Genomic DNA, 144,179 nt, shown 5'->3' with positions numbered 1-144,179 from the left:
GCAAATTATTGAAATAAAATTGAACCATACGTTAGTCCCGAAATGACCTAGTTTGTGTCGAGTGGTCGATCAACCCCATTTCGCTCTCTCAATTTTAGCACTCCTAACTCTAAAACTAAATGCAAGGAACGGGCCTATTTACAGAGGTCACAATTTTAACCCTGTAATACCCAGCATATCAGATATGCACACCTACATGATATACATATTATTGTCCCCCGCCTTTCGAAGAAAGCAGGGGACTATTAAAATGGGTTCGTCTGTCTGTCTGTCTGTCTGTCTGTCTGTCTGTCTGTCTGTCTGTCTGTCTGTCTGTCTGTCTGTCTGTCTGTCTGTCTGTCTGTCTGTCTGTCTGTCCGTCCGTCCGTCCGTCCGTCCGTCCGTCCGTCCGTCCGTCCGTCCGTCCGTCCGTCCGTCCGTCCGTCCGTCCGTCCGTCCGTCCGTCCGTCCGTCCGTCCGTCCGTCCGTCCGTCCGTCCGTCCGTCACACTTTTTGGGACACAATAACTCTCTTCCTAATTGAGCTAGAATGTTCAAACTTGGTGTATGTGTTTATTAGGTCAATGCCTTGATGGAGTTCGAAGATGAGCATTTTCCGCTTAGGGTAAGCAGAGATAAGCAATTTGATTGGTTGATGCTTTGGGACACGATAACTCTCTTCCTAATTGGGCTAGAATGTTCAAACTTGGTGTATGTGTTGATTAGGTCAATGCCTTGATGGAGTTCGATGATGAGCATTTTCCGCTTAGGGTAAGCAGAGATAAGCAATTTGATTGGTTGATGCTTTGGGACACGATAACTTTTAATTGAGCTAGAATGTTCAAACTTGGTGTATGTGTTTATTAGGTCAATGCCTTGATGGAGTTCGAAGATGAGCATTTTCCGCTTAGGGTAAGCAGAGATAAGCAATTTGATTGGTTGATACTTTGGGGCACGATAACTCTCTTCCTAATTGAGCTAGAATGTTCAAACTTGGTGTATGTGTTGATTAGGTCAATGCCTTGATGGAGTTCGAAGATGAGCATTTTCCGCTTAGGGTAAGCAGAGATAAGCAATTTGATTGGTTGATGCTTTGGGACACGATAACTTTAGTTCTAATTAAGTGAGATTGATGAAACTTGGTGTATAGTTTCATTACAGTAATACCTTGACTAAGTTTGATAATTGAGCATTTTCTGCTCAGGGTAAGCAGAGCGATACGCAATTTGATTGGTCGAGACTTTGGAAAACAATAACTCTCCTACTTTGATTGTCCCCCGCCTTTCGAAGAAAGCAGGGAACTATTAAAATGGGTTTGTCCGTCTGTCTGTTTGTCTGTCTGTCCGTTCCGCTTATGGTAAGCAGAGATAAACAATTTGATTGGTTGATCTTCGAATTGAGTAAATGTTCATGCTTATTGTCCCCCGCCTTTCGAAGAAAGCAGGGAACTATTAAAATGGGTTCGTCCGTCTGTCTATTTGTCTGTCCGTTCCGCTTAGGGTAAGCAGAGATAAACAATTTGATTGGTTGATGCTTTGGGACACTATAACTTTAGTTCTAATTAAGTAGATAAACAATTTGATTGGTTGATGCTTTGGGACACTATAACTTTAGTTCTAATTAAGTGAGAGTGATGAAACTTGGTGTATAGTTTCATTACAGTAATACCTTGACTAAGATCGATAATGAGCATTTTCTGCTCAGATTAAGCAGAGCGATAAGCAATTTGATTTGCTGAGACTTTGGAACACAATAACTCTCCTTCGAATTGAGTATGTTTTCCCCTTAATATGCTATAATTATTCCATCAAAAACATTGTATGCTTAGACTATAAGTAAAGATATACTGTTTGATTGTTCAATACTTTGTAAAAGATAATTTGTGATAAATTTATATGTGTCCTCTAATTATTTTCCTATTTCGGCGGGGGACATCAGCCTCACTGTTGGCTTGTTATAATCCCTATGAAATATTTTAATTATTTACTGCTATAATATGAATTATCACTTATTCCCCGTTAAATAAATATCGGTCACCGGGTGCAGCTGTACAACTTCAAGGACCCTGGCCTCAAGAGCCTGGGACCAACTCTACATTTTCTGAAATGTCAATAAAAGCTCTGGAATGATTTCATTTAAAAAAAAATAAACAGAAAGTAAATCTATTTTTATTTATATGCTATTTGTTGCCAGAAAATATATTTTGTTACTAGTCTAATTCAAATTTAAAGATAAACAATATTTTTTTTTGAAAATCAATGTCGAAATTTAGTGTATCATATATACAATGGGTCTGAGGCATATTTTATTGATATATAGAAATTAATGCAGTACTCTCATTATGTGTTAAAAGAGTGCCAGAAATGCCTCGAAATTCAGCCATTTGTGTATTTAGTATATCAATTATATGCATGTATTACAAAGCTCTGATTTGTGTGATTTGTGTACACCCCGCTCCCCCCCCTCCTCCTCGTGGCACTACCATGTACATATTAATTCTGCTGCCAACCCACCCACGCGAACATGACTAAATTATGAAACATTGTCTAGTCGTTTGTATGTTACGACAAAACGAGGCCAGCGTGGCTCATTTGTGCAGAACGGAAGGCCTTGCAAGGATTAGTGTCTAGTCGTTCGGATGGTACGAAAACCCGAGGTCAAAGTTGTTCCCCGTTGGCAGTGATGAAGTATGGAAGGCCTAGCAAGGATCTGTGTCTAGTCGTTTCGATGGGACGAAAAACATCCAGGCATCGAATTTAGCGCACAATGTGTTGAAAAGAGATAACAAAAAACAACTTGGCCTGTGTGCAGTAATGAATTATGAGTTACACGCATGGCTCTTGACCTTACTACAGGACACAAACACAGAGAGCCTTGTCATGAAGACAAAGGGCCCCATTTCTTACTGGACACAGAGGGTGTCTTTTCTTGGGGCACTCCAAATGGATTTGGTGTTTCCTTTCAGTTTAATTTTTGGAGATTTTCACAAAATTTGTCTATATCCCCTCCAATATATTTATATGGCAAATCTCTCCAGGGAGGTTCTCACAAGTTACTTGAATCGAGATTTTGGGGCATAACATTCACTCGACACAAACTAAGTCATTTCAGGACTATAATATTCATATGACTCTATTTCATTTCAAGTGGGGGGAGGGGGGGTTGCGAATGATTAGCATGTATGCGCTTTATCATCTGTCATTGACTCAACTGGCGTGGTTTCAATTCCTCAGTTGTACATGACGAGGAGTAGGGTCGCCTGTCCACCCTCGTGGGTTTTCTCCAGGTCCTCCAGTTTCCTCCCACTGCTAAAGACCCTAGTTTGTGTCGCATGGACATTAAACGCCATTTCTCTCTCTCTCTCTATTTCATTTCAATAGTCAGTTTGTTAGTAGAGGTCTTTAGTAGTGGGAGGAAACTGGAGTACCCGGAAAAAACCCACGAGGTTGGACAAACAACCCTACTCCTTGTCATGTTCGAGTGGAAAATCGAAATCACATCATTTGAATTATGATACAACGACACACGTTAACTATTCGGCCACCCAACCCCCCCCCCCCCCTTTTTCAATTCTAAAAATAATTCAAGTGGAGTGGTTTCGATTTCTTGCTCGAACGTGACAAGGAGTAGGGTTGTTTGTCCAAAAACGTCCACTCAACACAAAGTAGGTAATTTCGGGACTAACACATGGTTCAATTTTATTTCAATAATTCGCTTGCGCAAAGGGGTCTTTAGCAGTGGGAGGAAACTGGAGGACTAGGAGAAAACCCACGAGGTTGAACAGGCGACCCTACTCCTCGTCACGTACAACCCGGAAATCGAAACCACGCCAGTCGACTCAATGACAGACTTTATGATACATCGCGGACATGCTAACCATTTGGCCCCCACCCCCTTGTGAAAAAAATAAGAGTCATATGATAGTCCTGAAAAGGGACCCAAAGTCCCAAAAAAAGCACCCTCTGTGTCCAGTATGAAAAGGAGCCCTTTGTCTTCATGACAAGACTCTCTGTGTTTATGTCCTGTAGTAGTAAGGTCAAAAGCCGTGCGTGTGACCCATCATTCATTAGTGCACATACAGTGTAAGCCAAGTTGTTTTTTGTTATCTCTTTTTAATACACTGTGCGCTGAATTCGATGTCTGGATGTTCGTAAGCATTGCCTATGATAGGTGCTTGCTAATATCAATACCGAGATCCTTAATACACATTGGCGTATTGAAATTTCATATTGCCGCTTTCAGAGCAAAGTTTCCTTCTGGCATATTGCATTCATTAGTACAATTGGAGCAGAACAGTAGGACTTTAAACCCTCATTTTTATACGGCCACATTTTCATGTGGACTCATTATGCCGTCGCCCCTGTCCGTCCGGGCGTCCGTCCACAATTTGTTTGTGGACACTCTAGAGGTCACAATTCTTATCCGATTTTGACGAAACTTGAAATATAGGTTTATCTCCAAAAGATCTCGGCTGCTTTTGATATTGGCATGTATCGGATCGAAACTTCATGGATTATGGCCCCTGTTTGTTCGAAAAATCACGTTTTTAGCTTGTGGACCCTATAGAGGTCACAATTTTTATCCGATTTTGTTGAAACTTGAAATGTAAGTTTATAACCCAAAGATCTCGGTTCCTTTCGATATTCGCGCATATAGGACCATAACTTCCTGAATTATGGCCCCTGATTGTACGTAAAAATCGCGTTTTAAGCTTGTGGACCCTATAGAAGTCATAATTTTTATACGCCCACATTTTCATGTGTACGTATTATGCCATCGCCCCCTGTCCGTCCGTCCGTCCGTCCATCCATCCATCCATCCACAATTGTTTGTGGACTCTCTACAGGTCACAATTCATATCCGATTTTGACGAAACTTGAAATATAGGTTTATCCCCAAAAGATCTCGGCTGCTTTCGATATTGGCATGTATCGGATCGAAAATTCATGGATTATGGCCCCTGATTGTACGAAAAATCATGTTTTTAGCTTGTGGACCCTATAGTGGTCACAATTTTTATCCGATCTTGTTAAAACTTAAAATGTAAAGGCACATACTAGTCGCCTCCTACTTCCCCAAGACATTATAGTCCAAACCTTGACTCTCATACATATAAACCATTTGGTACTACATGTACATGTATTTCGTACCTATATCATATTAAACCCCTCGGCCGACATGTTGAATCACACAGTATTTAACGTTCTACATGTATATCCTGACATCTTTATGAAATCAACGACAAATCTAAACTTGGGCACTCCAACCATTTTTATTTTTATATCATTCAGTTTTTTTAAATAAGTAATTCTATCACAAATTATAGTGAAGACTGGACCGGATAATGTGTATAGTACTAATAGCAATCCTATACGGAAGAGGCGATAAGGTCCCTTTGCATTTGGAATTTCAAAATTAATTAAAACCAAATTTAAATTCCGAAAATCGGTTGTTGTTTTTTTGCTGAAACTCCTTTTTTTTAATCTGATCAAAATGGGAGTAAGTCACAGAGTCTGGGGTGGTAATGGGCGTATTGTGTCCAAATTTCATGGTTTCCAGACAATCGGTGCCGGTGTCGTGGCGAAATTTCACTTATTTCGCCCTTACAGAAGCCGTAAATGGCGGAAAAAAACGAACGGCAGGAACCGTGTCAAGAACAAACGACCTGAACGAATGCAGGTATCGCCTTGAAGTTTTCAGTGCACCTAGGTACCAACCTGAAAAGTTTCTCGCCGGAATTTGGTAGTCATCGTATCTTTGGTTCCAGCGTGGCGCATGCGCGAAGTCAAAAGAAATTACGGTCGATTTTGGGATTTTGGGTATATTTCGCAGTGGTTTGGTATGTGACGGTGGATCGGGGACCGGGATTGATCTATTATAATAAGCGTTGAAGAATGAGCAAATTTTCGCGACCGGGGTTGATTTGCACTGCCCAGGCAACATTCCGGTGATCCGATTGCCTTTAAATTTGCACAGACTGTACCTTGGGATTCTAGCTATCACATATTAAAAACAGAAGAGTGTGGGATTCCGAGAACGTTGAAAATAAATTCGAAAAACACCCCCAACCATCACAGTTTTTTTTTTGCTTAAAAAATTGCGGTATTTTATCGAATTTTTATTGTCCTTGATATCTGAGCATTTTCTCCTTTTAATATGTGATCAATATCATCGCGGCATAGCTAACCGCTAGAAATTCCAGAGATTTGGACCACCGTAAGGATGCGGTCATTTTAAAAAATTGTCTTTTAAGGATAATGTGTATAGTACTAATACCTATCACATACAGAAGAGGCGATAAAATCTCTTTGCATTTGCAATTTCAAAATTAATTAAAACCAATATTAAATTCCGAAAATCGTTTTTTTGCTAAAACTCTTTTTTTTTTAATGTGATCAAAAAGGGGGTAAAGCGCAGAGACCGGGGTTGTAATGGGCGTATTGTGTCCAAATTTCATGATTTTCGGACAATCGGTGCCGGTGTCGCGGCAAAATTCCACTTTTTTCTGCTTGTAGAAGCCGTAAATTGACTTAGAAAAAAAAGACGAACGGCAGTTGACCTGGAGCCGTGCCAAGAACAAACGACTTGAACGAATGCAGGTATCACCTTAAAATTTTCAGGGTACCTAGGTACCAACGTCAAAAGTTCCTCGCCGGAATTTGGTATTCATGGTACTTTTGGTTCCAGCGTAGCGCATGCGCGAAATCAAAACCAGCTAAATTCGAAATAAACCTTGTAGGCACGGAAAACATCAAAGGCGGAATTCGAATTTTTGAAATATTCAAATATCAAACATTCGACCATGATCCAGGCTATCCTGAAATTTGGTACTCATGGTACCTTTGGTTCCAGCGTAGCGCATGCGCGAAGTCAAAACCAGCTAAACTCGAAAACAACCTTGTCGGCACGGAAAACATCAAAGACGAAATTTGAATTTTAAAATATTCAAATACCAAACATTCGACCATGATCCAGGCTATCCTGAAATTTGGTACTCATGGTACCTTTGGTTCCAGCGTAGCGCATGCGTGTAGTCAAAACCAGCTAAACTCGAAAACAACATTGTCGACACGGAAAACATCAAAGGCGAAATTCGAATTTTTGAAATATTCAAATACCAAACATTCGACCATGATCCAGGCTATCCTGAAATTTTGTAGGCTACTCATGGTACCTTTGGTTCCAGCGTAGCGCACGCGCGAAGTCAAAACCAGCTAAACTCGAAAACAACCTTGTCGGCACGGAAAACATCAAAGTCGAATTTTTGAAATATTCAAATACCAAACATTCGACCATGATCCAGGCTATCCTGAAATGTATTAATTTCGGTAATAGGGGACAGATTCTCTAAGCCACGACCAATTGTGCATGTTTTCAAGCCCATTAATGTGGATTTTTCACTGTTTTTCATTTTCAATTCAAAATGGCGTCCATCAGTTGACCTAAATCAAAATTCTACTTCCTACATTTTATGGGCTTTCCTTCAAGGATTTGGAAAATATAATTCCCTTGTCTGTAACTGTGTAAGTAAAATATCAAAAAAGCCTTAGCGATTTTTCACATTTCAAGATGGTGGCACTTCCGGTTTGGGCTACAAACTCCATTTTTTGTGTACGAATCAGTAGTGTCGTAGCTAGTAAAGAAAAACAATTTCAAGGCAATCGGACCTATATTTCGTCGATTTTTTTGAAAACTTTGATCCTTAATTTCATCAAGGGGAGATAATACAGAAAATTTCTAATGACATTTTTCAAGTTGTATCGGTAAGATCTACTTACATACTTAATTTCATGAAAATCGTGCAACTATTAAAGAAGTTGTCGAGTTGATTTTAACTTCCGGTTCGAAATCACAGCGACAAATTTTCGAAATTCGAAAATCCGAAATTGCAGATTTGAAGTAAAAGATTCAAGGTACTCAAAGACTTCTTTTTTAGTAAAATAGGTCAAATAGTCACAAAGTTACAGCAAAGTAAGTCAAATGGATTTGTTCGTAAAATTCGGTGATTTCGGATGTGTAAAACGTTTTGAAAATAGACCTATTCCAAAGCCACCACCCATTCTTGGGGGGGGGGGGGTAGGTCAAAGTTTCAGAAAGATCCCACGGTTAGATTCTGAGATATAAGATTTGCAGGAAAAACACACAAAAAAAACAATAATAATGATAATGATAATCTTAACAGAAACAATAAGCTTTCATATGTAATACATATGAAAGCTTAATAATCTTGAGAAAAACAATAAGCTTTCATATGTAATACATTTGAAAGCTTAACTAGATCTGCCACTGTCCCATGGATTAGAAAAATGGATCAAGCCGTTTCAAAACGGGGACGGATGAGAACATGAAACGAAAATGGCGGGAAAGAACTAAAAAGGGGCAGGAAAATATAAAAAAAATAAATGAAAAAACTTTGAACGAAACTAAAATTTTTTGAATCAGATTGACCATAGCTGTTCGAATATTTAGGTTAAATTTGTAAATTTTGAAAATTAAAGGCATAAATTGTCCTGCAAACAACTTTGTCGGCACGTAAAAGGTCAAAGGCGAAATACGAAATTTTGAAAATTTTCAAACACCCAAAAATCGATCTTCATCTCAAGCTATCCTGAAATGCATTAATTTCAGAAGTAAGAGACGCATTGAACATATTACGGCCTATTGTGTTTATTTTCACGTCTGTTCAAGTGGATTTTTCACTGTTTTTCATATTCAATTCGCAATGGAGACCATCAGTTCACCGAAAATCTTTTTTTTTTTTGCTAAAACTCTTTTTATACGCCCACATTGAAATGTGGTCGCATATTGTCGTCACCCCCGTCGGTCCGTCCGTCCGTCGTCCACAATTGCTTGTGGACGCTCTAGAGGCTAAAGTTGATATTCGATTGACTTTAAATTTATACACAGTGTTTAAGGTCATGAGACGAAGAAGCCTATTGATTTTCAGCGATTTCCGATAATTACTGCCAGAGTTATGGCCCTTGATCGCTTCAAAAAATCTTGTGGACGCTCTAGAGGTCAGAGTTAATATCCGATTGAGTTTAAATTTATACACAGTGTTTAAGGTCATGAGACGAAGAAGTTTATTTCATTTTCAGAGATTTTTGATAATTACTGCCAGAGTTATGGCCCTTGAACACTTCAAAAAATCTTGTAAATGCTCTAGAGGCTAAAGTTAATATCCGATTGACTTTAAATTGATACAGAGTGTTTAAGGTCATGAGACGAAGAATCATATTGATTTACAACGATTTCCGATAATTACTGCCAAAGTTATGGCCCTTGATCTCTTTTAAAAACCTTGTGACCCTCTAGAAGCTAAAGTTATCATCCGATTGACTTCAGATTCATACACAAAGTGTAAGGTCTTGAGACAAACAAGTATATTGATTTTCAATGAATTTTTATGACTTAAACACCTAAATCCATGAAGTAAAAAGTTTCCTATACTAAACGTTAGCATGGGGCAAAACTTTATAAAAACCAAACAAATTCTATTGGTTTTCTGATAATTACTTAATGAGTTGTTACTCTTAATTAGATTTTAATGTATTTAGTCCGGGAGCTAGGTGGGTTTTGTTCAACATGGAAGGTGCGGAAGATTTGGCATGCTAGTGGTGTATGGCAGGGTTAGGAGACCGCAGAAACCCAATTCTTAAGTTGCGCCAGTGGTGGGTGTGGTAGGAGGAGCCACCCATAGTACCCCCCAAAATGGGTTTATTCAACATGGAAGGTGCAAGTTCCACTTCAATGGCATTTGATAGAGGAATGTGTCCTGAATTAGGAAATATAACTTAAGAATGGGATTTTTGGTTGAAAGGCCACTTAAGAAGAGATCAAAGGTCACTAATTAGCAATTTTTCTATTTTACTGAAAACGATTTTTCCATTATCTCGTGATCTATTCCAAGTATATCGCACAAAACTACATGGACATTTTTATACGCCCACATTGAAATGTGGTCGTATATTGTCGTTGCCCCCGTCCGGCCGGCCGGCGGTCCGGCGGTCCGGCATCCACAAGGCTCTAGAGGCCAAAGTTAATATCTGATTGACTTTAAATTTATACACAGTGTTTAAGGTCTTGAGACGAAGAAGCCTATTGATTTTCAGCGATTTCCGATAATTACTGGCAGAGTTATGGCCCTTGATCACTTTGAAAAATCTTGTGGACGCTCTAGAGGCCAAAGTTAATATCCAATTGACCTTAAATTTATACACAGTGTTTGAGGTCATGAGACGAAGAAGCCTATTGATTTTCAACGATAATTACTGCCAGAGTTATGGCCCTTGATAAATTCAAAAAATCTTGTGGACGCTCTAAAGGCCAAAGTTAATAACCGATTGACTTTAAATTTATACACAATGTTTAAGGTCATGAGACGAAGAAGCCTATTGATTTTCAGCGATTTCCGATAATTACTGCCAGAGTTATGGCCCTTGATCACTTCAAAGAATCTTGTGGATGCTCTAGAGGCTAAAGTTAATATCCGATTGAGTTTAAATTTATACACAGTGTTTGAGGTCATGAGACGAAGATTCCTATTGATTTTCAACGATTTCCGATAATTACTGCCACTTTGATCACTTTGCAAAATCTTGTGATGCTCTAAAGGCTAAAGTTATAATCCGATTGACTTCAGATTGATACACAGAGTTTAACATCTTGAGACGAACAAGTATATTGATTTTCAATGAATTTTTATGACTTAAACAGTTAAATCCATGATATTAAAAGCTTTGCATACAAAACGTTAGCATGGGGCAGAACTTTATAAAAACCAAACAAATTCTAATAGTTTTCTGATAATTACTTCTTGAGTTGTTGCTCTTAATCAGATTTTAGTGTATTATAAATGTTTTATTACCGAAAATAGTAAAAATATGCGACAACCCTTGTTGACTGCCCGGACGATTTAGTTGCTGTGGGCGAATGTTTCGTTGCCTGGCAACCTATCTTTGATAGTGCTAGGAGCAAAATATTTCCTTTCTTATACTTCTTTTACTTAGAGTCCTAACGGTGGTCTATGGTGTGAATCCAAATTTAAAAGCCTCAATATAGTATAAATGGTCCAAAAGGGCCACAGTAAAAAAATCGGTGCTCTTGCAACAATCGGGATTTCACCGTCGGGTGTGACCGGATCAAAACATCTAAAGTATCGTTTGGTAACTCGATAAATGGGCTATTGTTTGACACACTTCCTGTCTGAATCCTGAAAGCCATTTCAGTGCTGCTTGCAGGTCTAGCTATTATTATTCCAAATTATTTTTGATTAGATCTCAGCAACTGCTTGTCGGATCGTTACGATTTCTTCGGTTTTACTGAAAAAGTGGGTGTGACTTAGAGGATAAAGCTATTTTGAACGTTCTGCGACAATGCGAAATGTCCGAAATCACCGAAGCTATCATTTTTAGAAATATTGCAGTAATTTTAACAATAATCATTGGATTTTAACTTTCGATACATTTTGGCATAGTCGGAGACAGGGCACATAACTACACTACTTTTGATTTTTGATTTTCGGCAAATCTTCGCAGATATTAGGCGCCAAATTTCGAAAATTTAAATTTTTACAAAAAACTTTTTTATTTATGAATATTTTTTAGTCGTGTTTTACACAAAATCAACGAGTCATCTGACTTGAGGAAAAATCTGATTTTTTGGGTCTCAGTAATTTTCCTTGGTCGCCATTGGCTAATTCAGTTTTTCAGTCCTAGATTAATTATTTATTGTTCGATTTGTATAAAACAAAGTTCATATGCTCCGTTGTCTCAATTGCCATTTTTTTGGTTACCGATAGAGTTATCTGTCGGCACCGGAAGTGGCGTAATTTTACCAAAAACTACAATTTTGACAGTTAGGTACCACTTTTCGAAAGCAAATATTATTTTTTTCAAATCTGGTATAACTGAAAGGGTGCGCCCTTTAAAGGCACACAAAATGTTGTGCCCAGTTTTTTTAATTTCGATTCTGTATTCGGGCTATTTCGATTAAAAGGTGAAAAAAGGTGTAAAATTAGGCTATTTACAACCCATCCAGCGTTTTCATATTTTAAAATATTACTTCGTAACTTTCATAAACTCGTAGCAATAATCTATACGAGAGAATGTATGTGAAAATTAATTTGTAATATGCGCAGTTGCCGAGAAATGGTCAATTTTGCATGAGTCACTCTTTACGCTATTGTGCCTGTAAAAGAGTCAATTATTATTGGATTTCCATAAAAGTGACAACATTTGATGCATAATGTCAATTGTGACTAGTTCAACTCAATTTAAAATTTTCAATGTCACCGGAAAAGACGAAATTTGGGCAAAAACTGAATTTATAGCCTTCGAAACAAATAATTTATTCAAATGAGTCGTATTTAGTGTTTGTTTAAGATTTTGATATTTAATTCTAATCAACTAAAAGAATGAACCCATACGATCATATAGATATCACAAAATGGTTTCTAACTTGTTCAGTTGCGGAGAAATAGGCAATTTTCAACAGGTCACTTTTCAAGGTTTTTTGTCCACAAAAGTGTCAATTATTATTCGATTTTCATGAAATTTTCACTGTGTGATACCTAATGCCATTTACGATTTCATACAAGTAATTTAAGATTTTCATTATCACCGGAAGTAACATCATTTTGGCAAAAACTGTATTTTTTGGCTTCAAAACAGATATTTTATTCAAATGAGTCTGATTTGTAATGTTTGTAAAATTATGATATTTGATTCCAATCAGCAAATAGATTGAACCCATGCGATCATACAGATACCAGAAAATGGTTTCTTACTTGTACGGTTGCAGAGAAATAGACGATTTTCTACAAGTCACTTTTCAAGTTTTTTGGTCTATAAAAGTGGCAATTATTATTCGATTTACATAAAATTTTCACCGTGTGATGCCTTATGTCATTTCTAATTTCATAAAACTAATTGAACATTTTCATTATCACCGGAAGTACTGTACACTTACATGTAACAAATGTATAAAATGAATTGATATTGTTGGATTTGGTTGATTCGGCGTCCATTTTATTTGATGTGTGCAATGCTTATGTGGAAACCTGTTTAATGGTTTCATTGGTACCGGAAGTGACATGTCTAGAGTAACGTGGCACCGGTGAAACCCGTCATTACTGCATCGCAGTTCTAGTTATTAGGCTTTCAGACTTTGTCTGAAAGACTATTGTTTTTACTAAAATTATTATTAGGCTTTCAGACTTTGTTATTACTAAAATTATTATTATTATTTTTTTCCGCGGGAGCCTATTTCTCCATGTTCGAAAACAGATATCGATTTGGAACCAAATTTTCTATCGGGAAACCATGTGGTGGCTACTTGATAAAACAATTTTGAAACTTCTGCGCATACCGGAAGTAACCGAATTTTGTACTTTTTTCCGGAATTGACAATCGGCCGTGGTTTCGTCAATTCTTTACCTATTTTCAAACAAATGACATTTTCGGAAACCCCGAATCTTTTCCGAGATAATGGCTATCTCACATTTTTCAATTTCGAACACTCATCTATGGCTTTTGTCGTTCGAATTTTGAAAATACATTGTTTACGAGACAATTTTTGTTATTCTGCAAAATTTTCAAATTTGACCTACATTTTTGGATACCTGATGTCTATCCGATTCCAAAAATATAAGTTTCATTCAGAGTTATTGCCCTGTATTTTTCGATTTTTTTCGAAATTTCTGCCCATTTTATAACCCTTATATTTTTTTGAAAGCCTCAATTGATGTTTCTGAAATTACTGGAACATAAAGCTATATAGTCAGACCGGTTGGTAAAGCAATTTCAACAATGATCCAGAAACCGGAAGTAGTCGAAATAATGATAGATATTTCGAAAAAAACGCAAAAAATGGGTGTTTTGGGGAAAACTCGATTTCTCCGTCCAATAGCAATGGATTAAATGAATTAAGCTTTCGTTGAGTGGCCCGAGGAATGGAGTGTCGTATGATGCCCAATTTATACGGATACTATGACCAAGCAGCAAAATATGACAAGCTGAAAATCAAGTATTTTCGGATTTGGAGCGTTTTTGGACGCCTTTATCTCAAAAACTTAACCTACAATTTTTTTTTAACTTTCTCTATCGAGAGTCCTTTTGGTAGTCTTGTGCATGAAAACATGCAATAAGTCTTTGAAATGTCTGGATTAGGATAAAAAAGGGACTGAAAATCGAAAAAAGTCGAAAAATCGTGAAATTTTGCAAAATGCTATATTATTTTATTATTTAATCAGATTTTTACGAAAAGGTTACACATTCAGATAGCTGACCTAATTACGATTCTAATGATGTATAATATGTATTGAGTTATTGAAATTTAATTTTCAATTTTTTGAAATTTTTGAATTTTTTGCACTTTTGAACATAGAATTTCTCAGGGCCATTTTATCTGATCAGATAATGTAATATATCATTACAGAGCCCTGCAGCTATCTAATTGCCCAAATTGGTTATTAAAACTATCCCGACAATAATCTCCATACCGGACGTATTCAAAAAATGAAGAAAAAGGTTAATAAAAAATTAGCGCTCGTGCGAAAAACTTGATTTCTCCACCATATCTTAGCAGACCAAAAGAACTAAAGTGTCGCTGGATAGCCCCATTAATGGACTATCATATGACATCTGAATGATACGATTTAGATGGCTAGAAAATAAATTATGTTACGCCGAAAATCAAGTATTTTCCGTTTTGGAGCATTTTGAGAGGTCTTTTTCTCAAACACAACAACTACGATTTTTCTTAAACTTTTTTTACTCAGAGTCCTATGGGTGGACTATGGCGTGAGTCCAATAAATAATGGCGTGAAATAACATAAGTTGTCCAAAAAGAGCCTCAATCTTGGAAAAAAGTTGAAAAATCCTCAAATTACTGAAAATGCTCTTTTATTATTCTTTGTTTTGAAAACAGCTCAATGGGTGTTTCTGAAACTTCTGGTACAGAAAATTAACTATCCAAACAACATGTTAAAACTATCCCGACAATGATCCAAAAACCAGAAGTAGTCGAAAAAATATCCAATATTTTGAAAAAAAACAAACTTAAAAAGTAAAAAATGGTGATCTTGCGAAAAAAAGTGATTACAACGCCATATCTCAACGAATAAAAACAACTAAAGTGTCATTGGATAGCCCGAACAATGGACGATCTTATGACATCTCAATGGTAAAAAAATCGCTGGTTAGGTAATATATCATGAGATGCTGAAAATCTAGTATTTTCCTCTTCAGACGCTTTTATCTCGAAAATTACTCTTGTTTCCTTTCTTAAACTTCTGTTACTTAGAGTCCTAACGCTGATCTGGGATGTGAATCCAAATTTAAAAGCCTCAATATAGTATAAATGGTCCAAAAGGGCCATAATCTTTGAAAAAAGTCGAAAAATCGTTATATCTGTAAATCTGCTTCTAGTGGTATAAGGGAGGTAAAACTGTCCAATGGATCTTTCTGAAACATCTGGTACAGGAAGTTAAGTTCCCATACCATTTGTTAAATCTATCCCGATAATGATCCGTAAACAGGAAGTAGTCAAAAAAATATTCGATATTTAAAAAAAAAAGACAGTAAAAAAATCGGTGCTCTTGGAACAATCGGGATTTCGCCATCGGGTGTGACCGGATCAAAACATCTAAAGTATCGTTTGGTAGCTCGATAAATGGGCTATTGTATGACACACTTCCTGTCTGATTCCTGAAAGCCGGTTCAGTGCTGCTTGCAGGTCTAGTTAGGCTTTCACCTTCGGTGAAAGACTATTGTTATTACTAAGATTAATTAAGCTTTCATATTACATATGAAAGCTTATTGTTTCTGTTAAGATTATTATTGTTATTTTTTTTTTGTGTTTTGTCCACAAATCGGATTTCTCAGAATCTAACCATAGGATCGTTCTGAAACTTTTACCTATCCCCCCAAAAATGGGTGGTGGCTGTTGATTAAATATATTTTCAAAACGTTTTACGAATCCGAAATCACCGAATTTTACGAAGGAATGCATTTGACCTACAATGCTGTAACTCTGTGACTATTTGACCTATTTTACTAATTCTTTTTTCTTTGAGTATCTTGAAACATTGACTTCAAATCTACAATTTCGGATTTGGGCATTTCGAAAATTCGTCGCTGTCATTTCGAACCGGAAGTTATTACCAAATTGACAACTTCTTTAATAGTTGTGCGATTTTCGTGAAATTTAGAATGTTAGTAGATCTTGCCAATGCGACTTCAATGATGTCCTTGGAAATTTTCTAAATTATCTCCCCTTGGTGAAATTAAGGATCAAAGTTTTCAAAAAAATCGACGAAATATAGGTCAGATTGCCTTGAAATTTTTTTTCTGTACTAGCTAAGACAGTACTGATGAGTACACAAAATATGGAGTTTGTCGAGCAAACCGGAAGTGCCACCATCTCAAAATGTGAAAAGTCCATACGGCTTTTGCAATATTTTACTTAAAGACATAAGAGTTACATTTTCTGAATGCTTGAAGGAAAGCCTAAAAATCTATCGGTTTAGAATTTTGATTTAGGTCAACTGATGGACGCCATTTTGAAATGAAAATGAAAATTAGTGAAAAATCCACATTTATGGGCTTGAAAACATACACAATTGGTCGTGGCTTAGAGAATCTGTCTCCTATTACCGAAATTAATACATTTGAGGATAGCCTGGATCATGGTCGAATGTTTGGTATTTGAATATTTCAAAAATTCGAATTTCTCCTTTGATGTTTTCCGTGCCGACAAGGTTGTTTTCGAGTTTAGCTGGTTTTGATTTCGTGCATGCGCTACACAGGAACCAACGGTACCATGAGTACTAAATTCCGGCGAGCAACTTTTCACGTTGGTACCTAGGCACCCTGAAAATTTCAAGGTGATACCTGCATTCGTTCAAGTCGTTTGTTCTTGTCACCTGCCTTTCGTCGTTTTTACGGCTTCCATGAGGGGAAAAAAGTGGAATTTCGCCGTGACACCGGCACCGATTGTCCGAAAACCATGAAATTTGGACACAATACGCCCATTACCACCCCGGACTCTGTGCTTTACCCCCATTTTGATCCCATTAAAAAAAAAGAGTTTTAGCAAAAAAACGATTTTCGGAATTTAATATTGGTTTTAAACCTGTAATACCCAGACATGATATATTATTATAATCCCTATGAAATATTTTAATTATTTACTGCTATAATATGAATTATCACTTATTCCCCGTTAAATAAATATCGGTCACCTGGTGCCGCTGTACAACTTAAAGGACACTGGCCTCAAGTCAATTTACGGAGAGAGAGAGAGAGAGAGAGAGAGAAATGGGGTTTACGTCCACTCGACACAAACTAGGTCATTTCGGGACCAACATATGGTTTAATTTTATTTCAATAATTCGCTTGCGCGTAGGGGTCTTTAGCAGTGGGAGGAAACCGGAGGACCCGGAGAAAATCCACAAGGTTGGACAGGCGACCCTACCCCTTGCGTCAATTTACGGCTTCCATGAGGGGAAAAAAGTGGAATTTCGCCGTGACACCGGCACCGATTGTCCGAAAACCATGAAATTAGGACACAATACGCCCATTACCACCCCTGACTCTGTGCTTTACCCCCATTTTGATCACATTAAAAAGAAAAGAGTTTTAGCAAAAAAACGATTTTCGGAATATAATATTGGTTTTAATTAATTTTGAAATTGGAAATGCAAAGAGATTTTATCGCCTCTTCCGTATGTGATAGGTATTGGTACTATACACATTATCCTTAAAAGACAATTTTTTAAACTGACCGTAACGATGAATCGACACTAGAAACCGAAATCGCCTATTTTGACCTATTTTGACTGCTGGGGTATCTTTCCGTACGTGACAAGGAGTAGGTCGCCCGTCCAGCCTGTGTATTTTTTCAGGATCACCCGGTTTCCCCCCACTGCTAGACCTCTACGCGCAAGCGAATTATTGAAATAAAATTGAACCATACGTTAGTCCCGAAATGACCTAGTTTGTGTCGAGTGGTCGATCAACCCCATTTCGCTCTCTCAATTTTAGCACTCCTAACTCTAAAACTAAATGCAAGGAACGGGCCTATTTACAGAGGTCACAATTTTAACCTACATGCACACCTACATGATATACATATTATTATAATCCCTATGGGATATTTTAATTATTTACTGTTATAATATGAATTATCACTTATTCCCCGTTAAATAAATATCGGTCACCGGGTGCAGCTGTACAACTTCAAGGACCTTGGCCTCAAGTGCATGGGACCAACTCTACATTTTCTGAAATGTCAATAAAAGCCCTGGAATGATTTCATTTAAAAAAAATAATCAGAAAGTAAATCTAGTTTTATTTATATGCTATTTGTTGCCAGAAAATATATTTTGTTACGAGTCTAATTCAAATTTAAAAATAAACAATGGGTCTGAGGCATATTTTATTGATATATAGAAATTAATGCAGTGTTCTCATTATGTGATAAAAGAGTGCCAGAAATGTCTCGAAATTCAGCCATTTGTGTATTTAGTATATCAAGTATATGCGTGTATTACAAAGCTCTGATTTGTGTGATTTGTGTACACCCCGCTCCCCCCCCCCCCCTCCTCGTGTCACTATCATGTACATATCAATTCTGCTGCCAACCCACCCACGCGAACATGACTAAATTATGAAACATTGTCTAGTCGTTTGTATGTTACGACAAAACGAGGCCAGCGTGGCTCATTTGCTGCAGAACGGAAGGCCTTGCAAGGATTAGTGTCTAGTCGTTTGGATGGTACGAAAACCCGAGGTCAAAGTGGTTCCCCGTTGGCAGTGGTGAAGTATGGAAGGCCTAGCAAGGATCTGTGTCTAGTCGTTTCGATGGGACGAAAAACGCCCGTCCCCTCGTCCATGGTACAAGGATTAGTGCCTAGTCGCTTGGATGGTATGCAAAACAGAGGTCCCCGTTCTCTCCCTTTGTCTGTGGTTCTTGACCGAAGGCCCGACAACTAACTTTGCGTGCAGTTTTTTAGGTAGGACGAAAAATCGAAATCCTGTGTGCATATTGGCGTGCACGAAAAATAACCCTTTGCATTTGGAATTTTATGCACCCACCCCACCCTCGAACAACGCTTAACATAACATTTTGTTTTCACTACCTACATTGTAAAATTTGTTTGATTTCAGATGACTTAGCCCCGGTTTTTCACAGTGAAAGATTTTGATGAAACTTGACATGCATGTTTATAACCCAAAGATATGGTTCCTTTCGATATTTGCGCATATCGAATCGTAACTTCATGAATTATGGTCCCTGATTGTAAGAAAAATCAGTTTATATTTCGCGTGTTCTCTATCTATCTCTCGGAAATGGAATATGGAAATACACAAGCTAGCTAGTGTATTACAGGTTGGTGGTGGTGGGGATGAGGTCTTCTATTTGCAATGATTTTTTGACTACAAAATATACGCTCTAACTCATTATTCAAACTACAGCAAAAAAAAAAGCGGGAACGGAAACCCGATTTTATATATTCTTACAATAGCAACGCACTTCGGGATTAACTTAGAAATGGTTCCACTACTGATGTCTTCCGCCTTACTCCTGCCACAGTAGTGGCTTGTCCTACGGAGTTCCTTTCCGCAAGTTTTTTTTAGTCAAATGACTACAAAAAGGTTACTGGCCTATGTATAGCTCCCTTAATTTACACATAAACTGACCTAAAACTGCACTGCGCATATAATAAACCAATTCCCATTGAAATAAAGGTGAAGCCATACCGCATAATTATATGATTTGATGAAACCCAACTGCTACCTGAAGTTTCTCGCCTATCGAAGTTATAATATCCGCCGGTGTCATGGCGGCTCGCACATTATAAGAATCATTGCTTTGAAAATGTAGAACGCATTAACACAAAGAAAAACTGATGGGTAACTAGTTTAGTGGTCCAGTCTTCACTATAATTTGTGATAGAATTACTTATTTAAAAAAAACTGAATGATGTAAAAATAAAAATGGTTGGAGTGCCCAAGTTTAGATTTGTCGTTGATTTCATAAAGATGTTAGGATATAGAACGTTAAATACTGTGTGATTCAACATGGCGGCCGAGGGGTTTAATATGATATAAGTACGAAATACATGTACATGTAGTACCAAATGGTTTATATGTATGAGAGTCAAGGTTTGGACTAAATGTCTTGGGGAAGTAGGGGGCGACTAGCATGTGCCCCTCTTTAGTGGACCGATGTGAGATTGCCCATTGTATTAACTGGACGGGTAGGCCTATTCACCTTCAGTTATGTGTCAATGTCAAATAAGCGGCTTCGTATCAACACGGTCGGCTCTGGGCCGGTTTAATTCTACGTATCTCTCGTAGCTGAGAGAAAAAAGATTTTTTAGCCCAGAGAATATCTTCCGTCAGAGTGGTTGTTGATTCATAGATTCTAATAACCCCTTTTGAAGTTTATATGAAAGCTTTGATATCTGCTATGCAGATCTAGTATTATTATTATTAAGCTTTCATATTACATATGAAAGCTTATTGTTTCTGTTAAGATTATTATTGTTATTTTTTTTTTGTGTTTTGTCCACAAATCGGATTTCTCAGAATCTAACCATAGGATCGTTCTGAAACTTTTACCTATCCCCCCAAAAATGGGTGGTGGCTGTTGATTAAATATATTTTCAAAACGTTTTACGAATCCGAAATCACCGAATTTTACGAAGGAATGCATTTGACCTACAATGCTGTAACTTTGTGACTATTTGACCTATTTTACTAATTCTTTTTTCTTTGAGTATCTTGAAACATTTACTTCAAATCTGCAATTTCGGATTTTGGCATTTCGAAAATTCGTCGCTGTCATTTCGAACCGGAAGTTATTACCAATTTGACAACTTCTTTAATAGTTGTGCGATTTTCGTGAAATTTAGAATGTTAGTAGATCTTGCCAATGCGACTTCAATGATGTCCTTGGAAATTTTCTAAATTATCTCCCCTTGGTGAAATTAAGGATCAAAGTTTTCAAAAAAATCGTCGAAATATAGGTCAGAATGACCTAAAAAAAAAATTTGATACTAGACAAGTAATTACTGATTCGTACACAAAATATGGAGTTTGTCGATCGAACCGGAAGTGCCACCATCTTTAAACGTGAAAAATCAAAAAGGCTTTTTTGCTATTTTACTTACAGACTCGGGCGTCATATTTTCGGAATCCTGGAAGGAATGCCTAAAAATCTATCGGATCAGAATTTTGATTTCGGTCACGTGATGGTCACCATTTTGAATTGAAAATGAAAAATAGAAGCAATTTGAAGGGCCGGGACTTTGGAACACAAGAACTCTCCTTCTAATTAAGCTAGAATGTTCAAACTTGGTGTAGGCGTTCACTAGGTCAATGTCATGATTGAGTTCAAAGTTGAGCATTTTTTGCCTAGGGTAAGCAGAGATAAGCAAGCTGATTTGTTGATTCTTTAGGGCACGATGACATTGGTTATAATGAATGGAGGGCGATGAAACTCTTGTCAATCGAGAGGCTAATAGCTGGCCTGTTGTGTGAAATCATTGTATCATTTTTTGAAAATGTCCGGGGTAGCCGAAAAAAGGAGATCGAAATCCAAAAAGTCGTATTTTTACGATTTGGGGCATTTTTAGAGGTCGTGTAAAGTAAAATAAAGCATGCATATACATATATTATTGATATTAAATATATCATATAAAAAACTAAACAATGAATCAGCTGTCATTGACAGATTTTATATTATAAGCATGGTCAGTGGAAGGTCAGCGTATTGTCTAACTTGAACTCACTGACTCCGTAACATTATTGTGGGTATGGTATAAGCTGAATTTGATGAGATGCACATATCTCGTATGACTATTTGGTACTTACAGTGTTAGACTTTGTCGTAACGTTACGGTCTCCATTCATCAAATCGTCGTTGGGGCTATAATACGATTTTGAATCAAGTTATTTATCACTGAGGGACTCAAAATTAGGTTTGATGTAGCTCTGCTCATTTACAGTGGCGAATTTAACGGGCTCATGGGTTCCAGCTCCCTCCTCTAGAAATTTCACAGCACCCGCATGGATTGTGGCTAATTTTGTGGCAGAATTTTATTTTTCTGGGGGAGGTATTTTTAAATGGCTCCGACACAAGTGCCTGAAATGCCATGAAATCACGTTTTCGGCCTCCAATTAAAATTTCTTAGCGGGAGAACCCCCTGACCCGACCCCCTTGCGGGGCTTCACGGTCGGTATCAGCCCCCCTCCCCACCACCATGGTTAATCCGGCGTTGATGTTCCCTCTTGTGCAGCTGCAAAAGAATGTACAAGTTCATTGCCTCATTGTCAAAGATCCCACTTTTCTACCCCAGTTCGGGTAATGAGGTCGAGCGTATATTGTATAGGGGATATTAAACAAGCAAACAGTATGGCTGATGTCTCCCGCCAAAACCCCAAAGTAAAAGATGACACATTAATTAATCGCACTTTCATATTTTTTTCAAAAGTATCGAGCAATCAAACTATACTGTAAATTTCATCACTCTCTGTCAGATAGAAATCAAGGTTATCTTGTCCCAAAGCATCGACCAATGAAATTGCCAAGCTGTAGCTCAAAATGTTCAGTCAAGACCTGATGAACATCTACACCAAGTTTAAACATTCTAGCTCAATTAAAAGCTGGGTTGTTATGTTCCAGTACTTCATTATAACCAAAGTTATCATACCCCAAAGCATCAACCAATTCAAAGTCCCGGCCAATCAAGTTGCTTTGCTTATCCTGACTAAGAGAATGCTCATTGTCGAACTTGGTCAAGGTAATATGGTCAAGGTACTAATGTAATGAAACTATACACAACGTTTCATCAAATTGCTTATCTCTGCTTACCCATTTTAATAGTCCCCTGCCAATCGAAAAGCCCCCCGACCCACCCACTCCACTCCCGTGTAATACATTAGGTTATAATTGTGTTACAAACGTATCACAAGGAGCATTTGAATATTCTCTCTGAGGCATCTGATACCACTTGTCATTGAGGTGTTCACACAGCCAACTCATTTTTGTTTGTTTGTGTTATCTTTATTCAGTATAAATCAACTAATACAAATGAAAAAAAGTACTTGGTTTAATGAGATTATCTTTTGAGAGTTGGTCATACAGGTATCACTAATCATAATTGCTCTTAACTTCAAATATATACACGATTATGTGTATTCTAAATATCAAATAAAACAATGATGATTTCTTTACAATAGCAGTACAACAAATTTATTCGCAATATTTTCCTTTGATCAGTTGATCAAAAACCTGATTATATTTACAATATATTCTAGGTCTTTGCTCTTTATTCCATTGGTTCAAAATATGATAAAAGAGGCTTATCAAAAAGTTTATATCATGTAGTCTTATATAACAAATAGAACAATGACATACAAGATGTTTCAAATCATAATCTATTTGCATTATTTATTTCAATAATTTGACCTGTGATATTCATGTATAAAGCAAAATAGTAAACATTGAATTTCATTCACTTTTATGTATAATATAGTATTAAACCGGTTAATTATTGTATACAACATTTATTTAATTTCATAGCAACATTTTATACTATTGTATTCATTGTAGTTTTTTGTCATTATTAGCCCAGTCCGTGCATAGCATTATGATGTGAAATCCCATTTCATTTCAATTATAATAGTCTTCATCTAGAAACAATATTACTATTTATATTGGTATGTTACTACCAAGATATAACAATAAAATTAGCAAAAGTATGTATAAATTAATAAAGTTCTCTTTAGTATCTTTCATGAATAGTCAATTGTTCAATACCATTATTTCTCTTCACCTCATGCAAATAAATTGAAATGGGATTTAATGTTCAACTGTTTTACTTCACAACTTACATAAATCATTTGGTGATAAAGAAACATACATTTCTAGTATTTTTTTAACATAGTGTACTATACTATGCATCATTATATAGAAGACATATGAATGAATAAACAAAAATATGGCAAAATGAACAACATGAGAATGATTGTAGAAGTATAAGAACAAAGCAATTGTTTAATATTAAAAATATTTGATTTTCTTCTATTTTAAAGTTACATCCTTTACATTTGTATTTATACATTGTATGCAAAACATAATTAGAGAGAAATGGGTTTAACGTCCACTCAACACAAACAAGGTCATTTCGGGACTAACATATGGTTTAATAGTTCACAGCTACATGTACAGTTGTAAAAATACTGTAGTGGCTAATTGAAAGGGAACATGTATGTGGGTTTAGAATGTTTATCTTAGTGGAAAAAAATCATGTGGTTCAATGCTTATAAAGTGCTACTGATCTCCATTATTTCAAAAGCATATCACTCAACTACTGTCAAACATATCCCCTGGCTAGAATATGCTACAAATCGACTCTAGCATGTTCCATACAAGCGATAATTTCTGAGCAAACATCCAACAACCAACCCTAACAGGCCCTTGAGATCCAACAAACAAAATAATTATTGGGCTTGTTTGCCCACACCTGGTCTTATGATTCATACAAGACCTGATAGTCTATCAATTACAGGCATTTGACAGAAAGGGAGATAATTCTTTTTTACCGTTAATGGATTTCCACAATTCTTTATTCACCCATGACATTTGTGTTTTGAGCATTTTTATTTACATCAAAATCTGTCCAATAAACTGTTCATTGCCAAGGATGAAGGCATGAGGTGTTTTACCAACTATTTAATTTTATGTCAACTTCAGAATTGTTAGTACACAAATAGCATTTATTTGACAATTTTGACGAATTTCATCTGGCCCTAAATCAATAAATTGCAAACATTTTGCTTGGAACTCCCAGATTTTGTCTTCCTGGCATCATAAGCTTTCCAAAAATGTATAGTTTTTCTTTTATGGAAGACCGTGTAGCGGAGTTGTGTTTCTAAGCTAGCTAGAAATTTTGGCTGCAGGCCTACACCTCCCAAGCTAAATTTCCCTCATGTCATCCTGTATAGCAAAGGCATATGCCTGTCTTAATTAACCAAATACTAAACACAATTTACTTGTTTAATTTTTTCAGGATAGCTGATGGGATGCGGGTCAAGTTATGCCACTTGTCTATTTAATTATTTACCAGTGAAAAATCGAATTAACTTCACCAAATTTTTACTCATTATAATGATTTTTTTTTTTCTGTTCATATTATTTCTATGACATGTGACAGTGACTGTGAATATGAAAGCTTTAATATCTGCTTAGCAGATCTAGTTATTATTTTTTTTTTTATTGGGGGAAGCTAGATCTCAGCAACTATAAGAGATAGAGGTTTGAAATTTAATTTTCTGTCGGAAAAGTGGTGTGCAGCTACTGCTTAAAGCTATTTCCAAATTTGTGCGCATAGCGGAAATGCGCATTCTCTTAATTCTCAATGGATTCTTCAGATATTTACATTTTTGGATAGCTGGAGACATTTCTGAGCAGATAGCAGTTCAAAACTGTGGAAATTAGAAACTTTGTCGCTCTAATTTTTTTGGTGAAAAATGGAAAATTTTCAAAATTTTCTAATTTTTTTATTTTTGGGAATTTTTAAATTTTAGTTATATTTTCGGATAGCTGACATCAATCCGATTCCAACAATATAAGTTTTTTTCTGAAATGTTGACTTTGATTTTTCACTTTTTTTCGCATTTTGGTCAAATCGTAGAGTTCTTATTTTTTTAAAACGGCTCCAACAATTTTTCTGAAACTTCAGGAATATGAAGTCGAAGGACCAGACCAGTCCATGAACTATAAATGAAAATCCCCTAATCACCGGAAGTAGTCAAGAAAGGTATCCAAACTTTGACAAAATTGTGAAAAATGGGTGTCTGCGCGGAAAATGCGATGTATCAACAGGGTTCTTGTCGTTTAGTTAAAGTTTTATATCGTTTAATAGCCAATTGAATTGTCTATCAGATGTTTCTTCAGCGACAAGTTTCTATCAAAAACTAAAAAAGTTATGTGACTTTGAAAAGTAAGGTATTTTGCGATTTCGAGCAAATTTAGACGCATGTTTCTCGGAAACGCCACCTACAATTTTTTTAAAACTTTCTCAGTCGAGAGTCTAATGAGTAGTGTATCTTGTGAACACATTGTACAATTTCTCTAATTGTCATGGGTAGCCGAAAACAGAGATCAAAAATCGAAAACGTCGTATTTTTACGATTTGGAGCATTTTTAGAGGCCTATTTCTCGAAAAGTCAAAATAATTCTTTTTTGGAACTTCTTCTACAGAGAGGCCTATCAGTAGTGTTATATATAAAACCATTGTACAACAGTTCCAAATTTCAGGAGTAGCAGAACAAAGGGATCGAAAATTGAACACGGCACCTTTCATTGTTAAGCGAAACATAAAGAGGGGATACAATCTGTACGTTTTGTCAACGTATAGAGCCAATTCAAGAGTGCTTCTATCAGTGATGATATTTGAACTAAAATTATTTCAACTATGAGTGTTTTCTTCTATCCAAAATATGGGTATAGTGACCCTGTAATAGAAATAGTTGATAGCTGTGTGTAATAATTAGTCTTTGAATTAATATTGTTGCTTCTTTGTCAAATTTATCTTATACCGGTAATCATCTGGACAGAAATCGACGGTTCGCGCTGTTTATAAGAAAGTCCAATTTGTTAAGCGGTTGCAGTAGTATCGAATATTGCACCTATGATAAAAGGCATGACGTTGTTTGGGAAAAAACTCTATCTGTATTAGTGACGTCAAATCTTTTATGTGCAGGAAACCAGAAAATTGGCGATATTTCATTGATTTATTTTTTTTTTTATTTCAACAATTCGTTTCCGCGTAGGGGTCTTTAGCAGTTGAAGGAAACCGGAGGACCCTGAGAAAACACACGAGTTTAGACATGCGACATACTCCTTGTCACGTTCAACTGGGGAATCGAAACCCAGACAGTTGACTCAATGACAGACCGTATGATACAGCGCAGTCCCAAAGGCTGTAGCCTACCGTGCAAATTCCAGCCAGCATAATGTATCTATATAAGAAACATTTATTCCTACTGGCGATTTACAAACAGTCCCCAAGGCTAGCCTACCGTGTAATTTCCAGCCAGCATAATGTATCTATATAAGAGACATTTATTCCTACTGGCGATTTACAAATTTTGCATGAAGAAATTAAATTCATAAGAACAGAAACACGACTAATGCACAGTATCATATTGATTGTAAAAGTACAATGTATATATTGGTTACACTATATATGTCACAAAACAACAATCATTAGATAATAATAATTATTTACTAATTATTAAATCATTTTAAGAGGTAGGAGTTATCCGTTGTTTAATTTAACAGTTATATAATTACTTTTCTCGGAAAAGCCGCCAATGATTTCTTTCAAACTTGCTCAATCGAGATTCTACTGGGTAGTGTATTGTGTGAAACCCTTGTACAATTTTTCTAATTGTCATGGGTAGCCCAAAAAAGAGATCGAAAATTGAAAACAGCGTATTTTTACGAGTTGGAGCATGTTTAGGGGTCAATATCTGAGTTATTCTAGAGTTTTTTTTTTGGGGGGGGGGGGGTGGTGGGGATAGTCTTTTGTCATATATCTGGCGATCGTGTGACGCCTTTGCGATCGTGAAAGCCTTCAGCATTGCGCGCAATTCTAGTTATTATTATTATTTATCCCGGGAGCCTATTTCTCCATGATCGAAAACAGATATCGATCTGGAACCAAAGATTCTATTGGGAAACCATGTGGTGGCTACTCCTTAAAACAGACCGGAAGTGGCCGAATTTCGTGCGGTGCATAAAAATTAAAAAACGGCCGTAGCTTCGTTAATTCTGTACCCATTTTCATACAAATGACATTTTCAGAAACCCTGAGTCTTTTCTCGGACGATAGCAGTTGAAAATTTCGAAATTTCGAAACTTCGTCGCTGACTTCTAGCGTTCGAAAAATGAAAAATGTTGTTTAAAAGACAATTTTTGTTATTTTTCAAAATTTTCAAATTTGACCTACATTTTTGGATACCTGAAGACCATCCGATTCCAGAAATATAAGTTTCATTCCGAGTTATCGCCCTTTATTTTTTGATTTTTTTCGAATTTTCTGCCCATTTCCAAACCCTTATATTTTTGGGAAAGGATAAATCAATATTTCTGAAAGTCCTGGAACATAAAGCTATATAGTTAGACCGCTGGATAAAGCAATTTCAACAACGGTCCGGAAACCGGAAGTAGTCGGAAAAAAATTTAAAAATGGGTGTTTTGGGGAAAAACTCTATTTCTCCGTCCAATATCAATGGATTAAACGAATTAAGCTTTGGTTGAGTGGCCCGAGGAATGGGCTGTCGTATAATGCCCAATTTATACGGATACTATGACCAAGCAGCAAAATATGACAATAATAAAATAATAAAAGAGCATTTTCAGTAATTTGAGGATTTTTCAACTTTTTTCCAAGATTGAGGCTCTTTTTGGACAACTTATGTTATTTCACGCCATTATTTATTGGACTCACGCCATAGTCCACCCATAGGACTCTGAGTAAAAAAAGTTTAAGAAAAATCGTAGTTGTTGTGTTTGAGAAAAAGACCTCTCAAAATGCTCCAAAACGGAAAATACTAGATTTTCGGCGTAACATAATTTATTTTCTAGCCATCTAAATCGTATCATTCAGATGTCATATGATAGTCCATTAATGGGGCTATCCAGCGACACTTTAGTTCTTTTGGTCTGCTAAGATATGGTGGAGAAATCAAGTTTTTCGCACGAGCGCTAATTTTTTATTAACCTTTTTTGAATACGTCCGGTATGGAGATTATTGTCGGGATAGTTTTAATAACCAATTTGGGCAATTAGATAGCTGCAGGGCTCTGTAATGATATATTACATTATCTGATCAGATAAAATGGCCCTGAGAAATTCTATGTTCAAAAGTGCAAAAAATTCAAAAATTTCAAAAAATCGAAAATTAAATTTCAATAACTCAATACATATTATACATCATTAGAATCGTAATTAGGTCAGCTATCTGAATGTGTAACCTTTTCGTAAAAATCTGATTAAATAATAAAATAATATAGCATTTTGCAAAATTTCACGATTTTTCGACTTTTTTCGATTTTCAGTCCCTTTTTTATCCTAATCCAGACATTTCAAAGACTTATTGCATGTTTTCATGCACAAGACTACCGAAAGGACTCTCGATAGAGAAAGTTAAAAAAAAATTGTAGGTTAAGTTTTTGAGATAAAGGCGTCCAAAAACGCTCCAAATCCGAAAATACTTGATTTTCAGCTTGTCATATTTTGCTGCTTGGTCATAGTATCCGTATAAATTGGGCATCATACGACACTCCATTCCTCGGGCCACTCAACGAAAGCTTAATTCGTTTAATCCATTGCTATTGGACGGAGAAATCGAGTTTTCCCCAAAACACCCATTTTTTGCGTTTTTTTCGAAATATCTATCATTATTTCGACTACTTCCGGTTTCTGGATCATTGTTGAAATTGCTTTACCAACCGGTCTGACTATATAGCTTTATGTTCCAGTAATTTCAGAAACATCAATTGAGGCTTTCAAAAAAATATAAGGGTTATAAAATGGGCAGAAATTTCGAAAAAAATCGAAAAATACAGGGCAATAACTCTGAATGAAACTTATATTTTTGGAATCGGATAGACATCAGGTATCCAAAAATGTAGGTCAAATTTGAAAATTTTGCAGAATAACAAAAATTGTCTCGTAAACAATGTATTTTCAAAATTCGAACGACAAAAGCCATAGATGAGTGTTCGAAATTGAAAAATGTGAGATAGCCATTCGGGGTTTCCGAAAATGTCATTTGTTTGAAAATAGGTAAAGAATTGACGAAACCACGGCCGATTGTCAATTCCGGAAAAAAGTACAAAATTCGGTTACTTCCGGTATGCGCAGAAGTTTCAAAATTGTTTTATCAAGTAGCCACCACATGGTTTCCCGATAGAAAATTTGGTTCCAAATCGATATCTGTTTTCGAACATGGAGAAATAGGCTCCCGCGGAAAAAAATAATAATAATAATTTTAGTAATAACAAAGTCTGAAAGCCTAATAATAATTTTAGTAAAAACAATAGTCTTTCAGACAAAGTCTGAAAGCCTAATAACTAGAACTGCGATGCAGTAATAACGGGTTTCACCGGTGCCACGTTACTCTAGACATGTCACTTCCGGTACCAATGAAACCATTAAACAGGTTTCCACATAAGCATTGCACACATCAAATAAAATGGACGCCGAATCAACCAAATCCAACAATATCAATTCATTTTATACATTTGTTACATGTAAGTGTACAGTACTTCCGGTGATAATGAAAATGTTCAATTAGTTTTATGAAATTAGAAATGACATAAGGCATCACACGGTGAAAATTTTATGTAAATCGAATAATAATTGCCACTTTTATAGACCAAAAAACTTGAAAAGTGACTTGTAGAAAATCGTCTATTTCTCTGCAACCGTACAAGTAAGAAACCATTTTCTGGTATCTGTATGATCGCATGGGTTCAATCTATTTGCTGATTGGAATCAAATATCATAATTTTACAAACATTACAAATCAGACTCATTTGAATAAAATATCTGTTTTGAAGCCAAAAAATACAGTTTTTGCCAAAATGATGTTACTTCCGGTGATAATGAAAATCTTAAATTACTTGTATGAAATCGTAAATGGCATTAGGTATCACACAGTGAAAATTTCATGAAAATCGAATAATAATTGACACTTTTGTGGACAAAAAACCTTGAAAAGTGACCTGTTGAAAATTGCCTATTTCTCCGCAACTGAACAAGTTAGAAACCATTTTGTGATATCTATATGATCGTATGGGTTCATTCTTTTAGTTGATTAGAATTAAATATCAAAATCTTAAACAAACACTAAATACGACTCATTTGAATAAATTATTTGTTTCGAAGGCTATAAATTCAGTTTTTGCCCAAATTTCGTCTTTTCCGGTGACATTGAAAATTTTAAATTGAGTTGAACTAGTCACAATTGACATTATGCATCAAATGTTGTCACTTTTATGGAAATCCAATAATAATTGACTCTTTTACAGGCACAATAGCGTAAAGAGTGACTCATGCAAAATTGACCATTTCTCGGCAACTGCGCATATTACAAATTAATTTTCACATACATTCTCTCCGTATAGATTATTGCTACGAGTTTATGAAAGTTACGAAGTAATATTTTAAAATATGAAAACGCTGGATGGGTTGTAAATAGCCTAATTTTACACCTTTTTTCACCTTTTAATCGAAATAGCCCGAATACAGAATCGAAATTAAAAAAACTGGGCACAACATTTTGTGTGCCTTTAAAGGGCGCACCCTTTCAGTTATACCAGATTTGAAAAAAATAATATTTGCTTTCGAAAAGTGGTACCTAACTGTCAAAATTGTAGTTTTTGGTAAAATTACGCCACTTCCGGTGCCGACAGATAACTCTATCGGTAACCAAAAAAATGGCAATTGAGACAACGGAGCATATGAACTTTGTTTTATACAAATCGAACAATAAATAATTAATCTAGGACTGAAAAACTGAATTAGCCAATGACGGCCAAGGAAAATTACTGAGACCCAAAAAAATCAGATTTTTCCTCAAGTCAGATGACTCGTTGATTTTGTGTAAAACACGACTAAAAAATATTCATAAATAAAAAAGTTTTTTGTAAAAATTTAAATTTTCGAAATTTTGCGTCTAATATCTGCGAAGATTTGCCGAAAATCAAAAATCAAAAGTAGTGTAGTTATGTGCCCTGTCTCCGGCTATGCCAAAATGTATCGAAAGTTAAAATCCAATGATTATTGTTAAAATTACTGCAATATTTCTAAAAATGATAGCTTCGGTGATTTCGGACATTTCGCATTGTCGCAGAACGTTCAAAATAGCTTTATCCTCTAAGTCACACCCACTTTTTCAGTAAAACCGAAGAAATCGTAACGATCCGACAAGCAGTTGCTGAGATCTAATCAAAAATAATTTGGAATAATAATAGCTAGACCTGCAAGCAGCACTGAAATGGCTTTCAGGATTCAGACAGGAAGTGTGTCAAACAATAGCCCATTTATCGAGTTACCAAACGATACTTTAGATGTTTTGATCCGGTCACACCCGACGGTGAAATCCCGATTGTTGCAAGAGCACCGATTTTTTTACTGTGGCCCTTTTGGACCATTTATACTATATTGAGGCTTTTAAATTTGGATTCACACCATAGACCACCGTTAGGACTCTAAGTAAAAGAAGTATAAGAAAGGAAATAAGAAAAATTTTCGAGATAAAAGCGTCTGAATGGGCTCCAAAAAGGAAAATAATAGATTTTCAGCGTTTCTTTATATATTGCCTAAACCGCGAATTTTTACTATTGATCTCATAAGATTGTCCATTGTTCGAACTATCCAATGACACTTTAGTTGTTTTGATTCGGTGAAATCTGCAGTAGTAATCACTTTTTTCGCAAGATCTCCATTTTTTTAATTTTTACGGGTTTTTTTCCTCAAAATATCCGAAATTTTTTCTACTACTTCTGTTTTTTGGATCATTGTCGGGATAGCTTTAACAAGTTGTTTGGTTACCTTACCTTCTGTACAAGAAGTTTCAGAATAATCCATTCAGCTGTTTTCCAAAGAAAGAAAATTAGAAGATCATTTTCAGTTATTTAAGGATTTTTCAACTTTTTTCCAAGATTAAGGTTCTTTTTGGACCACTTATATTATTTCAATACTTTTATTTTTGGAATCACGCCATAGTCCACCGATAGGACTCTGAGTAAAAAAAAGTTTAATTTTCGTTTTCGAGAAAATGGCGTCTCAAAATGCTCCAAAACGGAAAATACTAGATTTTTGGCGTACCATAATTTATTTTCGTGCCATCTAAATCGTATCATTCAGATGTCATATGATAGTACATTAATGGGACTATCCAGCAATACTTTAGTTCTTTTGGTCCGCTAACATCTGAAGGAGAAATCAAGTTTTTCGCAAGAGCGCTATTTTTTTAAACCTTTTTTCTTCATTATTTTAATACTTCCGGTATGGAGATTATTGTCGGGATAGTTTCAATAACCGGATTGGCTTATCAAATAGCCACAGGCCTATGTAATGATATATTACATTGTCTGATCAGATAAAATGTCCCTGGGAAATCCTATGTTCAATAGTGCCAAAAATGCAAAAATGTCAATATATCGAAAATTAAATTTAAATATTTCAATACATATTATATATCGTTAGAATCGTAATTAGGTCAGCTATCTGAATGTGTAACTTTTTTGAACAAAATTGTTTAAATAATAAAGTAATAGAGCATTTTCCAAAATTTAACGATTTTTCAACTTTTTTCGATTTTCAGTACGTTATTTTACCTATTCCAGACATTTCAATGTCTTATTGGATGGATTCATGCACAAGACTACCGGAGGGACTCTCGATAGTGAAAGTTTAAGAAAAATCCTTGGAGCCGTTTTCAAGATACAGGCGTCCAAAAATGCTCGAAATCAGAAAATACTTGATTTTCAGCTTGTCATATTTTGCTGCTTGGTCATAGTATCCGTATAAATTGGGCATCATACGACAGCCCATTCCTCGGGCCACCCAACTAAAGCTTAATTCGTTTAATCCATTGATACTGGACGGAGAAATAAAGTTTTTCCCCATAACACCCATTTTTTGCGTAGGATTACGGAACTCTATAAAGAATGCTTTAAGGCCAGAAAATGACATTGCTATTGACATTGATTAACTTCTGAGAGGAGTATTTGGTGATATAAACTGAACTGTTATGTGAAAATTTGTTTACCATGTCAAATGTTTGAATCTGGAAAGTATTGTTTTCAAAAAATGTCAAATTTTGCTACAAACTGAGAATTTTCTCGTGATTTTTCGTAGTTTTTGATAGTTTGACGCTTAGATGCTTCACAAATGTTCTGAAATGTTGTTTTTCGTGTTTTCCTACCTCTAAAACCTATATGTAGAGGTATTAGACAGTATGTCTAGGATTTATTTGACAAAAACATGAAAAAAAACATGAAATTTGGCTGCCATTTTGAATAAATTGAATTTTCCAGTGTCAAAAGTCATCCTAGGTCAAAAATTCTGACGGATTCTGTTCTGAAATGTTGTTTTTCGTTCTTTCCTGCCTCTAAAACCTATATTTGACGGCGTGTTTATGATATATTTGTCGGAAAACATGAAATCTGACAGCCTTTTTGAATAAATTGACTTATCCAGGGTCAAAGGTCATCCTAGGTCAAAAATTCCAACGGATTCGTGTTCAGCGTCAACAATGGCCATAGAAACCACAAGTCATTATTGGGTAACTGAAATAACGCTGTTATTTACCCAACCCTACCGATAGGCGAGAAACTTCAGGTAGCAGTTGGGTTTCATCAAATCATATAATTATGCGGTACGGCTTCACCTTTATTTCAATGGGAATTGGTTTATTATATGTTAAGCTATGTGCAGTACAGTTTTAGGTCAGTTTATGTGTAAATTAAGGGGGCTATACATAGGCCAGTAACCTTCTTGTAGTCATTTGACTAAAAAAACTTGCGCAAAGGAACTCTGTAGGACAAGTCACTACTGTGGCAGGAGTAAGGCGGAAGACATCCGTAGTGGAACCATTTCTAAGTTATAGTAGAATCTGCATTCAGCTGCCACCCAAGTTAATTTTCACAACTGACCGCTTAACGGGAGTGGCCTCTTAATAAAATCTTGGTGCTTTTTGTGCTGACATAAATTAAATATTACGCTTGGATGCATTGGAAGCGGTAAATTTGACCGTCGCTGAATCTTGCGCCGAACGAAAATTCTTTACTCAAATCTCGGACATAACATAACGTGAGTGGCCTCTTAATAAAATCTTGGTGCTTTTTGTGCTGACATAAATTAAATATTACGCTTGAATGCATTGGAAGCGGTAAATTTGACCGTCGCTGAATCTTGCGCCGAACGAAAATTCTTTACTCAAATCTCGGACATAACTTCTGTAAACTTGTCATTTTGTACCAACCTTCGATACTACTGTCTACCATTGTGATGCATTCGATACTATTTATCCATTTTTGTGAAGAAAATCGATGAATTCATTTTATTTTATCAAAAAAGCACATGAACAAAAAAACATCGCTAATTTTATCACTATTTACAGGGGGTGTAACTCTGTATGTAATATTATAGGAGGCGCTAAAACGTCTGTTTAACAATAAAGAGATACTAGATGATCGTGACAAAACTCGGTACTTTTATTTTATTCAATCAGTATCAAATAATGTGTCGTTACGCGTGAAAACAATGATCAGGTTAGACGTTTAATAAAACAAAAGATTAATTAACAGATAATCCCGGGTTGATGGTTATTTTTACATTTCTTTTTACCTGATCAGTGGGGATCCAGTTAATTAACTACTACTCACAGGATTAGCGGGGGTGTTACAAAGAACGACAAGATGGTATCATTCAACAATGGCCGTTGAATGGGCGATGTTTTGTTGAATTTATTTGTAAAATAGTGACCGCTGGCCGCGTTAGAGGAGTGACTGTTGAATAAAGAGATGAAACAACAGAATTTCTACGGGGGGAATTTATCGTGACCGCTTACAAGGAGATGTCGCTGAATAGGAGTGGCTGCTCATACAGATTCTACTGTAATCCCGAAGTGCGTTGCTATTGTAAGAATATATAAAATTGGGTTTACGGTCCCGCTTTTTTGCTGTAGTTTGAGTAATGAGTTAGAGCGTATATTTTGTAGTCAAAAAATCATTCAAATAGAAGACCTCATCCCCCACCACCACCCTGTAATACACTAGCTAGCTTGTGTATTTCCATATTCCATTTCCGAGAGATAGATAGAGAACAAGCTAAATATAAAGTGATTTTTCTTACAATCAAGGACCATAATTCATGAAGTTACGATGCGCAAATATCGAAAGGAACCATAACTTTGGGTTATAAACATGCATGTCAAGTTTCATCAAAATCTTTCACTGTGAAAAACCGGGGCTTAGTCATCTGAAATCAAACAAATTTTACAATGTAGGTAGTGAAAACAAAATGTTATGCTTTAGCGTTGTTCGAGGGTGGGGTGGGTGCATAAAATTCCAAATGCAAAGGGTTAGTTTTTGTGCACGCCAATTTGCCCACAGGATTTCGATTTTTCGTCATACTCAAAAAACTGCACGCAAAGTTAGTTGTCGGGCCTTCGGTCAAGAACCACTAGGCCGCATTCCATGGGCACAAATTGTTGTTGCAAAAATATTTTTGTTCCTACAAATCCGGTCTAGAAGAAATTTTGTCAGTGTATAGTTCATATAGAGATATTCGTTTGTTGTAATGTTCTCCAAAAAATTTCATAGTTCTTCGGTGATATTCTTCGTTGAAATCCGGACTATGTATTGATAGTAAAATTCATAGTGTGCGAGGTCACTGGACAGAATTCAGCGTTGTTTGCCGCGTCACGTGATCGTTTTTTTCACAATCGACCAATCACGTTATTGTCTACATTCGCGTGTGTTGTTGGTAGACACAAAATGGCGTGCTTCACGAGGAACACATTGCTGTAATACATGTAGAAGCTACACGAAATGGCGACAAAGGCTCAATTAACTTGTATTGTTCACTTAGAAAGTGTTAATAAGGGAAGTGCAGAAACCTTTACAAACACAAGGTGAGATAAATGTCGTGAGGTAGCTATAGACTGGTTTCAAATGGATGGAAATATCCAATCCATTGCAGCATTTTTCGATACAAATGGATTTATTACGATGGATATTATATTGAAGATACAGTCGGCAGTGGTTTTGGATTTCACCCAACGTTTTATAGATGTTTTAAGAACAAAACAGTTAAAATATGCGAGAAAGAAAGAGAGTGACTCAGTGATAAGGCAGCGTCTACATTCAGTCCAACCGAAACTAAAACTGTCACGACATACAGACTATTAGTATTAGTATTACTGTGATGTGGTCATAATATATTTTACCAAACATTATTTAAAGTAGCTAAGTCTCTAACTCAATATCATCCAAAATCTTCAACATTGAAAACACGAATTATTTGTCAATTTAAAACAACATTGATGCTGTGATCTTACCGGAAAAAGATGGGCTTCTGATATCCAATATTTAAGACAAAATAAATATTTTACCATTGGTACACGAATCGTGTACCATAATGCGTTTCAGCCCCAGTTCTAGCAAGAGACTCGAGGAACGAGGCTAGACATGTTGCACAAAACCAAACGGCGTGTGTAGACTGGAATAACCAGACGCTAGGAATTTGCATTCGATTGAGACTGCTGGCTTATTTCACAGAACATAACTGATTTGAAATTAGAGTAAAAATGGAAACGATTGAATGTAAATCAGTTTATATACATTCATATTACAGTATTATATGAGTTGCGACCCACTTGTGTCAATTTCTAGGTCCCAAATGTTAGCGATTTAGCTCCTTTAACAACTGACTATTAGTATATTAATCATTCGACAAAAATAACAATTCACTCATAACATAATATTTTAAACACGGTTTCACCAAACCTTCAACAAGATATGACCACTTCTATTCCAACTAGTAGAAGTAATAAATAAATGTAATAAAGGTGCATCATATATAGGCTACAGACCATAATTCCAGAAAAATAAATTTGTGAATGAAAGAATTGAATATAACCATCCAAGTCAACCCAGAACATTGCATGCTGTGATTCAAAGGAAAGAGGGGAATACTAATTAATCAAAGTTTTTGATAATCCCTAATTAAGTCTTTCACACCCCACTGATAAAGACACATGAGCTGAACATTAATGTCCAGTCGACACGGTTCCTTTATATTTAAATAATTTGCTTGCATGTAAGGGTCTGTAGCAGAGGGAGGAAACTGGGGGACTCAGAGAAAACCCACAAGGTTGAACAAGTGATCCTAGTCCTTGTCACGTACAAGCAGGGAATTGAAACTTAGTCATTGATGCAATGACAGACCTTATGATTTCATGTGTTTATGTTAAACCATTCGCCATCCACCCTCCATATTAAATAGATGTCTTTGTAAATTCTGTATGTTATAGTTATACAGTGTATTAAGTATAAATGTCTACAGTGTATTTAAATTTATGTATTAAATAAATGTATATGAAAATATTATCTATTAAGAAATATTGGTATTTATATTATGCAATATTTATATTAATAAATATCATTTGATACATGATATATCAAAATTCAAATGTTCTTTTTGGCCATTATGACCCTAATGTTTTGGCCGTTATGTAGTTTTGACCAAAATGTTTGACCGTTATGACCAAATACTTGAGCCATTTTGGTTTAGGGCCTTTATGTCCATAACCCCTACTACTAGGCCTAGTACTTCAACAAATTTAAAAACTAAAAGTGTGTCTCATTCACCCCTACTCCTTCATTAATCTCACCTAAGGAATCACATCATGGTGCAGTACTTGTTACTACTTCATCAGAGTTAAAGAAGTCAGCTTTATCAGAGATCTGTATAATTTGCAAGAAAAAATCCAAGTATGTTCGAGCGGGGGCCATACAAAAGAGGGACAATTTAGTCCAGTACGAAATAAAAACAGCATTTTTATTATTTTATTTAGAGCACCAATAACACTTTTGCTGTTTTGATAAGTCCAGTGAAACAAATACCGGTAGCCTTATTCTAACTACTAAATGAGTTAGTGTCTTACTCTTAGTGTAATAATTGTTTAAAGAAATCAGAATATTTATTAATCAGAAGCAAGTGTTATAATTGTTTAAAGAAATCAGAATATTTATTAATCAGAAGCAAAATTCCAACATTGAACGTGTGTTTGGCACTTATATCGATGATTACATGTACACTATGTCGTAGGTGAGCCCCATCTGGTTCATTCGCAATTGCAGACAAAACCCATTTTTCTATATGAGAATGAAATTTGACAGCTATTAATTACAATCAAGTGTTATTTGAATTCATATATCTATTGTAAGCTTATACATTGTAGATGCAAAATTTTATTTTGTCCATATGGGCTTTTCCCTAACAATTCTGAGCTAGTTCAAATTATTTAAGCATTTCTTCTTAATATTTCTGCAACTTTTTAAGTTTTCAACTTTATTTCAAAATATGTTATTTCATTCTTAATCTTAGCTATGCACTAGCCTATCCATGATCATTATTAAGACAGCAGGCTAGACAGGTTTTAAGTATGTTGTTATGTAAAATGAATGATTTTATTAGAATTACACTTATAGAACCAGTAACCTTGTTGCATTCTCTGTAATCTCCCTTGTGAGTTGATATTAAGGCATTTTTCTAGTGAAATCGACCGGTCCAATATCCTTAATCAGTGTCAAAAAAACCCTGACTGACTGCCACATTTTATGTCATACACCACTTCTCTACACGGATGGGATGTATTTTGGGTTCATTTGATCTCTGTTCGTCCCAACCGCGAGCAATTTGCAAGGTAAATCGTGCGCATGGCTTTGTTTACAAATGCTATGACCTGGCACTTGACCCCAGAATTTTTGACCGCAAGCCAGACCGCTGATTGGCCAAATTTTAAATAAATGCGCAGGATTCAACTCACATCTACGCAAATATGGCTCCGCACTATAAAGAAATAAGTCATCGATTTATAGCCTATTTCGAGCTTGAACTATTAAATTGGCAAATTTTATTGGAGAACTTTGTTGACATATTGATTGCACGATTATTGATAGTCCGATTTGTAGACCGGTTTAGCGGGAGCGAAGGTGACAAGATTTTCACCCCGAGAATTCGGCCTACACGGACAAAGGGAGAGAACGGGGACCTCTGTTTTGCATACCATCCAAGCGACTAGGCACTAATCCTTGTACCATGGACGAGGGGACGGGCGTTTTTCGTCCCATCGAAACGACTAGACACAGATCCTTGCTAGGCCTTCCATACTTCACCACTGCCAACGGGGAACCACTTTGACCTCGGGTTTTCGTACCATCCAAACGACTAGACACTAATCCTTGCAAGGCCTTCCATTCTGCACAAATGAGCCACGCTGGGACAATGTTTCATAATTTAGTCATGTTCGCGTGGGTGGGTTGGCAGCAGAATTAATATGTACATGGTAGTGACACGAGGAGGAGAGGGGGGGGGGCGGGGTGTAAACAAATCACACAAATCAGAGCTTTGTAATACATGCATATAATTGATATACTAAATTTCTATATATCAATAAAATATGCCTCAGACCCATTTTATCATATATGATACACTAAATTTCGACATTGATTTTCAGAAAAAATATTGTTTATTTTTAAATTTGAATTAGACTAGTAACAAAATATATTTTCTGGCAACAAATAGCATATAAATAAAAATAGATTTACTTTCTGTTTATTTTTTTTAAATGAAATCATTCAAGAGCTTTTATTGACATTTCAGAAAATGTAGAGTTGGTCCCAGGCACTTGAGGCCAGGGTCCTTGAAGTTGTACCTCTGTAAATAGGCCCGTTCCTTGCATTTAGTTTTAGAGTTAGGAGTGCTAAAATTGAGAGAGCGAAATGGGGTTGATCGACCACTTGACACAAACTAGGTCATTTCGGGACTAACATATGGGTCAATTTTATTTCAATAATTCGCTTGCGCGTAAGGGTCTAGCAGTGGGAGGAAACCGGGTAATCCTGAAAAAACACACAGGTTGGACGGGCGACCTACTCCTTGTCACATACAACCGGGGAATCGATGCTGAAATTGAAAACAACATCGGGCGTGATACGGTTGGCAAATACTATTTTCAAATATAAGCTAAACAACAATTTTTCATTCTTTTTGATTCCTTCATTTACCGACCTGACTAACTTTATGGTAGTGTTTTTCCGACAATATTTATTTAAGTTGCATAAAGCGATACACAATTTCATAGATAGCGGTGTTCTTGACGAAATGAAACCAAAATGTAATGTGGTTTATCGTCCTACTTTTCTACACCAACTGGGCTAATGAAGACGGACTTATGCCATACAGTGTGCCAAAATTTTCAAAAAAATCGATGAAATATAGGTCAGATTGCCTTGAAATGTTTTTTCTGTACTAGCTACGACACTTCTGATTCGTTCACAGAAAATGGAGTTTGTAGCCCATTCCGGAAGTGCCACCATCTTGCATTGGCCTAGCTGGAGAAAATGGAATTTTTGGTGTTGTGGACAACAAATTAATTAATTTCATCCATCTGTAGTTTTATAAATTTCTTATAGGGTAAAAAACATTATTAGATTCTCTGTAACTCCATAAATATCTGTTTACTTAGAATGCTTCAATATTAGTAAATTATTTGGGTACGCTGTATCCATTGCAAAATTTATCTTTGAGAATACTGACATATAAAACCAGTTGGTTTGTTGGCTTTAGCTACAGCTCAGAGATGTCAAATTTTAACAGCCTTTTGCCTTAATGTTTTATATGATTCAGGCTCTGTTATAACCTTGAGAGTAAATAAGGTTTCGAAATCTTCTCAACCTTTAACACCGTTGTTCAGGGTTAAAATTCCAAGTTTTAAAGATGTCAGGATCTGTCCTTGTTTTACTTCAAGACAGTTTATCCGTACAACAGCAGAATAATGTAAATCCTGTTAAGGATTTGTTTTCCTTTTATACGAAGAAGGCTGTAGCTCCAGGAACTTCTGCTAGGTGTTTAAGACAAATATTAAAGTTAGCTGGTATTGATACTTCTATTTTTAAAGCCCACTCAATTAGAGGGGCATCATCTTCTTCGACATTTAATGGTGGTTGTTCACATTCAGACATTTTGAAGGCTGCAAACAGGAAATGTGGATATATATTTGCCAGGTTTTACCACCAGTATGTGCGAAATTTGTTTATCTTGTATGCTGGCTGCGAAATAATTAATAAATGAACTACTAATTTGTTTTAGTTGTTATTTCCTTTGTGGACAACCCTTTAAACTATGCAATATAAATCCGAGATGCCCGAAGGGCATATATGGAATATAATCCCCCTCTCATCCTAGCGCCCGAAGGGCGTGATGGATGAGAAGGATTATATGAATATATAGCCCGTGGGCTCTAGGATTTATCTTCCCTCCCTGTGCTATATTCGGCTGTCACCAAATCTTTAAAAAGACAATACTGAAAGTGTTGTGATCGTTTTATAGAGTGTGGTCACGTGTTTATACACACTGATTCGGTGAGCTATTTTTAGCCATTAAAGTTTGAGCGAGTGTGCATGGTTAGAAAGAATAATGAGAAATATGCAATATAAATCCTCGAGCCCTTGAGAGGGGGATTATTATCTAGGTCTGAGTCATGACCATTCATTTTTTAACCGCAAAAGTCATATTCTGATCTACTTTAAATTTATGGTTTTTGTTTGGATTATATCGATTGCTGATAAATACTTATAGAGTTGTTGCCCTTGATTATGACACGTAATCTTGTAAACGCATCACTGATCATATTATACAAATATTATCGGTGACACGTTTACTGATAAACATGTATGTCATAATTATACAATGTGATAAAATAAATGGACTGCTATGACGACTTGGTTGCTTTGGGTGTATGTTTCATTGCCTGGCAATCTATCTTTATTCATTTTTGAAAAAAAAAACAACCCACGACTGATGTCTGTTTAACTTTATTTAATAATGTCCATATCTGTCATCCTGTATCCCATGCACAAAAAGTTTATATCTACCTATTTTTTCAAGGTTTAACCTCCAATCATAAAGTCTTACACACGGCTTAATACCAGACATTGGAAGATATAGTTACTCGGATCAACTATAATAAATAAAGTTTTTGTTTACCTTCTCCAATCTGTGGATAAGCTGTCTGTATAATAAAGAGTAAATGGAATATCTATGTGAAAGACAAGTGTTATCAATGTTGCTAATACCAGTGTATAATGGCTGTCACATATCGCAATCATTTGACGGCAAACCTATTTTTTGTCTTTTGCAGGTCTTTCTTTAGCCCTTAAATGTTATATAAATCATTTATTAGACATTATTATTAACTTGTCAAGACCACAAATCTCGATGTTCTAGATTTTCAACAGATTTAAACACGTTTGGCGGTTAATGATTTAAGAGTCATTCCATGAGAAAATCGTGCAGAATCGGGAAGATGGGGGGTCGGCAGATCGAGTTCATCTTGGGGGAATTTTATGGACTCCTCCTGACTACTTCACAGCCAGAATGGCCAATTTCAAAATTTTACCGTTATTGAGAAACAGCCTCTGGGTGATTTTTGGCCAATTTTGCCATTTTTCAGGTCATTTTTGGTCAATTTTCATGCCACTTATTGTGGCGAGTCTAGGGTTTGGATGGAAATGATGATGATTGGTGATTAAAGTGGGGACATTTCTGTGCCCCAGTGTGAAGACCATAAAGTCGCATCTATTCTCTGGGAGTAATGACCAGCAAAATTGAACATATGGTGAATAAAACAGAAAATATACACCTGCGAAGATTAGCTCTATTTTCTATGATCCGGGGGTAGGTCAAAATATCGAAATGGTTTTATGCACAGCTCGACACCCTCTATCGATATAAAAAATAAAATCTCTGTCTTCAATCAATGCGAAATCATAAGTCAAAGTTGGTGAATTGTATATTTCTCATTCTCTATGAAATGGCCAACTACTTTAATTCAGGGTAAGCCATCTCTCTCTGTTTAATGACTCTTAATATCATGAATTTAGCTGTTCAAGTTATCAAAATTCATTGAAAATCAATATACATGTTCGTCTCAAGACCTTAAACCCTGTGTATCAATTTGAAGTCAATCAGATGATAACTTTAGCCTCTAGAGCATCACAAGATTTTTCAAAGTGATCAAGGGCTATAAATTTGGCAGTAATTATCTGAAATCGTTGAAAATCAATAGGCTTCTTCGTCTCATGACCTTAAACACTGTGTATAAATTTAACGTCAATCGGATATTAACTTTAGCCTCTAGAACATCCACAAGATTTTTCAAAGTGATCAAGGGACATAACTCTGGCAGTAATTATTGGATATTAACTTTAGCCTCTAGAGCGTCCACAAGATTTTTTGAAGTGATCAAGGGGCATATCTCTGGCAGTAACTGTTGTAAATCAATAGGCTTCTTCGTCTCATGACCTTAAACACTGTGTATAAATTTAAAGTCAATCGGATATTAAATTTAGCCTCTAGAGCGTCTACAAGCAATTGTGGACGCCGGAAGGACGGGGGCGTATGAAAAACCAAGACATTCCAACATATGAACATCTACAAGCTTGAACATTTTTCTCCAATTATAATAGAAGCAAAATTATTGTGTCCCAAAGTTTCGACCAATGAAACTGCTTTTCTCTGCTTAGCCAAAGCAGAAAATGATCATCATATCCCTAATAAGTTTGAGCATTTTATCCCATTTAGATTTAGAAGCAGATTTATTTTGTCTCAAAAAGTGTGAGGAAAGTACAAATGGACGAATTCATTTTAATAGGCAAAAATAATTTCAAAATTTCGAACTCCTTTAACTCTAGAGATTAACCATTCGGGCATGACGTTGAACCCCCCCCAAGACTTTTTGTGGGGTGGAGTTAATTCTCCATTCACATTTTGACTTTGAAAGAGTTCCCTGGAATTTTTAAAACATTCTCAGTGCGATTTGGCATTATTTTACAGCTATAATGGTCGACTTTGCCGTATTTGGAGGTTTGTGTTTTTTGTTACTGTGTGGACATTGTAACACTAATAAATTTATTGTATCTTGTCAATGGCTTTATCTGGACATAAATTTTAAACAAAGATAAATTGTAATCCCACATAGCAAATCAAATAATATAAAGTAAACTGAAATCAACATTTATTTTTGACACAAGCCAAAGTGGTCTGGCGATATTTTTGCTTTAAAGAAAGCCAGGAAACATAATTTATTTTAAATGGTTGTGTGCTGATAACAGGGCTTCTTTTATTAGAAACGGGTACTTGTTTTAATATGTGTAAAAGTTCAAAGTTCCCATAGGCCCATGTATACAACTCTGTAACAAGTTATTATGTTCTTAAATGTCTGTTGTTTGGTCTCAGCATGGTTTGTGATTTTTTCCAGCATTATATCAGTATGAATCAATACAGGTGTAGTGTTTTTTGGCCGAGCAATATAAAGTACGCCATGTAGATCTTGAGATCTGTTATGGATACAAGTATGGAAAGTTCATCACACATTGTACATGACAAAACCGAGAGACAGAGAAATCAGGTTTAACGTCCACTCGACACAAACAAGGTCATTTCGGGACTAACACATGGTTCAATTTTATTTCAATAATTCGCTTGCGTGTAGGGGTCTTTAGCAGTGGGAGGAAACCGGAGGACCCGGAGAAAACCCACGAGGTTGGACAGGCGACCCTACTCCTTGTCACGTACAACCGGGAAATCGAAACCCCACCAGTTGACTCAATGACAGACCGTATGATACAGCGCGAGCGTGCTAACCATTCGGCCATCCAACCCCCCCATGACAAAACCCCTCAAACATATATTTCCTGAATATTTCTCACAGACCCCCCTTAGATTAGAAATCTGTGAACTATCTTTCTTTGCAATGCTCAGTAATATATCTCAACATAAAGGACAATTTTCTGCTCCTAGTTGAAGTGCCAACACGCCAACAGTGAGGCTGATGTCCCCCGCCGAAATCCCAAAATAAATTGATGACACATCACTCTCACTTATTGACTTAATTAGAACTAAAGTTATCGTGTCCCAAAGCATTAACTAATCAAATTGCTTATCTCTGCTTACCCAAGCAGAAAAGCCCATCTTCGAACTCCATCAAGGCGTTGACCTATAATAAACACCTACATCAAGTTTGAACTTTATAGTTCAATTAGAAGGAGAGTTATTGTGTTCCAAAGTCCGGGCCAATCAAATTGCTTATCGCTCTGCTTACCCTGAGCAGAAAATGCTCATTATTTAACTTAGTCACGGTATTGATACAATGAAACTATACACCAGGTTTCATCACTCTCACTTAATTAGAACTCTATCAAGGCATTGACCTAATAAACAGAAATGAAATGAAATGGGGTTTAACGTCCTACTGTTCTGCTCCGAACTGGGCTAATGAAGACGGCATACGCCATAGAGTGTGCTATGAGGGAAATTTTGCCCGGACAGCGGCACTACGGCCTTCTCTTATATCGAATTCCAACAGTCAAGGGATCTTTTACGTGCGCGCCAATGTGTACACGGGACCGCAGTTTTTCGTCCTGCATCACTGACAAGGGGGAACCATGCCGGAGACCTAATAAAATGTTTAGAGTTATTGTCCCAAAAAGTGTGATGGACAGACAGACGGAAGAACCCATTTTAATAGTCCCCTGCTTTCTTCGAAAGGCAGGGGGACAATTAATGTGTCTGTGTAAGTTGGAAAAATATGTTGCCATTAATCAGTCTTTTATCATACCAAAAGGTCAATTTAAAACAAACTGTTGTTAATTCTTGCCCAGTGAACTATATGGCTATGTGATTTTTCAAAACAGAAATCTTCTCTGACAAAGTGGCATAAAGATAGGTTGCCAGGCAACGAAACATACGCCCACAGCAGCTAAATCGTCCGGGCAGTCAACAAGTTTTGTCGCATATTTTTACTTCTTTCGGTAATGAAACATTTATAATACACTCATGAAGTAATTATCAGAAAACCATTAGAATTTGTTTGGTTTTTAATATCATGGATTTAGCTGTTCAAGTCATAAAAATTCATTGAAATTCAATATACTTGTTCGTCTCAAGCTCTTAAACTCTGTGTATCAATCTGAAGTCAATCGGATGATAACTTTAGCCTCTAGAGCGTCACAAGATTTTTCAAAGTGATCAAGGGCCATAACTGTGACAGTAATTATCGAAAATCACTGAAAATGAATAGACTTCTTTGTCTCATGACCTTAAACACTGTGTATAAATTTAAAGTCAACCGGATATAGACTTTGGCCTCTAGAGCGTCCACAAGATTTTTCAAAGTGATCAAGGGCCATAACTCTGGCAGTAAATATCGAAAATCACTGAAAATGAATAGACTTCATCTCATGACCCTAAACACTGTGTATAAATTTAAAGTCAATCGGATATTAACTTTAGCCTTTAGAGTGTCCAAAAGATTATTCAAAGTGATCAAGGGCCATAACTCTGGCAGTACTTATCGTAAATCGCTGAAAATCAATAGGCTACTTCGTCTCATGACCTTAAGCACTGTGTATAAATTTAAAGTCAATCGGATATTAACTTTGGCCTCTAGAGCGTCCACAAGATATTTTGAAGTGATCAAGGGCCATAACTCTGGCAGTAATTTTACCGAAAATCACTGAAAATGAATAGACTTCTTCGTCTCATGACCTTAAACACTGTGTATAAATATAAAGTCAATCGGATATTGACTTTAGCCTCTAGAGCGTCCACAAGATTTTTCAAAGTGATCAAGGGCCATAACTCTGGCAGTAATTATCTGAAATCGCTGAAAATCAATAGGCTTCTTCGTCTCATAACCTTAAACACTGTGTATAAATTTAAAGTCAATCGGATATTAATTTTGGCCTGTAGAGCGTCCACGAGATTTTTTGAAGTGATCAAGGGCCATAACTCTGGCAGTAATTATCGGAAATCGCTGAAAATCGATAGGCTTCTTCGTCTCATGACCTTAAACACTGTGTATAAATTTAAAGTCAATCGGATATTAACTTTGGCCTTTAGAGCGTCCACAAGATTTTTTGAAGTGATCAAGGGCCATAACTCTGGCAGTATTATTGGAAATCGCTGAAAATCAATAGGCTTCTTCAGCTCATGACCTTAAACACTGTGTATAAATTTGAAGTCAATTGGATATTAACTTTGACCTCTAGAGCATCCACAAGATTTTTTGAAGTGATCAAGGGCCATAACTCTGGCAGTAATTATCGGAAATCACTGAAAATCAATAGGCTTCTTTGCTTCATGACCTTAAACACTGTGTATAAATTTAAAGTCAATCGGATATTAACTTTAGCCTCTAGAGTGACCACAAGATTTTTTGAAGTGATCAAGGGCCATAACTCTGGCAGTAATTATCGGAAATCGCTGAAATCAATAGGCTTCTTCGTTTCATGGCCTTAAACACTGTATATAAATTTAAAGTCAATCGGATATTAACTTTAGCCTCTAGAGCGTCCACAAGCAATTGTGGACGCCGGAACGCCGGACGGACGGACGGGGGCGACGACAATATACGACCACATTTCAATGTGGGCGTATAAAAATCAGAAGTATGGTAAAACGAATCATCATTCAATTTAAAATAATTTGTATTCAATGTATTTACACGGAATTATCAAACAATGTTATAAATATTTACAAATGACATTAATTTTTTTTATAGATGCAGTATGTAAGATTTAGATAAAGAGCTGACTATTCTTGCTATAATGGTTCCAAAATAGACAATTCAAAATTAATAAATTGAAAATTTCATTCAAATTACTTTATTCTGAGCGACGTTATCACTGTTTGATGTTTTGACATAGATAGATTGTTTATTATCGTAGCCACGTTAATCGAGACACAATGGCGATCATATTTTAATCCATTTACATCTGGGCCATCCAATGATCTAGACTAGAGAGTTGATTATAGGCTTGTCATGTGAATAAATATCTAAATAATAATTTATGTAACATTTGAAGCCAAAATAAAGATAGGTTGCCAGGCAACGAAACATTACGCCCACAGCAGCTATGTCGTCTGGGCAGTCAACAAGAGTTGTCGCAAATTTTTACTTTTTTCGGTAATGAAACGTTTATAATACATTAAAATCTGATTAAGAGTAACAAATCATTAAGTAATTTATCAGAAAACCATTAGAATTTATTTGGATTTTATAAAGTTCTGCCCCATGCTAACGTTTAGTATACGAAACTTTTAACATCATGGACTTAGCTGTTCAAGTCATAAAGATTCATTAAAGATAGGTTGCCAGGCAACAAAACATACGCCCACAGCAGCTTAATCGTCCGAGCGGTCGTCAAGGGTTGTCGCATATTTATTCCTTTGTAGGTAATCGGGGGCCTTTACAAGACAGTTCCATACAGATCAGATTATAAATTTTGTCGTTTGAGGGTTTACAAGGTTCTACAAACTGAAACAAGGGTCTCAACTCTGGAAGTAATCTACAGAAATTGTTGAAATTTGACAGGCTTTTCCGTTTTACTTATTTAAATAATGCATATAAATTTCATACCATCCCCATGGGCACCAACTGTGCACCTTTGCTTGCTGATCTGTTTCTCTATTCCTACGACTAATAAACGATTAGTCGTAAAAACTAATAAACGATCAGTCAGACTTTTAATTTCACTTATCGATATATCGATGACGTTTTATCACTTAATAATCCTAAATTTAGTGATAATGTAGAATTCATATATCCTGATGAGCTCGAAATTAAAAACACCACTGACAGTGACAATTACGCTTCCTACTTGGATCTGCGTCTCGATTTTGACAATTGCCATAAACTGAGTGTTAAATTGTACGATAAACGTGATGACTGACTTTCCGATTGTTAACTTTCCATTTATTAGTAGTAACATTCCAATATCACCAGCTTATGGAGTGTTTGTGTCTCAGCTAATTCGTTAGGCAGAGCTTGTTCCTTTTATTCTGATTTTTTAAGTAGATCGAGGCATTTGTCATCTAAGCTTCAACTACAAGGATACTTGCGCACTCAACTTATTAAAACCTTTAAAAAGTTTTATGGCCGTCATATTGATTTGATTGGTAAATATAACGTGTCTCTTTCGGCTATTATTCTAGATATATTTAATTGACACGTACACTATTACTATCTCCCTGATAATGTATACTACATCGTTAACACAGTTCATCGCGTGCATTTTGCATACCGATAGTTCATTGGCCAATCACGCTATTTTACCGACATTTCGCCTAATAGTTTGGATGCAGCTATGGCGGGTGTGGCGCCAGGCAGGGTAAGCTTACTCTTCCGGACACCTGTTACCACTGTTTGTCGTGTATTTTGTACACGGTGAGCAGTCCATTTGCTGACTACACTATTTTGCCTGATTACACTATTTTGCCTATACCGTTTGTTTTGGGAACACAACCGGTGTAGGCTGTCATTGATAGTCCATTGGCCAATCACACTATTTTACCGAGATTTCGCCTAATAGTTTGGATGCAGCTATGGCGCCAGACAGGGTAAGCTTACTCTTCCGGACACCTGTTACCACTGTTTGTTGTGTATTTTGTACACAAGGAGCAGTCCATTTCCTGATAACACTATTTTGCTTGAATACACTATTTTGCCTACACGTAATAAACGGAAATTGCTGAAATTCAATAGGATTCTCCGTTACACTAATCCTAATAATGCATATAAATTTCACAAAGATCGAATGATAACTTTTTGCGTTGGATCGTTCACATTGTTCAATAAAGTGAAACAAGGGGCATAACTCTAGACATAATAAACAGTGTTCACAAGGATCAATAAAGTGAAACAAGGGCCATAACTCTAGACGTAATAAACGGAAATTGCCGAAATTCAATAGGCTTCTTCATTTCAGTAATCTAAATAATGCACATAAATTTCAGAAAGATCGGATGATAACATTTGGCGTTAGAGCGTTCACAAGGTTCAACAAAGTGAAACAAGGGCCATAACTCTAGACGTAATAAACAGAAATTGCTGAAATTTAATAGGCTTCTTCCTTTCACTAATTTAAATAATGCATGTAACTTTTGACGTGATAGCGTGCACAAGGATCAATAAAGTGAAACAAGGGCCATAACTCTAGACGTAATAAACAGAAATTGTTGAAATTCAATAGGCTTCTTCGTTTCACACACTTAAATATTGCATATAAATTTCACAAAGATCGTATGTTAACTTTTGGCATTAGAGCGCTCACAAGGTTCAACAAAGTGAAACAAGGGCCATAACTCTCGAGGTAATAAATGGAAATTATTGAAATTAAATAGGCTTCTTCAACTCACTACTGTAAACAGCATATCAATTTTAATAGGATTCTCCATTACACTAATCCTAATAATGCATATAAATTTCACAAAGATCGAATGATTACTTTTTGCGTCGGAGCGTTCACATGGTTCAATAAAGTGAAACAAGGTGCATAACTCTAGACGTAATAAACAGAAATTGCTGAAATTCAATAGGCTTCTTCGTTTCACCAATTTAAATAATGCATGTAAATTTCAGAAAGATCGGATGATAACTTTTGGAGTTAGAGTGTTCACAATTTTAAAACAATTGGATGATAACTTTTGGCGTTAGAGCGTTCACAAGAAATTGTGGACGACGGACGGACGGGGGCGACGGCAATTTACGTCCACATTTCAATGTGGGCGTATAAAAAGGGCCATAACTCTAGACATAATAAATGGAAATTATTGAAATTATATAGGCTTCTTCATCTCACTAATGTAAACAACATATATCAATTTTAAAACAATTGGATGATAACTTTTGACGTTAAAGCGTTCAAAAGAAATTGTGGACGATGGAAGGACGGACGGGGGCGACGGCAATATACGTCCACATTTCAATGTGGGTGTATAAAAATCAATATACTTGTTGGTCTCAAGACTTTAAACTCTGTGTATCAATCTGAAGTCAATCGGATGATAACTTTAGCCTCTAGAGCGTCACAAGATTTTTCAAAGTGATCAAGGGCCATAACTTTGGCAGTAAGTAATTATCCGAAATCATTGAAAATCAATATGATTCTTCATCTCATTGCTGTGTATAAACACTGTGTATAAATTTAAAGTCAATCGGATATTAACTTTAGCCTCTAGAGCATCCACAAGATTTTCTGAAGTGATCAAGGGCCATGACTCTGACAGTAATTATCGAAAATCGTTGAAAATCAATAGGATTCTTCGTCTCAATTATTGTGTATAAATTTAAAGTCAATCGGATATTAACTTTGATCTCTAGAGTGTCAACAAGATTTTTTGAAGTGATCAAGGGCCATAACTCTGGCAGTAATTATTGAAAATCGTTGAAAATCAATAGGCTTCTTCGTCTCATGACCTTAAACATTGTGTATAAATTTAAAGTCAATCGGATATTAACTTTAACCTATAGAGCGTCCACAATGACCGACGCAACAACAATATATGACCACATTTCAATGTGGGCGTATAAAAACCTGTAATACTAATAGGCAGATTTACCTCTTACATAATGCATATTTAATGTAAATAATCTCAAATGTTCATAAAAAATGAACACACTTAAATCCACATTACCTAAATATTCAAACCAAGTAAAATAGTTATTAATTCTCACCCACAAATTTCTCAACGAGCTCTATATATGTTTCATTTGGAAAGTAAACAGAATTTAAATTATGAAATTTGTACAGGAATATCTGCATATTACTAAAAGATAGGTTGCCAGGCAATGAAACATACGCCCACAGCAGCTAAATCATCCTAGCGGTCAACAAGGGTTGTCACATATTTATTCCTTTGTAGGTAATTGGGGGCCTTTACAAGACAGTTCCATACAGATCAGATTATAAAATTTTGTCGTTTGAGGATTTACAAGGTTCTACAAACTGAAACAAGGGTCTCAACTCTGGAAGTAATCTACAGAAATTGCTGAAATTTGACAGGCTTTTTCGTTTTACTTATTTAAATAATGCATATAAATTTCATACAGATCACATGATCACTTTTGTCATTCAAACGTTCACAAGCGCCATAACTCTAGAAATTATTGACGGAAATTGCTGAAATTCAATAGACCTCTGTTTCACAAATTTAAATGATGCATATAAATTTCATACATATCGGATGATGACTTTCATCAATCGAGCATTAACAAGGTTTAACAAAGTAAAACAAGGGCCATAACTCTAGAAGTAATTATTGTAAATTGATGAAATTCAATAGGCCTCGTGGTTTCACTAATTTAAATAATGCATATAAATTTCACAAAGATCCGTTGATAACTTTTGGCGTTGGAGCGTTCACAACTTAAATGGCACATTAGAGGTTAGAGCGTTCACAAAGTGCAACAAGGGCCATAACTTTAGAAGTAATAAACAGAAATTGCTGAAATTCAATAGGATTCTTTTCTTAACTAATTTAAATGACACATGTAAAATTCATACAGATCGTCAGTTAACTTCAGAGGTTAGAGCATTCACAAAGTGTAAAAAAGTGAAACAAGGGCCATAACTCTAGAAGTAATAAATCGAAATTGCTGAAATTCAATAGGATTCTTCTCTTGACTAATTTAAATGACACATGTAAATTTCATACAGATCATTAGAGCGTTCCCATGGTGCAACAAAGTGAAACAAGGGCCATAACTCTTAGAAGTAATTGACGGAAATTCAATAGGCGTCTTCGTTTCACTAATTTAAATCATGCATATCAATTTCACAAAGATTGGGTGATAATTTTTGGAGTTACAGCATTCACAAGGGTCAATAAAGTGAAACAACGGCCATAACTAATTTAAATAATGCATATAAATTTCAGAAAGATTGGATGATCACTTTTGGTGTAAGAGCGTTCACAAGGATCAATAAAGTGAAACAAGGGCCATAACTCTAGATGTAATAAACGGAAATTCTTGAAATTCAATAGGATTCTTCTCTTTACTAATTTAAATGACCAAGCAAATTTCATACAGATCGGCAGATAACTTTTGATGTTAGAGCGTTCACAAGGTTCAATAAAGTGAAATAAGGGCCATAATTCTAGATGTAGTTAACAGAAATTGTTGAAATTCAATAGGCTTCTTCATTTCACTAATTTAAATAATGCATATAAATTTCACAAACATCGGATAACTTTTGGCGTTAGAGCGTTCACATGGTTCAATAAAGTGAAACAAGGGCCATAACTCTGGACGTAATATACGGAAATTGCTGAAATTCAATAGGCTTCTTCGTTTCACTAACTTAAATATTGCATATAAATTTCACAAAGATCGGATGTTAACTTTTGGTATTAGAGCGTTCACAAAATTCAACAAAGTGAAACAAGGGCCATAGCTCTAGACGTAATAAATGGAAATTATTGAATACATTTCAATGTGGGCGTATAATAAAAAGTAGAAAACTGTTTAAAGAAAGTTATTTGGAATAATGCACAAAAAATGGTACTGGTAATGTGCCAATTGTACATTATTTGTACAAGATGGTAGAGAGAGAGAGGGAGAGAAATGGGGTTTAACGTCCTCTCGACACAAACTAGGTCATTTCGGGACTAACATATGGTTTAATTCTATTTCAATAATTCGATTGCGCGTAGGTGTCTTTAGCAGTGGGAGGAAACTGGAGGACCTGGAGAAAACGCACGAGGCTGGACAGGCGACACTACTCCTTGTCACGTACAACCGGGGATTCGAAACCACGCCAGTCGACTCAATGACAGACTTTATGATACAACGCGCGCACGCTAACCATTCAGCCATCCAACCCCCCATACAAGATGGCAGAAAATATTAGATGTGTCTGATATTTCATAGAAATGTACTACGTGTGTCTGTATTTTAAGGGCAAGAGGGAGACACTGCATAGAATATTGATACAACTCTTCAGCCAATGCTTTCACACAATATCAATATATTACTTAATATCTGGCTCTTGACCTTTATTAAACCACACATAATATTCAGTGTTTATCCAAATGATTTGGTCCTTAAATTTGGTACATTATAAAAATACTTATGACAGTTTGTGATTTTACTAAATTTACTCACAGAATGTGTGAGATTAGAGGCACTACAAAGGTGAACATAATTTATATCTTAATATGCCAATAACATGATTTTTGACATTTTGCATTGTCTGTGCTGTAACATTAATAACATACTGTTTATTATACTATAAATATCAGTGATGGTTTAACACAGTTAAAAATAAAATATAGTTTAAACAAAAATCTGTTTTAGTACATTCTAAATCTTTATCTAGCTTTTAGCAAATCAAGAAGCAATTCATGGTGGCTTGAATCTGTATGGTTAACACAAGTAGCATTTTAATTTCATAATTTGAGGCAACATTCTAAGATGAGAACAATCTAACAATTGCCTATTCTTTTAAAATGGCACTAAACTTTATATTTACAACATTAATTTAAAATACAAACAATTTTTCGTTTAATTTCTATTTTGTGTAGTTATGACATAAAGACACTGTTCAATATGGTTGCATGTTCTCAGCAACATATTTTAATTCATATGCAATTTTTAAAAAAAAAATAAGTTGATATGAAAATATTTACATGTTATCATGAACTAGTGTTACAAATGAGCTCCGTTACGATGTTTAGAACTACGATGAGAACTACTACCACAATTATCCAAATTATGCTTCTCTGTATCTCTATCTTGACGTTTTGATTTCAAATTTTTTTTATCTCGAGAATGAGATCTATGTTTTCTGTCTTTATGATCACGGCTGCACAATCTCTTATGGTCTCTACTATGGGATCTTGATCTTTTCTCCCTTTTTTCGCGCTCCCTAATTTGTCGCCTTTTCTCTCGCTCTAACTCTCGCATAAAATCATCTCCATTATGATCAGGTGAATGCCTAGATTGTTTTCTATGTTTATAGGAGGGTGAATGATGACGCGGAGGTGATCTACGAGGTGGTGACCGACGCGGAGGTGATCTTCTTGGAGGAGAATGTCTGGGTGATCTTCTTGGAGAAGGTCTGGGTGATCTTCGCCTTGGTGATGAGTGCCTGGGTGATCTGGAACGGGCCCCTTCTCTTCTACCATAATCAGGACTACAAAAGAATATCATTCATCATTTACTGATACAATTCATCAAGATCTGAATATTTAAGGAAAGCATTAACCACAGCAGAAAAGATAGGTTGCCAGGCAACGAAACATATGCCCACAGCAGCTAAATCCTTGTAGGAAATTGGGGGCCTTTACAAGACAGTTCCATAAATTTTGTCCTTTGAGGGTTTACAAGGTTCTACAAACTGAAACAAGGGTCTCAACTCTGGAAGTAATCTACAGAAATTGTTGAAATTTGACAGGCTTTTTGGTTTTACTAATTTAAATAATGCATATAAATTTAACCAGATCACACGAACACTTTTGTCATTCAAACGTTCACAAGGTTCACAATCGCCATTGAAGAAAATTGCTGAAATTCAACAGACCTCTTTTTCGCAAGTTAAAATTCATACATATCGGATGATAACTTTCATAAATCAAGCGTTCACAAGGTTCAATAAAGTGAAACAAAGCCAGAACTCTAGACGTAATAAACAGAAATAGCTGAAATTCAATAGGCTTCTTCATTTCACTAATTCAAATAATGCATATAAATATCAGAAAGATAGGATGATAACTTTTGGCGTTAAGAGCGTTCACAAGGTTAAACAACTTGAAACAAGGGCCATAACTCTAGAAGTAATAAACGGAAATTGCTGAAATTCAATAGGCTTCTTTGTTTCCCTAATTTAAATATTGCATATAAATTTCACAAAGATCAGATGTTAACTTTTGGCATTAGAGCGTTCACAAGGTTTAACAAAGGGAAACAAGGGCCATAACTCTAGATGTAATAAACAGAAATTATTGAAATTAAATAGGCTTCTTCATCTCACTATTAATGTAAAAAACATAAATCAATTTTTAAACAACTGGATGATAACTTTTGGCGTTGGCGCGTTCACAAGAAATTGTGGACGATGGACCGACAGACGGACGGACGGGGGCTACGGCAATATACATCCACATTTCCATGTGGGCGTATAAAAATAAAAAGAACGTAAGTTCGAAAGCTGCTATAATAACCAAAGATAGGTTGCCAGGCAACAAAATATACGCCCACAGCAGCTAAATTGTCCGAGCAGTCGACAAGGGTTGTCACATATTTATTCTTTTGTTGGTAATTAGGGGAATTTAATAGACAATTTCATAAATACAGATGACATTATAATTTTCGTCGTTTGAGGGTTCACAAGGTTCTAAAAACTTAAACAAGGGCCGTAACTCTGGAAGTAATCTACAGATATTGTTCATATTTGACAGGCTTTTTCGTTTTACTAATTCAAATAATGCATATAAATTTCATACAGATCGGATGATAACTTTTGTCGTTCGAATCTTCACAAAGTTCAACAAAGTAAATCAAGGGCCATAACTCTAGACGTAATTTGCTGACATTCACACTAGGGACCAGGGACCGGGTATCGTCCAGATCTTACGAAAAAAGGAAAGAAACTACGCTTATCATCTAGATTGCCGTCAAGAATGTGTTAAATGCCGTCAAGATTCATCAAAAACCGCCCAGTTTGTGCTACCGTGTAGATTAAGAAACACCGTTTACTTTTGACATCAATCATCTGTTTGCGACCGTCCAGTTTCTCAGGATGTTTTTTAGAAATGAACACTTCCATTTAGATTTGAAAGAGGTTTAGCTTTTAAACAAGGCCTTTATTTTCTCGGACGTTGTCAAGAAATGAACAGAGTGTTTAATTACTTGAGGCGTTTAGATTTTACGCCAAATTACCACTTTACCGAGAGCCGTCTAGTAACTTACGGGTGAGTAGTCATGCAATGCCATTTACTTTTCATGTCTTGTAATTAGTTTGCCCAGTGTCATCTAGAAAACTTAAGGCGTTTGTGTGAAATATTTAATTTCTATCTCCCAATTTTAGAAACTATGTTCAGATTTAGAATCTGAGTATAGTGTCTAAAATTCTCGAATGAATTGCATATTTGTTGAATATCATCCATTCTTCGGTATTGCCGACGTCCGTTGGGAAAAGTCGATTTACAATAAATTGACAATTTTCCCGGCGTAGATAAAACTCACATTTTATTTATTAGAAATTAACAAAACAATGGACTTATATCTTGTTACTTATAATCTTGCTTTCTGGGTTATTTACACGCTTCCGCAATTAACAACAAATGTATTTGTGAATTTACAAATTTAATGTGTGCAGTTCTCGTTTCCGCAACAAATGTAACGTCAATTTCGCCATTTATCTAGGTGTCTTTGGGGGACTATTTTCGCCAACATTTATTTTTGTATCCCCACCCCTTGGGAATGTTGAAGAAATACCGAAGGAGGGGAATTGTTAACAATTATTGTAGGTACAGTTTCCCCCATTCTAACGGGCAAGGACCGCAAATCGTATCTAGTTTATAATTAGTCTTGTCACAATAAAATCAAGTATTTCTAATCAAAAAAACAAAAGCAAAATAAGCAGGGTCATTATAATATTTAATATCCAAATACATGGGTGGTCCCTCTACAAACTATATAAACATAACATATATTGCACAGTTTACACAAAATATGAAATGAAATGAAATGAAATGGGGTTTAACGTCCTACTGTTCTGCTCCTAACCTGGGCTAATGAAGACGGGCATACGCCATACAGTGTGCTATGAGAGAAATTTTGCCCGGACTACACAAAATATAAAAACATATTTACACAAAAGTTCAAAATTTAATTGGCCATATCAGATTATATTCTTTGAATGACCTACTGCTATTGTTTTATAAATGACAAATTCCAGCCACGTCCTAGCTGTCTCTGTTCCATCCGAAACCATAGCCTATGCCGTCGCTTGGAATATACAGTCATAAATGTTCGTCATTACAATTTAGATTATATTCTTTGAAGGACCGCCTGCTTATATCACAAATTCTAGCCACCTGTCTCGGTTCCGTCTGAAACCATATCGCTCACAGACTTGTAGTTACACCACCATCGCATGGAATATACAACAGTAATAAATGTCTGTCGTTAGATTCTTTGAATGGCCGCTACCCCTAATCCAGACACATGTTTTTGTAGTGAAGTATATTCGTATTGTTATTTAATTGCCGTTATGATTTTAGATTTTTAGAATACTTCACCGATGTTTTTGTAATAAAGTATACTCGTATTGTTTGTTAATTGGCGTTATGATTTTAATGTTTAGACAACATTTAATTGACTTGATATGAAATCTGAATATAAATTATTAGATGGATAAATAAAAGGTATTTTACAAGTACATATTGACAGCTAATCACTCGCCAAAATACAATTGGATTGATATTATTTCGGTACCATAATTAATTTTAAAACTAATCGTTGATTTAATTTCCGCACACAAAATGGAACTAAATATAAGAATTCCGTATAAGAATCAATTTAGATTACCAAAATGTGAATCGAAACACATTGTGGTCAAAACTGTGTAATAAATTATAAAATAAATCATAAATGAATGGAAACTGTTGTAAGGCGGACACTGCATGCTTTCTTTTAACGTTGGGTTATTTGAGATGCCAGGTAGTCTGAACTACTGAAGATAACACGTGTCGAAAAAGTGACTATGTGCAGTTTTATTCTTTGATCTGTTATATCACAGGGCAATTCTGTTATAGTGACACCAACCTGCAGGAAAGGGACTATATTACAAGTTGAAAGTTTTGCATTGAGGATCGCTCGATTGTAGGCGATGTAATTTTAGTGAAATTGGTGTCGAGAATTGGCGTGTTCGAAAAATAAGCTTAAACGTTGGACACTATTCTGTTATAATGACACCAACCTGCAGGAAAGGGACTATATTACAAGTTGAAAGTTTTGCATTGAGGATCGCTCGATTGTAGGGGATGTAATTTTAGTGAAATTGGTGCCGAGAATTGGCGTGTTCGAAAAATAAGCTTAAACGTTGGACACTATTCATAATAAAATATTTATACCAGCGGCTACCAGGCAGGATACGCCCACATTTTCGAGAGATGGATAGAGAACAAGCTAAAAAGAAAGTGATTTTTCCTACAATCAAGGGCCATAATTTAGGAAATTACAATTCGATATGCGCAAATATCGAAAGGAACCAAGATCTTTGGGTTATAAACTTATATTTAAAATTTCAACAAAATCGGATAAAAATTGTGACCTCTATAGGGTCCACAACCTTGATATACCATATTTTTACGCTATTTGAGAACGAGGGGCGGCCATTTTGTCTGTCAGTTTTGGGCCGATTTTCACGAAATGCAACCTCAGCTGTCCTTAGGGTGTAACGGTGATATAATAATACATTTTTTAAAATTGGATAAACATTATGACCTCTATAGGGTCCACAAGCTAAAACGTGATTTTTCGTACAATCAGGGGCCATAATTCAGGAAGTTACGCTCCGATATGCGCAAATATCGAAAGGAACCGAGATCTTTGGGTTATAAACTTACATTTCAAGTTTCAACAAAATCGGATAAAAATTGTGACCTCTATAGGGTTCACAACCTTGATATACCATATTTTTACGCTATTTGAGAACGAACGGCGGCCATTTTGTCTGTCAATTTTGGGCCGATTTTCATGAAATTCGAACTCAGCCTTCCTTATGGTGTAACGGTGATATGATAATACGTTTTTTAAAACGGATAAAAATTATGACCTCTATAGGGTCCACAAGCTAAAAACGTGATTTTTCGTACAATCAGGGGCCATAATTCAGGAAGTTACGGTCCGATATGCACTAATATTGAAAGGAACCGAGATCTTTGGGTTATAAACTTACATTTCAAGTTTCAACAAAATCGGATAAAAATTGTGACCTCTATAGTGTCCACAACCTTGATATACCATATTTTTTACGCTATTTGAGAACGAACGGCGGCCATTTTGTCTGTCAATTTTGGGCCAATTTTCACGAAATTCGAACTCAGCCTTCCTTAGGGTGTAATGGTGATGTGATAATACGCTTTTTTTTAAATCGGATAAAAATTATGACCGCTATAGGGTCCACAAGCTAAAAACACGATTTTTCGTACAATCAGGGGCCATAATTCAGGAAGTAACGATCCGATATGCGCGAATATCGAAAGGAACCGAGATCTTTGGGTTATAAACTTACATTTTAAGTTTCAACAAAATCGGATAAAAATTGCTAAAAATGTGATTTTTCGTACAATCAGGGGCCATAATCCCCGAAGTTTCGATCCGATACATGCCAATATCGAAAGCAGCCGAGATCTTTTGGGGCTAAACCAATATTTCAAGTTTCGTCAAAATCGAATAAGATTTGTGACCTGTAGAGAGTCCACAAACAATTGTGGACGGACGGACAGACGTCCGGACGGACAGGGGCGACGGCATAATACGTCCACATGAAAATGTGGGCGTATAAAAATGAGTTTTATCTACGCCGGAAAAATTGTCAATTCATTGTAAATCGACTTTTCCCAACGGACGTTGGCAATACCGAAGAATGGGCGATATTCAACAAATATGGAATTCATTCGAGAATTTTAGACACTGTACTCAGATCCTAAATCTGAATATAGTTTCTAAAATTGGGAGATAGAAATTAAATATTTCACACAAAAACAAGCCTTAAGTTTTCTAGATGACACTGGGCAAACTAATTACAAGACATGAAAAGTAAACGGCATTGTATTACTACTCAGCTGTAAGTTACTAGACGGCTCTCGATAAAATGGTAATTTTCTTGACAACGTCCGGGAAAATAAACAGTGTTTCTTAATCTACACGGTAGCACAAACTGGGCGGTTTTCGATGAATCTTGAAGGCATTTAACACATTCTTGACGGCAATCTATTAGCTGGATACGTGTATTAAATTCTAGATAAGCGTAGTTTCTTTCCTTTTTTCGTAAGATCTGGATGATACCCGGTCCTTAGTGTCAATAGGATTCTTCATTTCACTAATTTAAATGATGCATATCAATTTCAAACAGATCGGATGATAACTGTTGTCATTAGAGCGTTCACAAGATTCAACAAAGTGAAACAAGGGCCAAAACTCTAGATGTAATTAACGGAAATTGCTGAAATTCACTAGGCTTTTTTGTTTTACTAATTTAAATGATGCATATAAATTTCATACAGATCAGTTGATAACTTTTGTCATTAGAGCGTTCACAAGGTGCAACAAAGTGAAACAAGGGCCATAACTCCAGAAGAAATTAATGGAAACAACATATATCAATTTCAAAACAATCAGATGATAAATGTAGTCTGTAGAGTGTTCACAAGAAATTGTGGACGATCGACAGATGGCTATTTATTGTCTCATAGACTCTTGCGCTGAGTATTATCATACTGCATGGTTATAAATATAAAGAATTTGGGGACCCTTCGGGACTAAATCTTATAAATTTGTATAGCCGTCCGATGCAAAAGTTCTTAAATGTGAATCCATTTCGATTAAAGATAGATTGCCAGGCATAAAAACATACGCCCACAGCAGCTAAATCGTCCGAGCAGTCGACAAGGGTTGTCGCATATTTATTCTTTTGTAGGTTATTAGGGGAATTTAATAGACAATTTCATACAGATGACATTATAATTTTTGTCATTTGAGGGTTCACAAGGTTCTAAAAACTAAAAAAAGGGCCATAACTCTGGAAGTAATCTACAGAAATTGATGAAATTCGACAGGCTTTTTCGTTTTACTAATTCAAATAATGCATATAAATTTCATACGGATCGGATGAAAACTTTTGTCGTTCGAACGTTCACAAGGTTCAACAAAGTAAAACAAGGGCCATAACTCTAGAAGTAATTGACGGAAATTGCTAACATTCAATAGGATTCTTCATTTCACTAATTTAAATGATGCATATAATTTCATACAGATTAGGTGATAACTTTTGTCAGTCAAGCATTCACAAGATTCAACACTATATGTAATTAACGGAAAATTGCTGAATTTCAATAGGATTCTTTGTTTTACTAATTTAAATGATGCATATAAATTTCATACAGATCGGATAATAACTTTTGTCGTTAGAGCATTCACATGGTACAGCATTCACATGGTACAACTCAATAGGCTTGTTCGTTTTACTAATTTAAATGATACATATAAATTTCATACAGATCGGATAATAACTTTTGTCGTTAGAGCATTCACATGGTACAACAAAGTGAAACAAGGGCCATAACCCACGGCATAATTAACGGAAATTGCTGAAAGTCAATAGGCTTCTTCGTTTCACTAATTTAATTGATGCATATCAATTTCAAACAGATCGGATGATAACTGTTGTCATTAGAGCATTCACAAGAATCAACAAAGTGAAACAAGGGCCATAACTCTAGATGTAATTAACGGAAATTGCTGAAATTCAATAGGCTTGTTTGTTTTACTAATTTAAATGAGGCATATAAATTTCATACAGATCGGTTGATAACTTTAGTCGTTAGAGCGTTCACAAGGTGCAACAAAGTGAAACAAGGGCCACAACTCCAGAAGAAATTAGTGGAAGTTATTGAAATTAAATAGGCTTCTTTATCTCACTAATGCAAACAACATATATCAATTTCAAAACAATCATATGATAAATGTAGTCTGTAGACTGTTCACAATAAATTGTGGACGATGGACGGACGGACGGGGGCTACGGCAATATACGACCACATGGCGTATAAAAATGGTTCAAAGAATATCCTGCAACGTGGCATATCAGGATATTCAGGATACTTTAGCATTATTCAATCTAAATTTAGTGTTTCACATTCCAGGGCTCGAAATGTTCGTCTGTCTACTTGTTGACAAAAGGCAAGTTTTACGTCTTACAGGTAAGTAAGTACCTTTTGCCTGCGACAGGTGGACTAAATTTTATTTAACGTTCAATAAATTGACTTCGGTTCACAATACTTACATATCAAGTCACATATATTTATTTATTCCTTTCTAAAATGTAACAATTAAGTGCGAATAAATATACTGTTTGAATGGCATTTAGTAATTGAACACATTGAAATAAACACAACAGTTCTATGGATAACAATTACTGTATTTCTATTAAACCTACGTTTCAACAATGATTCTCTTGTCGTTATCAAGCACAATACTGATACAGACAGAAGGAACGAAACATATATACTATTCAAAAAAAGTAGGGGATATTTGATTTTGGGGGCATAATACTAAAATATGCAAATGACTATGAAAAAAGTCACTATAGAACCTAACAGAAGAAACATTTCCAGTTACATGTGACGCCCAAACGCACCAATAGCTACCGCATGGAATGCAGGTGATGCTTGGGATCATCATGGGGGTCCAACCCAAGATTTGCACGACTCTGACTTTGAATGTTACAGTCATTGTGGCATTGAATTCCAGGGTGGAAACATCAGTTTAATTGTTTTGGTGACCAGAAAACAAATTTTGATATGCGTCGGCTTACCCAAAATGAAAGGTTACGTGCCCTTGGCATGCTACAGAATGGCACAACACAGGTGGTTGTGGCGCGGACGATGAATGTTTCTCAGTCTGTCATAAGCAGGCTATGGTCCAGATACCGTGATACACAATCTGTACAGGACAGACCACGCTCAGGTCGACCAAGGGCGACAACTCAAGCCCAGGATCGATTTATCCGTACCTTGGCCTTGAGAAATCGTGTCATCACAGCAAATCAGATCAGCGCTCGTCTTCAAACAGACACTGGTGTGAGAGTGAGTGGCCAGACGATTCGGAATCGACTGCATAGGGGTCACCTTCACGCCCAACGTCCTCGCGTGATCCCTTGTTTGAGAGATCATCACATTCAGGCAAGACGTCGTTGGTGTAGGGATCGTCAACACTGGGATAATCGACGCTGGAGCAATGTGATGTTTTCAGATGAGTCAAGGTTCACTGTTGATTTTTTGGACAGACGTAGGAGGGTGTGGCGTCGTCGAAACGAGCGCTTCCAAGACGTTAACGTCATCAGACATGATCGATTTAGGGGTGGTTCTGTTATGGTGTGGGGAGGCATCACTGTTGCTGGAAGAACGGCTTTACATGTTGTTGCAGGGCGTGTTACAGGCCAGTACTACCGGGACAACATCTTGGCAGTCCATGTTGTGCCGTTCGCACGACGTCATGGCCGCCGTTTCATCTTCCAGGATGACAACGCAAGATGTCACAGGGCCAGGATCGTTACAGGTTACCTCCAACAACAGAACATCACCACATTACCTTGGCCAGCACTGAGTCCCGACCTCTCCCCCATCGAGCATGTCTGGGACATGCTTGGACAGAGGTTACGTCAACGTCAACAACGTCCTGCCAATGTCCAAGAACTTGCTGCTGCGTTGCAACAGGAATGGGACAATCTGGACCAAAATGACCTTAGACGTCTCATAAGGAGTATGCCACGTCGGATCAATGCTTGTTTGGCAAACAGAGGAGGATTTACCCGTTACTGACTTGGTTGTGATGCTGTGGTAACTTTGCTGTTTGACCCCGGGTATCATTTTACCCTTATAATGGTCAGTCTGTGCCTTACTTAGTCTAACGATCATTTGGAATAAATCGATGAATGTGAACTTCATTTCATTTTGTCATTTGTTTCTTCATCAGTTTCATTAGGTGACTTTAATAACTCTTAAAAATCAAATATCCCCTACTTTTTTTGAATAGTATATATGTACAATCTAAACATTCAATGAAACCATTTCGTAAGGAGGATAGTGAACCTTGATTATAATAATGAAATCATATGCAATAATATAATATACAATATACGTCCACATGAAAATGTGGGCGTATAAAAACTAGAAAATGTAAAAGCAATCTGCTGAAAATTTCAGTCAAATTGATTCACTATGAACCGAGAATTAAGCGATTGAAATTTCAGCTTAGCCTCAATCATCATTACCAAAGTTGCTATGATAAAAAAAACAATCTTGATTATCCATTTCATGATTAAATCATAAATGAAAGTTGAGCTGCAAATCGGTTTCTAATCCAATAAATATCACAGGCTAGCGACAACATCTAGATTTGATTATTGTCTGGATAAGTTAATTAATGTCTAATTAATAATTCAGATAACATTTCAGGCATAGGCAGATTTAGCTCTTGCATAATGTATGTTTAATCGGGAGTGTTAACCTTGGACATATATATAAATTACCGTAACAATCAAACAATATAGCGAGGCCACTTAATTGGCTCTTGTATGATTATAATACCTAAGCCGTACAACAGTATACAAATTATCTCATACATGCACTTTAGAATGAAAAGTTATACTTAATTACTTACAATATTACTTAATAAATGTCCTATATATGTGACTGTCAGTGAGTCCTTGGCTATTACCTTCATAGTATAATATGTATACCAGCTGTGTAACTGATTTATTTTAATTGTAAGAATCTTGGAACTGTTATCAGGCGGGGTCAGAATGTGACCCTCTATGGTAAAATCTGAACAAAGGACAATAAACTCTTAGACACACAGGCTATAATGCCATAGACATAGAAACCGAGAGACTGTGAGGACGAATTGTTTAAAACCACTGTTTTATATATTCAAGTATACTGAAAATAAAAGTTTTTAGTGAAGAAATTATTTTGGATTTAATTCAGTGCAACAATCACAGTTTTAAACAGTTCCTTGCAGTCTCTGACAGAAACAGACAAGACATAATTAGAAGACAAGTTACAGTTTATTTACAACCTGGAAATTACGACAACGACATATTCTGATTTCTATTCAAATACCAGGATAGGAAGCAGTTAGAAAACCATACTTTCTAATTATGGCATCAAAGGGAGATACCTGTGACACAGCAGAAACATCAATGACAAGAAAAGATCCATCAGAACATGACAGAGAGAGGCAGGAAATCGCAACTTGGAAAAGCCAGAGTTGTGTTTACTTCAGCCATCGATAATATTACCAAATTTATGACAGACGGAGAAGAAGACATAGAGAAGCTTTCTGGTGCCGATCTGGCGAAGACATTAGTGGAACTAGTTTCAGATACATTTTCCAGAATTGAATCATTAATTCTTGCAGACGAAATAGTGCCAGAAACTGACCAAATGTTATACGACAAAACTGTACAACATATCCTGTTCTTTAAGAGAAAGCTTAAACATACATTATGCAAGAGCTAAATCTGATTATTGCAAGTCTTTATTTAGGCTTCAGATGTCATAGAAATTATAAATTAGATCTTTATTTACACAACAAGCACAAAATCAACTCTGTAGACCCACGGATGGCTTTGATTCAGCTTGGATTTAAACGGGATTTCGTTGACTGATTTAATTTTAAATGGCGTCGTGAGCGGAGATTAACCATTACGTTGACGTCATACTCCCGGATCGAGGCTAAATGATAGAGTGTACGAAGCGAGGCCGCTGTTGAGCGATGCCTTAACAAATGACATCTAAACTATTTAAAGTGCAATAAACTAAACACAGATAATGACAAATTACAGACGGACAGGTCTTCTGTCTTAATAATATCAATAAAAATATTTTTATTTCCCGAATAGGCACAACGCCACTGGTGTATACCTATAGATTTATCATAATTGTATTATATTATTATAATATTATGTCCTATATTCACTTGATTTAATGCATGCCCAAAATACAAGACTTAAAATATGCTAAGGGAGTATTTTACTGAGGTCATCATCATTGGCTTTTTATTTTATTATTTTTGATAAAGAACTCAGTTTTTTTACATTTGGTGTTGAGCTTGATTCATGTAGAAATAACATTCACAATTTCGTTGTGATTAATCTACTACTTTTTTAGTAATTTTGAAATTTAATTTCTAAAGTACACTAAACCAAAGCCTAAATTTGTAACATCACTGACCCTACATTAGAAATGACCAAGTATACACTTTATTGCCATTTCCAAAGACTGTCTATTACCCACATATAAAAAGATCAACAATGACTATATACGATGTACACAAATACATACATAGTGGAACACTTTTATCATTATAAAATTTATTTTTAAATTACCGCTTGCATACGTTTGGCTGTCAGTCAAACCATACGTTGTGGCCCGTCCGAATTAACAAAATAACGGATGAATCAACTATAAGTTAAAACAAAATGAAAAAATAAATATATTCGCGTGACGCACAATTTATTTGGTCAACTTCGCACTATTTTTAGCGAAAGAATAACATTTTTAAATTATTCGCATCAATATCGGTCACAAATCAAACGTACGCAATTTGTTATTTATCTCATGACCCGGTAGAAATTATCTGTTGACACCCACGTGACATAATATTTATACACACAGAAAATGTGTACGTCATCGCTTTTTGTACACGAACACAGTAATGGCGAACACAGCTCGATTTTAATAGTGTCAGTCAAAAAGTCAAACGTACGCAAAATGTAAAGCACGGTCAAGTGGACCCATCACCTAGATGTTCAGTAACAAAAAGTGCAAAATATTCAAGAACTTTCTGGGATAGATTAAAGTCAGATCCAGAGGCATGGGCAGCATTTAAGGCTTTGGAAGCAGAACGTGCACGAGAGCGTCGTGCCAGAAGAACAGAAGGAAAGGAAGGGACAGAGTGACCAATAGAAGTAGACAGAAAAAGCTTTACAATAAAAGAAAAAATGAAGTTGGGGACAGTGAACGTTTTCCCGGAGTTAAAGACTAAGACTGCTAAAGTTCTCGCGACCAGACAAGTAGACACAAAAAACAGAACTATCCTTGACATTTTAGAGAACTTTAGTACTCTACATAAGGCTAGGAAGATTGTTGCGGTTTGGATTCACTTCATTCGAGTTATAAAATCGAAGTCGCATGAATCAATCCAGAATACAAGAAGACAGCCAGGTGCCTCGAAGAAGCAGAGCATGAAATCATCCGGTTACTTCAAGTAGAACATTTTCAGACAGAACTGACCTACCTGGGGAATACTCTGCAGTTAAAAAATCATCTCAACTGTTCCGGTTAAATCCTTTCATTGATAATAAGGGTTTGTTACAAGTGGGTTGAAGAATTAAACATGCTATACTGTCATTCGGTGAGAAACATCCAATTATTTTACCTAAAAGAGGGCCACCTGACTAATCTTGTTATTTGACACTACCGCATCAAATTGTCCCATTCTGGATGAAATCTCTAATTGAACGCAATCAGAGAACGGTTTTGGCTGATAAATGGCGCGTCTAATGTTCGACACTACATATCTAAGTGTGTAAATTGTAAGAAGTTACGAGGAAGAAGCATGGAGCAGATTATGGGCGACTTGCCGGAGGATCGCATACAAAAAGGGGCACCATTTACTTATTCAGCCTGTGACCTCTTCGGACCTTATATGGTACAATTCAAGAGATCGGAGTTGAAACGATACGGCCTGATCTTCTCATGTCAGGCATCCAGAGCGGGCCACCTAGAAGTTTTACACTCAATGACAACCGACTCATTTATTAATGGGCTAAGACGATTCATTTGCTGTCGTGGAAGTGTGAAACAAATTTGATCCGATTGTGGAAGTCAGATACTTGGATCAGAATTCGAACTAAACAAAGCTAAAAGAGAAATAAACGAATATTAGTGTTCCATATGCACCACATACTCATGGATCTTGGGAGCGGCAAATTAATAGTGTTATACGTGTCTTAGAAGGTCTACTTTTACAACCTTGTTTTACCACCACCAGATAACTTTGTTCAACAAGATCTATATCTCCATAAGCAGTGGCGAAGAGCTCAATATGTAATAAATTAATTTTGGACGAGATGGAAAACTGAGGTTTTACAACTTCAACAACAATGACAAAAATGGCAGTATCCAAAAAGGAATTTCCAGGAAGGGGATATTGTCTTAATGATCGAAAATGACATACCTAAGTAAAGACAACAAAATTTGTAAAGTCGATGTCGCGACAACCCGACACCAACATGGATGCAGGAGACGTATTAAATACACACACGCCATACAGCAATTGGTTCTCTTAATACCAGTTGAAGATTATTCAATATGAACCAGAAGACCGAAATACTATCTCCGTCAAGGAGCCTTTATATAGCAATTAGTTTTATTAGACAGTATATATCTATCTGGACAATAATAGTGTTTTGGGGCTTAAGAGTGTATCCGCGAGAAGACCATGCAAAAATCGCAAAAAGTGCTAAGATGGGGGGGTCGGAAGTTTTTGATCAAACTTATGGTATGACACCCCCTAGGGGCAAGAGGTAACATGCAGAAGTGGTTACAGTCTGATGTCGCTCTAAAGGACTGTACAGGAATTATTCATTTTATGGGTAAAATTGTGGTTTTCACATGTGTATTTATCACCTTTTTTAAGCACAGACTGCATTCTATGGTGGAATAGAAACCTTCTAATTTTGACCCTGTCTGATAAAGAGGGTGGTCAACTTCTACCCCAGCACTAATTTGAAGAAAAAAAAATCAGTACATACTAATTTTGTGTGGACTTGTTTTAGGGTACCATATTCACATTGTCCTTATAGTGCAGAAAAAGATACACTGTAACTTTTTCTTTCATGGTAGAATTTCTTTGGATGGTTTTGAAGTGCTAAGCACATTGTATCCATAGGTGTAAAAAAAAATGACCGGAATGCAACATACTTAAAATTTACAGCTTATTGAAAAGTGCTAAAAATAAGCTTTTGTGATACATTTTTTTGCAAATTTAATTAGAGAAATAAATTTTTTGACTTTTATACTTTTTCATCATCATATCCATAGCCATTATTTGTACCATGTTGTACTCTATATAAGTGTGTATTTGTATTTATTGTATATTTGGTATTGTCGTATTGTCCCTTTAACATATTTGTTGTATTGTCTCTTTAAGATTTCATTTTCAAACAAGTTACCGAAAATGGCTACAAAATGTTTAATTTCAGAGCATGTTTCCACTATTCATTATGGGACACATCCACTGATTTCTACAATACAGAAATGTGGAAGCTTAAATATTAACGGCAACGAAGCCTATTACTAATTGCGTCGAAGTGGGTGACATTGAACAGTGTAGTATGGTAGCTACAGCTCTCGGGCACCGTCAGCTGCACCTTCAGGGCCGGATTTAGAATAAGAGAGGCCCTAGGCAAACCCCCTAAACAGGGCCCACGACATGGACCTTGGGGCCCTGGGACAAGCAACTCGGTGAGAGGGTGGGTCGGGGGAAGTCATGCGGTTGGTGGTTCGAATCTCACTATTAGGTGAATTTTTCATTTTTGTTGGATTATTTTATTTAAAATAATGTCTATTTGAGAGTAATGGATATGTTTGTTAAGATTGAGCACGTCGAAACTCCAATGGAAGGTCGTGGACAACTGCAGAAGTCAATTCCCGTTGACGCCAGATGAGCCATGAACGATTAAAGGCCTTTGAAATTATTTTTTTTCAAGATATTTTTATAAAACAGATACTAATGTATTTTAGGGCTGGTAGTAAACACCATATGAATGAAAAGGAAAATAAATTGTTAGGTTTTTTTTATCTACTACGGTTAATTATCTCTAAAATAGGGAAATTACAGGTTAATTTCATGGGTTATTGTTTCCTTTACCTAGTTTTTGTCAAGTCGATTCCGGTCATTTTTATTTTTTGTATCAAATGTTGGGAGGTTGCTTGTTCAGGTGAGCATAAATTTTTTAAACCCACCCCATGAAAGAAGTAGCTATAGGGCGTCAAACTTTGGGTGACGAAAAATGGGGAATTTAGACAGGCTTTGATATCCAGTCCGTATACAGATCTTATTCGCCAGAATCGTCTGAAGTTAATATTGTGATAACAGCACTGAGTCATCGATAAACTGTGTGAGTTTGGTCTTTCTGCTACGTATAGTAAAAGTGTAAGGACTTGCCAAAGTTGGTATTTGAGAAAAGACAGATTTTGGCAATTTCACCATATGAAAAATGTTTTTTCAATTTTCTCATACAGGAATTGAAAGATTTATCTAATATTGCACATTTATGTTAGGCCGCATTCCATGGGCACAAATTGTCGTTGCAAAAATATTTTCGTTCCTACAAATCCGGTCTAGAAGAAATTTTGTCAGTGTATAGTTCATATAGAGATATTCGTTTGTTGTAATGTTCCCCAAAAAATTCCATAGTTCTACGGTGATATTCTTCGTTGAAATCCGGACTATTTATTGATAGTAAAATCCATAGTGCGCGAGGTCACTGGACAGAATTCAGCGTTGTTCGCCGCGTCACGTGATCGTTTTTTCCACAATCGACCACGAGGAACACATTGCAGTTATACATGTAGAAGCTACACTAAATGGCGACAAAGGCGCAATTAACTTGTATTGTTCACTAAGTGTTAATAAGGGAAGTGCAGAACCCTTTACAAACACAAGGTGAGATAAATGTCGTGAGGTAGCTATAGACTGGTTTCAATTGGATGGAAATGACCAATCCATTGCAGCATTTTTCGATACAAATGGATATTTTATTACGAAGGATATTATATTGAAGATACAGTCGGCAGTGGTTTTGGATTTCATCCAACGTTTAATAGATGTTTTAAGAACAAAACAGTTAAATGATGCGAGAAAGAAAGAGTGACTCAGTAATAAGGCAGCGTCTACATTCAGTCCAACCGAAACTAAACTGTCACGACATACATACAGACTATTAGTATTAGTATTACTGTGATGTGGTCATAATATATTTTACCAAACATTATTTAACAACTTACTATTAGTATATTAATCATTCGACAAAAATAGCAATTCACTCATAACATAATATTTTAAACACGGTTTCACCAAACCTTCAACAAGATATGACCACTTCTATTCCAACTAGTAGAAGTAATAAATAAATGTAATAAATAAAGGTGCATCATATATAGGCTACAGACCATAAGTCCAGAAAAATTTGTGAATGAAAGAATTGAATATAACCATCCAAGTCAACCCAGAACATTGCATGCTGTGATTCAAAGGAAAGAGGGGAATTATACTAATTAATCAAAGTTTTTGATAATCCCTAATTAAGTCTTTCACACCCCACTGATAAAGTAACATGAGCTGAACATTAATGTCCAGTCGACACGGTTCCTTTATATTTAAATAATTTGTTTGCATGTAAGGGTCTGTAGCAGAGGAAAGAAACTGGGGGACTTGGAGAAAACTCACAAGGTTGAACAAGTGACCCTAGTCCTTGTCACGTACAAGCAGGGAATTGAAATTAAGTCATTGACGCAATGACAGGCCTTATGATTTCATGTGTACATGTTAAACCATTCGCCACCCACCCTCCATATTAAATAGATGTCTTTGTAAATTATGTATGTTATAGTTATACAGTGTATTAAGTATTAAATGTCTACAGTGTTTTTAAATTTATGTATTAAAGAAATGTATATGAAAATATTATCTATTAAGAAATATTGGTATTTATATTATGCAATATTTATATTAATAAATATCATTTGATACATAATATATCAAAATTCAAATGTTCTTTTTGGCCATTATGACCCTAATGTTTTGACCGTTATGTAGTTTTGACCAAAATGTTTGACCGTTATGACCAAATATTTGAGCCATTTTGGTTTAGGGCCTTTATGTCCATAACCCCTACTACTAGGCCTAGTACTTCAACAAATTTAAAAACTAAAAGTGTGTCTCATTCACCCCTACTCCTTCATTAATATCACCAAAGGAATCACATCATGGTGCAGTACTTGTTACTACTTCATCAGAGTTAAAGAAGTCAGTTTTATCAGAGAGCTGTATAATTTGCAAGAAAAAATCCAAATATGTTCGAGCGGGGGCCATACAAAAGAGGGACAATTTAGTCCAGTGCGAAATAAAAACAGCATTTTTATTATTTTATTTAAAGCACCAATAACACTTTTGCTGTTTTGATAAGTCCAGTGAAACAAATACCGGTAGCCTTATTCTAACTACTAAATGAGTTAGTGTCTTACTCTTAGTGTAAATCCTCCATTAAATTGTATTTTATTTATCTTAGGTGATCAAAAATATTTTTCAAATCAAAGGTAATTAGTTTTGGATTTGATCGACTACATGTACAGTATCTGTTATAATTGTTTAAAAAAATCAGAATATTTATTAATCAGAAGCAAGATTCCAACATTGAAAGTGTGTTTGGCACTTTTATCGATGATTACATGTAAACTATGTCGTAGGTGAGCCCCATATTGATGGGGGGGGGGGGAATCTGGTTCATTCGCAATTGCAGACAAAACCCATTTTGAATTCATATATCTATTGTAAGCTTATACATTGTAGATGGGCTTTTCCCTGACAATTCTGAGCTAGTTCAAATTATTTAAGCATTTCTTCTTAATATTTCTGCAACTTTTTAAGTTTTCAACCTTTATTTCAAAATATGTTTTTTCATTCTTAATCTTAGCTATACACTAGCCTATCCATGATCATTATCAAGACAGCAGGCTAGACAGGTTTTAAGTATTTTGTTATGTAAAATGAATGATTTTATTAGAATTACACTTATAGAAGCAGTGACCTTGTTGCATTCTCTGTAATCTCCCTTTATTAAGGCATTTTTCTAGTGAAATAGACCGGTCCCATATCCTTAATCAGTGTCGAAAAAACCTGACTGACTGCCACATTTTATGTCAGTGTGATCAAAATACCTTTTGTGGCTCTCATACACCACTTCTCTACACGGATGGGACGTTTTTGGGGTTCATTTGATCTCTGTTCGTCCCAACCGCGAGCGATTTGCAAGGTAAATCGTTCGCATGGCTTTGTTTACAACCCCGCAATCAAGACCGCTGATTGGCCAAATTTTAAATAGATACGCAGGATCCTACTCACATCTACACAAATATGGCTCCGCACTATAAAGAAATAAGTCATCGATTTATAGCCTATTTCGAGCTTGAACTATTAAATTGGCAGATTTTATTGGAGAACTTTGTTGACATATTGATTGCACGATTATTGATAGTCCGATTTGTAGACCGGTTTAGCGGGAGCGAAGGTGACAAGATTTTCACCCCGAGAATACGGCCTATGTGTTTTGGGACTATCCCAACTTATAAACCAAATTTGGTCAAAATTTGTGATTGAAGCCTTAGCACCTTCTGCATGGTTTTCTCGCGGACACGCTCTTAATTCTATGAATTATGTTTTATAGGACATTATATGGGGACAGTATTAGTGTTGTAATTTGGTTTAATTCTACCAATTAAGTTTAGTTTAATCATTTTTTCTTTCTTTTTATCATTATAATAATATTATAATAATATTTTTGTGTGCCTTTCTTAAAAATCATCCAAATTAACTTTTGTCTGAATTTTTGAGGAGCCATGTGACTGTCAGTGAGTACTTGGCTATTACCTTCATAGTATAATATTATGTATACCAGCTGTATACACTATACGACTGGTACCGTGGAATCTCGGGTAAATAGCGTTATTATCTAATCTATGTAGAATTATTCATAAATATCATTGAATTTGGCCTAATAATAGCATTCAATTTGTCCTTGTATACAACTTAAATCTCAACGTGCAATTTTGATAACCAAGCGTTAATTAACTAGTGTTTAGTTTGTCGACACGTGTGTAATTATAAGCGTCCCGCTTAATTTTCACGACTGTTCAATAATTAGTTGGACCGTTCAATTTCCCAAGTTGTGATTAAAATTAGTCAAGGTGTCTAATTACGCCAGGTATTCAATTCTGTTGCCGAACATCCAATTTCACATGCGTTGTTCAGATTTTAACGAAATGTTTATATTGAAGGAGTTGTAATATAGTAATGCTGCCGTGAAAACTCACGGGCGAATTCGAGCAAAAACTTGCACCTGGAACGCCTTGTAGCTTGACCATGGCGACTTCTCGATCGCCTTGTGTCGCCGTATCATGTCTTGGTGGCGACTTCAGATTTTTTTAAGTTACCGTACGTGAGCTCTAGCGTCATACCAAATGTAACATAATAGTTGCGGAAATTTTATGATAAATTAATTATTCCCTTCTTTGCTTTTATATAAATGTTTGTATGAACTATCGATATACTGTACGAAATCATTAATTACATGACAGGCCAAGCGTATTGTCTATTTTTATCACATTATAGTCAGCGTGTATCCGGCCAATCAAAGTCTTTGTTTAAAAAATAATCTATTTTTAGTAACAAACGGTCTCTCAATATCGGAATATGCTGACATTATTTAATAACTCAATGTGAAATAAAAATCCTGTTTCTACTCCAAGAAATATGGCGTATTTGTGGCAGATATTGTCATTCTAAATGCTAGCGTATAAAGAATAATGAAATGAGTGGATCTGACGGTTATATCTCTAGATATTTCTTTGTTCTGTATTCGTGTCGTATAATTTAAAACAATGAAATTGTGTAAAAATCTGACTGCGGTGGTATATAAAATGTGATATTTGATGGAACCGTTATTAAATCATTTTGATATCTAAATCATGTCTGCTACAAAATGGCTAAGAAAAAATTCGCCTAAACTGGGTACTAAACGAAAGGATCGCGATGATTCGACCAACATTCCTCCTGCTAAACGAAAGTATGGCAAGGAATTCACCTAATTTAATATTCTTTTGATTGGTATGTGGTCGACGAAAACGGAAAATGGCATTGGAAGATATATAGAGCAGCTCAAGTTGATTCTAATTATGCCGTAGGCCATGATCATCCTTCTAAAACAACCAATGATACTCGTCACAAAGTTTGTAAGTGTAGTTTAATTTTTGTTATTTTTGTATTATCGTAATTTTCTCAACCTATTTTTATGACCAAAGTATAGTGGTTTCTGACTATATGAAATGAAATGTACGATCTCATTGGTCAATAATACATTGATGTTAAAACAGATCAGTTGATTGGAACTCCATTTTTATCAGACCACAATTTTTTTTCTTTTTAACATTTTCGTTTACATTTTTCAAGATAAAGAATTTTCACAATAGTAAGACTAGAGCACATATATAAAATTATATTGTTTTTGTTATTTTTTATATTGTAAAATAGATGAAAGATTAAACTGAAAAATAAATGGGAATAATGAAATGTTTGTTTATTTATGAGCATGCAATATCTGGTGTTGGCAATTTTCTTGAAGTCCCCCTAAATTTCCAGAAGTCCCCCTGATATTCAAAAAGGGAGACTTGAAGTCTCCCTAAATTTTTAGTCCAGCTTGAGCTCTGCATACACATAGAAACCAAGAAACTGTGAGGACGAATTGTTTAAAACCACTGTTTTATATATTCAAGTATACTGAAAATAAAAGTTTTTAGTGAAGAAATTATTTTGGATTTAATTCAGTGCGTCAATCACATATAATGATATATACTATAAAGGTGATTACATTCATAGTTATGTGCTACATATGTAGCACATAAGAACTATTAATGTAATCTACCTTTTATAGTATATATCATTATATATTTAACATTTAATAAAGATACATTATTGGAGATTAGATCAAGAGTTGGCAGTTCTTGCTATAGTAGTTAACCAGTGGCTGCCAGGCAGGATACGCCCACATTTTCGAGAGATGGATAGAGAACAAGCTAAAAAGAAAGTGATTTTTAATACAATCAAGGGCCGCAATTCAGGAAATTACAATTCGATATGCGCAAATATCAAAAGGAACCAAGATTTTTGGGTTATAAACTTACATTTCAAGTTTCAACAAAATCGGATAAAAATTGTGACCTCTATAGGGTCCACAACCTTGATATACCATATTTTTACGCTATTTGAGAACGAAGGGCGGCCATTTTGTCTGTCAGTTTTGGGGCGATTTTCACGAAATTCGAACTCGGCCGTCCTTAGGGTGAAACGGTGATATAATAATATGATTTTTTAAATCGGATAAAAATTATGACCTCTATAGGGTCCACAAGCTAAAAACGTGATTTTTCGTACAATCAGGGGCCATAATTCAGGAAGTTACGGTCCAATATGCACAAATATCGAAAGGAACCGAGATCTCTGGGTTATAAGCATACATTTCAAGTTTAAACCAAATCGGATAAAAATTGTGACCTCTACAGTGTTCACAAGCTAAAAACGTGATTATTCATACAATCAGGGGCCATAATCCATGAAGTTACAGTCCGATACATGCCAATATCGAAATGAACCAAGATCTTAGGGTGATAAATCTATATTTCAAGTTTCATCGAAATCGGATAAAAATTGTGACCTGTAGACTGTTCACAAACGGACAGGGGCGACGACAATATACGTCCACATGAAAATGTGGGAGTATAACAAGTAATTGTCTGTGATATCACTTAGGTGGAAGCGGAAGTAAAACTTCTATTTCACACACATAATGGTTTTCTGATAATTACTTCATGAGTTGTTACTCTTAATCAGATTTTAGTGCATTATAAATGTTTCATTACCGAAAAAAGTAAATGAACATTTGTTGACTGCCCGGACGATTTAGCTGCTGTGGGTGTATGTTTCATTGCCTGGTAACCTATCTTTTAATATATAAAGCTACAGTTCCATGTATTTTTGTAACAAATTAGTTGACGATAAATCTGCTAAATTGCTGATATTTTGCTTGATGCTAGTTGAATGTGAAGAAAGGCGTTATTTGTCAATAAGATTTGTGAATGCGTACCTTCTTCTTTTAGCCATTCTCTCAGCTTCACCAAAAGAGAGTTTGTTATCAGGTATATGTTCTGGTTCCTGTCGATGTTCAGCTCGTGGTGTGATAGAGAAACGTTGTTTAATCTTTACATCTATATCTTTCTGTATAGGTACAGGAATACGAGGAAACAGTGTAGCATACCATTCTAACTTGACCAACCACTGACGAATCATTTCTCCAATTAACATAACATGACCACCACCAGCCTTCACATCAACTTCCTGAAAGGGTTATTGTAGCAAATTCAAATAATAAATTACACCAGCTGCTGCCAGGCAGGAAACGCCCACATTTTGCAGGAGATGGATAGAGAACAAGCTAAAAACAAACATGATTTTTTGCACAATCAGGGGCAATAATCTAGAAAGTTATGGTCTGAAATGCGCAAATATCAAAAGGGACTGAGATCTTTAGGATATAAGATACGTTTTAAGCTTCATCAACATCAGATAAAAATTGTGACCTCTAGATGGTCTACAACCTTCGTATTACATACTTTTACACAATTTGAGTACAAAGAGCAGCCATTTTGTTGGGCAGTTTCATTTCAAGTTTCCCGAAATTACGGTAGAATGGTGATATAGGGTATTTAAACATTTTTTGAAGTCAGAAAAAAAATTGTGACCTCTAGTGAAAGCACAAGCTAAAAATATTATTTTTTATACGCCCACATTTTCATTCGGACATCAGATAAAAATTGTGACCTCTAGATGGTCTACAACCTTCGTATTACATACTTTTACACAATTTGAGTACAAAGAGCAGCCATTTTGTTGGGCAGTTTCATTTCAAGTTTCCCGAAATTACGGTAGAATGGTGATATACGGTATTTAAACATTTTTTGAAGTCAGAAAAAAAATTGTGACCTCTAGTGAAAGCACAAGCTAAAAATATTATTTTTTATACGCCCACATTTTCATTCGGACGTATTATGCCGTCGCCCCTGTCCGTCCGTCCACAATTTGTTTGTGGACACTCTAGAGGTCACAATTCTTATCCGATTTTGATGAAACTTGACATATAGGTTTATCTCCAGAAGATCTCGGCTGCTTTCGATACTGGCATGTATCCGATCGAAACTTCATGGATTATGGACCCTGTTTGTACGAAAAATCACGTTTTTAGCTTGTGGACCCTATAGAGGTCACAATTTTTATCCGATTTTGTTGAAACTTGAAATGTAAGTTTATAACCCAAAGATCTCGTTTTTTTTCGATATTCGCGCATATTGGACCATAACTTCCTGAATTATGGCCCCTGATTGTACGCAAAATCATGTTTTTAGCTTGTGGACTCTATAGAAGTCATAATTTTTATCCGATTTAAAAAAACGTATTATTATATCACCGTTACACCCTAAGGACAGCTGAGGTCGAATTTCGTCACAATTGGCTCAAAATTGACGGACAAAATGGCCTCCGTTAGTTCTCAAATAGCGTAAAAATATGGTATATCAAGGTTGTGGACGCTATATAGGTGACAATTTTTATCCGATTTTGTTGAAACTTGAAATGTAAGTTTATAATCCAACGATCTCGGTTCCTTTATCGATATTCGCGCATATCGGACCGTAACTTCTTGAATTATGGCCCCTGATTGTACGAAAAATCGCGTTTTTAGCTTGTGGACCGTATAGAGGTCACAATTTTTATCCGCTTTAAAAAAAATGTGATTTTTCGAACAATCAGGGGCCATAATTCAGGAAGTTACTGTCCGATATGCGCAAATATCGAAAGGAACTGAGATCTTTGCGTTATAAACTTACATTTCAAGTTTCAACAAAATCAGATAACCAGCGGCTGCCAGGCAGGATACGCCCACATTTTCGAGAGATGGATAGAGAACAAGCTAACAAGAAATAGATTTTTCCTACAATCAAGGGCCATAATTCAGGAAATTACAATTCGATATGCGCATATATCGAAAGGAACTGAGATCTTTGTGTTATAAACTTACATTTCTAGTTTCAACAAAATCGGATAAATATTGTGACCTCTATAGGGTCCACAACCTTGATATACCATATTTTTACGCTATTTGAGAACGAAGGGCGGCCATTTTGGGCCGATTTTCACGAAATTCAAAATTCAGTCGTCCCTAGGGTGTAACGGTGATATAATAATACGTTTTTTTTAAATCGGGTAAAAATTATGACTTCTATAGGGTCCACAAGCTAAAAACGTGATTTTTCGTACAATCAGGGGTCATAATTCAGGAAGTTACGGTCCGATATGCACGAATATCGAAAGGAACCGAGATCTTTGGGTTATAAACTTACATTTCAAGTTTCAACAAAATCGGATAAAAATTGTGACCCCTATAGGGTCCACAACCTTGATATACCATATTCTTACGCTATTTGGGAACGAACGGCGGCCATTTTGTCTGTCAATTTTGGGCCGATTTTCACGAAATTCGAATTCAGTCATCCTTAGGAGATAACGGTGATATAATAGAACGTTTTTTTAAATCGGATAAAAATTATGACTTCTATAGGGTCCACAAGCTAAAAACGTGATTTTTCGAACAATCAGGGGCCATAATTCAGGAAGTTATGGTCCGATATGCGCAAATATCGAAAGGAACTGAGATCTTTGGGTTATAAACTTACATTTCATGTTTCAACAAAATCGGATAAAAATTATGACCTCTATAGGGTCCACAAGCTAAAAACGTGATTTTTCGTACAAACAGGGGCCATAATCCATGAAGTTTCAATCCGATACATGCCAATATCGAAAGCAGCCGAGATCTTTTGGGGATAAACCTATATTTCAAGTTTCGTCGAAATCAGATAAGAATTGTGACCTGTAGAGAGTCCACAAACAATTGTGGACAGACAGGGGCGACGGCATAATACGTCCACATGAAAATGCGGGCGTATAAAAATTGTGACCTCTATAGGGTCCACAACCTTGATATACCATATTTTTTTGGCTATTTGAGAACGAAGGGCGGCCATTTTGTCTGTCAGTTTTTGGCCGATTTTCACGAAATTCGAACTCAGCCGTCCTTAGTGTGTAACAGTGATATAATAATACGTTTTTTTAAATCAGATAAAAATTATGACCTCTATAGGGTCCACAAGCTAAAAACGCGATTTTTCATACAATCAGGGGCCATAATTCAGGAAGTTACAGTCCGATATGCGCGAATATCGTAAGGAACCGAGATCTTCGGGTTATAAACTTACATTTCAAGTTTCAACAAAATCGCATAAACATTGTGACCTCTATTGGGTCCACAACTTTGATATACCATATTTTTACACTATTTGAGAATGAAGGGCGGCCATTTTGTCTGTCAGTTCTGGGCCGATTTTCACGAAATTCAAACTCAGCCGTCCTTAGGGTGTAACGGTGATATAATAATACGTTTTTTTTTAAATCAGATATAAATTATGACCTCTATAGGGTCCACAAGCTAAAAATGCGTTTTTTCGTACAATAAGGGGCCATAATTCAGGAAGTTACATTCTGATATGCGCGAATATCGAAAGAAACCGAGATCTTTGGGTTATAAACTTACATTTCATGTTGCAACAAAATCGGATAAAAATTGTGACCTCTATAGGGTCCACAACCTTGATATACCATATTTGAGAACGAAGGGCGGCCATTTTGTCCATCAGTTTTGGCCCGATTTTCACGGAATTCGAATTCAGCCGTCCTTAGGGTGTAACGGTGATATTATAATACGTTTTTTTAAATCGGATAAAAATTATGACCTCTATAGGGTCCACAAGCTAAAAACGCGATTTTTCGTACAATCAGGGGCCATAATTCAGAAAGTTACGGTCCAATATGCGTGAATATCGAGAGGAACCGAGATCTTTGGGTTATAAACTTACATTTTAAGTTTCAACAAAATCGGATAAAAATTGTGACCTCTATAGGGTCCACAACCTTGATATACCATATTTTTACGCTATTTGAGAACGAAGGGCGGCCATTTTGTCTGTCAAGTTTTGGGCCGATTTTCACGAAATTCGAACTCAGCCGTCTTTAGGGTGTAACCAGGGCTCGACTCTGCCGGCGGCCTCGGCGGCCATGGCCTTCGAATTTTAGAATTTGGCCACCGATTCGTGGCCGATTTTTAACTATCCACGGCCATGTATGGTCGCCGGTTAGTGCTGAGTATCGTGAGTTATTTTTACTATCGATAATCGGTATCGAAACAATCTTATTTTCACGATCGTAATGAAGAATGGATTACGTGTTTTAAAGTCAAACCATACGATGTTTTTGTTCGTCTAATTAATAATAAACTGTCTCATATTACGTATAAATTGGTTAAATAATGTAGCCTTGGTTCCGAATGACGAAATACCATTGATAGGCCTATGTATGCGCAGGAACCAAAATAAAATGAGCACGAGTCGATTCAAAACATTGCGTACGTGAGCTCGACAAATACCAACATGGTGGACAAATCGTTGTCGATTCGTGTGCAAAACTAAAGAAAACGTGATAGCCTAAAGAGCTTGTTATCACGAATTCGTAAATTGTTTATTATTATTAATAAAATACAGCCTTGATTCCGAAAGAAGAAATACAAACGTTTTTGTCATCCATCATTGCTATGTCATTTATAAATAATGAGCAGACGAATTCTGAAAGGGGAAAAACTCTGAATTATTTACACATCCGGGTATCTCCAATTTAGCGAATTCCATGATATGGCGATTATTGTTTCAAATTAAAGTATTGTTTAAATTCCTTCAAAGTTCAAATGTCAATTGTCCCTCAATAGGAACAAAAGTAAGGGGTCCAATATGTCCATATTTTTGACATTTCCCCTCAACATCAGATGTCAGTCTTTGAACCGTTATATGGGGAATGTCTTCTGGTTGATTTGGTTCTTTTTTGTTTTGTCTTTTTTTCCTGATTTTGTTTTTAAACACATCCCATTGGGCTTTTCTTCTTGTAGGCTCAGACATGTTTCTCTAATTTAGGCTTGTTTACACTTTACAACGATTACTACTTTTGGAAGGGAGATAACTCACTGAACGTCTGGTTAATCAAGACACTATTAGCACTAGGGATTTGGTATCGTTTAGAACGAGGTTTTTAGCGCTGGAATGTATGCATAGAGTTTACTTTCAAAACATCGTTCGATAATTGATAAAAATCGTTTAAGAATTATATAAATGGGTTAGTTAGTACTATGGCTTAGTTTAATGGAAACGGGTTTAGTTTCTCCGAGAGTCGTTTAAAAATGGCCGACCAGTTCACTTATCTACAACGTTTACTTATTAGACGAGCCGTCTGCTTTCCCCGAGATACGTTGAAAAATCAACTCACCGTTTACTTATCTACAGCCTTTACTTATTAGACGGGCCGTTTAATTTCCCGAGATACGTTGAAAAATCAACACACTTTTAATTTATCTACGTTGTTGAAAAATTAGATGAACCTTTTAATTTCCCCCGAGCCATTTATCTGATCGGTTAATTTTGATTACGATTATTTACATATGAAGTACGAATAAAAAAGGGGAATATAAAAAATGCACACCCATAGATGATCACCTTACCGTGGTCGTAGTATTATATATTATCCATTATCCTATAAACTTAGTATTCCACCATTGACAAATAAATCAAAAATCGGTAAATCACGTCCCAGGTATATACAATTGGAAATCGGTAAATCACGTCCCAGGTAATGTATCTTTTTTAAATCACAAATGAATTAATTAACTTGTCTTCCGTCTGTACATGTGGTCATAAGTCAAGCTTACAATGGCAGTCCGATAATCTTGCGAGACTGTTAGACAAGAACTGTACAAGGACTGACAAGGACAACTGTTGCATACCAAGCCAAAATGCAACTCGAAAAGTAGAAATTAGGAAATAAACACACGCGCTATTAGCGACCTATCATTTTGGCTTGCTGTCGTACTGGCGACTTTTCGAGTTTCGCCTCAGAAGTGGTTGTAGTCACAATTTGCCAGTTCGCATTTAAATACATGCAATTTGCGTTTACAAAATAGTCTGTATGATAAAGTCTAGTATTGAAGGCGATATTAGCGACCTATGATTTTGGCTTGCTGTCAAGCTGTCGACTTTTCGCCTCAGAAGTTGATGTAGTCTTTACTTTCAAGGTCACATTAGAATACGCGCATTGATAATTGAATTTCTTTTAGGCCTACTGTGGTTTCATACCGCATAAAAAATATACAGGTTTTCCAAATTGTAAGAATAGGCCTATTGTGCATGCAAACATTAAAAAGGGAAATCCTTGGATGAGACTGGCGTGTAGAGGATGAATATATATCGTTCTGTAGGGAGGGGGGGGTAACGTTCACTCGACACAAACTAAGAGTTATTCAGTGACTAACATGGTGCAATTTTATTTTAAAAATTGGCGATGAGAGAGAGAGAAAGAGAAATTAAATGAAATTGGGGTTTAACGTCCTACTGTTCTGCTCCGAACTGGGCTAATGAAGACGGGCATACGCCATACAGTGTGCTATAAGGGAATTTTTGCCCGAACAGCGGCAATATGGCCTACTCTTATATCGAATCCCACCTGTCAAGGGATATTTAACGTGCACGCCAATGTGTACATGGAACCTCGGTTATTTTGGTCCCATCCGAACAACTAGACAGTTGTCCTTTTTTATCCAAAAAAGATGTTGTTTTGTTCATTTTAATAAATCTATATTATAAAAAAAGTCATGTTTAAAGTGTATGAATAAAGCAATTCTTACCCACAATTCTTACTCACACTGTAGTCAGCTCTAATGCATTTATATTTAATTGTTTTAATAGCAAAGTGACATTATTATTAAATATCGTTGAAAAAAATGCCAATATCGATATCGTCCCTTTTTGCAATATCGTACAGCCCTACCGAGACCCGTGTGGATATTTTATGGTTTTATTTCCATTCGTGAAATTTATTATTTCAGAGCATTGAAATATTCGTCATTGTTACGGAACTTCCAATTCTTGAAAAATAATTGGTGTTATAGTAGAGACGTGTGGTAGCTGGGAGGAAATTTCCCTTCGATTTTATATCCTGTCACGTGGTTATAAAAGCGTGTGAATATGAGTCACGTGATGTAAACACAGCCAGCCCTGCGAAATGCGTGAATAAAATGGAATTACTATCGTTATTTATTTTCAGGCAAGTCTTTTATTCATATAACATAATGATTTCTTCATAAATAAACATCGAGTTGCATTTCGACCTAAATTTATGGCGAATATGAGTCACAGGAACTTGGAATTGATTTTTCTTCTCGTGTAGAAATGCAAAACGATGCAATTTATTTTTGACAAAATTGCCCATTGTATACAATTTTCAAATGATTGGCGGCGGTTCTTAAAATGCTCCGATTTTGTTGATTTTAATAGCATTGAAACAACAATAAAATGAACTTTCGATCGGTCGGGTGTGCTATGTTGGCAAATCGCCTCACAAAAAGATTACGTGAATTGAAGTGTTCAACTTACAAAAAAGGCATGGTATTTCAAAATGCCGACAAAGCACCCCGGACCGATCGAAAGATAGTTCAATTATCTTTCTTATGATATTAAAATGAAAAAATAATATTAAAGATAGGTTGCCAGGCAACGAAACATACGCCCACAGCAGCTATATCGTCCGGGTAGTCAACAAGAGTTGTCGCATATTTTTACTTTTTTTGGTAATGAAACATTTATAATACATTAAAATCTGATTAAGAGTAACAACTCATTAAGTAATTATCAGAAAACCATTAGTATTTGTTTGTTTTTATAAAGTTCTGCCCCATGCTAACATTTATTATTTGTTTGTTTTTATAAAGTTCTGCCCCATGCTAACATTTAGTATACAAAACTTTTAACATCATGGATTTAGCTGTTCCAAGTCATAAAGATTCATTGAAAATCAATATACTTGTTCGTCTCAAGACCTTAAACTCCGTGTATCAATCTGAAGTCAATCGGATGATAACTTTAGCCTCTAGAGAGTCACAAGATTTTTCAAAGTGATCAAGGGCCATAACTCTGGCATCAATTATCCGAAATCGTTGAAAATCAATAGGATTCTTCATCTCATGGCCTCAAACACTGTGTATAAATTTAAAGTCAATCGGATATTAAATTTAGCCTCTAGAGCGTCCACAAGATTTTTCAAAGTGATCACGGGCCATAACTCTGGCAGTATTTATTGGAAATCGCTGAAAATCAATAGGCTTCTTCGTCTCATGACCTTAAACACTGTATAAATTTAAAGTCAATCAGATATTAACTTTGACCTCTAGAGCGTCTACAAGATTTTTTGAAGTGTGTAATACTTTTAGTAGAATTTTTGCTCGAGAAATAACATATTCGTATAATATGTGATATGTACTTAAAATACTTAAATCAACTTAGTCTGTAATTGACAGTTGACACATAAAAAAGAGCGATTTATCGAAAACATATGTCACGCATTTACCACCGAATTACACGTGAGTGGAATTATTCTAATTGCATCATTTGGTTTAAAGTAATCAATCATATCGTTAATTGCACAGGTTCAGGGCCATGAACAGGCTTTCTGTGCGTGATCTGCAGGAGTCTTATAAAATAAATCATAGTAAAGTTTTAAGGCAGACTTGCATTAGATTCCAGAGATCGAGGGTACATCTGAGTTCCTAGACAGCCGAGAGGCTGGATAGGGTGGAGAAGTGGTTTTAGCTATATAGTATTGTAATTTGTGCTATGCTTGTATACCTGTATTCAGTTATATGCTATATAAAATGTAGAAGCGAACTATGCATTATTATTCCTGGTAAGACAAACGTCTTAAGAAACTGGAAGAAGTAAATACACAACGTAAAGCAGAAGTAAAGACAGCTAGAGACAAATTCTAGACGATCACAAGGCTACAGAAATATGTAGTAAGAAAAGATGCATGGGTCGTACGTAGGATCTTTGACCTAAAGAGCGTCCACAAGATTTTTTTAAGTGATCAAGGGCCATAACTCTGGCAGTAATTATCGGAAATCGCTGAAGATCAATAGACTTCTTCGTCTCATGACCTTAAACACTGTTTAAAGTCAATCGGATATTAACTTTAGCCTCTAGAGCGTCAACAAGATTTTTCAAAGTGATCAAGGGCCATAACTCTGGCAGTAATTATTGAAAATCGTTGAAAATCAATAGGCTTCTTCGTCTCATGACCTTAAACACTGTGTATAAATTTAAAGTCAATCGGATATTAACTTTAGCCTCTAGAGCGTCCACAATACTCCACAAGCAATTATGGACGACGGACCGACAGATGGACGGACGGGGGCGACAATATACGACCACATTTCAATGACATAACTCTGGCAGTAATTATCCGAAATCGCTGAAAATCAATAGGCTTCTTCGTCTCATGACCTTAAACACTGTGTATAAATTTAAAGTCAATCAGATATTAACTTTAGCCTCTAGAGCATCCACAAGAGTTTTCAAAGTGATTAAGGGCCATAACTCTGGCAGTAATTATCGGAAATAGCTGAAAATCAATAGGCTACTTTGTCTCATGACCTTAAACACTGTGTATAAATTTAAAGTCAATTGGATATTCACTTTAGCCTCTAGAGCATCCACAAGAGTTTTCAAAGTGATTAAGGGCCATAACTCTGGCAGTAATTATCGGAAATAGCTGAAAATCAATAGGCTACTTTGTCTCATGACCTTAAACACTGTGTATAAATTTAAAGTCAATTGGATATTCACTTTAGCCTCTAGAGCATCCACAAGATTTTTCAAAGTGATCAAGGGACATAACTCTAGCAAAAATTATCGGAAACACTGAAAATGAATAGGCTTCTTCGTCTCATGACCTTAAACACTGTGTATAAATTTAAAGTCAATTGAATATTACCTTTAGCCGCTAGAGCGTCCACAAGATTTTTCAAAGTGATCAAGGGCCATTCAAATATTCAAGATGGCCGTTATTAGGCATTTTCTGGTTATTTACTTTAATTTAGACATCGGTATGAAGGTGGATTCTATAAGAATTTGACCTGTTGAATACAATTAATAAGCTTGGGTATTGCTCCTAAAATAGAGGGCTTATGTCGCTATGGGGCCAAATTCACAATGGGGGCTCATTTTTGAGGGCAATTCATAATGTTCCCTAAAACGAGGTGTAATATATTGAAATAGGTTTTCGTTGTCAATTATTTTAGATATAAACATAGAAACATGTTCCGACCAAAAGGTATTCCAACCCAATGATATTCTTCCCATTCTTTTCTTATAAGGACACAAATTATACACGTCAAACACCACCATCATGAGCTGAAAGAAAATGTTTCTAAAAGCTTACTGATGCTCACATATTTGTCTTGTCGTCCAATCTCACGTATTTGTCTAACTCACCTTCTCTTGAATCACTGGAATACTCGCTATCGGTAGAACAGTCCGATTCTTCCCATTTCCTCCGTATCATGCAACAGGGATGGACTTTGTCTTGACAGTTATTAGGCGACTCATACGTGACGGTAAAGCTTGGGTTTTGTATCACACTGGCAAACATTTTCCATCTCTTATTTTCTTCTCTTTTCTAGTAGAGAAGGTGACAAGGGCGGATGTCATATATAATGGATCATAATGTATGCTTGACAATTTGCTCTCCATAGCTTCTATTTGTATGGCCCTGTAATTTTGCTCTTGAGTCTTAGTTCTGTGATACATAAGTTTTTACATTACCAGTCCTATTTTCTTCCATTGTCTACTAAACTTAGTTATTTTGTTGAATTTGGGAACCTTATTGACGTTTTGTTCAGTCATGACACATTTTGCAATTTAGACATGAATTCGATGAATCTGAAAACCTATAGTTTAAAACATTACTAACAGTAACATCGTTATGTCTTACCAAATATGGCTGCCATTTTGAATATGAGCTCAACCTGGAATACCTTTTGGTCGGAACCAGTGATGGGATTTCAAAATTTTAGTTGTCGGACATTCTCTTCCCGAAAATAAAGGGACATAAATCTTATCGTTATTTAAGCTGGCGTTTTCAAAACACAATTAAGAATCACGTGTCAACAAAATATTCAAATTCATACGTAATAAAAAAAAAAAGGTGCACCTTGTTATTTTTCATATTTAATTCCCGTACGGTATTCAAATTTATGTCAATAATATTCCTACAAAATTACATGACATTGTAATACCATAGAATGAAAGTGTGCCGACTACTGCCCATCCGTACCGGTTTCAAATTCCCCCAAATTATCGTATTTTTCGGGCCAGAAGTCGATACATTTTTCAGCAAAGTCTGGCATTCGTCTTATACTTCGTTTCAATTTATATACAGAAGGTAAAAAAATGACATCCCGAAATTTATTTGGCCGTAACCGTCGCTCTAATACAACGAGCGAGTGACACCAACTGCTAAATAATCCCATTTGACTCTTAAGCACGCGCTATTGTCTAAAACAATTACCGTAACTACTTACGTTATTCCAATCAAAATATTCTTAGCGTGTTAATTTATTTAAAAACATAAACCCCATTCAAAATATGATCATAAATCTGACAATATGCCATCAAAATAGAATCTTTTCTGCGAGATTTCTAATTTGATTTTGCGTGTGTGTGAAACAGCTTTATTTAACTTCGACTTCCACTGAAGAAATATCACAGACAAGTTATCGGACACAATGTATATTGATTTGGGGTGTTATATACTATTAGGATATGTGACATATATGACTAATGTCTACGGCCGACATCAAGGAGAATAAAATGTGAGACAATGGAGAAATCACAGGTTAAGTTTATTGGATTGATATATAGTCCGACAAAGGAGAAGCAATGACTTCTGTTCAGGATTGAATTGATGAATTGTCCCACAAAGAATTAAGTCAGCCAATCAAGGCAGATTAAGTAGTTAATCAAGGTGGGTGTCACTGTAAAACTTGTATCGTTTAATAAGGGGTTTTTAGCGCTAAAAACTATGCATATAGTTTAATTTCAAAACATCGTTTGATATCGATAAAAATCGTTTGGAAATTACAAAAATCGTTTAATTAGTACTATAGTTTAATTTAATGGTACACCGTTTATTTTCTCAGAGAGGTGTTTAGAAATGGCCAAAGCGTTGACTTATCTAATGCGTTTATTTATTAGACGAGCAGTCCAATTTCTCGAGAGGCGTTTAAAAATCAACACCTGTTAATTTATCTACTATGTTTAACTATTAGATGAATCGTTTATTTTCCCGCGAGCCGTTTATCCAATCGGTTCATTTTGATTACGATTATTTGCATATGAAGTGCAAATAAAAATGGTGAATATAAAAAAAGCAAACCCATAGATGCTCGCCTTACCGTGGTGGTAGTATTATTATCCATTATCCATTCAAAATAGTAATTCCGCTATTGACAAATACATCACAAATTGGTAAATCACGTCTGAGGTAATCATACATTTGGTGAATATAAAAAAAAACACATCCATAGATGCTCGCCTTACCGTGGTCGTAGTATTATTATCCATTATCCATTCAAAATAGTAATTCCGCCATTGACAAATACATCAAAAATCGGTAAATCACATCTGAGGTAATTATACATTTGGAAATCCGTAAATCACATCCCATTCATTCGTTCCTGGAGTTTTACGTCCAGTTCCACCTGAGGTGATATCATAGACAAGTCACACACATCCCAGGTAATGTATTTTCTTTAAATCACAAATGAATTAACTTCCACCTGTAGACGTCACAGGAAGAGATCGAAGTCAACCCCGCAATGTTATGTTGAACGATGATAATCTTGTGAGACTTCTCACTGGTGCCAAAATCTCTACAGACAAGCTGTCGTCCATTTTCATGCAGGTCAAACAGTATCAACAGGAAATATGATTCAATGAATACTGCCTTGATGTTACGTAAACACTTGACTGCAGTACAAAGATTTTTGTTATACCTGAATCAAATCATATTGTATTAAATCAAAGGTACATTATCACTACCCCAATATATGTACCCGTATGGTATTAAAAAAATAATTTGTTGGGCAGGTCATAACGCGGATTGGGCAACGGTGTTAAAAAAAAATATACTAAAAGGGAAACGAAAAAAAAAAGCGAGGCCCTTCTCTACCGAAAAGCCTCAGCATGCCAGATAAGTTTAAGGCCATACACAATCAAAAGTATTATTTAAAAAAAAACAACAACAATACTGTATTTAATAATATTCACGGACTTGAAATAATTCACGTGTATTACAACCCATATATAATTAACGAGAATTTTATATACTTCACCAGTATTTGATATACTTCGCGAGTATGTCACCTGTCCGAGTCTGAAACTCGGGTCATTTTTATTTGAGTCCGAAATGACGCGGGACCGAAATGACATGTAATGAATACACCATGCGTAAATATAATTCTCAATTGCATGGAAATTCTTAAACAAAAACATAAAAAAACCTCAAGTAATTACGCAATGTTTGGATTGCTTCATTTAATTAGCTAAGTGAGAGTTTGGTTGTATTTACATACGTAATTCAATTTTAAATAAAATGTTAAACACTTAATTAATTGCTATGGATTAATAAAAAAATGATTAACTGAGTGAGATGTATGAAACTTTATATACCGGTAACAATTATGGAAATTCTTGTATATATGATGTAATAAAAACATTATAGTCAATGATAAAAAAAAACAGTTCCCGAGAAAAGTATGATAATTCTTTAACAACCAATGGTTTACTCAAATTAGTTTAAAATTAATACGGACATAAATCATTAAATGGTTATAAAGCTGTGATACCTGACCAAAACTTTTTACATGCATGTTTTTCTTGATAAAATATCAAAATTAAAATGAAAAAGACCGAGAATAAGCTTACGGTCACATACATGTATACTTGTGTTAACTCGTCCACACAAATCCGAATTTATATCATTGCACCTAAAATTCAGTATAAGAATCACCTTAGAATACCAAAATGTGAATCGTAACACATTGTGGTCTAAACTGTCATAAAATAAATGATAAATCAATGGAACCTGTTAGAAGTTGGTAATGTTGGTTTATTTAAGGCGCCACGTAGTCTTAACAATTGAATACAACACGTCTCGAAAAATCGGCTACGTGCAAATGTATTCTTTGATCTCATATCACGGGCAATTCTGTGACCCAACTGACGAATCGGATATATTTAAGTGTTTGAGATCGCTTTATTTAACGCCCGCTTTCACCGAGGCGATATCGCAGACAATAACATGTTATGTATACATGGTGCAATATTTTACATTGTGATTAGTTAAAACAGGGATTAAATAATTATTAGATATTTATATATATGCACAGTAAAAAAGGTATTGAGATTCGTCTTTTAACTACGATTATCATATTAGTCATTAATCACCTCTGAATCTATATCCCCATACACATTAATTACAGAAAGGGTCTGTGTATACAAGCCATTGTGAGCGATTCACTTTTTAGTCATCCAATGGTTATTTTGAAAATACACGTACAATACAAAGTCATAAATGTCCGCTGTGACAGTAAAGATTAATTATTTGATTGGTCGAATGCTATTGTTTCATTAATTCCCACCTGTGGCCACTTGTCTGGGTACTATATGAAACCATGTTTTTGAATACACATTCCGTTATTACAGTATGGATTAATGCTTTGATTGCTCAAATGCTATTGTTTTATCACTTCCCACCTGCATTATTTGTGATTGTTTTTAGTTATAAATCCGTTTCAGGAATTTTGATTTTGAGTTAGTACCCAACTTGACACAAAGATATAACCCTGCTGTCCAATACCTGTAATTAATACCATACATGTACATATATATATTGTAATAGTGATAAATGTACCTTTGATTTAATGCAATATGTTTTTTTTTGTTCTGACACTATTTGTTCAATGATTATTTACATATTATAAAAGTACACTATATGTGTGGGATCTGAAAACAAGCCAGGGCTTATATAAATTCATCTCCCGAGGAAATTATTTACAATAAAATATAAATACTTTGTATAAGATTGTAATCATAAATCGCAAACTGGTATAAAATTACAAGGTAAAAGTGTTTACTCTCATTTAATTAATCAAAACGTTATATTGGATAGTTAAATTACGGAATGTAGTAGAAACGTAGTGGGGTTAGCGAAATGATTATCTGATGTTCATAGCACTGAAAGGGAATGAGAAACAATGGTTGTGCTAGTAGGAGAAAGAAAATATTCTTGCGATGGGCGGCATCTGGCGTGCGATGGTGTTACATGGTTAGACCTGTGTGACCTGTTTGAAAATGGGCGTCAGCTTGTCTATAGAGACTTAGAGATAGCGACTTTTTGGCGCCAGTAAGAAGTCTCACGAGATTATCGTCGTGCAACATTACTTTGCGGGGTTGACTTCCCTGCTTGTGACGTCTACAGGTGGAACTTAATTCATTTGTGACTTAAAGAAGATACATTACCTGGGATGTGTGCTTGTCTGCGATATCACTTCTGTGGAAGCGGACGTTAAAACAACAGGTAGTAGTAGTAGTGGGATGTGTGTGACTTGTCTACGATATCACCTCAGGAGGAACTCTACGTAAAACTCCACGAATGAACGAACGAATGAATGGGATGTGATTTACGGCTTTCAAAATGTATAATTACCTCGGACGCGATTTACCGATTTTTGATGTATTTGTCAACAGCCGAATTACTATTTTGAATGGATAATGGATAATAATACTACGACCACGGTAAGGCGAGCATCTATGGGGGTGCTTTTTTTTTATATTCACTAAATGTATAATTACCTCGGTCGTGATTTATCGATTTGTGATGTATTTGCCAATAGCGGAATTACTATTTTGAATGGATAATGGATAATAATACTACAACCACGGTAAGGCGAGCATCTATGGGTGTGCTTTTTTGTATATTCACCATTTTTATTCGCACTTCATATGCAAATAATCGTAATCAAAATGAACTGATCGGATAAATGGCTCGCGGGAAGATAAACGATTCATCTAATAGTTAAACATAGTAGATAAATTAACAGGTGTTGATTTTTAAACGCCTCTCAGGAAATTGGACTGCTCGTCTAATAAATAAACGCATTAGATAAGTAAACGCTTCGGCCATTTCTAAACACCTCTCGGAGAAATTAAACGGTGTACCATAGTACTAATAGTACTAATTAAACGATTTTTGTAATTTCCAATCGATTTTTATCGATATCTAACGATGTTTTGAAATTAAACTATATGCACAGTTTTTAGCGCTAAAAACCCCTTATTAAACGATACAAGTTTTACAGTGTGTATAGACGGTATAAAACGAAAAATACGTTGATCTTTGCGAAAGAATGTCCTGCCAGTGCTATAAAAAATTTAATCAAACCAGGTCATGTTAACATCACGTGACTTACCTCTCTTAGAAGTCAGAGGAGAATTCATTGCGTACGTAAGACGATGTTGTCTTTAATCGCTTACTATTTATTACAAATATCGAATCCTAATTTAATTCTCAGATTATCCACTACTCGCGTCTTTTTCCGTCATTTTTATCTCAGAAAGTGTTGTACGTCTAACTCTTCAGAAAGTTTATCAACTTGTACATCAAGCACTCAATGTTCGTGTGTGACCTTTGACATCACGCGTGCAGAAATTCCTAATCGTCTGGCTGTTGATTAGGGGAACCCTTACATTTTTTCCTGTTTACATTTTTTCCTGTTTTTCGGGAAATCCAGTATTTTTCTAGTAAGATTGGATATCTCTACTTTCCATACCAAAATTACCATACTTTTATTGGAAATAACCACCCGATAAATACTTTTCTGGGAACCCATCTTTAATTACCTAATCAATCCAGCCTATTATCAACGATAATAGGACTGAGTGGTAGTTATACACTCAGTACACTGTATTAATTTTGAATATTATTTACCATGTCTTGCTGTCCGATTGGGCATATTCCTGGTCGGACAATTTAGGACGTTTGGAAAATAGCAGCAGACATGTCCGGAATATATGGGCAAAATCCCATAACTGGTCGGAACATGATTTTTATGTTTATATCTAAAGTAATTGACAACGAAAATCTATTTCAATATATTATCTGAAGTAACCGACACCGAAAATCTATAGTTTAATATATTGCACACCTTTTTGGGGGGGCTTTATGAGTTTCCCTTCAAAATGAGCCCTCTTTTGAATTTGGCCCCCCCTAGCAGAGAATCTGTCCTAAATTTTACCCCACTAAATTAAAATAAATAACCAGAAAATGTGTCGTGTTGGCTGTAACGATATCCTTATTCCAATGTCCATCCGTGTTTAAAATAAACCAGTTTGTACTTCCTGTAGTCTTGCACACTTTGTCGTGTATATCCTGCCCGCACGCTTTTCGTATGCTATGAGTATGAATAAAATCTAGTAAAAGCATACATAAGTATGAAGTTTATTACTGCTACTTATTTGAGTAGCGATACTGACGTTGTGGTCCTACTTCTTGACTAGGCATAACGTTACATGGTGTCAGAAGTACCTAAGAATTTGGATTTGGCCAACCAGGTTTGCTGGGGTGGGCGAGCCAACCACGTGCTACTGCAGTCATCATTGTCGACATCTTGTCGTTGATTCTTTGAGTAAATATGGGCGATGCTGATGATCAAGCTAACGTTCCTGGAAATCGGTAGGCGCTTATTTCTAATGTTCCGTTTCCACCTAACCTTAGTCTTAAAGGGAATCTAAGTAAGAGTTGGAAAACTTGGAAACAGATTAGTGATGCTTATGAAGTTGTCACCCGTTCTAACAGAAAGCCGAGTGAAGAACGAGTTGCAACGTTTATCACATCTTGAAGTAGATAAATCTGTAGAGCCAGTAATTATGCCACCACGTCGAGTTGCATTAGCTTTAAGAAAGCCTCTTAAACAGGAACTTCAAGATATGGTGGACAAGGGTATTATAACTCCAGTACAAGAACCAACTAGTTGGGTGTCAAGTCTTGTCGTTGTAAAAAAACCATCGGGTAAACTTTGAGTGTGTATCCACCCACAACCTTTCAATACAGCGTTGAAGAGATGTCATTACCCTTTACCTGTCATCGACGATATTTTGCCTGAGCTGTCTAAAGTCAAGGTATTCAGTAAAGCTGATCTCTCACAAGGTTTTCTCCAAATAGAATTGGACGAAGAGTCGAGATATCTTACTACTTTTCAAACCCCATGGGGAAGATACAGATACCTACGTATGCCGTTTGGAATTTCCCCAGCTCCCGAGATTTTTCAGCAAACGCTAGATCAAAGCTTAGAAGGGTTACCTGGTATATTCAAATTAGCTGATGACATCGTCATAATTGGTCATGGTGACACGGTCGATGAAGCCACTTTAACCCACTACAGAAACCTTAGAGGATTGTTACAGAGATGTCGTGAGGAGAAATGAAATGGAGTTTAACGTCCTACTGTTCTGCTCCTAACCTGGGCTAATGAAGACGGGTGTCGTGAGGAGAATATTAAGCTAAACCGGGAGAAATTTTTTTTGAATTGTAAACAGATTCCATTTTTTGGACATTTGTTAACCCATGAAGGTCTTAAGCCTGATCCAGCCAAGGTTAAAGCTATTACTGAAATGCAACAACCTGATGATGTGCCTGGTGTTCAACGTATCATGGGAATGGTAAAATATTTATCAAGATTTCTTAATGGATTATCTGAAGTCTGTGAGCCGATCAGACGACTGACTCACAAGGATGTCCCATGGTCATGGGGTGAGGAACAAGATATTTCATTTCAAAAGATGAAAGATGCAGTCACTTCTGCTCCTATCCTTAAATACTTTGATCCAGAATCTCCAACTGAGGGTCAAGGTGATGCCTCATCGAAGGGATTGGGATTCGCATTGTTGCAGGGAGATCAACCAATCACTTAATCTAGTCGCACCCTGACCAAGGCAGAGGAAAAGTATTCTCAAATAGAGAAAGAGTTACTTGCTCTGGTATTTGGAATGGAGAGGAATCACCAATATGTATATGGTCGGAAAGTAGTATTATGGACTGACCACAAACCCCTAGTTACAATTTACAAGAAGTCTTTACATCTTACACCACGTCGCCTTCAAAGACTATTGTTACGTCTTCAAAACTATGATGTTATCATACAGTATAAAAGTGGAACAGAGATGTACCTAGCCGACACTTTGTCTAGAGCTTCAATACAGAACGATGGTATAATCTCAGAGGCTGAAAGAGATGTCGAAAGTGTCAACATGTTGGACTACTTGCCAATGTCTGAACCTCAAGTTGAGGAAATCAAGAAGGAAACTTCAGAGGATCAAGTCCTACTGTCCCTCAAGGACATTATCTTGAAAGGATGGCCAGATAGCAGTCCCAGTCTGCCGGAATATTTGAGAGTTAACTATCCCAGCCGGGATGGGTTGGCCTTTCAGGATGGCATAATTTATAAAGGTTACAGGTGTATTGTGCCTGCAAGTCTGCGCCAAAAGATTCGAACCAAATTACACAATTCACATACTGGTATACAGTCATGCCTTAGACGAGCCCGTGAAGTAGTGTATTGGCCTGGGATGAACAAGGATTTGGCAGATTACATCTCTAAATGTGAAACTTGCAATACCTTTCAAAATAAGCAACAAAAAGAGCCAATCATATGTCGAGATGTTGAAATAAGAGCTTGGGAAGCTGTGGCTTCAGATATATTTACCTTCAAAAATAAGGACTATCTGTGCACGGTTGATTACTTCTGGAATTACTTTGAAATTGACCGCCTGTATGAAAAAACTGCATCTGAAGTAATAAAGAAAACAAAGAGGATATGTGCCACTCACGGAATTCCAGATCGCTTTTACAGTGACAACATGCCGTACAGCTCAAAAGAATTCCGACAGTTTGCAAGCCAGTATTCCTTTGAGCACATTACCAGCTCACCAGAATATGCTAAAAGTAATGGAAAGGCTGAAAATGCTGTCAAAATAGCAAAGATGCTCATGAAAAAAGCTCAAGATAGTGTTTCTACTCATCACTACTCGACTGGCGAAATACACCAAGTGAAATATTGGGAACTTCACCTGCTCAAAGATTATTCAATCGCCGAACTAGAACCACCATACCAACTGCCAGAAAATTGTTAGATCCAGAGTTCCCTGTATGTGTCAAACAGAAACTGTTCAATAGAAAACTTAAACAGTCGCGGAATTACAACAAATGTGTTAAAGAGCTACCTCAACTTAAATCTGGTGACATCGTTAGAATTCAACCTTCAACCCATGATAAAGGAAAAAGATGGACCAAAGCCAGAGTTGAACAGCAAGTTGATATTAGGTCATACGATGTTAGAACAGAAGATGGAAGAGTCTATAGGAGGAATCGGAAATATCTTAAAACCTCATCTGAATCATTTAACCCATCTTTTACTCCTGTAATACAGCCGGAACCAACCCCATCAAGATCACCGTCAGAAGTCTCAAAATCAACTTCTAGTAAACATTCAAAGCCGTGTGTCACCGAATCCTGTAATAACTCCTACAAGGAATGAGACCCAACCGGTATTACCTGTACCATCCACAAGTGTGTCTACGCATAGTGGAAGAGTTGTCAAAACACCTAAGTACCTCAGAGATTATTCAAAGTTATAAGTCAGATTTGTGTGGTATTATCTGAGAAAATTAAATATATATATAATTAAAAAATCAGTAGTAATTGAAATAGTGGCTATATTTCTGTTATTTTCTTAAAGTTCATGCATGCTCAACTAAAATTGTGATATATTTTAGTGTGTATCATCTTAAAATCTATTATCTAACCTGTCATAAGTGTTCACAGTGTGTTTGAACTTTATTTGAAGGTCATTCATATATTTCAATGTGCTAAACATATTCAGGACATATCCAGTGAAGTAAATATACTGACTTTAAAAAGTTCACTTTATTTTATAAATAAGACAATTTTATTTTAGAAGGAAAGGTGTAACGATATCCCTATTCCAATGTCCATCCGTGTTTAAAACAAACCAGCTTGTACTTCCTGTAGTCTTGCACACTTTGTCGTGTATATCCTGCCCGCACGTTTTTCGTATGCTATGAGTATGAATAAAGTCTAGTAAAAGCACACATAAGTATGAAGTTTATTACTGCTACTTATTTGAGTAGCGATACTGACGTTGTGGTCGTACTTCTTGACTAGGCATAACGTTACATTGGCCATCTTCAGTCTTCGAAATTAAGAATTTTCTACCACGGGACAAAAAAATGAAAAATGCCGTGGCAGAATGGTACTGCTACGGCACCACAGCATTTTTTGTTGTATATCAAAATCACTACTTTTCTGAACTTTTCAAGATGGATAAAAAAATTTTATTATAGGGCCTACACATGATAACAAAACTAATATGAGTGGTATTACATATACCATTGTAGTTATTTACTGTAGTTTTACAATAATGAAAATTCTGCAAATTAATTTACTAAAAACGAAAACAACTGTTCAAAAAGCCTTTCATAGTCTTTTTATCATCTTTATTACAGTAGTACCCATAACCCATTTATCGATTCATCTCATTACATTTCCACGAATACGTTGATGTGGAAAATACGCCGGTACAGGCCCATCTGTGGCACTGGCATTCATAACGGATTTTGGACTGCCATATACTTCACGGCATACTTTACAGTAAATACGTTTAACGACATTACTGTTGTTGGATTCTAACTCACAACCAATGCTATCTAGTTTCCAGTTATCGACGATTTTTTTTCTAATCCCCATTATTTATGTAATAAAAACTGATGAGAATTAAGAGTGAGACGGCATCGATGCCAGACGAGTGTCAAAAAGAGTGGAGGAAGTAAGTTATGTGTATCCATATGCGCGAAAAGTTTGTGAAATGAATTTAAAATTTATTGTTTGTTTGGCATATTGTTGTTTCGACGCTAAAACACATCTATTTTATGTAATTTTGGTTTGAAAGAATAGCAAGAAAATAAATATTGTGAATTTTTACACTCCGTTACATAGGGCGTAGTAATTATAAACAAAGGACGTGAATCGGTCTAGGTCCTTCGTATGTGACAAACGATATACAGTTAAAAATACAAATGACAAGAATGGTAACATTGTTCATGCATTAGCCAGAGTAACTAGGCAACAGTCCGTGCACTCTATGTCTACTTCAGTTTATAATTGTTGAAAATAACACCACTGTAACGGTAAAGCATGGACATGTCTACAGCACATGGGTTAAAAGTGTACCGGTATTCGATAATTACAATATATTTGTCAGACGTTCGTCAAAATGATAAACAAATATATGACGTTATTGCACGGTCAGACGACATCCTCCTAGTACTATTCTATAACCGGTACATTTATTAGGATCATAAGATCTACCACAGCAAAAAAATATGAATTATGCCATGGCTGACGGGGGTTGCGTCGGCTTTTACCACGGTTTTGCCGTTTGCCGTGGTTAATTTCGAGTGCTGCATCTTGAATATTTAAATAATCTGCATACTCCAGATTCTGAATATATTAAAGATATATAATCCACCAAAAACCTATATTTCAATATATTACACACCTTTATAGTGAACTTTATGAGTTTCCCTCCAAAATGAGCCTCCATTATGAATTTGGCCCCCTAGCGGAATTAGCCATCACTTTTAGGAGAAATACCCAAGCTCATTGGATACAGCGGGTCGAATTCTTATAGAACCCATCTTCAAACTGAGGTTGAAGACAATCCGTCATATATTTTACCACACTAAATAACCAGAAAATGCCTCATGGTGGCCATCTTGAATATTTAAATTTCTCCAAGGGTGCCATCATCCGGATTCTGAATCTACACATACTGAAGGTATATAATCCACCAAAAAACATTAGGTAGACTATATTTCCACGCCAAGGGTTAAAATGGGGTTTGGCAACCGGACTACAATTAGATGTGTACATTGTTACTCGAACCATGGTTATCTCTAGATTCTTTGAATAGTTTCCTGCACTTCAAAATTGAAATAGCTACTTGCATACATTACAGAAATGACATGGGGTTTAACGTCCTACTCTTCTGCTCCAACTAAGCTAATGAAGACGGGCATACGCCATACAGAACGACTAGACATTGTTCTTGCCAGGCCCTCCATAAGGGAAAAACCTTGCCAGAAAATCCTGAGGAACTTTTTCGGTCAACACTGGGAGCAAATTTGAGATCATCTAGTTATCAAGCCATCGCAGCTCCCCATAACTGACATACTTCGTTATCTACCATGCATGTGTTGGCCTCTTTGGGCCCAAACTCCCATCTAATATACAATCCTTTTCTACAAGTACTACAATATAAACTAGTGGTTGCATGCTTTATAATTTTAACATCATCCAAAGATGCCATAAACAGGATTTTATTGCAGAAATGAAAATAGGGATATATTTTTAAAATATCGGGACGTAACAATTATTTGTAAACCAACCAACCTCATCATCATCAAAATATGGCTCATACCAATCCCATAAATCTGCTGGTGGTTGGGTGTACCTTTAAATCAAGAGCAGTAACTAATCAGATGAACATACTATCAAAACAGAAAGTGATCAGTGTATGATAAATTTCATAATTATTAAACTGGAAGAACCTACAAAAATTGACTGAACTTCGAAGATGATATTCAAATATCTTATTGTTATTAATATCATTGCAAAGAATAATTCAAGATCTAATAGAAGACTACTTTCATTTTTATAGGGACGTTGTCACTGAAAGAGCTGCTTTTATAGAAATACATAAAAGATTAATTTGGAAGTGAAAAATTTGATAAGTCTCACCTTATAACACGTACCTAATATACATAAAGCCGAGACCCCTGATATATGGTGAATCTGTATGTGTTAATAATCCTACTAATTGTTTTCTTGTTAGTTTTAATGTATAGAGTTTATACAAAAGACAGTAAGCACTGGACACAATACCACCAGCACCAACACCTCGTACCTAGAATAAACAAGTAATTTACTTATACAACATATCAAAAAATTTAATTAATCTTTTAGCACTTAGTACATGTAAATATTGACTCCCCCAGTTCCTTAACAAATATTAGAAAAAAAGTGATATATTTCACACCATACCATTATATCCCTGTACAGTCCAACACTGTTTGAAACTACTGCTCCAAAGACCAAACTCAAAGTGGCTGGAAAAGGGTTAACTTTTACTATTGATGGAAAAGTAGATACAGTAAGGCTGATGACCCCCGCCGAAATCCCAATACAGATGACCCATTAATTAATTGCACATATTTATCTTTTTCAAAAGTATTTAGCAATCAAACTGATTCACTATACTGTCTAAGCATCAAATGTTCATGATCAAACTCAGTCAAGCTTTTGAAGTACCTGGTAGTGAAACTATGCACTAAGTTTCATCACTCTCCATCAGTTAGACCAACTTAGAATCAGAGTTATCTTGTCCCAAAGCATTGATCAATAAAATTGCTTAGCTCTGCTTAGCCTAAGCAGAAAATTCTCATCATCGAACTTAGTCAAGTTATTGATATAATAAATCTATACACCAAGTTTCATCACTCTCACTTAATTAGAACTAAAGTTATCGTGTTCCAAAGCATCAACCAATCAAATTGCCTATCTCTGCTTACCCTAAGCAGAAAATGCCCATCTTCGAACTACATCAAGGCATTGTGTCCCAAATTTTCTTTGAAAGGCGAGAGGACAATAAATCAGCAAATCTGTCTTATAGAAACCATCAGCCAACCAGGTTTCAGTAATCTTTGTTTGACAATGCCTGACCAAATTATGCTTGAAGAATATATTTTTAAACTCAATAGATCACACATTTTGAGAAGCGTCCCATTTCAAAATTAGGAGCACAATTAAATCATGAATTATTTCCTGACAAATTATTAACTCATTCATAACAAAATATTTATCCATCACATGAAAATCAAGTAGCTACTAGTACCTTTAACCGGTTGTCGACAATCTGAGTGAGATTGCCATTTCGATAACTCATCTTATTGTTTGGATTACGGATGTCATCTCGTTAAGCCTAACTGTCAAGCTTTTAGACATTACTTACTTTAACTATACCTCAAAAACAAAGAATGCCCTCAAAATCAAATAGAATATATATCTGTAGTAACTCAAGCAATGAATTACTGTCTTAAATTTGTTGAAGAATATGCCATTGATCATTATGTGGACGAACGTAGTTGGAACTTGTTATCGGAAGATTTTACGGCAATGACAACAATGTGTTGAATATGTTTGTTCATTTTACAAATTATAAATGATAAAATATGACTATTCACAATCTGCTTTTTTTTTTTTTTTTTTAAAAATCCTCCTTAACACTTAGATAAGAGAGTTCTAAACAGCCCCCACTAAACATGACCAGGAGAGCGATTTTTAGAACACCTGCATTTTTCAAATGTCAATCCCTGGTAAACATGTAACTTACCCCTCCACACATTCCTGTTTGACCAGCTGTCTTTCTACTACCTTTCTCCCATGGTTCTAAATGTTGTACCTAATATCAATAAGAGTAGAGTAAAAATATCAAATTAAGTAACAACTAGAACTGCGTACAGTAATGATGGGTTTCACCTTGCCACGTTACCCTTGAACTTGCGTCACTTCTGGTGCCAATTTACCCTTGAACTCATGTCACTTCAGGTACCAATGAAACCGTTAAACAGATTTCCTCATAACCATTGCACACGTTATAAAATGGATGCAGAATCAACCAAATCCAGCAATATCAATTCCTATGCAGAATCAACCAAATCCAGCAATATCAATTCCATTTATACATTTGTTTCCAGGTATTTCATATGTCAAACAAGAGCATCGCTAACGCTGCAATATACGTCCACATTCCTGCTTTGATTGATATGGTACTAGTGCTGATATCAAATATTGATGCATCGCCATCGATTCGGCTGACACCGATTCGATTCTCAGTCCTTATTTGTATTATCGATGCATTGGCAAAAAATACTAATAATTAGCTTTATGTGTCTGAGGACTCTGAGGAGTTCACAAGTTCGTCCACTAGAATAAGTAACACCTTTTCAATGCGTTTTTCTGTGGGGTTTCTTATAATTCAAAATAAAACCGGTTTACCCTACGCTTCCACTATGTTTGTCTCCATTTTCCAGTGACTACAAAGACTGCGTTTGCTGGTTACGTCCCCTGGCTATCATGTCCTTTAACCCCAAGGTAAATTTCACAGTTCATTTAAATGGCCAAACGAACTATGTCAGGAGGATAATATTTCCCGGCCGGTTTTTAATGCTAGTTTTAAAACGATTCAGTCTTATTTTCTGTCATGGGCAATAGAGAATGTACTTCATAAATCCCTATAGACAGGTTTTGATACGTTCCAATAAATAATGCAAACTGTCTCTTGTAATCACCTCACACCAGTGATAGGATTTTACCCTTATATTCCGGACTTGTCCGAATCTTTTATCAAAACGCCCAAAATTGTCCGACCGGGAATATGCCCAATCGGACATCAAGACATGGTGAATAATATTCAAATTCCAAAATTAATATAGTGTACTGAGTGTATAACTACCGTGCAACATGATTATCGTTGATTAGGTAATTAAGTGATCGACTATTTATCGTGTTATATCGTCTACACATCTACCTTGATTAACTACTATTCTGCCTTGATTGGCTGACTTAATCCTTTGTCGGACAATTCATCAAATCAATCCTGAATAGAAGTCATTGCTTCTCCTTTGTCGGACGATATATCAATCCAATAAGAGTGATTATAAACTTAATCTTATTAACCCGTGATTTCTCCATTGTCTCACGTTTCAATCTCCTTTGTGTCGAACAATAACACGTAGAAATTAGTCATATATGTCACATATCCTGATAGTATATAACACCTCAAATCAACATACATTGTATCCGATAACTTGTCTGTGATATATTTTCGGTGGAAGCCGAAGTTAAATAAAGATATTTCACACATACGCATATGGCGCTTATATAGTTCAGTAATTAAAATGAAAGTACAAATCTCGCGAGACACGTGAAATTAAGAGATGTATACGTGCCGAATCCAATACGCCTAATGTCCGAGAAAAGATTCTATTTTTATGGCATATTGTCGGATTTATGATCATATTTTGAAGGGGGTTTACGTCTTTAAATAAATAAATAAACACGCTAAGAAATGTTGACGAATATTTCGATTGGACTGACATAAGTAGTTAATTGTTTTAGACGATAGCGCGTGCTACAGTCGAATGCAATTATTTAGCAGTTGGTGTCACTCACTCGTTGTATTAGAGGGTTGTTAACTACAGTTTACGGCCAAATAAATTTCGGGATGTAATTTTTTTACCTTCCGTATATAAATCGAAACAAAGTATCAGACGAATGTCGGACTTTGCTAAAAAATGTACCGACGTATGACCCGAAAAAAATGGTAATTTTGGGGGAGTTTGAAACAGATCGGCAGCAGTCAGCACGCTGCCAATCTATAGTATTACGATGTCATTTAATTTTGTAGTTACTTTAGTAACGTAAATTGTATCGGCTCTGCCTTCGATACAATTTACGCCTTCTACAATTTACGTTACTAAAGTAACTAGTAATTTTGTAGGAATATTATTGACATAAATATGAATACCTTACGGGTTTTAAACATGAAATATAACGAGGTGCACCTATTTATTTTTACATATGAATTTAAATAAATTTTGTTGACATGTGATTCTTAATTGTGTTTTGAAAACGTCTGCTTAAATTACGATAAGAGTTTTTCCACTTTATTTTCGGGAAAAAATGTACGACAAGAAATTTTTTGAAATCCCATCAGATCACTGCCTCACACACACACACCTCTCACGCCTTCACAACAAATTTGAACAATGGCTAACAAGTGTCAATTGAAGTGAATCGGACGATATTAATGTCACAATAAATAACAGTTCAGAAGAATATTGTGGATATAAATTTATTCAAATAAATCGACATTTCTAGAATAGGCCTAATGATAATGTTAGGGAAATTTATGTTTGTATCAGAAATACTAATGTTATTTCTGTAATTTTTGATTAACAAAATGGCGGCAAAAATTTCCCGATGCATTGATGCTAGAACTGATGTTTGTGTCCGAGGCATCGATGCGTAAAATTTTACTTAATATCAGCACTAAATGGTACCTTTTAAAATGAAGAGAATGAAACACTGTAACATTGGTACTGTTTAATCTAGCGTAAATAGCGTTAATTTCTAGTCTGTGCCCAATTATTCATAAATATTGTTGAATTTCGGCGAATAGTGCTCAATTTGTACTTCTATCAAATTTCAATCTCAATGTTGAATTTTGATTACAAAGCGTTTTATTAACTAGTGTTTAGTTTCTCGACACGTGTTGAATTATAAGCGTCCCGTCTAATAAGCATGACTGTTCAATAATTAGTTGGACCGTTCAATTTCCCGAGCCGTGATTAAAATCAGTCAAGGTGTCCAATTACGCAAGGTGTTAAATTTTGTTGTCAAACATCTAATTTCACGTGCGATGTTCAGATAATACGATTTGTTTAATTGTTGGTCATCGTTCAGTTTTGCAGCACAATGTTGAAATACTGTAATAAGTGTTAGTTTTAGTACTGACCTGTTGCGATACGGTGAAATATTATTTTTCAGGATTCATACGACTGCAGGTATCTGTAATGCCTGTCATTATCCGGGGATTATTTTTCAAGATCACTATACGCCGAAATTCAACAATATTTATGAATAATTGGACACAGGGTAGAAATTAACGCTATTTTACGCTAGATTAAACGGTACCAATGTTACAGTGAAATATGAAATGGCTGTAATATGACAAGAGGCAAAGAAGGCTACGCGTTGGGTCTGTTTTGCCAAATTTACAGACAAAATATTAACAAAATAGTGGGTGTGACAATGCCCCAGGGGGTTGGGGCTATGCACCAAAATAAATTGTTACTGTCTTTACGGTATAAGGAATAAATATGCATAGTTCCAAGATGATCCATTCAGAATTGCAGCCTGTAGACGATAACTACAAAGATAGGTTGCCAAGCAACAAAACATACGCCCACAGCAGCTAAATTGTCCGAGCGGTCGATAAGAGTTGTCTTATATTTTTTCATTTGAGGGACCAGGTATCGTCCAGATTTTACGAAAAAAGGAAAGAAACTAAGCTTATCATCTACAATTTAATACACGTATCCAGCTAATAGATTGGCGTCAAGAATGTGTTAAATGCCGTCAAGATTCATCAAAAACTGGCCAGTTTGTGCTACCGTGTAGATTAAAAAACACCGTTTACTTTTGACATCGATTGTCTGCTTTACGACCGTCCAGTTTCTCGGGATGAATACTACCATTTAGATTTGAAAGGGGTTTAGTTTTTAGACAAGGCCTTTATTTTCCCAGACGTTGTCAAGAAATGAACAGAGTGTTTAATTACTTAAGGCGTTTAGATTTTACGCCAAATGACCACTTTATTGAGAGCCGTCTAGTAACTTACGGGTGAGTAGTAATGCAATGCCGTTTACTTTTCATGTCTTGTAATTAGTTTGCCCAGTGTAATCTATTTAATTTCTGTCACCCAATTTTAGAAACTATGTTCAGATTTAGAATCTGAGTATAGTGTCTAAAATTCTCGAATGAATTGCATATTTGTTGAATATCGTCCATTCTTTGGTATTGCCGATGTCCGTTGGGAAAAGTCGATTTACAATGAATTGACAATTTTCCCGGCTAGATAAAACAAAAATTTTTTGTATTTAGTTACAATCTTGTTACTTATAATCTTGTTTTCTGGGTTATTTACCCGCTTCCGCAATTAATAACAACATGGTAATGCACTGACGTTTTCTCATGTTCTCTTGTCTAGTGACAGTCAATATTTTTTTTTTTCCAATTGTCAGATATATACTAGTCAAGTCGTCCACTGGTTACAGTATTGTTTTCTATCAGGTTCAGATGACAAGACTAGTTTAGCATCTTATAATACTTTTATTCTTCTTCTAACATATTATGTACAAAACTTAAGACTCCGTAATTAGCTTATGTTGAGGGAGCCATGTCCTAGCTTGGCTAGGCACGAGTGTGCCAACTCCAATACGCTCTCCCTCATTCGGTCTTGTCCCGTGCCCAGGCGCACATGGCCTTCGATCTCGTGTCCTGGCCGGACCTCTACTGTCCATTCGTTTGTTATCTGGGTTTATAAACCCTTCCAGACAAAGGAATCTTATTAGATATCTGGCTAATGTATCATGTATCATATCAGGTTTAACATTCGATACATGCTAATCAGACAAAGAAAGTTTAAATAAAACATGCCAGCAAGTTAAGAGGCGTTTTTGTGAACCGATTAGATTTGACCGATTATCTATTATAGGCATTTGTGAACCAAGTTGATTATACTAATCGTTACATTTGTGAGACGATTTAACTCAACTGATTAGGCAAATCGACCTAATCGTCCCAGGAGGTGTTTAGGCGATTAGATTTGACTTTTTCAAAATGGCGGAATGTTCGACGTCGTAAGTAATTTTTAATGCTTATTGTTGTTTTTCTCCATAAAAAATGTTGTTTTTTTTAAAACGCATGTGACGTGTTTAATGTTAACTTTATAGTCCACAAGAATGTTAGATCACCTCTAAGCAATTTTATTCATTTACAGTTTTTTCAATATATTCCTCGATCCTAGGTTTTCTCAGGACACTTTTTACATGTTTTGTCACTTCAGTTTTCCAAAAAATACTTGAACTTGTTGGACATAGGAGATTGTTTCTAACGGCAACCATTTTCCTTTTTTGCGTTGATAACCTTCATTTGTCTTTAACAAGTCATCAATAATTAGCAGAGACAATTTTTTTTTCTGATCGGTGTCTGTGATGGCAGCCATCTTACCAAATCGTAATTATCAAATTTCACATTTGTGGACCATAGCTAATCAAATAGAAATCATACCAAATCGTACTAGCAAATCAAAACCTAATCTAATCGACTCACAAAAACGCCATAGGTTACATAATCATTACATAATCACATAGGGATGCTACCAAGAACTCCAGGGATGTCGATAGCGAACAGGTGTCAAGTTGGCAGGAAGCATCTATAACATCAGATAATCTGTGATTATGTAACATACCTTCCCTTTTTTTTTTGAATAAAGGTATGAATTATATGAAATAACTTTTTAATACCATTACAAAACTAAATATAAATTGAGTCGATGGTAACTACCCTTATTAATATATAAATGAAATGAAATGTTCTTTAATGGCATGTCAGCTCCAACCGGGCTATATTGCGCCAAACATGGTGAATTTAACAAGACAAATCTAAAAGAATATCACAGACAATTATATATGTAAATAAAGATAGGTTGCCAGGCAACGAAACATACGCCCACAGCAGCTAAATCGTCCGGGGAGTCAACAAGAGTTGTCGCATATTTTTACTTTTTTCGGTAATTAAACATTTATAATACATTAAAATCTGATAAAGAGTAACAACTAATTAAGTAATTATCAGAAAACCATTAGAATTTGTTTGGTTTTTATAAAGTTCTGCCCCATGCTAATGTTTAGTATAGAAAACTTTTAACATCATGGATTTAGTTTACAGAAAACTTTTAACATCATGGATTTAGTTGTTCAAGTCATAAAATTCATTGAAAATCAATATACTTGTTCGTCTCAAGACCTTAAACTCTGAAGTCAATCGGATGATAACTTTAGCCTCTAGAGCGTCACAAGATTTTTCAAAGTGATCAAGGGCCATAACTCTGGCAGTACTTATCAGAAATCGCCGAAAATCAATAGGCTTCTTCGTCTCATGACATTAAACACTGTGTATAAATTTAAAGTCAATCAGATATTAACTTTAGCCTCTAGAACGTCCACAAGATTTTTCAAAGTGATCAAGGGCCATAACTCTGGCAGAACTTATCAGAAATCGCCGAAAATCAATATGCTTCTTCGTCTCATGACATTAAACACTGTGTATAAATTTAAAGTCAATCGGATATTAACTTTGACCTAAAGAGCGTCCACAAGATTTTTTAAAGTGATCAAGGGCCATAACTCTGGTAGGAATTATCGGAAATCGCTGAAAATCAATAGGCTTCTTCGCAGTGATGGGATTTCAAAATTCGGACATTTTACCGAAAATAAAGGGGCACAACTCTTATTATTTAAGCAGATGAATTTGTACCACAAAAGTCACATGTCAAAATATTCAAATACCGTACGTAATAAAAATAGGTGAACCTCGCTATTTTTCGTATTTAATTCCCGTACAGTATTCAATTCATACCACAATTAAAAACCACATGCCAACAAAATATTCAAATCCTGTACGTAATAAAAATTGTGACCTCGCTATTTTTCACACTTAATTCCCGTACGGCATTCAAATTTATGTCAGTAAATGTCCTACAAAATTAAGCATTTTCGTAATATGTTGAATGAAAGCTTGTCGATCCTGCTTCGGCATCAAATTCACAACCAAAATATTCTTTTAGAATTACGTGTCTTCGTTTATACGGCAGCAAATGAATGCAGAACTTCCGAAATAGTTAAATCACTTGTAAACAGGCATAGCTAACTTCAGCGAATAACACTCTTTCATAGTCACGACAGAGTGACAGGCATCATAGGCAACACAGCAGAATGATTGACATGCTTCTTAATTCCCGCCTACAAATACGTTAGAATTTCTGCTCATATAGCTATTGGTAGCCCCTCCCCTTTTTGTTATTTTGCTGGGTGCGTACTAGTCTCAGTCACCCAGAAACTCCTAGTCTTCAACATATTCGTAGAATATTTTTCTGGATAATAGAGACTAATAGCCTACTTGACTCATATCACACGGCTTCATAGTAAGCACTGCCTAATAATATGTTAAGCAATATTCGTGCCGCGCTCGAGATCAAGGGAAAGTGCCACTGTGGATGAAAATTTCTATATGGATTCTTAAAAGATGTAAAACATATCGTAGACAAAATGACTGTCCATTGATTTAGGGTGTTATTTACTCTTACGATATGTGACATCTATGATTAGTTTATTATAGATGATGTCAGCTCACATCAATGCGATTAAGATGCCTGACAAATGAGAAACCACGAGGTAAACAGGTGGATTAAAATTATAATCATTCTTATTGAATTGATGAAAAGTCCGACAAAAGGAAAGCAATGACTTCTGTTTAAGATTAGATTGATGAATTGTCCGACAAAGGATTAAGTCAGTCAATCAAGGCAGATTAAGTAGTTAAATCAAGGTAGGTTTATACTATAGACGGTATAACACGATAAATACGTTGATCACTTAATTACCTAATAAACCCAGCGTATTATCGACGATAATCGGGTTGAGTGGTAGTTATACACTCAGTAAACTATATTAATTTTGGAATTTTGAATATTATTCACCATGTCTTGATGTCCGATTGGGCATATTCCCGGTCGGACAATTTTGGGCGTTTGGAAAAAAGATTCGGACAAGTCCGGAATATACGGGCAAAATCCCATCACTGCTATACAGTGTATTACAAGTTGAATGTTTTGCTATGAGTAACGCTCGATTGTAAGCAATATAATTTTAGTGAAATTGGTGTCGAGAATTGGTGTGAATTCGGAAAATAAACTAGAGCATATACAAAGAAAGAAGTTGGACACTATTCCTATTAAAATTGCATTGACATTGTATAAATAAAATATTCGGAAAATAAGCTAAGGCTTATGCAAAAGAAGGAGTTGGACACTATTCATAATAAAATTGCATTGGCATGTTGTTATTTGTATTAATATATAAATAAAATATTAAAAATTCATGCAATACCGGTTTTTAAATTTGTGGGATGAAACGACGATATAAGTGGGATGAAAGGACCCGTGTAAATTTGGGATGAAACCGCCCGCTCCCGTCACTGGTACAATGTATATGATAATAATGTATTATGACGCATTAAAACGATATGGGTGGGAGGGGGTACACTGTGAAGGTCACAAAAGTGACAGCGCCATGTATTTGTTATTTTACAAATTATGTATACATATAATATTGTACATTTACATGCTTTCAACCAAGGAATATTCTTCGTGATTTTGCGAAGCCGTAGAAAAATCTCCGCCGTGCTGTGACAATACACATCTACTTTATATTGCCCAATTCATTTCGGTGGAAGCGGATATTGAATAAAGCCATTTCACACACACAGACGTGTACATTACATGCACATGTCATATATTTATACAATGGCCACGAATGTGTTAATTCTCTCCTTCACTCCGTTATAATTTACTTATTCTGAGTACACTTTCTGCATGATTCCGGACCAATAAAATTATATTATGAGGCTTGACTTATTCATTTTAAAATTATAATACAGACAATATGTTATTTATAATTAAATTACAATACAAAGAGGCGAATAATTTATAGGTGAGTATATACATAACTTAACAATGTCTGCTGCATATTACAAATACAAAGAGGCGAATAATTTATAGGTGAGTATATACATAACTTAACAATGTCTGCTGCATATGTAAGTACATATTAGCAAATATTTATAGTTATTACATCAACAATTTAATAGTTTTTCTTTGATGGGCTTCATGATGAAAAAATACCACGGGTAAGTACATAACACTTTATTATTTCAAAGAAAACAGAAGCATATTAAAACAAACACTTTATTATTGGTTTGAGTAGTCCACTACTGATGTCTTCCGTTTTGCTCGAAAATACAGAATAATTGTTTGGTAAGATAAGATTAAGTTTCAGTGTTCCACTCTTCATTTTTTGTAGCATTACTTATTTCCATGCAAACTGTGATTATTTTGCAATTGAACCTAATTTTACTTGCCTCGAATAATTCTTTATCACGGCTACAAATATTGCAGCTAGTAACCCGGGTGAGTACAAATACATACGAATTAATCACTACTCAGTTATCGTAGTTTTAACTGATTTTCTTTGATGTGCTTCATGATGAAAAAATATTACGTGTAAGTACATAACACTTTATTATTTCAAAGAAAACAGATGCATATCAAAACAAACACAATTATCAATTTATTAAAACAACAATTAAAACAACACTTTATTATTGATTCGAGTAGTCATATTAACACAAACGCAATTATTAACTTATTAAAACAACACTTTATTATGCTCCGAGGAGTCTTTTTGTTTCGAGGAGTCTTTTTGTTTCGTCTGAGTGGTCTATTAGTTGGTCCTAGTCATCGTCATGGATTTGTACAAAAGAATGGAATCATTCAGAAAGTGTACTCAAAATGCGTAAATTATAACGGAGTGAAGGAGAGAATTAACACACTAGTGGCCATTGTATAAATATATGACATGCGCATGTAATGTACACGTCTGTGTGTGTTAAATGGCTTTATTCAATATCGGCTTCGGGCGCCATCAGCTTCCATCGAAATGCATTGGCGAACAGTAGATGTATATTGTCACAGCGGCGATTTTTCTACGGCTGCGCAAAATCCCGTAAGAATATTCCTTTGTTGAATGCATGTAAATATACAGTATTATATGTAAACACAATTTGTAAAATAACAAATACATGTCACTTTTGTGACTTTCACAGTGTACGCCTACCACCCATATCGTTTTAATGCGTCACAATACATTATTATATAATATCATATACCGGTGACAGTCAAGATTTGCTAAATACTTTTCGCCGAGTAACACCGCGTAAGAATATAGTTCCAATCTTTTGGCGCGTTTCTGACCAAGTGAATTACCGTTAAGCGCACTGCGGAGTGATTTATGGCGATGTGCTTTATGGATGGTTGATTTAGATTAACTGAAGCTGCGAGTAATGGAGTAATGTGAAAAAGATCATCGTATATAATTTAAAGTTTGGATTTGATAGCAGACAATAATTGATGGATTACATCTAAGTTATAGACGAAGATTAAATGATACGTTTAAAAAATTGTAAGTTGTTCTTAGTTTGCATATATTTTGGCCCCACATAATGCATGTACAGTGCGTTAGAGAAAAATTCTAACCGATACAGAATGCCGGTAAACGTTTTCCCGGGAATACCTAACTCATTTTGTTGTTTTTCAAACCGGCCTGTACATTATGCATGTACACGTTTTCACGGCAGCATTACTATATTACAACTCCTTCAATTTATTATAGACAATATTAGTTCGACCCTAGCTTATGGTAGGCTCGCAAATTCCTGGTGTATGCTTAGCGAAACCCGGTGAATTCCTAGAGAAAAATCGCCGCGGAATCAAGCTAAATTTCACCGCGGAATCTAAGAGAATTCGGAGTGGTTTTTTCACCGTGTCGCCGCGGGAGGAAGTGTAGCAGCTTAAATCCAACTCAAGCAAAACTAGTCTCTTTGATGATGATTGGTATCCAATCCGTGATGGCCATGCCCGAGACAGCAGAAAATTGTGTTTTTTCTTCATTTTTGGCCATAGAATGTGGTACATATCCCAGATATGACCAATGAAATGACTTAATGGGGCCTTGGTTTTTCGTCCCATCCAAATGACTCAACAGTTGTCCTTGTCAAGCCCTCTGTAGGCCTACAATTTCAAACATAAAGATAGGTTGCCAGGCAACGAAACATACACCCACAGCAGCTAAGTCGTCCGAACAGTCAACAAGAGTTGTCGCATATTTTTTCTATTGTCGGTAATGAAACATCTATAATACACTAAAATCTGTTGAAGAGTAACAACTCATTAAGTAATTATCAGAAAATCATTAGAATTTGTTTGGCTTTTAGTTTTGCCCCATGCTAACATTTAGTATACAAAACATTTAATATCATGGATTTAACTGTTCAAATTATCAAAATTTATTGAAAATCAATATACTTGTTAATCTCTGTGTATCAATCTAAAGTCAATCAGATGATAACTTTGGTCTCTGCAACATCCGCAAGATTTTTCAAAGTGATCAAGGACCATAACACTGGTAGTAATTATCGGAAATCGTTGAAAATCAATAGTCTTCTTCGTCTTATGACCTCAAACACTGTGAATAATTTAAAGTCAAGACTTTTCAAAGTGTTCAAGGGCCATAACTCCAGCAGTAATTATCAGATATTGATGAAAATTGTTAAGACTTCTTCGTCTCATGATCTTAAACACTGTGTATAAATTTCAAGTCAATCGAATATTAAATTTAGCCTCTAAAGCATCCACAAGATTTTTCAAAGTGATCAAGGGCCATAACTTTGGCAGTAATTATCAGAAATCGTTGAAAATCAATAGGCTTTTTCGTCTCATGACCTTAAACACTTTGTATAAATTTACAGTCAATTGGATATTAACCTTAGCAATTGTGGACGAACGGACGGACGGAGGCGATGACAACATACGACCTCATTTCAATGTGGGCGTATAAAAATGACAATTTGGAAAATGGAGCATATGAACTTTGTTTTATACAAATCGAATAAAAAATAATTACTCTAGGACCGAAAAACTGAATTGGCCAATGGCGGTCAAGGGAAATTACGGTGACAAAAAATGTTGCCATTTTTGGTTAAATCAGACAAATCTTCAACACTGGGTAAAATGCCATATAAAAATATTCATAAATAAAAAAGTTTTTTTGCAAAAAATAAAATTTTTAAAATTTGGCGCCTGATATCTTCGAAGATTCATCAAAAACCAAAAATCTGAAGAACCGTAGCTATGTCAAAATGTATCAAATGCTAAAATTCAATGATTTATTGTTAATATTACGGCAATATTTCAAACCAGCAGCTGCCAGGCAGGATACGCCCACATATTTGAGAGATGGATAGAGAACAAGCTAAAAAGACAGTGATTTTTCCTACAATCAAGGGCCATAATTCAGGAAATTACAATTCGATATGCGCAAATATCGAAAGGAACCGAGATCTTTATGTTATAAACTTACATTTCAAGTTTCAACAAAATCGGATAACCAGCGGCTGCCAGGCAGGATATGCCCACATTTTCGAGAGATGGATAGAGAACAAGCTAAATAGAAAGTGATTTTTCCTAAAATCAAGGGCCATAATTCAGGAAATTACAATACGATATGCGCAAATATCGAAAGAAACCGAGATCTTTGTGTTATAAACTTACATTTCAAGTTTCAACAAAATTGGATAAAAATTGTGACCTCCATAGGGTCCACAACCTTGATATACCATATTTTAACGCTATTTGAGAACGAACGGTGGCCATTTTGTCTGTCAATTTTGGGCTGATTTTCACGAAATTCAACTCAGCTGTCCTTAGGGTGTAACGGTGAAAATAATACGTTTTTTTAAATCGGATAAAAATTATGACCTCTATAGGGTCCACAAGCTAAAAATGCGATTTTTCGTACAATCAGGGGCCATAATTCAGGAAGTTACAGTCCGATATGCGCAAATATTGAAAGGAACCGAGATCTTTGGGTTATAAACTTACATTTCAAGTTTCAACAAAATCGGATAAAAATTGTGACCTCTATAGGGTCCACAAGCTAAAAACGTGATTTTTCGTACAAACAGGGTCCATAATCCATGAAGTTTCGTTCCGATACATGCCAATATCGAAAGCAGCCGAGATCTTTTGGAGATAAACCTATATTTTAAGTTTCGTCAAAATCGGATAAGAATTGTGACCTGTAGAGTGTCCACAAACAATCGTGGACGGACGGATGTCTGGACAGACAGGGGCAACGACAATATACGTCCACATGAAAATGTGGGCATATAAAAACGACAACTTCAATGATTTCGGACATTTCGCATTGTCACAGAAAGTTCGAAATAGCTTTAAACGCTAAGTCACATCCACTTTTCCAGGAAAAACCAAAAACATCGAATCCATCCCTAATGAAGCATATAATAAATCACCTACCAAGGACTCAAACTAATATCATCAATCAGATTAAAAGATCTTATTGTAGATGTCACTTGGCCGTAACTATTCCACAGTGTTACAGTTTGCATTAATCATCAACATTACATTAAAGATACATCATGGGAGATAAGATAAAGAGCTGGCAGTTCTCACTATGATAATTAACCAGCGACTGCCAGGCAGGATACGACCACATTTTCAAAGAGATGGATAGAGAACAAGCTAAACAAAAAGCGATTTTGCGTAACATCAAGGGCCATAATTCAGAAAGGTACGATCAGATATGTTCGAATATCGACAGGAACCAAGATCTTTGGGTTATAAACATGCATTTCAAGTTTCATCAAAATCGGGTGAAAATTGTGACCTCTAGAGAGTCCACAACTTTGTTATACAATATTTTTTACTCTACTATTAGCAATTTTTCATACGATCAAGGGCCTTAATTCAGGAAGTTACGATCCAATATGTGCGAATATCAAAAGGAACCAAGACCTTTGTGATATAAGCATAAATTTAAGGTTGCATCAAAATCGGAAAAAAATTGTGGCCTCTAGAGGGTCTACAACATTGATACCACATGTATACCACATATTTACACCATTAGCGTTATACGCGGGGCGGACATTTTGACCGTCAGTTTTGGTCTGATTTTCAAGAAATTTGAATTCAACCATCATTACGATGTTGTAACGGTGATATATTTACACGTTTTTTTGTATCGGATCATAATTGTGACCTTTAGAAGGACCACAACCAAAAAACGTGATTTTTTCGTACAATCAAGGGCCATAATTCAGGAAGTTACAATCCGATATGCGCAAATATCGAAAGGAACCAAGATCTTTGGGTTATAAACATGTATTTTCAAGTTTCATTAAAATCTGATCAAAATGCTGAGCTCTAGAGGGTCCACAACCTGATATAACATATTTTTACACTGAAAATTTCAGTAACATTGATCCACTATGAACAGGGAATTAAGCGATTGAAATTTTGGCCAAGCTTCGATCATCATAACTAAAGTCTGTACGATAAAAAACATAGTCTTGATCATCCATTTCATGATTAAATTATGAATGGAAGTCGAGCAGCAAATGGGATCATAATCCAGTAAATATTGCAGGCTAGCGATTCCATCGAGAGTTGATTAACGTCTGGATAAGTTAATTAATGTCTAATAATTTAGATAACATTTCAGGCCTAACGAAAGACCTGCCATTGGCAGATTTAGCTCTTGCATAATGTATGTTTAAGCTTATTAAATGCATTGGATTTCATTCTCATGTGAATCACATCTGATCAGCTGCACTTTACTAAATAATTTTCATCAAATACTTGAAGGTTCAAAGATCATTTGACCTTTATTCTCAATGTTGATGCAAGACTAAGATATTTCAAAGCTTTCACATACCTACCTTGTAATATATTTCATCTATCACTTCATGATATGTCTTTAAATTAAACAAATTGATCTTAAAATATGGAGATGACTGAATGTTGGTTAAAATCAAATTATTCAGATTCATGGTCTTCTCATTACCCCATACTGCGAGAGTGTTGTTTGGTGGCATGATGATGATAATGTACTACTCTCAGCAGCTCTACCAAATTTCCAATTCCAGGACAAGACTATCACCTCAATTCGATTCACAAAAAATGACACAACCTACAATATGAAATAATAGTAATCCTATAGTATAATATCTTTTTGGTTAAAGGAGCTAAATCTCTATTCTTTGGCAACTAGAAATGGACACAAATGGGTCGCATCGCATATATATTAATGTAATATGAATGTATATAAACTGATTTACATTCAATCGTTTCTGTTTTTACTGCAATTTCTAATTCTAATCATTTATGTTCAGCGAAGAGTCCAAATTGAATGGCAGTCTTTGGCGTCTGGTTATTCTAGTCTACACCGGTATTATTCTCTTGTGGAATATGTTTAGCTTCGTTCATCGAGTCGCTTCATTTAAGTTCATTACAAATGGCGCTCGAAAGCATTCTGGGACTGGCTAAAAATTTACCGCTAGACATCAAGTACAGCATGTGGAGTCGTGGATCCGCACCGTATAGACCTCTGAAGGAACGGCAAAATTTCCAATGTTGAATGTTTATGAAAAGAATGTTTTTTAAGCTTTCATATGTATTACATATGAAAGCTTATTGTTTCTGTTAAGATTATTATTACTATTATTTTTTTTTTTATGTTTTTCCTGCAAATCTTATATCCCTGAATCTAACCGTGGGATCTTTCTGAAACTTTGACCTACCCCCCCCCCGAGAATGGGTGGTGGCTTTGGAATAGGTATGTTTTCAAAACGTTTTACACATCCGAAATCACCGAATTTTACGAACGAATGCATTTGACCTACATTGCTGTAACTTTGTGACTTTTTGACCTATTTTACTAAAAAAATTCCTTGAGTACCTTGAATCATTTACTTTAAACCTGCTATTTCGGATTTTCGAATTTCAAAAATTCGTCGCTGTGAGTTCGAACCGGAAGTTAAAATCAACTTGACAACTTCTTTAATAGTTGCACGATTTTCATGAAATTCAGTATGTAAGTAGATCTTACCGATACAACTTGAAAAATGTCATTAGAAATTTTCTGTATTATCTCCCCTTGATGCAATTAAGGATCAAAGTTTTAAAAAAAATCGATGAAATATAGGTCCGATTGCCTTTAAATTGTATTTCTTTACTAGTTACGACACTACTGATTCGTACACAAAAAATGGAGTTTGTAGCCCAAACCGGAAGTGCCACCATCTTGAAATGTGAAATATCGCTAAGGCTTTTTTGATATTTTACTTACAGACAAGGGGATTATATTTTCCAAATCCTTGAAGGAATGCCCATAAAATGTAGGCGGTAGAATTTTGATTTAGGTCAACTGATGGACGCCATTTTGAATTGAAAATGAAAAATAGTGAAAAATCCACATTAATGGGCTTGAAAACATACACAATTGGTCGTGACTTAGAGATGTGAGATTGCCCATTGTATTAACTGGACGGGTAGGCCTATTCACCTTCGGTTATGTGTCAATGTCAAATAAGCGGCTTTTTATCAACACGATCGGCTCTGGGCCGGTTTAATTCTACGTATCTCTCGTAGATTTTTTAGCCGAGAGAATATCTTCCGTCAAAGTGATTGTTGATTCATAGATTCTAATAACCCCTTTTGCAGTTTATATGAAAGCTTTGATATCTGCTATGCAGATCTAGTTTTTTTTATATCTGTAATATGTTTATAAAAAAGTAAAAAGTAACTGATGAAATTGTTCAATTCAAGACACGAAAGAAAATATTAACATGAAACACGTGGTTATTAAAAGGCTCCACTAAATGACAAACCATTAGTTGCACTTACGTTTCTTTATCATCGTATCCTGTAAAAGTAATATATTTTTTAAAAAAGAATAATGTGCAGTTGAATTTATTTCAAAATGACCCACACAAAAACAAAAGTAAATATTTACATGACATGCATTGTTTATAAAAGTCCCATGAAATTTTTAACGAAAATCCGTAAGCTGCACGTTGACGTATGCATTCATTGGCTAGCTTGCCGTAGATAACAGTGCCAATCGATAAATAAGAGCATACAAAGAAAAGCAAAGAAAAGTCTTTCCGGAAAATATTAGAAATGGGAACGATCGAAGCGGGATAATTAAAGCTGATTAACCGATAATCCTGATGTTATTGTAGTATGTTTAAAGAAACCTTATGGTTCTTTGGTGGATGAAGAAAAACTTGAATTGTCAATCATCGACAATGGTGGTCGTGTGTTGATTGCAATTATTTCATTTCATATGAACGACATTTAGGCTTTAACAATTATAACAGGATACGCCCATATTTTTCAAGAGATAGAGAACAAGCTAAACAAAAAGCGATTTTTCGTAACATCAAAGAAGGTACAGGAACAAAGATCTTTGGGTTATAAACATGCATTTTGTCTGGCAGTTTCGTCTAATTTTCACGAAATTCGAACTCAACAAACACTACGGTGTAAATGTGATATATTTTAACGTTTTTAAGCTAAAAACAGGATTTTTCATACAATCAGGGGCCATAATTCAGGAAGTTACGATCCGATATGCGCAAATATTGAAAGCAACCAAGCATCAAAATCGGATAAAAATTGTGAGTTCTAAAGGGTCCACAACCTTGATATACCAGGGCCCTGTTTAACAAAAACTTAAATCTCCTTAAAATCGTCTTAAACTAAAATTCCATCCTAACTGAAGATAGATGCGTTTCACAAAACGATTTTAAGCATTTTAGATAAAATCCACTAAAATAATATTGTAAGTTAAAATTCTATCTTAACTTATAAAATAGTGGCGTTTCACAAAGCTATTTTAGGGACAATTTTAACTAAATTCAATTTTAACTTAGGACAGCCGTCACCCTCTTTTAACTTAAAATCACGACATTAACAAACATTGATTAGAGCTACGTTGTGGGATCTATTGCGACATATGGATATATTTGGAATAATGATAATATTGCCAATGGCCCGGGTTGTATAATTTAAACATACTATAAAATAAACACAACAGTTCTATGGATAACAATTACTATATTTAATTAAAGCTACGTTTCAACAATGATTCTCTTGTCGTTATCAAGCACAATACTGATACAGACAGAAGGAGTGAAATATATATACTATGTACAATCAAAACATTCAATGAAACCATAAATTAGGAGGACAGTGACCTTTGATCTTATAATGAAACCATATGCAGAAATATAAACCTCTAATCGTAATGTACACATAGATGGAAACCACTTAATTAATATGGGATTATAACCCTAGATGTGTGATATGGACATTGATTGACTCTTGTGTGATTATAATACCTAGCCGTACCACTGTATACAAATATTTTTATATGTTAACAAGTTACAGAAACTGCTTAATAAATGTCCTATATAATGTTATGAGTGCACTACCTCAAAAGGTGTTATCATCAATAATAATTGTGTGCTACATATTAAATGTAATACTGTGTGTTGCATTGAACTAATTTCCTTAAATAAGTAATACTCCGTGTGAAGTAAATAGTACCATGGATATGGGGGTAATGTCTATATTAATTTCCTGGTTTAGGTCTATTTGTGATTAATTGATCATAGGCTCTGGGGATATATATACCATTATCTCTATTTAGTACTGGTTGATGTCTTTTTATTTGAACGGCCTCCATTAATCTACGGGTTTTCTTTTGGTTGATATTGGTATTAAGGGTATTTACAGCTGACCAGTTCACTCTGTGGCGTGGGTTATTTTTGAGGTGTTCTGATACAGCTGAGTCATTGGTGGTGCCTTTGGACTGGTGCTTATTGAGGCGGATGTCTAATGGCCGTTTAGTTTCACCTATGTATATTTTATTACATGTGAAGGAAACTAATAGAGGTCTTAAAGAAAATTACAAAAGAGATAGGCTTCTTTAGAAAGAAAAATGTCATCAAACACATTAAAACTTGAAAAAGTGATAGAATCTGTGGGGAAAAAAGTTAAAAAATCAGAAGAATTAATAAAACAAAAAGGATGAGACTCTCAAAAAACACAGACAACAACATAGCCAAGACATTTTAAATTTAAGGCAGTTAAACAATTATGCGAAAATTGTCAGAAAAAACCTGGATGATGTGAGCAAAATTGTGGAAGAAACAACAAACGAATCAATTCTCCTGGAAAAAGGGAACAATCTTTTAAGAGAAGAAAACCAAGAGCTAAAAGTTAGCGTGGATTATTTACAAACTTTGCTAAATGACAATGAAGAAATAACTTTGACAATTCCATCAATGTCAGTATATTCAAATGAACTAACTGAATGTGTCATGAATCAAACAAACTACAAAGTAGCAAGCAAAAGTGTTGGGGCAGTAATACAGGAGGTTGCCCATCTTCTTGGAAAGAGTATAAAGCAATTACCGTCATGTCAAACCGTTGACAACATTGTTGATAGGAAAGTAGCAATGGCACAAAAACATGTCTCGAAAATAGTTGCAAAAGAAAGTGAAACTACCCTTTATACAGATGAGACCAGAAAACACGGACACACATACCAGACATATATCGTTACAGACAAAAGTCAAAATTCCTATTTGTTAGGTCTCAGGGAAATGGTAAATAAAAGCTCTCAGTGTACCTTAGATGTTTTCAAAAATCTTAATGGACATCTCAGATCACTGTAAAGAAATGTCAGATAAAAAGAATTTTAGTGCAGGATATGAATTACTTTCTAATATAAGAAATACTATGTCTGACAGGGCTAGTACTGAGAAAGCCTTCAACACATTGCTTCAGGACTATAAAGAAGAAATTTTACCCAAAATAATTGATAATTATGCATATCTTTCAGAAGAGAACAAAGTTCATTGTGGAAGAATAAACAATTTTTTTTGTGGGTTACACCTGTTGGTGGGAATGGCCGATGTGTGCGAAGCAACCTTGAAGACATTTGAAACAAATTATTTAGATGGAAAGGATGTAGGATCTGCTGCTCGACCGGAACTGAAACGTTTCCACAAGGCTGAAAGTGGGACATTACGACTACTCCGGTCTAGCAGCAAAGCTTTTGCACGCGGTGAAGATGAGAAAAATGGTGTGTACATGTATTTGCCATTTACAACATACTTAAATCAAAAAAAGGAAAAAAATATCATATTAAGATTTAAACACAATCGCTTTAATATGATATTTTTGATGGGTCAAGCCATTTATTATCACAGAGTAGATATTTCTAATTTCTTAGAGAAGGAGCATGGATATACAAATACCCTGTTAAAAGCTGTTCATTTGGACGTAAAGGAAACTCTGTATTTGGCTGGATGCAAGTCCCTTGGACTAATTTCTAAATTTGTAACAGCTCCCTTATGGAGGATAATTGAAGAACCTGGAAATATTCTAGATATGAATGAACATTAGCATACCCTTGTGACATTTCTAAATGAGGCAAGCATCAGTCTTGATCTGACCCAGAAATTCATCACTGGTGAATCCATGCCTTTTCAGACAGTTGAAGAAAATGACAAGATTTTTCACTGCTTAACAACAGCTAATGAAGAAGTGGATGAAATAGTTGTTGCATTATTGCAATCATTGTTTTTGGCAATGAAGGAATTACTTCTAAGGTTGGTACCTGAACATTTGCCAGGGGGTAAATTTTGGAACCCTTCAGAAAGCTTAATGCAAGAAACAGCCTCTGCCAAAAATCACAACAAGCTCCCAGAATTTATATTTGGACAGTTGGACCACCTCATTTCATATAGACCAAACGCATCTTTGCTTACTAATGAAGCCTATATCATGTTTAGCTTCAATTAGACATCAACCTGGCTCAGAGGACTCAATGATGATGAAAAAGATAAACTGTTAGATGAATGTAGGGGTGAAGGTCGAGCAATCCGAAAGGACTTTAAAGAAAGGACAAAATTAATTGCTAACAAGCAACTTAAACTACAAAAATTGAAAAAACAGGAAATGGAAAGATTGGAAGCCGACCGAATAAAAAGAGCAGAAAGTATGACCAATGATGTATGCTATTACGGTTTGTGGCAGACTGTTGACCAGATAGAGGAAGGAATGGGTAAATTAAATAATGAAAAAGAAATCAGATGTGCGCTTCAAGCTCAGATCAAGTTCCGAAAATCAGTTCAACAGAAGAATTGTAATAAACAAATTTTTAACCTGTCAAAGAAACAACCTAGTGGCAAGAATCAAAAATTATCAGTAGAAGAACTTAAAAACAATTTATGCGAACTAGTGAAAACAGCCTTAGACGTTGGTTCAAGAACAGAAGTTTCTGCCTTTGATGTGCCGTTGTAGGTCAACAAAAGGATTGCACACAGGTTTTCGGACGGACAGGAATATGATGGCTATGTCATAAATGTTGTTCCAGGATTCCCCCATTGGTACAACATAAAATATACAAATGATGATGCTATATACTCATACAATTTGCATGAGGATTATAAAAAGGGTGACTTGAAACTGATTGTTTCTCAGCATTCTCAAGAAAGTCCATAATTATTATAAATTATTATCATCATTGTTATGAATCATAGAAGTTAGCTTAGTTTATTGTTTGAAATCAGTATTAGTAATCTTGTTTTTTTTTAATTGTGATAATGTTTTTTTTATTTGTGACATACATGTATTCTACCTGAAAAAGGTGGCCTGGTGCTTCAAACTTTTTTGTTTTGTTTTGAAAAACAACGAATATGAATAGTGTATCATAATGTGATTGTTTTATATTTTTATATGCATAGATCACTGAATAATGTAAAATATTGTAATTATGGAGAAATTTGAATTCCCTTAAGGATTAATATTATCATTGTTATATATGAATCATAGTAGTTAGTTTAATTTATTGTTTGAAATCAGGATTAGTAATCCTTTTTTTTTGTTATTTGTGATAATATTTATTTTATTTTTAACATATTCTACCTGAAAGGTGGCCTGGTGCGTCCAATGTTTTTGTTTATTTCGGAAATATTTATATATTGTTATTATTGTTTGTTTTTGTAAGAAATCTTATATTTGTTGATAAATGTGATAATTGTTTCTTTTTTATTTTATTTTAAACCGGTGGGTGAACATTTTTAAGTTCATATTGAAAAGTAACAGGTATGAATAATGTATCATAATGTGATTTTTTAAAAAATATTTTTATATTTTTATTACATAGATAATGTCTCAATATTGTTTTTATTTTCATGGCATAATGTCTTGACACGAAAGCTAGACTTCTGCCACTAATATTGTAATATAGTATATTGTAATGCACATGTATCACAAATGAATGTTTTTAATACTCTTTCATGTAGATCATATCTTACTTTTTATAAGCTTACCTTTTAATTTGTTATTTAGCACAGTACATTTTGTTTTTAGCATTTTGCATATTTATCATACAATTGATGTGATCATGATACTCATTGTTTAGGGTTATTTGGACTCTTTAAGATATTCAAATGTTTTAATTATGTCTATGTGACTGTTTTTATTTGAAATTTTAGTTATATTGATCACAAAAATAAAGCTGTTATATAACTCATAGTTTGATTTTTTTATTTTCATTCCTGAAACAACTAATCTCAAATTGATGTACATGGCAGCTTATAAACAACCAATGCAGTTGGTGTGGCAAAGGCTGCAAATCTGCCAAAAGCTTACAGGTTTATTTCCCATTTTGCCACACAGTTTCGAGGATTCTTGAAAATATCCACAGTATAACCGCCTCAGGACCAGTAGGTGCCCAATTACATACATAAACTTGTTTCTCTTCGACCTTGACATCAAACGGTCAAAAATTGTGATTTAAGGTGTTGTCATGCAAAAAAAAAAAATAACAGAACAGATTGAAAACACTGTGTGTGTGCTTATTCATTCAAAAATAAGGCTCTATATTAATGTCAAAGCGCTACAATTTAAGTATACACAAATTTGTCCATTTTTTTGCTGTGATTTGTGCCAAATCGGCACAAACCCCAACTTTGAACCTCTGTAACACAAAAAGTATATAACAGAATATCATAGCGACAATTTTGCCTTATCAAGTACATCTAGGTCTCTAATTAGTGCAATTTTCATACATCTGTCTTGTATATATAGTTACTGAGATATTGGCTTCGGTCAGTTTTTTGCGTTTTTTTAAAAAAGCTGTTTTTTAGTCCCTCTGGTTTGGCATCTTCAAAACGCTATAATTTTTTAAATTTATAATATTTTTTTGAAATTATTTCAGATTATTCATTCTAGATAGTTCACAATTGCAGTAGCATTGTCATTTTACTAATTTAGAGTCATTGTTTGTATCTGAAAACCTATTGGCGCTGCTAATTTACGGTGGGTCACCCTACCATATCTTTAAAGCGGAAATTGCAAATTTTTAAGTTATATTTTTAAAATTTATTAAAATAAAGCCTGAAAATAAATGGTATCCATAAACAGTCCTACTTTGTTAAAGAATAATCCTATTAATCCTATAATTCACTATTGCCAGCTGAGAAATTGGCAAAAATATCATTTTCCTCTTCATTTTCAAACGTTTGAATATCGCTACTCCATGGTGGAGAATAGAAAACAAGGGAGGTAATTTGTGTTATTATTTCCTGTGTAAATGAATCTTAAGTGTGAGAATGACACCTATGATCGTATAATTGTGAGTTGACAACCTATTGAGCAAAAGACATAGAAATAATTACGTTTTGACTTTCTTAGAAAATTGGCAGTGGATATTTAACCGTATACGGCACTTTACTTTATTTACTATTTTGCCGTACACTTCCGTTTAACATGCGCAGTTCTCTTATACCTGGACTTAGCAGTTTTCGCTTTGGCAATGCCGTCTGACATTAACCCATAACCCAACCCTAACCCAAAACCTAACCCTAACCCAACAGTTCTATTTGTTTTTTGTCTAACATTGCTTCTTTTTCTGTTTCTTATAAAGGAACGAAATAGCCATATTAGGGGTGATGATTTTTCTTTTCAGAAAATAGCAAATTCCGTTTTAAGTATTTTGAATTCCGTTATTTTCCGTTTCAGAGCTGACCATATTCCGTTTTTTCGAGATAAAATGTTATTTTAATTTTATGAATAAATGTTAAAATGAATAAAACATCTTAAAATGCCTTTTATTACAAAACGGATCATTTAAATTTAAATCAATGATAACAAATGTTGAATTGTGAATGACTTGTTATGTTCAATGACTAGTTATTCTTTAAACCTGTTTCCCAAATTAAATAACAGAAAATTACATCTTGTGGGCTTGTTTCATCTTTTTAGCAGACGAAGCCATTTTTCTCAGCTGGTAGTTGTAGTCGCGATTTATCCAGACATCTTCGTAGTTACTACCGTTTCTTCGAGAATAAGGACTGGATTCACAAGGCTACGGCATATTTGTGATGTCACGTGTTAATACGGATAAACACAAGCCCGGCAGTAAAATAAGAAGTAAATGAAACGATTTTTATTTTTATGAAGTGACAAAAGTTTTTTTTAAGCCATATATATTTTACTTGATGTTCAGTAATTTGACCACAATACTCACGTCCACGTCACGTACATTTAATTATTCGTTTCTAAATGATTTTACTTGATGTTCAGTAAATTGACCACAATACTCACGTCCACGTCACGTACATTTAATTATTCGTTTCTAAATGCAAGAATTAAGCACGGAAATACTGCAAAAAGCTGCCATTTGCACTGTTTACAAGTAGATTTCGCTCTGTCGTAGGCTACAGTTACTCACAGTTTGGAAGTAGACAATTTTATATCAATGAATTTCACACCATCTACACTTATTTTGATCTGCTTGACACTAGTTTATAGCATTATGGAGTATTATATCTAAATAAATTAAAACGCACCCCCAAGTCACCTGATATAATTCTACTGTAACGTCACCACAGTAAATATTGTAGTGGTTGGAATGGAAATGCACACGGCTCGTTGCTTGGTGTATTTAATCATTTAAAAAGTTTTAAACAATTTCCATAAATAAAGGCTATGAATAATTTATAAGACAATTTGACAAAACCAAAAAAACAGGTCGGAAAAATATTTCATACATAAATATAATTTGTAGCGTAAAAATAGTCCGGATATGTGAGAAGGGAATTCCAGGTGACGTTATCTGTCCTTCGCACGCGGTACATGTAAATACGGTGCCATGCACAGGTGTGATTTGTGTTTTGATATTCAATTTATTACGGATATTTTAAAATCTGAATTCTACAACTCAACAGTGAAGTATTCGATTTAGTACGGAAGTGTGGTACCATGATACTTTGCGGAATTCACGTGGATACGGATGATAGAATTGTACGTATCTTCGAATCGCCGAGCCAAAGCAGATTCGCCGACTTTCAAGAACTTTTAGGCATTCCGATGTCGAAGAAATAAAAAGGTTTCATATTACGATATTTATATAGAGCAATGTACGTCAAAGACCTAACCACGTATGTGTGTACCTACATGTATGGATATGTGTGATGTGATTATTCTTTGAGTTTGAGTGGAGTGACAGGTTATTTACTGAAGCGACAGGTATGAAAAAAAGCTACCTGTCGCTTGCGAGGCTTGAGATACTTCGCCGTATATACGGTTAAATATCCACTTCGTAGAAAATTTGCAATTTCCCTTTAACTGATGTCACCGTGGTATTTACGAAACTAAGAAAATCCATTTAGGGGTTTTAAGAGTCTACGAATACGATTCGCGATGTCCTGTAACAGGACTCCTGTTTGTTGTTCAAAACTGAGCCAAGGAAGAAAGAATTAGAAAGAAAGAATATGATTCAAAATGATTGAACTTGACTTGAAGAAGAGAGAAAAAGACAACAAAAAAAACACCCCAGTGTAGATCTAGTACATTTTTGTGAGGTCACCTTTTTCTATGGTCGGACAGTTGTAGTTAATTTTCTTGTCTACCTTGTTTTAGCAATCTGTGTTCAAGATATATTCAGAAAATATACAAGTTTCTCCACTCTAAAATACTAAAAGTAAAATGTAATCACCAAAGGCGGCCATATTGGAATGAAAAATGTGAATCGTTTCAATTTGATTGGATAAAATGGTTCAAGAGTAATTGAAGGGAGATTACCTAACTCTGGATTAAGAGTAGTAGGACTCAGACTAGCAATTATTTGCCCATTGACTTCAATGTTAAATGACTGTAACATCACAGGCTGTAGCTTTTTGCTCAACATTCCGTTGGTTCCAATCTTTATAGGCACAATGGGGACAACATTTGGCAATCTCCTCATTATAATTTTGTAGGGGGTTGACCATTTAGATTTTTTGCTACACGGATTTGAAGTTGACAGGGGTGAAAATTTAACTTCCGACACAATGATTGCTCTGCAGAAAGACACTTTACACCCCCTATCCCTCCGCTGTAATATCATCAGTATTACCCAAAACTGCTATGAAATTGCAAATTTGATCCCTTTTCTCCAATTCTAGACCAAAAAGTCAACCCAAAAATGCAGGAAGAGGGGAGAAAAAAACTAAGGGAAAAATTGTCTATTTATAACTCGCACTACATTCGTATCATGAAATAAGGGGAAATAATTACTAGTCTTAGTCCAGTAATTCTTAACCCGTTGACTTCATTGGTAAATTTCGTTTAAACAGCAGTCCTATTTATTTCGAAAATATTGTACAATATAAAGCCATAAAGAATAGGATACAAAAGCAAGCCAGGTAGACTTATATTAATTTGCTTCCTCCTGGTTTGGGTGTATAATAATGTAAAATTTCAAAGTGTATGATAATATAGACAAGACTACTTACACAGTATTTTAATTATGGTACAAATACGTAGATAAGTAATTTTAAATAAATACATCAATAAATTCGGGCGCGTCGAATTACCCAATAACACCCAATAACTGCCCAATAACTGCCCAATAACACCCAATAACTCCAAAATAACTCCAAAATAACAACCAATAACTCCAAAATAACAACCAATAACTACAAAATGTTGACTTTGGAAACACAAAATAACAATTTAGTTGAATTTAAGAAGCATCGCTGCTTTGTGTCCAAATCGGAGTTTCACGCTCACTCACCTGAAGGGAGATAACTCGTATATGTGATTTTTGTTGACAAGAAATTAATAACACCCAATAACTGCCCAATAACACCCAATACCTGCCCAATAACACCAAATTGTTGACTCTGGAAATACAAAATAACAAATTAGTTGAATTTAAAAGCCTCGCAACGTTGAGCCCAAATCAGAGTTTTACGCTCACTCGCCTGAAGGGAGATAACTCGTGTATGTGATTTTTGTTTACAAGAAATTAATGTATGCTTTCGTTGCAATTCGTTTTAATTATACATAGGCGTCAAACCGTAGTCATAAAAATATTCGAAATTAAAAAAAACACACAGTAAAAATCGGTGCTCTTGCAAAAATCGTGATTTCACGGTCGGGTGTGACCCGATCAAAACACCTAAAGTATCTTTTGGTAGCTCGATGAATGGGCTATTGTTTGACACACTTCCTATCTGATTCCTGAAAGCCGGTTCAGTGCTGCTTGCAGGTCTAGTTATTATTATTTTATTTTTCCCGTTTTGCCTATTTCTCAGCAACTATAAGAGATAGAGGTCTGAAGTTTGATTTTCTCTCGTGAAAGTTGGTGGTAGTTAGTGCTTAAATGTAAAACGAAATTTGTGCGCATAGCGGAAATACGTCAAATCTTTAACGTGCACGAAAATCGGCTATTATTCTCTTAATTCTCAATGGATTCTTCAGATATTTATATTTTTGGATAGCTGGAGACATTTCTGAGCAGATAGCAGTTCAAAACTGTTGAAATTAGAAACTTTGTCGCTCTCATTTTTTTGGTGAAAAATGGAAAATTTTCAAAAGTTTCTAAAATTTTTATTTTTGGGAATTTTGAAATTTCAGTTATTTTTTGGGATAGCTGACATCAATCCGATTCCAACAATATAAGTTTTGTTCTGAAATGTTAACCTTGATTTTTCACTTTTTTTCGCATTTTGGTCAAATTGTAGAGTTCTTATTTTTTTAAAACGGCTCCAACGATTTTTCTGAAACTTCAGGAATATGAAGTCGAAGGACCAAATCAGTCCATGAACTATAAATGAAAATCCTCTAATCTCCGGAAGTGGTCAAGAAAGGTATCCAAAGTTTGACAAAATTCTGAAAAATGGGTGCCTGTGCGGAAAATGCGATGTATCAATTGTGTTTTTTTCCGATTAGTTAAAGTTTTATATTGTTTACTAGCCAATTCAATTGTCTATCAGATGGTACTAAAGCGACAAGTTTCTATCAAATAATAAAAAAGTTATGTGACTTTTAAAAGCAAGGTATTTTGCGATTTCGAGCAACTTTAGACGCATGTTTCTCGGAAACGCCCTCAACGATTTTTTTAAAACTTTCTCAATCGAGAGACTAATGGGTTGGCTATTTTGTGAAACTACTGTATTAAATTTTGAAATGTCAGGGGTAGCCGAAAAAAGAGATCTAAAATCGAAAACGTCGTATTTTTACGATTTGGAGCATTTTTAGAGGCCTATTTCTCGAAAAGTCAACATAATTCTTTTTTGGAACTTCTTCTACAGAGAGGCCTATCAGTAGTGTTATATATAAAACCATTGTACAACAGTCCCAAGTTTCAGGAGTAGCAGAACAAAGGGATCGAAAATTGAACACGGCACCTTTCATTGTTAAGCGAAACATAAGTGGGGGATACAATCTGTACGTTTTGTCAACGTATAGCGTCTATTCAAGCGTGCTTTTATCAGTGATGATATTTGAACTGAAATTATTTCAACTATGAGTGTTTTCTTCTATCCAAAATATGGGATTAGTGACCCTGTAACAGAAAAAGTTGATTGCTGTGTGTAATAATTAGTCTTTGAATTAATATTGTTGCTTCTTTGTCAAAATTATTTTATACCGGTAATCATCTGGACAGAAATCGACGGCTCGCGCTGTTTATAAGAAAGTCCAATTTGTTAAACGGGAGCGGTAGTATCGTACAGTAGTATCGAATATTACACCTATAATAAAAGGCATGACGTTGTTTGAGAACGGACTCTATCTGTAATTATTATTACATTTTTATTAGTGTCAAATCTTTAACGTGCACGAAACTAGAAAATTGGCGATATTTCATTGAATATTCAATCAATTTTTGAACCAGTTACATATTTGAGTAGCTGACGTGAACGCGATTCCGAAGTCCCGTGTACACATTGGTGTGACCGTAAAAGATCCCATGGCGGTTGGAAATCTATATAAAAGAAGACTAGCGCCGCTGTACGAGCATGTTTAGAGGTCTTTTTCTCAAAAGGGCAATCTAATATAGTTTGGGGAACTCCTTCTATAGAGAGACTAATTGATATATATGCGCGTAGGGGTCTTTAGTAGTGTGAGGAAACCGGAGAAAACCCACGAGGTTGGGCAGGCGACCCTACTCCTTGTCACGTAAAACCGGGTAATCGAAACCCCGCCAGTTGACTCAATGACAGAACGTATGATACAGTGCAGTCCCAAAGGCTAGAATACCGTGCAAATTCCAGCCAGCATAATGTATCTATATAAGAGACATTTATTCCTACTGGCGATTTACAAATATTGCATGAAGAAATTCAAATCATAAGAACATAAACACGACTAATACACAGTATCGTATTGATTATAAAAGTACAATGTATATATTGGTTACACTATATATGTCACAAAACAACAATCATTAGATAATAATAATTATTTACTAATAATATAAATCATTTTAAGAGGTAGGAGTTATCCGTTGTTTAATTTAACAGGGCCCTTATTCACGAAAACTTAAACTAAGTTACAACCGAAATTTTAAAAAATACTGCAGCTTCATTGGATATATGCAAATTGATTTTACTGATCAGCCAATCGAATTGCAGTATTTCTTAAAATTTCGATTGTATGTTAGTTTAAGTTTTCGCGAATAAGGGCCCTGTTATTAATTACCCTGGTTAGAAAGGTACGAACAGCTACGACACCTACGATATTTCTGAAACGTCGTTACTATGAAGTCGACGGACCAAACCAGTCCATGAACTATAAATAAAAATCCTCTAATCACCGGAAGTGGTCAAGAAAGGTATTCAAAATTTGACAAAATTCTGAAAAATGGGTGCCTGTGCGCCAATTGCGATGTATCAATTGGTTGTTTACCGAGTACTTAAAGTATTATGTCGTATGATAGCCACGTTAATTATCTACGGGATGGTCCTATAGCAACAAGATTTTATTGCCAACTAAAACATTTATGTGACTTTGAAAAGTAAAGTTAAGTTTAAACCAATGTTTCTCGGAAAAGCCGCCAATGATTTTTTTCAAACTTGCTCAATCGAGATTCTACTGGGTAGTGTATTGTGTGAAACCCTTGTACAATTTTTCTAATTGTCATGGGTAGCCGAAAAAAGAGATCGAAAATTGAAAACAGCGTATTTTTACGAGTTGGAGCATGTTTAGGGGTCAATATCTACAATTTTGACAGTTAGGTACCATTTTTCAAAAGCAAATATTATTTTTTTTAAAACTCATATAACTAAAAGAGTGTGTCCTTTAAAGGCGCAAAAAACTCTGAGCTTAGTTTTTTTAATTTCGATTTCATTTTCGAGCAAATTCGATTTAGAGGTGAAAAAGGGTCTAAAATTAACCTCTTTACAACCCATTCAGGCTTTTCAAATATCTACGTAACTTTTATAACCTTGTAGCTATAATCCATACGAATAAAATGTATGTTAAAATTAGTTTGTAATATAAGCAGTTGCCTAGAAATGGGCAATTTTGTTGAAGTCCCCGTTTTCGTTATTTTGCCTGTAAATAGTCAATTATTATTGGATTTTTATAAAAAAGACATAAAGGATTTTTCTGAAACTTCAGGAATATGAATTCGAAGGATGAAACTAGTCATTAAAGTAAAAATGAAAATTTTCTATTCACCGGAAGTGGTAAATAAAGTGCTCCGCTGTACGAGCATGTTTAGAGGTCTTTTTCTCAAGAGAGAGAGAGAGAGAGAGAGGGAGGAATGGGGTTTAACGTCCACTCGAATCAAACTAGGTCATTTCGGGACTAACATATGGTTTATGTATGGAGAAAACCCACGAGGTTGGACAGGCGACCCTACTCCTTGTCACGTACAACCGGGGAATCGAAAGGCCGCCAGTTGATTCAATAACAGACCGTATGATACAGCGCAGTTCCAAAGGCACAGTGCAAATTCCAGCCATCATAATGTATCTATATAAGAGACATTTATTCCTACTGGCGATTTACAAATATTGCATGAAGAAATTCAAATCATAAGAACATAAACACGACTAATACACAGTATCATATTGATTATAAAAGTACATTGTAGATATTGGTTACACTATATATGTCACAAAACAACAATCATTAGATAATAATAAATATTTACTAATTATATAAATCATTTTAAGAGGTAGGAGTTATCCGTTGTTTAATTCAACAGTTATATCATTGAAATGAAATGAAATGAAATGGAGTTTAACGTCCTACTGTTCTGCTCCTAACCTGGGCTAATGAAGACGGGCATACGCCATACAGTGTGCTATGAGGGAAATTTTGCCTGGAAAGCGGCACTACGGCCTACTCTTATATCGAATTCCAACTGCCAAGGGATCTTTTACGTGCTTGCCAATGTGTACACGGGACCTCGTTTTTTCGTCCCATCCGAACGACTAGACAGCTTTTCTTATTAGCCTCTCCGTCCTGCATCACTGACAAGGGAGAACCACGCCGGAAAATCTGGATGAACTTTTTCGGCCAATAGTTATATCATTACCCTGGTTAGAAAATATGAACAATTAAGGTATTTAAACAAATGGTTACGAAAGAACATAACACTATAGACTTCTATGATAAGACATATAATACATGTTTAATATATATATAAATGAAAATGTCCTACGCTAACAAATAATGAAATATGATAGTATCAGTAAATATAAAAAAAACAAAGTAGTCGCTAACATCCTGGCTCTTGACTGCTTCAGTTGTTTGATCCTGGACTCTGTCTGTAATTAATAGTAAACTTTTACATGTTAGTGACGTCAAATCTTTAACGTGCACGAAACCAGAAATATGGCGATTCCGAAGTCCCGCAAAAAAGTTCCCTTGGCAGTTGGAATTGTGTATAAGAGTAGGCTAGCGCCGCTGTACGTTCGAAACATTCCTCATGGTCCATTCCGAGCAGAATGTCGTTAAACCCCATTTCATTTTACTTTGATATCTATTGCGACATTGCTTTTCGTCCATTTCGCAAAACTGTTCTTTTTCCATTTCGCGTAGATCAACTTTATTTTTCGATTTCCTTCTAACGTAATGCGCATGCAAAGAACATGTCAATATCTGAGTTATGCAAATGCGTGTTTTTATTTGGGGGTGGGGGAGTGTGTGTTTGTTTAGGGGGTGAGAGGTGGGGATAGTCTTTTGTCATGCATCTGGCGATCGTGTGACGCCTTGGGGACAGTGAAAGCCTTCAGCATTGCACGCAATTCTAGTAAGGCTTTCACCTTAAACTATAAATGAAAACAATTGAAACCCCGGAAGTAGTCACGAAATGTATCCGAACTTTGACAAAATTTTGAAAAATTGGTGCCTGTGCGGAAATTGCGATGTATCAATTGTGTTTTTGCTGATTAGTAAAAGTATTATATCGTTTAATAGCTAATTGAATTGTCTATCAGATGGTACTTCAGCGACAAGTTTCTATGAAAAAATAAAAAAGTTATGTGACTTTGAAAAGTAAGGTATTTTGCGATTTCGAGCAACTTTAGACGCATGTTTCTCGGAAACGCCCCCAACGATTTTTTTAAAACTTTCTCAATGGGTACTCTGTTGTGAGAAACCACTGTATCATTTTTTAAAATGTCAGGGGTAGCCGAAAAATGAGATTGAAAATCAAAAACGTCGTATTTTTACGATTTGGAGCATTTTTAGAGACCTATTTCTCGAAAAGTCAACATAATTTTTTTTTGGAACTTCTTCTACAGAGAGGCCTATCGGTAGTGTTATACATAAAACGATTGTACAATAGTCCCAAATTTCAGGAGTAGCAGAACAAAGGGATCGAAAATTGAACACGGCACCTTTCATTGTTAAGCGAAACATAAGTGGGGGATACAATCTGTACGTTTTGTCAACGTAAAGAGTCTATTCAAGAGTGCTTTTATCAGTGATGATATTTGAACTGAAATTATTTCAACTATGAGTGTTTTCTTCTTTCCAAAATATGGGTTTAGTGACCCTGTAACAGAAATAGTTGATTGCCGTGTGTAATAATTAGCCTTTGAATTAATATTGTTGCTTCTGTGTCAAAATTATCTTATACCGGTAATCATCTGAACAGAAATCGACGGCTCGCGCTGTTTATTAGAAAGTCCAATTTATTAGTCGTTTGCAGTAGTATCGTACAGTGGTATCGAATATTACACCTGTGATAAAAGGCATGACGTTATTTGAGCATGGACTCTATCTGTAATTTATATTAAGTTTTTATTAGTGACGTCAAATCTTTAACGTGCACGAAACCAGAAAATTGGCGATATTTCATTGAATATTCAATCAATTTTTGAACCAGTTACATATTTGAGTAGCTGACATGAACGCGATTCCGAAGTCCCGTGTACACATTGGTGTGACCGTAAAAGATCCCTTGGCGGTTGGAATTCTATATAAAAGAAGACTAGCGCCGCTGTACGAGCATATTTAAAGATCATTTCGGGACTAACATATGATTTATTTTTTTTTATTTCAATAATTCGCTTGCGCGTAGGGGTCTTTAGCAGTTGGAGGAAAACGGAGGACCCGGAGAAAACACACGAGTTTAGACAGGCGTCATACTCCTTGTCACGTTCAACCGGGGAATCGAAACCCTGCCAGTTGACTCAATGACCGAACGTATGATACAGTGCAGTCCCAAAGGCTATAGCCTACCGTGCAAATTCCAGCCAGCATAATGTATCTATATAAGAGGCATTTATTCCTACTGGCGATTTTCAAATATTGCATGAAGAAGTTCAAATCATAAGAACATAAACACGACTAATACATAGTATCATGTTGATTATAAAAGTACAATGTATATATTGGTTACACTATATATGTCACAAAACAACAATCATTAGATAATAATAATTATTTACTAATTATATGAATCTTTTTAAGAGGTAGGAGTTATTCTTGGTTTAATTAAACAGGGCCCTTATTCACGAAAACTAAGTTACAACCGAAATTTTAAAAAATACTGCAACTTCATTGGATATATGCAATCACCGGAAGTGGTCAAGAAAGGTATTCAAAATTTGACAAAATTCGGAAAAATGGGTGCCTGTGCGCCAAATGCGATGTATCAATTGGTTGTTTACCGAGTACTTAAAGTATTATGTCGTATGATAGCCACGTGAATTATCTACGATGTGGTGCTATAGCAACAAGACTTTATTGCCAACTAAAAAATTTATGGGACTTTGAAAAGTAAGGTTATTTACGATTTCGACTAAGTTTAAACCCATGTTTCTCGGAAAAGCCGCCAATGATTTTTTTCAAAGTTGCTCAATCGAGATTCTACTGGGTAGTGTTTTGTTTGAAACCCTTGTACAATTTTTCTAATTGTCATGGGTAGCCGAACAAAGAGATCGAAAATTGAAAACAGCGTATTTTTACGAGCTGGAGCATGTTTAGTGGTCAATATCTGAGTTATGCTAGAGTGTGGGTTTTTTGGGGGGTGGGGGAGTGGTGGGGATAGTCTTTTGTCATATATCTGGCAATCGTGTGACGCCTTGACGACAGTGAAAGCCTTCAGCATTGCGCGCAATTCTAGTTATTATTATTATTATTTTTTTTTATTGGGGGAAGCTAGATCTCAGCAACTATAAGAGATAGAGGTTTGAAGTTTGATTTTCTATTTGAAGAGTGGTGTGCAGCTACTGCTTAAAGCTATTTCGAAATTTGTGCGCATAGCGGAAATGTGTCAAATCTTTAACGTGCACGAAAATTGAAAATCGGCCATTATTCTCTTAATTCTCAATGGATTCTTTAGATATTTACATTTTTGGATAGCTGGAGACATTTCTGAGCAAATAGCAGTTCAAAACGGTGGAATTTAGAAACTTTGTCGCTCTCATTTTTTTGGTGAAAAATGGAAAATTTTCAAAATTTTCGAAATTTTTTATTTTTGGGAATTTTGAAATTTCAGTTATATTTTGGATAGCTGACATCAATCCGATTCCAACAATATAAGTTTTGTTCTGAAATGTTAACTTTGATTTTTCACTTTTGTTCGCATTTTGGTCAAATCGTAGAGTTCTTATTTTTTTAAAACGGCCAAAACGATTTTTCTGAAACTTCAGGAATATGAAGTCGAAGGACCAAACCAGTGCATGAACTATAAATGAAAATCCTCTAATCACCGGAAGTAGTCAAGAAAAGTACCCAAACTTTGACAAAATTGTGAAAAATGGGTGCCTGTGCGGAAATTATTTATTGTTCGATTTGTATAAAAAATAGTTCATATGCTGGGTGCGCATAGAACTATAAATATCTTTTTGTATGGCGTTACTATTTGCGTTACCGTTGCAGTAAAGCGGATCTCAATTGTCATTTTTTTTGTTACCGATAGACTTATCTGTCGGCACCGGAAGTGGCATAATTTTACCAAAAACTACAATTTTGACAGTTAGGTACCATTTTTCAAAAGCAAATATTATTTTTTTTAAAACTCATATAACTAAAAGAGTGTGCCCTTTAAAGGCGCAAAAACGCTGAGCTTAGTTTTTTTAATTTCGATTTCATTTTCGAGCAAATTCGACTTAGAGGTGAAAAAAGATCTAAAATTAACCTCTTATCAACCCATTCAAGCTTTTCAAATATCTACGTAACTTTTATAACCTTGTAGCTATAATCCATACGAATAAAATGTATGTTAAAATTAGTTTGTAATATAAGCAGTTGCCTAGAAATGGGCAATTTTGTTGAAGTCCCCGTTTTCGTTATTTTGCCTGTAAATAGTCAATTATTATTGGATTTTTATAAAAAAGACATAAATGATTTTTCTGAAACTTCAGGAATATGAATTCGAAGGATGAAACTAGTCATTAAAGTAAAAATGAAAATTTTCTATTCACCAGAAGTGGTAAAAAAAGTGCCCGAACTTGGACAAAATTCAGAAAAATGGGTGTCTGTGCGGAAAATGCGATGTATCAATTGTGTTCTTGTTGTTTAGTTAAAGTTTTATATCGTTTAATAGCCAATCGAATCGTCTATCAGATGGTACTTCAGCGACAAGTTTCTATCAAAAAATAAAAAAGTTATGTGACTTTGAAAAGTAAGGTATTTTGCGATTTCAAGCAACTTTAGACGCATGTTTCTCGGAAACGCCCCTAAATTTTTTTTTAAAACTTTCTCAATCGAGAGACTAATGGGTACTCTGTTGTTTGAAACCCCTGTATCATTTTTTGAAATGTCAGGGGTAGCCGAAAAAAGAGATCGAAAATCGAAACCGTCGTATTTTTACGATTTGGAGCATTTTTAGAGGTCTATTTCTCGAAAAGTCAACATAATATTTTTTTGGAACTTCTTCTACAGAGAGGCCCATCAGTAGTGTTATATATAAAACCATTGTACAACAGTTCCAAATTTCAGGAGTAGGAGAACAAAGGGATCGAAAATTGAACACGGCACCTTTCATTGTTAAGCGAAACATAAGGTGGGATACAATATGTACGTTTTGTCAACGTATAGAGCCTATTCAAGAGTGCTTTTATCAGTGATCATATTTGAACTGAAATTATTTCAACTATGAATGTTTTCTTCTATCCAAAATATGGATTTAGTGACCTTGTAACAGAAATAGTTGATTGCTGTGTGTAATAATTAGTCTTTGAATTAATATTGTTGCCTCTTTGTCAAAATTATCTTATAGCTGTAATCATCTGGACAGAAATCGACGGCTCGCGCTGTTTATAAGAAAGTCAAATTTATGAAGCTGTTGCAGTAGTATCGGACAATATTATCGAATATTACACCTATAATAAAAGGCATGACGTTGTTTGAGCATGGACTCTATCTGCAATTAATATTAGATTTTTATTAGTGACGTCAAATCTTTAACGTGCACGAAACCAGAAAATTGGCGATATTTCATTGAATATTCAATCAATTTTTGAACCAGTTACATATTTGAGTAGCTGACATGAACGCGATTCCGAAGTCCCGTGTACACATTGGTGTGACCGTAAAAGATCCCTTGGCAGTTGGAATTCTATATAAAAGAAGACTAGCGCAGCGGTACGAGCATGTTTAGAGGTCTTTTTCTCAAAAAGGCAATCTAATATTTTTTTGGGAACTCCTTCTATAGAGAGATTAATTGATATATATGTGTATGAAAAGAGAGAGAGAGAGAGAGAGAGAGGGAGAGAGAAAGAGGAATGGGGTTTAACGTCCACTCGACACAAACTAGGTCATTTCGGGACTAACATATGGTTTATTTCTTTTTTATTTCAATTATTCGCTTGCGCGTAGGGGTCTTTAGCAGTGGGAGGAAACCGGAGGACAGGGAGAAAACCCACGAGGTTGGACAGGCGACCCTACTCCTTGTCACGTACAAAAGGGGAATCGAAACGTCGCCAGTATGATACAGCGCAGTTTCTAAGACACTGTGCAAATTCCAGCCATCATAATGTATCTATATAAGAGACATTTATTCCTACTGGCGATTTACAAATATTGCATGAAGAAATTCAAATCATAAGAACATAAACACGACTAATACACAGTATCATATTGATTATAAAAGTACAATGTATATATTGGTTACACTATATCTGTCACAAAACAACAATCATTAGATAATAATAATTATTTACTAATTATATAAATCATTTTAAGAGGTAGGAGTTATCCATTGTTTAATTTAACAGTTATATAATTACCCTGGTTAGAAAGGTAGGAACAATTAAGGTATTTAAACAAATGATTACGAAAGAACATAACACTATAGACTTCTATGATAAGACATATAATACATGTTTAATATATATATACTATTTGATTTTGGGGGCATAATACTAAAATATGCAAATGACTACGAAAAAAGTCACTATAGAACTTAACAGAAGAAACATTTCCAGTTACACGTGACGCCCAAACGCACCAATAGCTACCGCATGGAATGCAGGTGATGCTTGGGATCATCATGGGGGTCCAACCCAAGATTTGCACGACTCTGACTTTGAATGTTACAGGGTGGAAACATCAGTTTAATTGTTTTAGTGACCAGAAAACAAATTTTGATATGCGTCGGCTTACCCAAAATGAAAGGTTACGTGCCCTTGGCATGCTACAGATCGGCACAACACAGGCGGTTGTGGCACGGACGATGAATGTTTCTCAGTCTGTCATAAGCAGGCTATGGTCCAGATACCGTGATACACAATCTGTACAGGACAGACCACGCTCAGGTCGACCAAGGGCGACAACTCAAGCCCAGGATCGATTTATCCGTACCTTGGCCTTGAGAAATCGTGTCATCACAGCAAATCAGATCAGCGCTCGTCTTCAAACAGACACTGGTGTGAGAGTGAGTGGCCAGACGATTCGGAATCGACTGCATAGGGGTCACCTTCGCGCCCGACGTCCTCGCGTGATCCCTTGTTTGAGAGATCATCACATTCAGGCAAGACGTCGTTGGTGTAGGGATCGTCAACACTGGGATAATCGACGCTGGAGCAATGTGATGTTTTCAGATGAGTCAAGGTTCACTGTTGATTTTTTGGACAGACGTAGGAGGGTGTGGCGTCGTCGAAACGAGCGCTTCCAAGACGTTAACGTCATCAGACATGATCGATTTGGGGGTGGTTCTGTTATGGTGTGGGGAGGCATCACTGTTGCTGGAAGAACGGCTTTACATGTTGTTGCAGGGCGTGTTACAGGCCAGTACTACCGGGACAACATCTTGGCAGTCCATGTTGTGCCGTTCGCACGACGTCATGGCCGCCGTTTCATCTTCCAGGATGACAACGCAAGATGTCACAGGGCCAGGATCGTTACAGGTTACCTCCAACAACAGAACATCACCACATTACCTTGGCCAGCACTGAGTCCCGACCTCTCCCCCATCGAGCATGTCTGGGACATGCTTGGACAGAGGTTACGTCAACGTCAACAACGTCCTGCCAATGTCCAAGAACTTGCTGCTGCGTTGCAACAGGAATGGGACAATCTGGACCAAAATGACCTTAGACGTCTCATTAGGAGTATGCCACGTCGGATCAATGCTTGTTTGGCAAACAGAGGAGGATTTACCCGTTACTGACTTGGTTGTGATGCTGTGGTAACTTTGCTGTTTGACCCCGGGTATCATTTTACCCTTATAATGGTCAGTCTGTGCCTTACTTAGTCTAACGATCATTTGGAATAGATCGATGAATGTGAACTTCATTTCATTTTGTCATTTGTTTCTTCGTCAGTTTCATTAGGTGACTTTAATAACACTTAAAAATCAAATATCCCCTACTTTTTTTGAATAGTATATATATAAATGACAATGTCCTACGCTAACAAATAATGAAATATGATAGTATCAGTAAATATAAAAAAACAAAGTAGTCGCGAACATCCTGGCTCTTGACTGCTTCAGTTGATTGATCCTGGACTCTGTCTGTAATTAATAGTAAACTTTTACATGTTAGTGACGTCAAATCTTTAACGTGCACGAAACCAGAAAATTGGTGATATTTAATTTTTGAGCCAGTTACATATTTCAGTAGCTGACAAGAACGCGATTCCAAAGTCCCGCATACACATTGGTGTGACTGTAAAAGATCCCTTGGCAGTTGGAATTGTATATAAGAGTAGGCTAGCGCCGCTGTACTTTCGAAACATTCCTCATGGTCCATTCCGAGCAGAATGGTGTTAAACCCCATTTCATTTTACTTTGATATTAATATCTATTGCAACATTGCTTTTCGTCTATTTCGCGAAACTGTTCTTTTAACATTTCGAGTAGATCAACTTTATTTTTCGATTCCCTTCTATCGTAATGCGCATGCAAAGAACATGTCAATATCTGAGTTATGCAAATGTGTGTTTTTATTTAGGGGGTGGGTGAGTGTGTGTTTGTTTAGGGGGTGAGAGGATTGCCGGCGTCTGTTCGATTCTACCGATCTAGGATTATCATGATATGAATTGTTCAACTCTATTTTTCAATTCCCTTCTCTATCGTAATGCGCATGCAAAGAACGTGTCA

General features: G+C 35.6%; 1 protein-coding gene across 4 annotated transcripts; it reads right to left on the bottom strand.

Annotated features, from left to right (window-relative positions):
• Window positions 1-52,535: 52,535 nt before the first annotated feature.
• LOC126807870 (pre-mRNA-splicing factor 38B) lies at window positions 52,536-129,965 on the bottom strand. 4 transcript variants are annotated; one of them, XM_050532750.1, is made up of 7 exons: window positions 129,900-129,965; window positions 118,759-119,009; window positions 103,895-103,963; window positions 102,258-102,409; window positions 101,896-101,956; window positions 78,419-78,669; window positions 52,536-55,837 (listed from the first exon to the last, which is right to left on the bottom strand). In XM_050532750.1, the coding sequence occupies exons 2-7, from the start codon at window positions 118,912-118,914 to the stop codon at window positions 55,351-55,353; spliced, it is 1,176 nt and encodes a 391-aa protein (XP_050388707.1). In that variant the 5' UTR covers window positions 118,915-119,009; window positions 129,900-129,965; the 3' UTR covers window positions 52,536-55,350. The 4 variants fall into 4 exon arrangements, with proteins under 4 accessions (XP_050388707.1, XP_050388691.1, XP_050388699.1 ...); XM_050532734.1 differs by having other exon boundaries at window positions 129,771-129,934; XM_050532742.1 differs by having other exon boundaries at window positions 129,814-129,934.
• Between the last annotated feature and the right edge of the window lie 14,214 nt (window positions 129,966-144,179).

Source organism: Patella vulgata, chromosome 1 (assembly GCF_932274485.2).
Source record: "Patella vulgata chromosome 1, xgPatVulg1.2, whole genome shotgun sequence".
NCBI classification, from domain to species: domain Eukaryota; kingdom Metazoa; phylum Mollusca; class Gastropoda; family Patellidae; genus Patella; species Patella vulgata.
This window is presented reverse-complemented; position numbering and strand designations above follow the sequence as displayed.

What these genes read in the sequence shown, in the direction of transcription:
- LOC126807870 (XM_050532750.1), bottom strand. Translation starts at nt 118,914, where the DNA reads ATGCCACCAAACAACACTCTCGCAGTATGGGGTAATGAGAAGACCATG. An exon ending in CTCGGCTTTATGTATATTAG is followed by an intron (nt 101,957 to 102,257) that starts GTACGTGTTATA and finishes CTTGATTTAAAG; the next exon opens with GTACACCCAACCACCAGCAG. An exon ending in CATATTTTGATGATGATGAG is followed by an intron (nt 78,670 to 101,895) that starts GTTGGTTGGTTT and finishes TAACCCTTTCAG; the next exon opens with GAAGTTGATGTGAAGGCTGG.